Source organism: Microtus pennsylvanicus, chromosome 1, assembly GCF_037038515.1.
Source record: "Microtus pennsylvanicus isolate mMicPen1 chromosome 1, mMicPen1.hap1, whole genome shotgun sequence".
NCBI classification, from domain to species: Eukaryota; Metazoa; Chordata; class Mammalia; order Rodentia; family Cricetidae; genus Microtus; species Microtus pennsylvanicus.
Genome location: NC_134579.1, coordinates 125,189,073 through 125,310,968, shown reverse-complemented (window position 1 = coordinate 125,310,968; position 121,896 = coordinate 125,189,073). Strand labels below are relative to the sequence as shown.

Genomic DNA, 121,896 nt, shown 5'->3' with positions numbered 1-121,896 from the left:
GTTGCTGCCGTCTGCAGTTGGCCCTGAATTAAACTGCATGTCACCAGACGCCTTGTTAGGGCTGGTTCTACCATCTGTGGACTCTGGGGAATGTATGGATGATGACAGAAGACTTGTCCTAAGGACCACTAAGGCTCTTTCATTCTGCTGTGAGGATCCCTGGGGCTGTGGCTGAAGCATTTGTGTCTCCTACATGGTTCATGATCCATCTTAACCTCAAATATGACAGCATTAAGAAGTGGGACCTGCCATGGGTGTGTTTGTTACTTTAGCATCTCTGTGGCCACAGTTCCTGGTGGGACAGTTGAAGGTCAAAAGGATTGCTCAGGCTCACAGTCTGAGGGCTGGGTCCTACAAAGTGGGGAGGGAGGTGAGGTCATTGCCAAGGAGCCCATGTTCGTGGCAGGGGCCAGGAAGCAGGGAGTGTGTGCGAGACACCAATGGCAATGAGGCAATGACCCTCAAGAGTCCACCCTAGGCACCACCCTCCTCCCCGCCCCAAACAGCACTGACAGCTGAGAGCCAGATGCTCACGGGGAACATGCCACATTTGCCACATTCGAAGTGCAGCGATGCTCTCCTGCCTTGAAGGATTCCCCAACTTCTGCTATTATTCGCCTGTTTACGGTGCTGGGGTAAAACCCAGGGCCGTGTGGCTGCTAGACAGGTGCTCTACCACTGACCTGCAGCCCAGGCGTCTTTTATTATTTTTAACACACGGAGGATAAGCCTAGAAAAGCCCAGCCCCGGATTCTTCCGGATCAGGGACACCACCTTGGCTCTGTTTCTCCAGGCTCATCTGGGTGTATTAGAAGCCTGTTGCTTTTCCTTTTACTATGGCATAAAAACACCATAAGGAAGGGTTTGGTTTATTCTGCTTCACAGTTTTAGGGTACAGTCCATCGTGGTGAAGAAATTACAGTGCCAAGAGCCTGTCTCGCTGTATCTACAGTCAGAAACAGAAAGCAAGTGAGGAAGGTGGGAGCTCTGCTCAGTTTTTCGTTTTTTACTCAACCAGAACTTCAGCCTGTGGAGTGGTGCTGCCCACAGTTAGGGTGTGTCTTCCTCTCCAGTTCAACCTTTCTGGAAGCAATCTTTAGACTGGTACCCAGAAGTAAGTCTCCATGGTGCCTGACTCGAGATCCCATCAAGCTGTCAATGTCGACGGAGCATTACAAAGAGGAGAACTGAAAGGGGAAGGAGAGAAGGAGAGGGGGAGGAGAGCAGGAGAGAGCCCTCGAGCCTGGGCTGGGCTCCTCCAAGAGCAGGAAGGTTCTCTGGAATTCAGCCCACCTCTCACCAGGGATGCATGTCACCTGCAGGTGTGCTGGGAGCCAGCAAGACAGCCCTGGGGAAGGCTGGGAAAATCCCAGCAGACCTGTGAGCAGTAGTCTAACAAAAGATATATGGGGTGTGAGACTGAGGTGCTAAAACTCACATCTGGGGGACCCCAGTCTGCCATGTCAGAGCAGGCTCCTTCTACGAACTCTCGTGTGCCCACAGGTGATGTGCAACACACCCAGGAGAGAAAATGCTCAACTCGCACCCCTAGGAGTCACACTGTCCCCACCACACCCTCTTCGCCCACAGAAAACAGGGAGGAGACGTGACAACCCAGAGGGAAGGACTGAGTGTGATCATCCAGAGGAAGCTCTTGAGGCACATCAGCTGTCACTCAAACTGGAATTTTACAACTGGGCAGGATTCTTTGCTGGGTCTGATGACAGAGCTCAAGAAGATACCATGGGCCGTGGGCAATGCAGGCTGTGCTCATAGCGCAGGAGGCCAGAAGCTCACATCTGCAGGATTTTTTTTCCTTCTTTGGACTGTGAGGTGCCTCTTCTCTCCCTGCCTGCAGGTAAATGGCCTCTGGTTTCCTCTGCCTCATCTCCCCTTTGGACCTGCGTTAGTCCCTTCACATAGGGCTTTAGTCATACTGGATTCGGCCACCCCTAAGGACTTCCTTTAGCTTGCCGATTTCTATAAAAACCATCTGCAGAGAGATGCCAAGATGCTAGAACTAAGGATGTCAACATATATGTTTGGGGTAGTCCCCCACTGAACCTGTGATGGGCCTGAGGTTTCCCCAATACTCCGGGTCAACTACAAACAGAGACATTACATTTTCTTCTCTCACCACACTGACAAAGCTTAACACTCCTGGAAGCTTAACACAGATGTAAGCAGATGCACACAGCTTCCCAAATCGATGGCTTGGATTAGGAGTGGCCCCAGAGATAGCACAGCAGAAGCCATTACAACAAGAACAAGTGTTGGGAGCATAGCACGAAGATCCTTGCGGTCACAGATCTCCAGAGAAACCTGGAATGTGAAAAACACATTTTCCAGTGGGAAAGATGAAAAACTTGTTCTTCCATCTAGAAAGCTGAGATTTGGAAGTGATTAACAGCCTGGTGATCTGTGTTATCTTTAAATCAAGCCACACCGAGCTCTTACAACCAGGACCGAGACCGCTAGTAATCTAAATAACCAGAGGTAGCCAATAGCCCAAATGACCTCTGCACTATCTGTGTGACCTAAACCAGGCCAGACCCTTAGACCCTTAATCTGGTACAGGTATCTCTAGGACCCATCTTTTTGGGAGAAATGACTTGTACCCTGAGTTGAGTTTCAATGTAATTACGATTCCTTGTGCAATAGGGATTGTATTACACCAGGAAACTTTTTTCGAATTATACTGGGCTTAAATACATTGAGAATAAACTGCCTGTTATTAGACTCCCCAAAGATTGACCTAGGTTTTCATTCTCATCTCTTTCTGTGGTCTGCTTCCCTCTATGACACCGGTAGGGATTCCTCAAGCAGGCAAGCTCCCAAGCACACAATCCAGCAGATGCTGCCCGGGGTTTGTTTTTGCTGAATGTGCACAAAGTCCTACAAGGCATTTTGGATTCCCAGTCTTACAGGTAGAGCTGGGCTTGGACAGTTGCTTGGCTTATCCAGTAGACCAGATTCCGGACACTGTGTGCTCAGTTCCTCCTTGGCAGCCCTCCCCCATTTCCAAGTCGCTTACCTATGAAAGCTTCCAAAGAGCTCTTCAGCCTGCCCCCTCCTGAGAGTGGAGCTGGGCCCCAGAGACAAGGCTGGCGTCTCTGGCGTCAAGAAAGCTAGGTGACTCGGACCTGCCAGTGTCTTTGTTTCCCACTTGACTGGATTTGGAATCTCCAGGAGACTCTGGGTGTGTCTGTGAGGAAGTTTCAAGAGAGTCTTAACCTTGGGGAAACTCACACTGAATATGGGTAGCAGGGATCTCACGGGATGGGGCTCAGTGAGAAGCAGGGGAAGTGAACTGAGCATCAGCGTTTCCCCTCTGCTTCCTGGTCACAGGATGCAGCCAGATCAGCTGCCTCCATCAGGCCCCCGCGGCCGAACCTTCCCACCACAATGGACCATACCCTGCAACCGTGAACCGAAATGAACACCTCCTTCCCAAAGCTGCCTTGTCAGGTACTGACGAAGTAAGAGACACATAACTGCCGTGGACACGGGTGTGGGCTTCAGCAGCTCACAGCACCACAGTAGGGATACACTGGCTGGGTGCAATCATCACTACCGAATTGTCTAGAAAACAAAAGGCCTAAATATCCACCAATAGGATGCTGTTTAATTAAACTAGTAATTCCGTTACATCTGCTAGGACGTAATCAGTGGTGGGCAGGGGAACGTTTGGAGGTCAGATTAAAAGATGACTACAAATGTCCTGCACAATCTATATGCATTTTTTTTTTTTTTGGATTTTTCGAGACAGGGTTTCTCCGTAGCTTTTGGTTCCTGTCCTGGAACTAGCTCTTGTAGACCAGGCTGGCCTCGAACTCACAGAGATCTGCCTGCCTCTGCCTCCCGAGTGCTGCATTTTTTTTAAAACCAGTGAGATAATGAAATGCTACAGACAGGTAGACTGGACTGTAAAGCATCAGGGAAAATGGTAATAAGGATCACCCATGGGATGATGGGAGATCTTGCTTTGAGGTTTTTGCTTATAGATATATTTTAATTTTTAAAGATTTATTTATCTTTGTTATGTATGGGTGAGTGCTTTGTCTGTCTCTCTGTGTGTGTACCATATATGTGTGTACCGTGTGTGTGTGTACCATGTGTGTGCAGTGGAGGCCAGAAGAGAGCCCCAGATCCCTTGGAACTGGAGTTACAAATGGTTGTGGGTGCTGGGAACCTAACCTGTCTCTAGGAAAGCAGGAAGTGCTCTTAACTACTGAGCCATCTCTCCAGTCCTGCATAAATTCTCAATATTTTGACAAAGATTATATGTTATTTAATATAAAGAAGGAGAACCATTACTGTCAGGGATCAAAGCACTCTAAGTGAGAAGCAAATGATTTTTAGGAGCTGGGTCTCCCTCGCTGGCATCTGAGAGCTGTGTCCTCGAAAGGCTGGTCACAGTTTTCAGAGCCCTGCTCCCTTCTCTAAAGGACACCACTGGGTGATGGGGGCTGACTTACTTTCCTTCTTCCCTGTGAATGGAAGCCTGATCTTGTCTGAATGGTCAACCTTTCACATGTGACCCCTCATATGGGTCCTGATTGGTCAAAGTTTTCCCTGACAGTGATTGGTTTAGCATCAGCCACGTTGAACTGGCTCTAATTAGTGATATGCTAGGAGGGGTCTACCGAGAGCTTCCTGGAGGGCCCTTTTCTCTTCTCTGTGATGGGAGTCAGCTTGTGACCAGTACAATCACACTTTGGCGACAAAGCCTTGTCCTCTGAAAGCTAGCAACAGTGTGGCAGAAAGGAAGTACTCCTGGGCTCACTAGGCGTTCTGAGTGTGGAAGTGAATGCCTGTCCATGTGTCCTAGTGTGCTCTAGCGGATACAGTCTCAGTCCTCAGTTTACTGCAAACTGACTCCAAAGATAGATGCTAGGAAGAGGGAGGTTATCAGGGCATGTCCTCACTCCATCTATCCTCTTTTGAGATCAGCCAGGCAGTAGGAGTGAATGCCTTTAATCTCAGCACTCGGGAGGCAGAGTTAGGCCATCTCAGTTCAAGTTCCAGGACAGCCAAGGCTACACAGATAAACACTGTCTCAAAAAAAAAAAAAATCAGAAAGTCTTTATAGCAAAAAAACCTGATATTCTTTGTCTGCTTCTCAAGTTTACATGAGTGTGTGATGGTAAATCTTTGGTTGTCAACGTGTCAGGGTCTAGAATCAGCTTGGAGACAAAGCCACAGACGTCACAAAAGGGAGAAATGGACCTGGATTGAGCACCAGCGCTTCCTGACTAGAAGGCAACGTGACTCGATGCCCGGTAGACCACACTGGGCAACTGGGAGCCAAAGAAGTTCTTCCTTCCTTGTTGGGGATTTGCTCACAGCTGACGCAGACACGTCTATCACAGACAAAATATGAGGAGAAGGCTGAGCTACTGAAAGAATGAGCAGGCATGGCTCATCTCAGTACTGATGGGTTGTGGGGTCAATTGAGTATAGAGGACGTAGGCAGGGCTGGCTCAGACTGGCCATAAAAGCCTCCAAATAGCTGACATTTGTTGTAGAACAAACTGTTTGAAGAAATCTGTTTACACCTAGGAAGAGACTAAGGAAATAACATGAGATTTATAACAAGGCCACTGGTGGAGAAGAAACCAGATATTTTTTTTTAATTCTATGTGCATGAATATTTTTGCTCACACGTATGTCTGTGCACCCCATGTGCCTGGTGCTTGTGGAGGTCAAAAGAGAGCGGGGGGGGGGGGGGGAGCACTCTTTACGGACAGGGTGGGTCCTAAGTGGGAGGTGGCAGGAGATGAGAAGATAAAGTCTGGGATCGAGACCTTTCACACACACTGATGGCTCAAGCAATCAAGTTTATTAAGGAGAACAGCCCCTCATATGCTATTTCCAGGGGAGACGTGGGACGGAGGCCTCAGCAACTGCCATACAATGGGACAAAGTCAGCGGGACGCTAACCCAGCAATATTGCACACAGAGAACATGGCATCTCAAGAATATTATAGACCGAGCACACAGCAGCAGCCTCGGGGCTAATACAGTAGCCCAATATGCCAACAAGAGTTAAATTCCCAGGGTCAAGCTGAAGCCCCTGCCAGGCTCTAGCCCCAGATCCTTATCAACTCTGCCTCTACATGAGGGCCTTGAGGAAAACCTTGCATTTTCCTAACTCTCTGCAGGACTCCCTGGAACTGGAGTGATGAACAGTTGTGAGCCACCATGTGGATGCCTGGAATTGAACCTGGGTCCTCTGCAAGGACAAGTGCTCTTAACGACTGAGCCCTCTCTCCAGAGAATAGAAACCAGTGACATCTGATTCCAGCAGGTGGGGGAGCTGGTGGTCCCTGTGGTGAGAGTGGACTGGAACCAGGGGGCTCACACTTGTTTTCTTTCAGGCTGCCTCAGTTCCTGCCTCTAGATGTCATCCACTGGGCTTGAGGAGGGAAGAGCCATCGGTCAGACCCCTTCCTATTCTGAGACTCGGGGCCAGAGGGCAGTTGCCGGCCCGTGTGTGCTAGATTCCAGAATGAGTCTCCACTCCACTCCCCTGTAAGAACTCCGTCTTCTCTCCCAACTCATCACCAAGCCTGTCTCCCCACTCTGCCTTGATTCCTTGGAATCTGGCTTATTTAACAGCACGTGTGGTGACCAGGAAAGCCGTGGTTCTGCACAGACAGCAGCTTGGATCCCAGCTCCAGCGCAGCCAGCATGCATTGCGACTGACTTACAAAACCAGGAATGGTCTGAGTCCCCAGAGCCTACCAAGCGCTCAATGCAAACCAGTGGATGGGCGTCCAATGGATCTGTTGTCTCCCTCATCCCCAAAGCAGAGGCTTCTAAGGACAGTGACCTAGGACGACTGATGTACCGTTGTCTCCGGCCTCTCCTCACCATGCCTGAAAGCCCACCCCCAGTCAGCCCTTCCGAGTGAGGCATCCGTGACTGGCCAGAGCCTTCTATTGTAAACACCTGCTACGACCAAGAGCCAGCCATCCGTGCTATCAGCCAAACGCATAGGCCTAGAGTCCCCTTTCCTGTCTCCTTCAACATCTGGAATCAAATCAGAAATTCATTCGGCTATCCAGATGCTGTAGGATGCCAAACATCTGTGCAGCAGAAACCAGGTCACAGAGAAACCTATGCCTGTCTCTCCTAGCACATCTGGGCTGCAGAGCTTCAGGGCGCCAGGGGACCCCATCCAAGCCAACACAGACTCCATGCCCGATTTCCAAGCGGAAGGGTAAACACAGGAAGTCTGTGGTCACAGCCATGCTTGCCAAACCTTTAATAGAATCCTGGTCTGGAAAACAATGGGGAGGGTGCGGGGCTGGAGGTATCTGGTTCTTTTATTCCCAAGCTGCAATAAACCAGACAAGCAGGAAAGAAGGCCATTAATGAAAATCTATTCTGCCCCCCATGGTTCCCAGTGGCTTCAGGAAGAGCCGCAACTCCTCCAGTTCATACAATGATCTGGTCCACCCTCTCCACACAAAGTCTTTGGGGGGTGTTGTGAGGTTACAATAGGGGACCAAGGGGGAAGGAACCACGTCAAGGGGGAAAGACTTTCATCCCATTCAGTGATAGCAAAATGCAAGCAGCTTTTCCAAGCTGAGCTCTGTTGTGGGTGCTGGGAACGCAGGGCTAGTGGGGCACATGGGCTCCTGCCCCAGGGAAGATCCTCTTCCCATAGGCGACAGACAAGAGACAACTACATACATAATAAGTGAAGTGGTTTTGACGCCCATGCTACTGAGAAGTGAGATCTCGTCTGTGACCCTGAGCAGGGGTCAGACTACCTCAGAGGAGGTTGCTGAGGGAGTGACTTGATGTGTTTGGCTTGGGCTTTTCTTTTTGAGGTCAGATCTCTGTAGTCCAGCTAGCTTCAAATTCCTGCCTCAGCTTTTTGATTTCTGGATTACAAGTGAGCCATCATGCCCAAGAGGAGGTGACATTTGAGGGGAGTTGGGAAATACATAGGCAAAGCCAGTACCGGAGGCAGGATGGTCCCAAAAGAACAGCCTGGGGAGTGGTTACGGTGGTGGCTACCTGTTTGCCCTGCTTAGATTCCGAGGGCCAGTGAAAAGAGCGGGCTGACTAGCAATTGATGTCATGGAGAAGGAGTTGGTGGCTGGCTCTCCAAGGTTCTGTGAGTCATGGCAGCAAAGGCTGGGTGTGTTCTGAGATGGAAACTTGTGAGCCAGTGGTCCTGGCCAGTGAGGGGCTTGATGATGGCCCACGTGGAATGATGGCCAAGTACTTGTACTCCTGAAGCCTTGCAGCACCCCAGAGCTACAAACCATCCATACGGGAAACAAGGAGTTTCAGAGGTGTTTCAAGCCCCCCCCCACAGGCCCCTGATTGCTGTGCACAGTGCGGGTGGGATTCCAGCCCACCCAGGCAGAGAAAGGAGTCTCTCTTGCCAAGTCATTGCCATCACAGAGGCCTTTAAACCTGGCTATCTGCGAGAGCTCACTCTCTGGGTGGATTCCACCGGGACCATTCCCATCTGCCCACAAAGCTTCATGTCTGCTTTCCCCCTGCCATCTGCAGGGGTGTGGACGGAAGGTCACTCCTTCGGACACCATCTACAAGATCTTTCATTCTCTTCATAAGACATTTATCTCAGATACACAGACTGAGATTTTATTATATGGAGGTGTCCCTGCCGTTACCTCCCAGGTTCAGAGACACCCTTACCAGGGCAATAGTGAAGATGTCTTAGAAATATCTTGTTTCTGCTCCAATGTGGGTTTTGCCAAGACTCAGTTTCAGCCAGGATTCTGATGGACCCTGGGCAAATGGCTGCCAAAGCTGGTATTCAAAGTTTAGCCATGAAGAAGGCAGATTGGTGAGCTGAAATTTTATTTATTTTTTTATTTTAAATATTTATTTATTTATTATGGATACAATATTCTGTTTGCATATATGCCTGCTAGAAGAGGACACCAGACCTCACCACAGATGGTCGTGAGCCACCATGTGGTTGCTGGGAATCAAACTCGGGTCCTTTGGAAGAGCACGCAATGCTCTTAACCGCTGAGCCATCTCTCCAGCCCACCAAGCTGAAATTTTAAAAGTGACTCTCAGGAGCATGCTCACACCACTCTCATTGAAGTGTGTGTGGGGGGGTCCCCCGACTATTTGTATCCTGTTCAGTTTCACGGTCTGGGAAATAGGGTGCTGGCTGAGAAAGGGTGAGCAAAGTAGTGTCTCTTCCGAACTCCTAAGCCCAGAGACTGAGAGGAACTGATGAGCCTGGGAACATCATGTCCTCCCCTCCAGGGGCAAGGCAGTCCCTCAGGCTCATCACCACCCCACCTCGAAAGCTAATGGGGGTGGACAAAGACTGACCAAATAACTTCTGGAGAAAGCAAGAGCTTTCAGACAGACAGACAGACAGGGCTTGGGTCTCAGTTCTCACTAGCACAGTTCACCTCACCTGTCTGAATCTCTCAACTTCATCCATCTATGGACAAGGCACTAGGTCTTAGCACAAAGTCTTCCATGGTCTTTCCTATGAAGATTCAGTGAGATTGTGAGACGGAAATGCTTGCCCCAAGCTTGAGCATGCCCAAGTAATCACACGATTACTACAGCCACTATTGAGCCTCCCAGGCCAGTTGGGCATGCTCTGATCTGTGTGTCTTCCTCCCCTGCCAGCTCTGTGTCCCCACCTGGCCAGTGACCAGGCTGGCATGCCTAGAGTTGTGCCCATGCTCAGAGAGACAGAGCTGGTTGTTCAAGGCTGACCTCCAGCACAGATGCTCTGAGTAGCTCCCACAGCTCCCACAGCAGCAGCTTCAGCGCGCCTCTGTGCGCCCGGGCTAATGTATGTATTATTTACAGAGTTTCCTCACGTACTCAGAACTCCCCTGAGAAGTATAATTGTGCACTGGGAGGTACATTTGAATAATATTTACAATTAATTTCCATCAACAAACTGATGCAGCAGGACCTCTGTGCTGTACAGATGGGCCCAGGGTTGGCTTCCCGCTAACCACTCCCCTGAGAGAGCTCAGAGCTTTTAAATACCTCCCCAAACTCTCCACTCTCTCCAATGTTCCCAGTCCAGAGACCTCTGCTGTGCAGCCTGCCTCCCAGCTTCCTTTCCCCAGTGCTTTCTAGAGCAGAGAGGGGAGGGATTCAACATGCAGGTCTAAGCAGGTCAGTCCCCACCTGGGCCTCCCCAGCTCTGGTCCTCTGCCGCCTTCTGCTTACTATCCTGCAGTCCAACCCTCAGACCCCTGCATGGCTCTCCCTCGGCATTGGTACTCCTCCAGTTCTACCTGGAGCATCAGCCCCCCCCCACCATCTCAACACTGACCTACTCTCCCCAGGTCAACACAATCCCTTCCCAAGGACATGTACCTAATCCCCTGTGACAAGCATCACACCTCATAGTTGCTCTCTCCACAAGGATAGAGAGCTCCATCTGAACCGCAGAACCACAGACTCCAAAGAACCCCAGGGGATGAGCTAGAGGAGTTCCAGGAGAGCTGGGCTAGTGGGAAGGAGGTGGAGGTTCTGCTGTCTCTTTTCCCCTCCTCTTTTCTCCCTCCTTCCCCTTCCCTCCCTCCCATGTTGCTTTCTTGGGTTGACAAAGGTGGGGTCTCAGGCAGCAGAGCTGGTTCCAAGTGCTCCCCCCCCATATACCCCACACCACTTCCTAGCTGTGTGGCCCTGACTTCACCTTCCGCATGGCCCGAAGGGACACAATGTCCACCTCTGTCAGGTCCAGGCAGAGACTGGAAGGCTCATTGGCACCTGGATGCTCAGAAGCATGGGTCCTCTCTGCCTCAGCAAGCCCTGCTCCCCTCCCCCACGCTCCAGTGATCTTCCTTTCTTGTCCCCCCACATCTTGACTTGTTCCTCTGTTCTCTCAGCCCATCCTCCACCCACGAGGCATCAGTGAGGCACTTTGCTGGGTCCCAGCCCCAGAGAAGGCGCTGTCCTGGTTAGTCTTTGCAGGGACACAGGGGGCCAGCTGCAAGGATTACGCATGGGTCCGGGAGATAGGGGTTGCTGTGGGAAGCCACGAGGACAAGACTGGAGGTTTCACTTAGCACTTTGCAGGAATAGAGTGTTATGACAGTCAGGAGGAAGAGGGCTTGGCCAGCGTCACTCTCCTGTTTGTCAGCTTTTCCAATGGTCCCCTGCCTGGCCTGGCCAACCCTGAAGTCTGTGGCATGATGAATCCCATACCGTGGCATGCCTCAGTTCACATCTGGGGCCCTGGGAAGGACAATGGGAACTCAAGGCTATTTTTAAACCTCCCTCTTTGTTCTCAATCCCTGTAAGTTCAGGCCCTCTGAAGCGATCAGAAGTTCCAGCTTGGATCAGTTCAGAACTGCTCATCTCAAGACCCCACAAGGGAGGAGCAGCCTGTCCCCTGATGGAGTGAGAGTTCTAGCAGCCTAAAGTTCAGGAGCCGCCAGGCCAGAGGACACACATCTGCGTATTACATCCTGACGGAGGAGTGGCCTGGAAGAGAACCAAAGGTGGACACCATGGACCGGGAGGCCATGGACCCAGAAGGGCTACCCCTGCCAGGCTCCTCCTTCGGCTTGCCCAGATTTCGCACGCGTGCGTGCGTGCGTGCGTGCGTGTGTGTGTGGGGGGGGGGGATCAGGAGGAGTGGAGGTTGGAGATCAAGCACATTTTCTTTGCATGTTGGGTTACTCTGAAATCAACATGCAAAGCTTCATAAAGACTTAAAATGTTCATATGGATCCACTAAAGAACCAATATGTATGGCTAAAACCCCAAACCACTAGTTCCTTTCTGACTCCACCTCTCCTTTGAGACGGGAAACTAAGGTTCATATCCAGCCTGCCAGCATCTCACTTGGTCCCACTGCCCAGTTACTTAACCTCTTTGAGTCTCTGACTCCTAATATGTATAAGGACCTAAATCAGGGTTTCTGTGAAGAATGAATGAGAAGATACATGTGAAACACTTTAAATGCATGGTAAATGTTTTAAGTTTAATATGTTTAAATAATGCAGGGTATCAAATCCTCAGTGTAGGGGTGAAGGCAGCCAGGCAGAGCTGGGCTCAGGTCTGTCACTAAGAGTGTGGAGTGAGTCATTTCCCCTCCTCAAGTCTTGACTTCCCTGCCAGGAGAAAGTGTCTGATTTGGGGAAGAAAGTCCATCCATGGGCTGCTCCCAAGGCTGTGCCGCCTCACCTGGGAAGGGTGATTCAAGGAGGAGTCAGTCAGCTCATCAGCTTCACAGCAGAGCCCCCAGAGACAGCTTTGGGGGATGCTCTGAGCCTGGAGTCTCAAAACTCCACTCTAGTCTCCAGGAAGCTTAAAGAGGATGGATGGGGGAGATGACACCCTCACCTTCCTCCCTCTACCCTCCACCCTCCACCCAGGGAGGTGTATTCTAAGACCTTCCAGCCAGAGCTGAGAGGATTAGGGAGGGAGAGAAGAGACCCTGAGATGGAGAGGAAGCTTTGGCGAGGATGTCCTCCTCCCCACCAGCCTCGGGTTACAATAGGCACGGAAGCAAAGGGCTGCCACCACCTGAACCCACAAACTAGAGCACCATCTCCCTGTGGCATGCTGCTGATGTTCTGTGCCTCCATCCTTTGGGTTTCTGCTCTCCTCCATTTCTTTGTCACCATCACCACCCACAGCTGGCCTCTCCCTTGCAGGGTTCCGTGCAGCCCCTCGGGTCCTGGTCTTCCCAGCTCATCTGAAATCCAAAGTCAAGTTCTTGGAGGATGGTGGCAGTGGCAGGGGAGGCTTGCTGGCTTGACTGCCCTGTGGGCTCTAACAGGTCTGCAATGGGTTTATGCTGAGTTCTTTACCCACACTAGAGACTCTGCAGCATGCACAGGAAATTATGTGCCCGGATGGAGAACCCTGTTCTCTTCTGAGTCAGTCAAAGCTGGTCCCCTGCTCTTCCTGCTCCAGAGGCTCAGATTGATCTGACTTCCATTTTGCTGGAAGAGTGTCCGTGTCCACACTCTGGAATCCTACTCAAAACATGAGCACATGTACAAAATGTAGTGGGCATTGGAGCATACCAGACAGGTTCCTATCATGTCTCCTGCTTCAAGAGGCAAGTCCTGGGTATCCCTGGGTGTCCCTGGGCTGTGGCACCCATGGAGGCATTGCCAATAGGGCTCAAAGTGCGCTGGTCTCCTTCTCATTCACTGAAGGCTTCTCATTCAATGAGGACATCTTGGTGAAGCTCCTGTGACTGGGGTAGGAGGAGGCTCCCGTGTCTTCACTCAGGGCATTGACCAAGCGGGAGAAAAGAGCCACCTTGAATTTCTTGAAGTCGTGACCCATGAAGACGTAGAGAATGGGGTTCATGCAGCTGTTGGCAATGGCAATGGCAGTGGCCAGAGGCAGTCCCAGGCTGAAGACAGAGCTCGGTACAGCCGTGTGGTGGAGCTCGAGCAGGTAGAGTGTGTGGTAGGGGCACCAACAGACAAAGAAGGTGACGATGATGGTGATGATGATCTTGAAGGGCTTCTTGTTCTTGGCCAGGCGATTGCGCTGCAGCTTGAAAACGATGGTGAGATAACAGGCGGTGATGATAAAGACGGGGATCAGGAAGCCACAAAGGAAGCGGGTGACAGTGACCACTACGTGTCTGCTGAACCCTACATGATCCACCTGGGAGTTAGTGGAGTGTGGGAAAGATGCAGGGGCAGACAAGCTGAAGTTGTTGAAGCAGGTTATTTTCCCATGCATATTGTTAATGTCTCGGAAGACAAGAGATGGGGAACTCAAGAAGAAAGACAGAACCCAGACGGCCACACAGGTCATGTAGGCCAGTCGAACACTGCGGTGGTTCTGGGACCAGACAGGAAGCAGCACAGAGATGCAGCGGTCAAAGCTGATAACCGTGAGCAGGAAGACGCTGGTGTACATGTTGTGGCTGAGCAAAAAGCTGCTGATCTTGCACATGGCCTTCCCAAACACCCAGTGGTAATCCATAGCGGCATAGGTGATGTGGATGGGCAGGAAGATGTTGAACAGGAAATCAGCCACGGCCAGGTTGACGAACCACACGGTGTTCACTGTCTTCTTCATCTTAAATGTGGCAATGGCAATCACCAGGCCATTGCCTATGATCCCAAGGAAGCATACCACGCTGTAGATCACCACCAGGAAGACACGGGCCACCTTGCCCCCTAGTGGATTCACCTCCTCCAATACCACAATGGGGTCGAAGATGTCTGTGTAATCATAATTGTAACTGCCGGAATCATTGTAAGCATCGTACTCCATCTCTGCAAGAGATGACAGGGTCACAGGCTAAAGACCTCTACAGACAGGTGCTGAGGCATTGCCTGGCAACAGAGAGACCATCATCTGAGAGAGGCCAGGGCCGTAAGTCAGCCATCTCCCCTCTGTCGTCTCATTTCTTTGCTTTGTATTCATTGCCTGTCATATGTATACATACATGTGTTCGTGTAGTAGGTGTATGTGAAGGGCAGAGGGTAATGGCAGAGGAGACACGGAACATGAAGTTCCTCAGTTCATTTAGTACTCATAACCATCTTCCTGGCCTTCTATTCCCACTGCTTTCACCACCCCCTTCCTCCTCTTCTCCTCCTCCCCCTAGTCCTCCTTCTACTCACCCTCCTCGCCTTTCTCCTCCTTCCCCTAGTCCTCCCTCTCCTCACCCTCCTCGCCTTTCTCCTCCTTCCCCTAGTCCTCCCTCTCCTCACTCTCCTCGCCTTTCTCCTCCTCCCCCTAGTTCTCCTACTCACTCTCCTCGCCTTTCTCCTCCTCCCCCTAGTCCTCCCTCTACTCACCCTCCTCGCCTTTCTTCTCCTTCCCCTAGTTCTCCTCCTACTCAGCCTCCTCCTTTTTCTCCTCCTCCCCCTAGTCCTCCTCCTACTCACCCTTCTTCTCTTCTCCTTCTCTTCCTCCTCTTCTTCCTCCTCCTCCTCCTCCTCCCCCCTCCTCCTAGCCCTACTCCTCCTCTTTGTCCTCCTCCTACCCTCCACTTCTTACTGTGCAGACCTAGAACTCACTCCATAGACAAGGTTGGCCTTGAACTCACTCACAGAGGTCCACCTGCCTCTGCCCTTAGGTGCTGGAGTTAAAGGTGTGTGCCACGACACCTGGCCTACTTTATTTCTTTCACAAACATCTGGAAGCCGGGCACTACCATACTCATTAGCATATATAGACAGTAACAGCTGGACCCCACAAGTCCAAGTAGGAATGTGAGGCCAGACGGAGCTGAGCCCCAAACAAGCTGAAGATGCAGAGGTGGGGATGCAGTAGGAACCACATAGTGTTTTGAATAAGAATGGCCACCCTAGGTTTACATGCTTGAATACTCAGCCCCATTTGATGGAACTGTTTGGGAAAGATTAGGAGGGGTGTCTTTGTTAGAGAAGGTGCATCATGGCGGGAGGAGGGGTGCGGTGCTCTTTCTGTCTCCTGCTTGTGATATGGACATTCAGCTGCCTGCAGCCACGCCTTTGCTCCACCATTATAGACCCGATCCCTCTGAAACAGTGAGCACAATTAAGTGCGTTCTTTTATAGATCACCGTGGCTGTGGTGTTTTAATCACTATGAAATCACTAATACAAATCTCAACAAAGCCAATGATGAAATCCTCCACCCCCACCACAGAAAAAGGCTGGGTTCCTAAATTAAGTCTCACTGGCCTCCTAAGGACCCTCCCTCTGTAATGTGTGTGAGGTAATTACTATATATTAATTATATATACTAACATATATATATATATATATATATATTAGTGGGGTATAGACTATCACACCAGCTCTGATGCAGTGGAGAAGGGAGCCTGTTGCTATAACCATGGTTCCACTCACACGTTCAAAGCCTCGGGGACAGCCATCCCAGCATTCTCCCCTGACCCCACCCTGCTGATGACCCTTTGGAGAGGTGAGTCCCTACCTTTGGAGACCTTCACTCTTTGCTGTTGCAGAACAGAATTCCAGTGTGAGTTCCCAGCCAGGCAGATACTATGCACAGCTGCAAATACCTGCAGGGGGTGGGGAGGGTGGAGAAGAGGCAGTAGGTAAACCCAGAGCCCAGTAAGGAGGAAACAGCTACTTAGAGAGGTGGGAATCACTCAGCCAAGGTTCCCCGGCTGGAGAGAGCGGAGCCCTTGAACCTAGAACCAAGTGGCTCTACCCACAACAGCTGCCATACCATGTGGGCACCAGCATAAGGGGCGAAACACAGGTGAGTGCATGCAGATGCCACACAGGCTGTGGGGGTGGCTCTGGACACTTACCCACATGGGAGGGCCCAGAAAACACCAGCCCCCAAGGCAATGTGGGGAGAGAAGAAGGAAGGACGCGCCCCTTGAGATCATCTAGTCTTCCCAGGGCCTCTTCCCAGCAGGCATTGCTGCTCTTGCTTTACAGAATATGGAAACTAGGCTGGTGAGATGGCTCAGCGGGCAAAGACACTCACTGGCCATGTCTGACAACCAGAGTGCAGTCCTGGGGACCCACACGGTGGAAGAGAATCGAGTCCCCAAAACTGTCCTTTGACCACACATGAACATGGACACATTCAGGCCTTCACACACATGTCAAATAAATAAGTAAATGATTTTTAAAATTAGAAATGTGGAGAATGAAATGACTCATGCTTATAATCCAGGCACTTGGGGAGTCTGAAGCAAGAGGATCATGAGTTTTAGGCTAGCCTGGGCTACAAAGTAAGACTGCCTCCAAAATGTGTGGAAACAGAGCTCAGAAAGCCTTCTCTGGGCCTGGTGGTCAGCGTGAGTTAGATATAGACCTTCCTGTCCTGGTGGTCAGCACTAATTAGACACACACTTCCTGACCTGCGGACTTTGTATGAGGACAGTGACCCACGCAGCCTCTGAGCACTGTCAGGGCAGGCTTCCAAGTAGTCCCGTGTCAGCCTCTAGCAACCCCGTTAGGCTTCTAGGAGAGTTTGTGAACCTGGAGGTGCCAGAGGCAGAGATTGGGTGCAGGGCTCAAATCTGACTTTTTGTCACCTCCCAGCTGTGCACTTCTAGCATATGACTTCTGTCTAAACTTCAGGCCCCCCATCAACAAAACAGGGACATTCAGATCCCAGAACATGTCAGTGTGTTAGGAAGCAGTGGACATCAGGCTATGGGCAATTAGCTTGGCAAGGGGACACAGAAAGCCATCAGGGCTTAGGAGTGAAGCGTCACCCCCCAGGGTGCACAAGATTTGAACTGAAGGCTCTGACCTCCACTGTGGGAGTCCTCCGGTCTCGACAAATGGACTCTAACCCCTGTGAGACTGTCAATCAAGGTCTCCCTTTTTCCCAACCAGCCAACTCCCTTGCACTTGCATTCAGGGCTGCTCCTCTGGGGCTTGAGCACGCCTCTCATTACAGAAAAACACTTTCCGTGAGCTTGATTGTCACCATACTTGGTAGACTGGGAGCCTATCCAAGAAATGAACACTGGGAACAGGGATGCCACACGGTGGAGGAGCACTCAGCTAGCACCTGGGGTTCATCATTCCTAGTGCGGGAGGGGGAGGGGGAGGAAGAGAAAGAGGGAGGAGGGAGGGAAGTAGGAAGGGAGGAAGGGAAGGAGAGAGAGAGGCCCATTGTCAGGGAATACTTGCTGTCTGACAGTATGAGGTGCCACTTGAAACTCTTAGGTGTTGAGAGCCTGGACTGAGCACTCAGTCCCAGTGGTGGTCACACTGGTGTGTGCACGTGTGTCTTTATGTGTGCATGAGTGAGCATGCATGTATGTAAGCATGTTTGCGAGGACACAGGTAGGTATCAGGTGTCATCTTCCGTCTCTTTTTGTCAGTGTCTCTCACTGTATCTGGAGTTCAGATTCTACTGGTTTGGTTAGCCAGCAAGGCCCTTACATGGCTCTGCCCCTGCCTCCTCGGTACAGACATTTCAGATGGCTGCTGCTACAGTTTTTGTTTTGTTTTCTTAGGGTGCTGGGTTGAACTTTGCAGAGCAAGCTCTTCACCAAGTGAGCCACCTCCCCTAGCGATGATCCTGCCTTAACCCTGGAGACACTACTGTGTAACTTGGGGAGCAGAAGGCCCCTACCTAGCACACAGATGGGTGAGAAAGCCGTCTGAAGCCTGCAGAAGCCAGGCTTAACTGCCAGGCCACGGTGCCCTGAAAACTGCTGCCATGTGTCTGTCTACGCTCCTTGTGCTGGGCCTCACAGGCACCAGGGATGGGAAGCAACTCCCTTAGGGTCTCTTCCCACAGTGGACTCACAGATATGACAGAGGACAGGGCAGACCCCAAATATTCTAAGAAGTAAGAGGAGCAGCATTCAGCCGGGGACTTTACGCTTTCTGGGTCAAGGGACCTCTGAGTGGGGGTAAAAGGCAAGCAGGGATGCGGATGTGGGGCTGAGAGAGGAGGGAAAAGGCTCCACCCAGCACCCTCCATCATGGCACAGGGAACTCAGACACTGCTGGCCATAGAAAGATGACCTCAATGACGTCATGTCTGGTTCTTAGACTGGGCTGGGAGCAGCTGGTGTCAGAGGCTGTGTCATTTCATCTCTGAGCCAGGGCCACAGGGATGGCTCCGGAGATATATATGAATATATAGCTTTGCCAAGTCTGTCATGGTTCATCCTATTGGAAGCAGGTCGGCTGTTGGGTAGCCTTTACCTTCCTGCCCCTAGCCCTCCTAAGTGGAGGAAGGCCCTCAGCCTCTGTCTCCCCATAACTTGAGCTGCATGGATTTCCTGGGGACCTGGAGGGAGTCAGTGGTCTCAGCACCTGCCGTGTCTATAAAGGGGATGTGAAGGGAATAGATGATGGGTATTTCACTGTAGGGGGTCTCAAGGACTGACTCCTATGTGAAACAGTGTCTGGCTCTCAAATGCCTCTTAGATACCCAAATCCTCACATCCATTTCTAAAATAGCACATTGGCATATAGAACCACGTGCATTTTGCCAGATGCTTTAAGTTTCCTGGGGATTGAGTTCAGTGTCTAATGTCATAGATATTCTGTGCACATAGCCTTTGTATCTCAGCATTCTGTGGCAAGAAATGAGAAGAAAAGCCCACACATGCTTATAACACCAGCAATTTCAACCTAAATCATCTTCCTTCCTTTTCTTTTCTTTTTTTTTTTGTTCTTTTCCTTTTTCTATTTTGATTTTTTCTTGGTACTGTTTTTGGTGTTTTGTTTGGTTTTTGTTTTTTGAGAAAGAACGCATCTTGTTGTGTAGGCCAGGCTGTCTTCAAACTAGTAATCCTTCTGCCTCTGAGTACCAGGATTATGGGTATATGCCACTGAAAGGTTTTTATGCCACCATATCTGGCTTTCCAAAATACTTTTTTTCTATGGCTGGTCAAATCCAGGGACAGGAAGCCCATCAAGAAGGAGGGATGGCTGTGCTGAGAACTGGCCTGGCACACTATCTCATTGCCCTTTATGCCCCCTCTGGTGGCCTTTGTCAAGGCAGATGGGAAGGGGCCAGCCAGAGAGGCCTGAGGAATGGCTGTTCCATCTGTCTTTCCTGCTTGGGTTCAGAGCCAGGACACGGTCACAGGGCTGGGCATCCTGGTTCCTAAGCTCTGCCATAGTGTTCCTCCCATCCACTGCCCAGAACACTGTGTGCAGTGACAACGGGTGCTTGGTCTCTGCCAACTGTGCAAAGAGCTACTGTTACTCACACTCCTTACACACACACACACACACACACACACACACACACACACACTGCTGCCACCAGGAAGCTCGTGGAATAAAGAAGTGGGACCTCTATGTACACCCCATGTCCCATAAATAGCTAACACAGACCAGAGCCCTGGCCACATGCCAACACCCTGCAATGCTCAGATGGCCCCATGGGGAAGACTCCGCCTTGTGGATGAGGAAGCAGGTTCAGAGAGGTGAAGCCTCTTGTCTGTAAGCCACACAGCAGTGAGTGTGAGCAGAACCTGATCCCTAGGACACCCCCACTTTTCTGCTGCTCTAGAGAGAGGGCAGCCCCAGTTCCACCTGCTCCAAGCCTCCAAGCTTTAGCCTTAAGTCCTCAGAGTTCAGGCCCTCCCAGTGTCTTTCTCCCACAAAAACGCCTTCTCTAAGCCGCCTCCCCTCCTCGCTCTCGGTAAGCAGAAATCTCCTGGAAGTCACCCCACAGAGCAGTAGCATTCTTACCCCGTGCTACTGCTCTCCCCCAGGTGCCCACGGAGGAATACCCTGGAGGAAACTGTGGTAAAGAACAAGGCTGCCAGGGAGGCAGAGGCAGGCGGATCTCTGTGAGTTCGAGACCAGCCTGGTCTACAGAGCTAGTTCCAGGACAGGCTCCAAAGCCACAGAGAAACCCTGTCTCGAAAAACAAACAAACAAACAACAAAAAAAAAAGAACAAGGCTTCCCTTGAAGAAGTGCTGCTTCCTCTATCTTGATAACCCATGATCTGTAATATCACATCACCCTTTTTCATGTGGCCGCGAGGAAGCTCGAGGTCGTGTTTGCAGATCCTGGCAGTAAGTCCCTCAACTCGGTGGATCTGTAGCCGGCCTCTCTGGCCTCAGCCGGTCCTCGTGCAGTCACCTACTCTGTACTGATTCCGTTAACAGTATACAATTATCCAGACACTGGGCTAAGCACCTTTAAGTTCATTAGCTGGAAGGCCTCCACCCATCCCCAGGGCCCTACTACGGTTACCCCACTATAAAGGTGAGGGAGGGGGTGCAGCTAACATCTGCTCAGCCAGACTGCTCCGTGCCCATCACTCCAACCTCCACCCTCACTTTTAGTACACGGAACACTTTATTTAGTGTCTGCCCACACCCTTCCTGATGCCGCAGGGTGCCGTCCCTTCTAACCAGACAGCCTCCCTGTGGTGGTTTGAATAAGAACAGTCCCCATAGGCTCAGACATTTGAATGCTTGGCCACCAGGGAGTGGTACTACTTGAAAGAATTAAAAGGACTAGGAGGTGTGGCCTTGTTGGAGGAAGCCTGTTACTGGAGATGGGCTTTGGGGTTTCAGAAGACAATGCCAAGCCCAGAATCTCCCTGTGGATCAGGACAGCTCTGTTACGGCTGCTGCACCTGCCTACATGCTGCCATGCTCACTACCACAATATTAATGGACCAGACCTCCGAAACTGTAAGCAAATGTCCAATAAATGTTTTCTTTCCTAAGGGTTGCCGTGGTCATGGTGTCTCCTCGCAGCGATAGAACAGTGACTAACACTTCCTCTTGTCCTACTTTTCTAAGCCCTGTCTCTCCTAGCCAAGGAGTGCAACCTCCCTGATTTCCAGAACCATCTGGCTGAGGTCAGGAACACACAGTGTCACAGATGAAGCAAGCACGTCTGGCCTCCCTCTCCTGTCCTCAGCTCCCCCAGAGACCAGGGACAGACTCTGAGCTCCTATCCATCTGACACAGGAGCCTAAAGTGGCCTGCCTGATTCACAAAACCTTAGGCCTGTCTTGTGCTTTCCCTGGGACAGTCCTGCAACCCTAGGAAGAGAAGCAGACACAAGGAGGAGGTGGCAGCAGAGGGCCTCTGAAATCAGTTCCCCTTCTTGGGCCTCAGTGGTACAGTCTGGGATTTGGAAAGATGACAACACCAACGCCTGCTGGAACTTACCAGGACCTGAACCTTGTAAGGCTAAAGAGCTGCTGTGGTAGGAATGGAGCAGCAGATGGAGAAATCTCGGAGGCCCCAGATGCCCTGCATGCATCTGATCAAGGTCCCAGCTCATCCCAGTCCCGGTGGATTTAATACAGGAACTGCAGAAAAGCCAAGTCAAGGAATCATCAGGGCAGCCCTGGACCAGTGCCAGTGCAGGCAGTAGCACCAGGGCAGGCAGCAGCACCAGGGCAGGCAGCAACGCCCCCGCGATGCAAAACGACATTTTCCTCTCCAAAGTCATCCTTGAAAAACCAGGTTCAAGCATCCTTACAGCGGGATCTTCCCTTGAAGGTCTCTACCCCAGAAGTGACTGGAATGATGTCCACTCTTTCAGAGAAGTGTGTTCACTTGAGTCTGTGAATCTGTAGCTACTTGGAGGAAGGATCTTTGCAAAAGTAACTATGGTAAACATTGTCCTGAATAGAATTGGTCCTAAATGAGCAAACAGGAATAAAACAGGAATAAACACCCAGAAAGGCAGCAGGAACATTATGAATTCCAAACCAGCCAGAGTTACTTTGAGAAAGCTTGTCAGAGAGAGAGAAAGAGTTAGAGGAGAGGGAGGGGGGAGAGGGAGGGGGGAGAGGGAGAAGGAAGAAGGAGGAGGAAAAAGAAAAAGAAGAAGAAGAGGGATCAAGGGAGAGAAGGAGGAAGAGAGAGGGAGAAGAAGAGAGAGGAAGAGAGAGAGAGGAAAATAGAGGGAAGGAAGAAGGAAGGGCAGGAGAGAGAGGAAGAGAGAGAAAAGAAATGACAGAAATTTGACATTAGAAAATGAGACCACAGGAAGATGAAACCAAGATCCAGAGCCACCAGAGACAGAGAATCTGCAGGAGGCCCCTGGGTGATCCCACCTGATCCCTTGGATCCAGCTTCTGCCCTCCCATAGTTGTGAAGAAACAATTTTCTAATTTTTCTCTGTCTTAGGGGATAAACACCAGGATTCCAAGCCAGCTCCCACCATAGCCTGCTCACACGGGCAGGGCTTGTCCAGTAGAAACAGAAGACTACGGTTCCTTATAGAAATGGGCAGATGGCTGGTTCCCTCAGGACAGTGGCTGGCTCCCCCAGGACAATGACTGGCTCCCCCAGGACAGTGGGGTCTGGTTCTACTTCGCCCCCTCATGTCAGTGAGAGCAAACTGGGACACCAACTGTTGCTCCTTCTGCTCTGGCCTATTCTGTCTTCCCAATGCAGCCAAGCAAAACATTGTGTGGATACACAGGAGTGTCCTCTAGTCCTCTCGGCATGGTGACCTTGGAGCGGTGGGTTCTGCTCACAGCCCCGGGTTCTAGGAGTGAACTGATCCTAGAATCCTGGTAATCCTAGAATCACTTCTGCCTTCCCGCCTTTCATCTGTCTGTTTAAGCTATGACAGACTCACAGTCAAAAGGCACTCCATGCAGCTCTCTCCCATCTGCCCCGGGGTGCATCACACACAGCTCTGGTGCAGGAATTGCAGGATCATCTAGTGAATGGACGGCCACATGATGGATGAACATGCGTGCCTCTGAGGCTTTAGGTAGGTCTGGAAGGTGGAAATGTAGCGTGACACATGGATATCACGACTACCAGCCATGAACTCTTGTGTCCGGCTCGATCCTTTAGTGTCTGCTGGAGATCTAGGGTTCAGCCTCGGGGCGAGGGGGCTGGTGTGAAAGCTGGTGTCCTACTACAGCTTTAACTGCGAACTTGATGCAACCTAGTCACCTGAGAAGGGAGCCTCACGAGGGCTTGCTCAGATCAGATTGACAGAAAACGCAACTGTATGTGTGTGTGGGGGGGGGGTCTTAATTGATGCAGGAGGGTCCAGCCCACTGGGGGAAGCACCATTCCCTTGGCAGGCAATCCTCGGCTCTATAATAAAGCCAGCCAGCTAAGCATAAGCCTGTGAGTGAGCCCACAAGCAGGGTCCTCTGTGGTTTCTTCTTTTAAGATCCTACTTGAATCCCTGCCCTGACTGCTGTCAATGATGGAACATGACCTGTTAAGTTAAATAAGCCCTTGTAAATGAAACTACAACTAACTAACTAACTAACTAACTAACTAACTAACTAACTAACTAACTAACCGTGTCTGTTGGCCCAGGACCCACCCAGCTCAGTGATGCCACACACAGCACTTAGCAGCCCTCACAGTCCTAAGGTTCCCAGTGTGATTGCACCCACTCCCAGTTTCAGACATAGGTTCAAGACATTCTGCCCACTCTCCAGGGTAAAGCTCTTTGCTGTTGCTGCTGGGGTAGCTCTTGCCACAGAGAGAGTTCCCAGGTCCCCACCCCCTTGCCTTTTTCACGTCACTGTCTCCAATCCCCAGGCCTTTCCTATTGCCAACCACATCCACCACTGTTCACCCAAGGCCACCACTCGACATAGGTCGACTGCCTAACGTAGGCCCCTTCCCAACAGCCCTCCTCTGGTCCAGCACACAGCGGGTACTCAGTCAATGTGCCCCGTCCTTTTATGACATCAGAATCTATTGCACACTCTCTACATGTGTGCCCAGCCCATTAGTTGTACCACACCATCACCGTGATACAGCTCTGCAGTGGGCGTGGTATGTACCACCCATGTTTTAAAAAGATGAGGAGCCGGGCGGTGGTGGTGCACACCTTTAATCCCAGTACTCAGGAGGCAGAGGCAGGCGGATCTCTGTGAGTTTGAGGCCAGCCTGGTCTACAAGAGCTAGTTCCAGGACAGGCTCCAAAACCACAGAGAAACCCTGTCTCGAAAAACCAATAAATAAATAAATAAATAAATAAATAAATAAATAAATAAATAAAAAGATGAGGAAACAAGCTTGGTGACTCGTCTTTAATCCCAGCACTTGGGAGGCAAAGACAGATGGATCTCTGTGAGTTCAAGGCCAGCCTGGACTATAGAGAGAGTTCCGTGACAGCTAGGGCTGTTACACAGAGAAACCCTGTCTCGACAAGCCAAGATAGATAGATAGATAGATAGATAGATAGATAGATAGATAGATAGATAGACAGATGATTGATAAATAGATAGATAGATAGATAGATAGATAGATAGACAGATGATAGATAGATAGATAGATAGATAGATAGATAGATAGATAGATAGATAGATAGATCAATCTAAGGAAACTGAGGCTTTAAGATGCCAACACCTGCCACCCACGTGGCCGCCTTCCTGTGCCTAACATGCGATGCTTTTGCAACTCTATGTGCAAGATTGCAGAAGCAGCATTGTTCAGTGGTGTCCAGGCTTTCAATTTTGAGTTCGGATCCTTTCCCAGGTCACATGCCAAGAACTGAGATGCTCCATGGGCCCAGGTTCTGCCTCAAGCCTCTGCTGCCTCCGATGGAGCCCTGGACACCACGCCTTCCCTGCCAACAAAGACTATATCCCCTCAAACCATAAACTGAAGTAGATCCTCCATTGCTTAAGTTGCTTCTAGGGGTGGGAAGTTACCAGTAATGAGAAGTGGCTACAGCAGGGCACACCACACACACACACAAAATCAGAAGAGCTCTACCTCCAAAGAGGAATGACTGTCCAGAATAGCCAAGGAACCTCGGGATGGATAACCCTGACAGGAAAACAACCAAGAAATGGGAACAGGCGACATTCAGACAAGGAGGTCCCTAGATCAAACACACCAAGCTGAAGAGCAACAGAGAACATGGCAGGCATGCTGTGGTAAGCCCTGGAGAGCTGCGGGTGCCTCAGGCATCTAAGAGATGAGGTGACCAGTCACAGCTCCTGAGGAAACTCCCAGGGCAGCCTCCATGGCCTGACAGAGAGTCCACAAACAAACACCTCAGCGAGGATTCCTACATACAGGGGTGGCTGCCACGCAGTCCAGGAAAACTGGGTTGGGGAGTGGGGCAGAAGGACTGGGAGACAGAGGAGGCCGGGCATGTCAGCATCCAAAGGATTCCTGGGCTCACCCACCATACATTGTGGGAACAAGGCAGGCCATGCTCCATGCTCCAGAAAATTACATATGTCCACCACCTGCCCTCCCCCTCACCAGCATCCCAGGTGCTTCCCGCCTGTCAGTCCTCCAACAGAGCCCCAGGTCCCAGGTGCTGGGAGCAGGAGTCCACCTGGAGAAACAGTCAAGGTTCCGGGGACATGGGTGGATACAGCTGGGTGCTGGAGGTCCTGAATGATCATGGGAAAGGGGGCAGGAGAAAGGGGGGAAGTGAGCTATGATGCTCTTAGCCCCACAGAGCGGGAGGAGCTCCATGAAAAATTCATGCAAAGAAGCAGCACACAGCAGGGACCCTGTGACCTGTAGACCCACACTGGATCAGCTGCATGGGAGCAGCATTCAGGGAAAGAACTCAGGAAGAAGCACTTGGAAGGGGAGGACTCTGGGAGGAGCACTCAGGGGGAGCACTCCTGGGGAGCCAGGCCTAGAGACCAACAAAGCACACAACGGCCAGAACAGAGGCTTCAGGCAGCAGGCATGGGTGTGAAGGCAAAGAATTTTACCTTCTTCGCTTTTCTTGAGGGCCAGGAAAACATCCTAAGAACAAACACCCCAAACCCTTGTCTGGGGTTCACACCTGGGCGATGCCCGGGTCACTGATCCCACAACCAAGCTATGCTAGCAGACAAAAAGCCAAAAAACTTTCCTCAGGGCCCTGCCCGACAGTCTTCTCTGCTGGGCTGGGGTGACCCTAGGGGAATAACAGCGACAGTTCAGTGGGAGGGAACTGATGGGTGTCTCCACATCAGAATGTCCTCAGCAAGTCAAGACTTGCAGGACCAGAGGGCCCCAGGCAGATGGCTGCTCCTGCCCACATCCACATCTGGTTTTACCAGCCACAAAGAACAAAGCCCTCAGGCAGATGTCATCACCTTCCTCCTCACTGAACTGACTTGTGGTACATTCTGGCCACCATCCTACACATGAAGGCACAGAGAAGCTAAGTCATGTGCCCAAGCTCACACAGCAAACTCAAACAGGAAAGACACATTAAATTAACCACCCGCCTTAGGAGGAAATACAGAGGTGGACGGGAGCTCTAACCCACAGCCTGCAAGATATCCGTGGCTCTTCTCCAAGACACACCAGGACCCTTTGTCCTTGGCCTAAGCAGAACTTCCTAAAACCCCCACAGGATGGATACCACAGGATCCATGGTGCACCGTGTCCTGGGTTCCCTCCAGTCGCTCTGCCTCTAGTGAGCGGCCATGTGAGGGATGCCTCTGGTCACAATGCCCTTTACAAGGAGCCCATTGTCCGCCATCCTTCAAGGATGCATGCGGGGTTCATCCTGAAATTGGTATAGACCCTGGGATATGCCTAGCCACAGCAGATGGCCACATGCCTCTTCCGTCCTCGACCCATTTAGTGGTCCCCAGCTCACAAGAGAGGCACCTGAGGCCGGGGAAGAGCAACTTGCTCGAAGTCACCCTCCCCCACCTTACCTGGTGAGCGCAGTACAAGCCTGTGCTGCCTAAGAAGCCAGGGCGCCACTTCTGCTGTCCTTTGCTGGCCCGTGCTCCCCCACCCCCATGAAAGGAGGATGGTAGGACCAAGAGACATCTGGGCAGCAGATGTTTGTCTGTCTTCCGCTTGCTTGGCTTCTATCCCTTCTTGTACCCCTGAGCCACATGGGGTCTTACTCTCTGTCTGTCCCTCCTGCTGGTTTCTGTGCCTCACTCCCTCTCTCTGCCTCTTTTGTTTCTTTCTCAGCAATCCCCCCCCCTCCCGCCCTGTCCCAGCCACCCTTCCTTCTCCCTCCCTGGCCCTAGTCCCAGCCAACCAAAAGCCCTTCACCTACAGCCCTCTCTCACCTCTGCATGCACCTGGTCCTCACCCTCCAGGCAGCTGGTTCTTTCTTTCTCTGTATTTCTCTCTTCCTTTCTCTGTTTCTATCCCTCTCTCTTTCTCTCCCCCTCCCTCTCTCTTTCTCCTCCCCCTTCTGCTTCCCTCCCCTCCTCTACCTCTGAATAGCAGCCCCAGGACAAACACAGGGCCTTATCAGGGCAGTGGGCGTGGGCGTGAGAGCCCAGAAGGAAACTGGAAACCCTTCCCCAGCTCCAAATGGCCAGTATGTTTGGTCTGGCTTCTGTTCCCATCTCCCACCGCCGCAGCTGACAGTCCAGCTGGGTGATGGCTTGGCCACATCTCTAGTTCTCTCTGCCTCCAAAGGGCTTTTAGGAATGGAGAAGTCCCTCAGAGGTTGTCCTGGGGTGGAAACTGAAGTCCAGGGAGGGTACCTGACCCTCTCTAAGCCACAGAACGGGAGAGTTGGGCTGTCATGTGCACGATGTACCCAGAGCCTAGGACCTAGAACCTCATGCATCGTATGCTTTAGTGGGAAGGCTTACCCTTGCAGCACCGATTCACACACACAGGTTCAGAGAGGTCACATGACCAGCACAGGCTCACACAGCATTTCCTTCCCCGGCTCCCCAGCCTGAACACCTCCAGACTGCCATGTCTTTGATGGCTAGTCCTATTTACTCAGAGCAGAGAAGGGGGCCTCCCAGCTCTTGTGGATAGTTCTAGAATCACTTAGGGGCTACAGTGCATGGGGCCCAGGTGTCTGGAAATTACAGAGATGTTCCAGTCACAGGCCTGGCTCCCAGCGCTGGACAGAATTAGTTCTGTCAAGGAGAGTTTCCTCCCTGATCCCACGCCCCCGCACTAGGTCTCTGAGTCAGCACACCAGACCCTGCAGACAAGACTCTCTGAGAATTGGCAGAAATAAGAAGCCCACACACTCAGAGGGCCAGCAAAGCCCAAAACACCTCTTGTGTCTGGTGGGCACACGGATGAAGGCAGATCCCCCCCAAACACCACACCACCGCCTGGTTTCTTCCACTAGAGCAGCTGTGACTGGCTCTATGAACCCCAAAGCCTTTCTTAGAGTGCACTTCCTGCCAGGGTGCCCTGGATGGATCCCAAGAGGTCTCTCTGCTAGGCATGAGATGACATGGATGGCAGAGGCAAGAGGGTCACCGTATGTTCAAGGCCAACCAGGGTTATGAGTGGTAGACTAGCCACGGACTCCCTAGTGAGAGCTCTATCTAAATAAAAGCCTCCCTGAGTGGGGCACACAGTGTAGCTGCAGGGCAGCAGGCATGGGGCACGCATGGGGAGGGGGAGGTTGCTCAGTCTGGGCTGGAGACAGAACTCCCCGACACTAGCAAGAGGCTTCCACAACCTGCCAGCTGGGGACAAGAGAGTGAACCTGGAGACTGGCTTCCTCTGGGGCCCCAAGGTCAGGATTCAATATGAGCACCAGTCGCCCTACTAGCTCTGTTTTATTGCATGCCTACTATGTGCCGGAATGCCGAGAGACACTATATAAGCATCTAGCCCAGACTGGGATGGTGACCGTGCTTGTAGCCGCTTTACAGTTGAAGCTGGGTACTTTCTCTTCTCTCTTGGCCTTACTTAGTAAACGTCTTTAGAAATAACTTAGCTGGGTGTGGTAGAGTGTGGGCTGCTTAACAAGACCCTGGCTCAAAAAAAAAAGCCACAAATATGCCCGACTCCTTGGAGTCTCAATGATTTCATAGGCTCTTGTCCAGCTTGACACTATATTTGGGCCAAGTGTCTATCCCCAGTTTAGTGCTATGGCTCATAAAAAGACAGCATGCTTTGCTTCCCTGCCTGCTATGTGGTCCTAGGCAAGATACTTTGCCTCTCAGAAATGGAAGTCAATCATTCATGAGATAAATAATAAAACATTTGCAAGCAATGAAGGGGAAAGAGGAAAGAATTTGTGGGGATCCTCTGAAGCTACAGTGGCTTTAGGACAACGAAGTTCAAAATTAATTTGCCAAATGCAAGACTGGGTTCTGGCTGACTAGAACACGCAGTCCTAGCTGCAGGGTCAGAGGCTATCTGTAGACCTCAGTGTAGACGAGACCTCTGTTCCCTGAGCTGGCTGTGTAAACCCTCTGAGGGTGCCGTGAGACTGGCAGGAGAGCAGAGAGCGCCTGCGGGAGGTGTTCAGCACTCAGAGCTCAGACTGGACCATCATGCTGGCAGCCAACTGCAAGTCTGTCTGTCCTCTGGAGAGTGACAAGGGGAGGCTGACCAGGCTACCCATCCTGAACCCGTGACTCAGTTTTCCCTTTTAGACATAGCTCAATTGGGGAAAATAGCCGGGTAGTGGCTCAGCAAAGCACGCAACTTCTCTGGGTTTCCGGCAACATCACTAGCCCTTCATCCCCACTTCACAGCTTAAAAACTAACATTTACACAAACTGAGCTTCCTTGTGAGCTGCCAGCAATGGACAGAATGGATGCTCCCACACTGTGTTTCCCAGGAATCTGAAGTATTCCAGCCTTACTGAGCAGGGCGGGCGCTTCACCTCTCTGGGTCTCGGTTTCCTCATCTCTATTGCTGCTCTTGACAGGCTGAGGACAGTGAGACCAGGCAGCCATGTCCCAGCACTGCGCAGCTTTGACAGCAAATGGTTGTCACCCATGGGGCAGCTGTCACACACTTCCTATCAGCTCCTAGGGAGCTCACTGCTTTAGGGTCCAGGGTTCCCACCCAATCCTCTACAGCTGCCTGAGCACGTGTTAGGGGCCCTTGCTGGCTGCACAACGGTGGCCACCGTGTTCCAGAGACACCTGGCTCCTACATGGCAGGAAGTGGGCTTGGCAGAACCCCAGGTGGTAAAGGACAAAGCTCTGCTTGGCACCTCTACCAGAGAGGGGTCAAGAGACAGAGGTCCTCCTGGGGGCCAGAGTGAGCCTCCCCGGGGCAAGCTTCAACCTCCAAAAGAGACACTTCCAAATGGTGACACTGACCTTGGACTGGGCTCTGAGGATCCTCTGTACCTCTTGCCGCCCCCACCCTTCCAGAAAACACTCATTCACCAAGCACCTGTTGTGTGCCAGGCTGGACTGGGGTGGTGGGGTACAGCAGAGATCAGCATAGAACACGGCTATGCTCGGGAAGGGGTAAAAGCGACAGGCACCAGAGGCGCTATATGACAGACAAGGCACACACTTCAGAGGCACACTGCCTGGGGCTGTGTCACCTGGGCAAGCCCCACATCTCCCAGCGTCACAGAAACGCTGCCTGTTTAAATAAGAACAACAGCAGCCGTTAATAAGTGCTGTAAACAAACCGAGAGAGGCGCACAGGGCTTGACAATGGCTTCAGGGAAGCCTCCCTGAGGAACCGATAGTTGAATGGAGACGTGAACTCAGGGATGGGGAGTCAGTGGGTAGAAGAACATTCTGGGAAGTGGGGACAGGAAGTGCAAAGGTCCGAGGCAGGAGCCGGTCCAGCACCCATGGAAAAGCTGCGAGTAAGCACCTGGCTGCCACTCTGTGGGGTAAGACGACCCGGTCCCTACCCTCAGAGACAAGTGGCATGGCCAGGGTCACAAGATGTTGTCCCAAGTTCAGACCCCCCAACCAACTAGCATCCTTGGCCTCTACTGTCAGGGTGGAGCTGGCTGCAGCCCCCACTCCTTCATTTTGTTCCTCAATTCTGGGACACTAAGTAAACCGCAATATACCATGCCATCTGCCTTTCCACCACAGTGGAAGGAGGAGCAAGGGAGGGTAAGAGAGGAGCAGAGTCCTGCCCTCATGCCTCTGTCCCAAGAAGGTGCGGGGCTCTGCAGGAGTGATAAGTGCATGCTGGTTCTCCGTGACTCCAGTCTGAACCCTCTAGTCACCGTGTCTGGGAGTCCTGGCCCTGACAAAGCAAGGGGCAAGAAGCTGGGGACAGGTGAAGCCTCTAGGGAAAGTGACATTGGAACTGATCTCTCAAGGTGCCAGTCATTTGCCAGATGGATGGAGAAGATGCCCCAGTGAAGGGTGCTGAGTACAGGTCAAGAGGCCTGATAAGGTGGTTAGGGTGATGGGGGACGACAGAGAGACTCACGTTACAATGCCGTACTAGACCTGACTGGATCATGCTGGCAGTAGGAAGCCATGGATACTCACAAGTAGAGGGTGTCTGTCTTTCTAAAAAGGTATACTTGGGTGGATAGTAAGGTCTGCACTGGAAGAAAGGAGGCTGGAAGGGAAACTGAGGCACCAAGCAGAAATGGCTCTGGCCAGGAAGGGCCAGGAATGGGGTTTGAATGAGGACAGCCTGACTCCTAAGACCTACACAACCAGAGACAGCTGTCCACTGCCGTGTTCTGGGGCTCTTCTGTTGGGTGCTGCCCTGTTCCCTGGCTGCCCTTGGTCTATCTGCCACTGCAGCATGCCTCCAACATCTCAAGAACCTCCAGTGACCCCAACTTGCCCATCTCTTCACTGGGCTGTCCTCAGACTCCAGGGCAAGTGGAGGACTTCAGAAACCTAGACAGCCCAATGGGACATGCGACAGCCCAGGGCTCTGACCTGCCCCAGGACTCCAGCTACAGCCCAGCTCAGAATTCCCTGGCCTGGGCCCAGTCAGTAACAAATGGGCTGTCACTATTGCCAGGATGGTGGAGTGTGAGGTCCCACCCTGTTCCCAGGCTCTGGGGAAGAGGGACATGGGCAGCCTGACCCCGCCCCCCATCACCGTTCCGTTACCTCTTCTAAGGCAAGCCCACCCTTTGACCTGGGAGGGAAATGGTCAGGGAAATGGCCCTCTCACCTGCCCTGACACCATCAGAGAACAAAATGCTGGCTGCCAACCAAAGGGAATTCAAAACTTCTAAGGTGAAAGCCTGTCTCCTTCTGTTGGAGAAGTGGTCACCAGGTCACTGTCATGAACTCTAGTCTCATTTGATAGCAGTAGATCTGACACAGGGCTAGGGATGCAGTTCAGCTGGCAGGGTGCTTGCCAACTGCGCATGACTCCCCAGACCCTATCCTGAGCACCTCATAAACCAAGCATTGTCATCCAAGCCTGAAATCCTTGCATTCTGGGGAGGGATCATGTCTCAAAAAAAGAGTAATAAAAGCAAAGCAAAGCACACACACACACACACACACACTCACACACACACACACACACACTCACACACACACACATTTATCTAGTTGCAACCTGGCCTTCAGTTGCCATAATTCTGTACCGTAGAATCCACCCCCACATCTGCAGAGTGGGTCTACTTGGGACCTCACGAAGCCTCACATACAGAGAGTATGGAATGACCTGTCCCTTGCAAGAACTGAAGGCTACCTCAGGACACAGGATTCAGTGTCCCTGCAGGTCACCCCACCTCTGGAGCACACATGCCCTTTGCCTGGTAGTTTCCAGAGAGGTGATTTGGGGGTCAGTTAACAGTTTGAGTCCCCAACCAGCAGAACTTCTAGTAAGACTGAGTCATTGAGAACGCTGCTCTGTTTACTAACTGAACTTGAGTGGCCTGGTTCAAGTCCCGGGAGCCACCCAAACCACACCCGACACCTCCCCATCCTGGCACTGAGCATTTCCTCTCTGACCTTAGCTAGCACTTCCTTAGCACCCTTCTTAGGCCTCCCCAGCCCCCTCTCCCTCATCCCAGGACAGCTGGCACACCCTGAGTCCTCCGGAGGAAGGGGTTCACAGCGGTGTTAGGATGGTAGGCTGGCGTTTGCTTAGGTACCGGCTCAGACCAGAAGAGGGTGAGAGTTCAAAGGAGAAGTTTGTGTGTGGGGACACAAATTAAGAGTAAGAGTGAAAGGAGGAAGGGACCTGGAAAGAACAGACTGGGAGCCAGGCCTGAGAAGGAAGCAGACCAGACGGCAATGCCGGAACTGCTCCCAGGGGCCTCCACCTCTGAGGCTCCTGGCCAGGGAAGAGATGCCAGCTTCCAGGTCATGTGGTCCTGGCCCTGAACAGTCCAAACCACAGTGAGGCGGATTTCTGGTGCTAAGATCAGAATACGTTTGCCCAGGCTATGGGACAGGGCTCCTGGAGACCTAACCACACTTAGCCTGGGGTATTGCAGGAGAGACTGACCATACAGCCGTTCAACAAAGTCATTTCCCCTGAATGTACCAGGGAAGGCTAACTGTTCAGTCCAGCAGGAATATATGCGGCTGGCTTAAAACTGAAAAAACAGCTTCTAAGAATATTCCCAGGAATGTCAGAACAGAACCCCTCTGCTTCTCCATGCTGATGTCCTGATAATGTCAGCATCCACAAGATGGATACTATTGACAGCCTGTACTGGTAGGAGACAGCCTGGGCCAATTCTGTGGTCCCTACTCTTCTTGTTTATTAATATAATTTATCATACAAACTAAACTTGCTTGTGAGTACCTGCTTACACCACGGACAGTCCCCTTACACCTGTTACTCCTGCACCCACACTGCAAACCCACCTTATTCTCCTTCACAAGGCTCAGCCTTGGTCTCTCCAGCTTCATTTTCCAGCCAAGCTCTCATCCTGAGTCACTGCTTTCCAGTAATAACCCAGGAGGCCGGCACTGTGATCCACCCCTGACAGGTCAAGAAACTAAGGCTTGGAGATCTACTCACCAAGGCAGCCACGCGCTGGGCACCTGGTGAGGAGACACCCAGGACCCCAGCTGACTCTGCACAGACAGAGCCCCTCCTCACCTCTGTGCTCACAGGCAAGCAGGTGACCTCACTGGCTCCTATGACCACTGAAGTAGCAGGTGCTGCTCAATCTCCTCCCTTCAGAATCAGTTTTATCCCGCCAGGCCCACAAGCTCTGTGCCCTTGGGCAAGTGGCTTGGCTTCTCTGGATCTACAGTTATTTCATCTGTTTAATTGGGAGGAGTTCAGTGACCCCCTGCTGTTAGATGAACCTCTCAGTGTGGCACCTCCTCTGTCTCAAGTCAAAGAAGGGCATGACCTCCACACAGCCGTCTGAGTCGTGAACAGGCCCAGTGCAATAAGAAAACACAGCCCCTCATCCCTAAGAAGTCACCGTCCCTCAGAACAAACAGTGGCAGAATCTCAAGTGTACCCCTACCAGGGCCTAGTGGCTGCACTGGTCACTGCCCTCAAGGCTGACCTGCCCTTGGCTTCAGGAAAGCAGAGGACCAGTCCTCTCTCTTCAGACTCCTGCAGGTCAGGGGCCTGGTGGAGCTGGAGACCATAGTCAGGAGCAAGCACCAAGGAGCTAAAAGAAATGTGGACCAAGGTGGTGACTGGAGACACAGAGGTAGGGACAGAAAACTTAGGGGGAAGAGACAAGACACCAAGACAAGAAAGATGAAGGCAGAGAAAGAGAGAGACACCAGAAGGAGAGGGGCTAGGGGCAGGCTGCAAGATCAGAGAAGAGAACCAAGACCCACACCCAGGGAGAAGGGGCCTGGGCTTTGACCTGGAAGGTTTGAGCCAGCAGCAAAAGGGCAGCCCCTGTGCTGGGCCCAGGAGAAGGTCATCTGGGACTTTGGGTGATGTCACAGGAAAGCTGTGGCTTGTTTGCTATTCATGGCTTACGCAACGCTGGAGATGGACCCCAGGGCCTTTTGCACACAAGGCCAGAGCTCTGCCCTGACCTGCAGTCTCTTTCAGAAGATTTCAGAAGAGGCGTTACTTAATGCAAGTCGTTTGGTGACAGAGTGGCGGGAGGGGGAGGGGGAGTGGGGAAGTTCTGGCAGAGACAAGATTAAGACATATCAGGCCTTTCTGGACTGAGCTTGGGGTCACTGACTTCTCTAGAAGCCTCCATGCGTTGGAAGTGAGCATTGAGGAGGGCCAGGAGGACACATCGCTCTCCTGAAAGCACTTACCAAGGGTTTGAGTCTCAAGATTGCTGTAGGAAGAGGCAGCAGATCTGTGCCGAGATGTCAGCTTGGCCCACAGGAGACAACCAGACACCCATGGCAGCTACCAGGAGGATGGGAAGCTAGGCAAAGGAGTGATTCTGATGTAAACTCCACAAGGACCCTTCCCCTGTGACACCACTCAGAACTAGAACCAAGTGGAGGTAATTCGAAATCCCAGGCTTGTCCCGGAAGGTCACAGAGACCACGGGCCTAGGAGTTTGCTGCGCACACTCAAAACAAAACATTGACTATTGAGAGGGTCTTCACTCAGAACTAAAGTCTCACCTCTTTTTATTACTAAATTTCTGACTTGGTGACATAGCTTTACCCAATTAGAGATGTTCAAACCATGTAGAACTCTAAAGAGTTAGAACAAAAAGCCCCACCCCTTCCACACTACGATCCATCTGTTCCCAGGGCACTCAGCTCCTGTACCAGGTTACCAGGTGCCATTCTGAAGCCTCTGAGTAATTACAAAGGGATCTCTCTCTCTCTCTCTCTCTCCCTCTCTCTCTCTCTCTCTCTCTCTCTCTCGCACGCACACACACACACACACACACACACACCCTTTGTATAAAAGAAAAGATATATACACCTTCCTTCTTTATCCAATTTTGGAGACGGTCAATCATTATACCCCTCCTTCTAGACAGCTGCATAATAGCTCACTGTTAGCTTCACCAGCTTTTCAGTAATGGGCCTGGGGACAGCTTCCTTCCAATTGCTTACTGTTGGGCAGGATGGGCACTTGATCTCTGTCGAGTCTCTTAGTGTTACAGTGTTTAGACAGTTTTGTCATGTGTGTTACAATGTTACAATTGAATCCTTGGCCCTCCACTCCCTCTTTCCAGAGTTTGTTGTTTTAAGTTTTCCTTTGAGTTATCTTCCTTTTCTTTCATCTTTGTTGATGTGTGGTGGCTGAGATGGAACTCTGGGCTTTGTGCCTGCTAGGTAAGTCCTTGAGGAGTTTTTATAACGAGGAAACAGGGCTGACTCTCCTTGGTAGAGCCACGCTGTTCCATAGCCAGTGAACTGCATCCTCCAGGGTCAAGAGGTCCTCACACAGCCAGGCCGCACCTGCAGCACCAGTCACAGAAATACCCGCTCTCACTCTGGTCGGGAGAGCTAGTCCACTTCTGGCCCTCAGTTTCCACATTATCCACCATATCATGGGCTATTGCAGGGAGCAGGAGAGCTGCAGTGCACAGGGCGGACGCATCTCTGGGCCCTAGGTAACCTCATGGGTACAGCTGGATGGCTGTGGTTCAGAGAGTAGTGCGGAGGCTAGAGAGGCAGCCTCTGTGGAGGGCAGGTGACCAGTGTCATCGTAAGCCTGAGGGACGGTGATCTGGAGATGACCTGGCATAATGAGGACTCCTAGCAGCTGCTAAGGTGAAGATGTTTTCCATCTTTATTTGGTTCTAAAATAAAATAACAATAACCCTGGGTGGAGGGAGGAAAAGCCACTTCCTAAGCCCTTCAAGAAGAGTCCAGAAGAATCTTCCAGCCTGGCCCAGGAGCAGTGCCTGGCAGGCCACGCCAGCCCGCCTCTGGGCAGGAGTCTTGTTCTTTGGAACACTCATGGTTCTTCCATCAGGCCCCTGCAGGCCCCAAGTGGCTGACAGAGGAACCTTTGTCCCCCTCTTTGCTCGCTAGCAGTCCTGCCAAGAGTCCTGGCAGTGACTTCTCTGTTGGTTCAGGTTTCCAAGGCCTCTTGGGTCTGGCGCCAGGAATGAAACCCCTTGAAACACTGAGACCCTCACTGCCTGTCCCTCACACTCCCCCCACCTCTCACTCATCCTCAGCCTCCCCAAAGCCCTGTTGACCCCCTCAGGAGAGAAAACTGAAGCTCAGGAGGGTCAAGCAAGCTGCCCAACAACTAAAAGAGGAAGAAGCCAAGAATGGATCCCCAAAGCTGGACTCAGCACGTAGCGATAGCAGCCACGACTCAGAAGCCCAGCCTTCGGGCCAAAGGCCAGTTCTGCTGTGTAGCCCCTGGGAGAGCTTGGGTTCTGTGTCAGTGTCCCCAAGTGAAGCATTGACAGCACGTGCTTCACAGGGTGGGTATTGAGATGTCAGAGGAGGAAAACAGACTTCAGAACAAGAGTGCAGAGCCCATGGTGGAGCCCCAGAAAAGCCATTAGTATCTGTGCTATTGCATGTGTGGTGTGCACCCCTGCATATATGCAGGAGGAGGCCTGGTCACGACCCCCGGGTTCTTCTTCTATCACCTCTCACCTTTTTCCTTGTGAGGAGGGTCTCTCACCAAATCAGAGGGTCACTGGTTTGTATAGTCAGGGCCGGCCAGTGCACACTCAGGACCCACCCATCTCTGTCGCCCAGTCTTGGGCTCACAGGCACAGTAACCACGCCCGGCTTCGTACATGGATGCTGGGTATGTGAACTCAGACTCTCATGTTTGCAGAAGGAGCATTCTCACCCACCGAGCCATCTCCCAGGCCCGTCACTGCTACCGTGGAACAGGGCTCTGGGTCTCACTGCTCTGTGCCTTGGCTAAGGGTGAGCACCCAAAATCTCTCCTGCCATTCACCAAGCTCAACATGGAGTATTCAGCCACAGAAATACCCTATGATACCCTCTCACACACTGAGCTAGGTGGGGAGAGGAGAGCCTGGAGCATGAATTTAGGAGAGAGGGGTACCCCCAAACTTGCCAATCAAGCCTATTGATTTCCTGGGGCAGCTTTACATTTTACAGAAAAAAATTCACAATGGAAAAGGGACCCACTTTTAAATAAAAATGAGCTCCTCCCGACCAGGACCCTGAGACATACCCTCAACACATCGAGGCCCTCCAAACCTCACCTCATCTAAGATGGTGTCTGAGCCACGGTCCTCGGTAGAACTTCTAAGAACTTTCTTTTACTTATTTCTGTCCCTTATCAGGCTCCTAGCTCTTCAAGGAAGGATTCTTCGTTGTCCAGGAAACTGATCTCATCTGCCCTGCCACAGACCTGAGGTGACAGATACAAGCAGATCCTGCCAAAGTAACACCTTTGTGAGCATTGCGGTTAAGCACTGCAGCTTCGAACTCTGACTCAGGCCAATCACTCGCTGTGTGTCTCGGGCAAGTCACTTAACCTCTCTATTGTGTCCCTATTTCCTTGGGGAGGGCGGCAAGAGGAAGAAGGTTTGTTACCTGCTGGGGACTCCCTCAGACCACAGAACACAATTCTTCAAGTTTCTCATCAGCTGCATGACAGGAGCCCAACCTCAGCCTCCACCTCCCTCTAGAGCTGACCCAAAGGCTTACGGAGGCCTCAAGTTATTTTCCATTTATTTTGCAAATGGGAGTTACATGTTTGTTTTTGGAGGTGGGCTCTTACCATCAAGCTCAGGTGACTTAAAACTCCCCATCCTCCTCCCTCAGCTCCTGAGTGCTGGGATGACATGATTGGATCATCATGTGCAGTCTAAAAGCCGCATTTATGTTGAAAACACACAGACTTGTGTTGAAGAATGCAAACTCCTCAAGCTGTCCAATGCATGCCTGCACACACACATACACTCTTAAAATAATGTCACATATTTTCAAAATAAAACACCACAAGCCCTCACAAGAATTGTGGTTAAGGTTTATTCTTCCCTCAGGGAGAGAGAAGGCCTCAGGGATGTCCCAGATCTTATTCCCTGAGGGTCCTTCTGCTGTCAGGCTCGCTTGCTTGCTCACCCTTTTGGTATCTACAGAGCACCAGGATGTGGTGGACACAGGGTGAGGTTACTGGGCGTGTGGATTAGGCAGCAGGCACACGCCCTCCCACAGTGTGGTAGCTGGGTCTCACCACAGTCAGCTCCTGAGGGGAGGGACCACCCAGACCCCTTCCTCTGAGACCAGACATGAGCCTGGGGGAAGGAAGGGAGGCAGAGGGAGAGCATAAGGCGATAGGTGGCCGTGGGGGTCACCAAGACAGATGACACACACATTCCACACTTCTGCATATTGCTCTGGGAAAACAACACAGAACCCTAGCCTTAAGGCGCTGGGATCTAGAGGAGTCCCTAGTTTCTGCACACAACAGCCCAAGGAAACAAGCAGTTGCTACCCTCCCCAGGGGTAGACCAGATGGCCATATTGGTGGTTGCAGAAGCATCTAGAGAGTCAGCCACCTGATGTTTTACTAGGGTTTTTCAGGGGTACTACCACAGCTTCTAGAAAACTCTCCTTTTGAAAGGGGGTTCAGTTTGCCTACCACATCCTGTCTAACCAAATCCATGTGGCTAAGGATCAGCCAGTAACAAAGATGCAAACAATGTCAAGCTAGCACCAAGACTAAGCACTTCTGAGTAATCAAAGCAAGCACTCAGAGGCAGCAGCCTGCATCCCTACTGATGTAATTAACCTAATTCCCACTGCCCAGTTCCAACCTCTTTGAATGAGCTATATAAACTAAAAATTAACTCATTCATTAATATTTCTAAAGGATTTTTTTCCCAATAAGTCATCCCAAACTATTGTCACAACTCATTTCTCAGATCGGGACATGGAGGCTGTGTCACTAGGACACTGCCTCAGTGCATCCCATCCATCTTGTCACACACGGTGGAACGGGCTCCCTCCCATTTCCCGAGAGTGTGTGGTAAAGACATTGCAGGAACAGTCTGAGGTGGTAAGTCCCAAAGTGGACTAGGTAGGCCTCAAGGCAGCTGTCCCTCAAGACAGTACTGGAAAGATTGACACCCTGTTGTCCATGACCCAGATCCTGGGAGTCTGCGCATGTCATGAAGGAGACTGAAAGTGCCCACATACCCTCAAGAGCGATTCCTCCTGTGGTTTGGTCTCCTTCCCTTCCACAGAACCCTGTGATGCCAGCCAGGCCTACTGGCCACAGCGTGTGTGGCAGAGTATTGCCCCTGCTGGGAAGGAATCACCAAACACGACAGGCAGGTCAGGGCTCACACCCGGAAAACCCTAACACAATCTCAGCACCTCCCACCTCTGTGCCTGTGTCCCCCCAACACACACATCCTACAGTTCCCCTGTCCCAGCCAGAGCAGATGGTCTGGTTTATGGCCCAACAACCCAGCACATAAAGCCCCAGACTTCAAATTTTAAACTCAGTTAGTTCTAGTTGTCTGGAATCTTCCATTTCCACAACTTCAAATGTAAGCACCGAGTTTGAAGGGGGTGGGTATACCATGCTGGTAAAATGGAGCATGTCAGGCCACCCAGAAAACTGGGTGGGGCCTTCAAGGCCCTGCAAAGGCTGCAGCCTCCCCCTGCTCCCTGCTCTCTTTACCACACACCCCAGAGCCATTGGTCTTCCACTCCCCATCCACGCTCCCCCTCACTCCTGTTCCTGCCAGCTTCCCTTCGGGCAACTTGAGGCCAGATTGTGCTTTGAACCCAGCTCAGAGACGGGCTTCCTGTCTGGGGACTGGTTTCCTGCCATTCCTGTGAAAGCCATCTCCCCTTTGCTCCTACAACCTTTGACCACCAAGTGTCTCTGGCCAACACCAGTGTGGATGCAGCTAACAATTTGTTCTTGGTCAAAAAAGCCTTGACGAATGGGCAGATGGTGTTCCCACCCCAGGAGTGGTGTGCTCCAAGCTTCCCGCTCTCTCTCTTTTCAGTTGTCTTCCTGAGAGGCTAGGAGCTCCTTAGGAAGAATGGGCTCCTCCCAAATTCCCTGCCATGAGCGTATAGCAAAGCAGGCGCCTCATAGATGCCCAAGAATGAAGGCTGCCTCTTGGCTCACCCACAACCTCCCTGCCTCATTTTTCCTACCTGAAAAATGGGGTTGTTGATGAATTTGCGTAGTATAGTGGCCAACTGAGGTGGTGTCTGTAATTCCAGCTACTCAGGAGGCTAAGGCAGGGGCATCTCAAGTTCCAGACTTATCTGGCCTAGAAAGTGAGTTCAAGGGCCAGCCTGGGCAACTTAGTGAGACCCTCTAGGCCTCTCACCCACCCTCTCTCATCCCCTAGGGGAGGGGAAAGAGAAAAGAGAAACCAGGGCTGAGGCTGAGGTCTGGCTCAGAGTTAGGGCAACCGCATTACATGTGAGACTCCCTGGGGTCCATTCCTTTGGTGGGGGATGGGCAGGGACAAAGAGAGAGCCTCACTGCCTGGCAGCCAATGCTCTTATACTGAGGGGACCGAGATTGAGAACCTGAGATCGGGCAGAGGACAAGCCTGATTGGGCAACTGGTTACCTCCTCAGTTGGCACGTGACCTCACTGACAAACCTACCAGCAAACCTGACTGCATCTTACCACCACCTCTTCCACAAGAGCACAGTCACTTGCAGTCAGTAGCTCCTACCCGCTAAAGCAGGGACCCAAACCCACCTCAGTGCCAGAGTCCAGAGCTGAGATCAGACCTGCCCTCTCCTTATGCCTGCCTCAGCCCCACCCACATTGGTGCTCTTTGCTCCCTGCTGTGCTCCTCAGAGAAATGGCCCAGAACTCTTACCATTTGGGTTGCCCTCAGGCTAGCCTGTAATGATAGGCAGTCCCTCAAAGGTGCCCACATCCTGGTCCCCAGAATCGGAGCACCTGTTCTTAGATAGCAGAAAGTCACTTGACAGCTATGACTTCGGGGTGGTGTTATGAAGTCATCTTTTTGTACACTGTGAAGATGTGTCTTTGCCAAGGCGACAACTGATTGGTTTAACCAAAGAGCTGACTGACTGGTAGTGAGGCAAGAGATATAGGCAGGACAGCCAGACTGAGGACACTGGGAGGGAGAAGCATGGAGTCTCAGGAGTTTCGAGAGATGCAGAGAGTAGCAAGATGAATGTGTCACATTGAAAGACAGTATTACCGGGGCTGGAGAGATGGCTCAGTGGTTAAGAGCACTGCCTGCTCTTCCAAAGGTCCTGAGTTCAATTCCCAGCAACCACATGGTGGCTCACAACCATCTGAGATCTGGTGCCCTCTTCTGGACTGTAGGAATACATGCAGATAGAATACTGAGAATACTGTATACATAATAAATAAAATTTAAAAAAAAAAGAAAGACAGTATTACCATGTGGCTGATGGTAGATAAAGAAATATGGGTTAATTAAAAATGTAAGAGTTAGAGCTAGTAATAAGCCTGAGCTATCGGCTGAGCATTTACAGTTAATATTAAGCCTCTGAGTGGTTATTTGGGAGCAGTTGCTGAGACACAGAGAAGCTCCACATACAGGGTAGCCAGGTGTGATCTCGAAGCTGATTAAACTAATTGTTAACTTGATATAACTTAGAGTCGCCTGGGAAAAGACTTTGGGTTTTTTTTTTCATTCACTTTAGATTTTTAATTACAAGTGTATGTACAGCACCTCCCAAGGCCAGAAATGCTGGATCACACAAGGGCTGGATTTACATTACACGTGGCTCAAGGCCAGAGGTGCTGGATCACACAGGGGCTGGATTTACACTACACGTGCCTCAAGCCATCCACTGTGAGTTCTGGGAATCATATGAGGTCCTCAGAAAGAGCAGGAAGCATACTTAACTGGTGAGCCTGAGAAGAAAATCTTCATGAGGAATTATCTTTGCCAGGCTGACCTGTGAGCCTGTCTATGGACCACTGTCCTGGGCCTGTGGTTGTGTCTGTGGGCCACTGTTCTGGGCCTGTGGTTGTGTCTGTGGGCCACTGTCCTGGGCCTGTGGTTGTGTCTATGGATCATTGTCCTGGGCCTGTGGTTGTGTCTATGGACCACTGTCCTGGGCCTGTGGTTGTGTCTGTGGGTCACTGTCCTGATTGTTAATTGACCCAGCCCATTGTGAGAATATGTAAGTAGCAAGGACAGCTTTACTCTTCACTCCTGGCAATGGCTGGGATGTGACCAGCTTGCGTGAGTTCCTGCCTTGACTTCCCCTCAGTGATGGACTATAACTTGGAACTGTGAGTTGAATAAATCCTTTCTTCTCCTAAGTTGCTTTTGGCCAGGGTGTTTGTCACAGTAAGAAAAAAACTAGGATGGCACCCACACCCATCCCTCTCTCACGGAGGGACTCGGACTCTGGGGACTGTTCTGATAAGTTCATGCAACAGGGGTGAGCATCTGTCCTTAACCACGACCCTGGGCTGCTCACTGAGCGTGGACTACAGACCAAAGAGCAGGGCAACCTAAGCAGCTCTGAGAGGAAGAGACTGAGGCCAAGGAGCTGAACCGGAACACAGGCTTGCAATGCAGGGTCCGCTAACACCATCCCTCAGCAGCCTCTCCTCATGCGCTCACTGCCCCTGCCATCCTTGAGCCCCAGGGAAATGCTGGGTGTGCCCAGCCATTCTATGCATTGATTTCCTGACCACCCACCTCCTTGCACAAGAACTGCCCCATCACCAGCCTGGGCTGAGAACTCAGAACCTGTACCCCCAAGAAAGCAGAAGTGATTCTGAGCCCTGCTGACTCAGCTGTGGGTACTTCCAGCATTTCCAAAGCATGTGGAGAGGACACCCAGGCACCCCCACCAGAGCCCAGGCAGAGGTCCCAGGCTGGAGCCAAAGGCTGCTCAGATCTGCCCAAGCGCATTTCCAAGTCCGGGCTTCCTCAGAGAGGCACACAATGTACTCAGCCCTCTGTGCCTATCGGAGTATCTGGTCCCACAATTGGGATCGGTTAGGGTTAGGGTTAGGTCAAGGGGCAAGGCTGAGAGCTGAATCCTGCAGCAGCCTGCTCAAGCCACTGCCAGCTGTTGACTTCAGTTGCAAGCATTTCTTTCTAAGACAGCTGCATCATACAAACTGCACCTCCATTCCATCCAGCAGCGTAGCTCTTTTCCAATCTCACTTGTGACCCTTGCTGCGAAAATGCTGAGACTCTGAGATAAATAAATTGCCCGGTGTCCCACTATTGACCGAACCCAGAAACAGCACAGGGCCCTGAATCCGGAAGCAGCACAAAGAGGATGCCACAAACAGCCCTTTCCCTGCACCCCAGGGCTGGCTCAGCGCCTCCCTCTGGAGGTAGCATAGAAAGGGCCACCTGTGGGACACCAGAACCTGTGGGTCCTGTGGGACACAGGTTAACCCCATCAAGAGCTTCTGGAATGTCACCTAGCCGATCAGCACCTCACTTCAATGGGAGGCAGGAGACTACCTCGCAGAGGTTCCCAGGAGGAAGAATCGAGCCAGGCCATCAGACACCTTCACACTTTCCCATCTACCACTGGGCCAACCAGAATGTCACCAATGGGAGCGTGGAGCTGCCAGGTGGGTCACTGACTCCCTAGGGCAGGGGATCTTCCACTCTGAAGCATGTCCCTTATGCCAGGCATTGCGCTGTGCACCTGCCATCCCAGGCACTTGGGTAACTGAGGCAGGGGAATTATTTGAGCCCAGAAGTATAGAAATGGCCTGGGAAACATGATAAGACTCACGGGGAAAATAGTAAAGAAAAAAAAAGGTCTTAGTGAGAGAACCAGAAGATAAAAAGAGCTGGCTGCCTTGTGCTGTCTCTTCCGTGTTTGGGGCAGTAAGTGTGCTTGGGTCTATTTGTCCCTGAAGCTCACACAAACTTATACAGCACAGTCTCCTCCTGCCGGGAATTCAGTAACGGCCAGACAATGGGAATGCCTCTCCTGTGATCACACAGGTCCAGCAAACTTCTGGGACATGCATCTCTTGATACCCATGGAGTTTGCAGCCTACCCTGCAGAGCCGTGGGGCCTCTCTAGTGGGCCGCCCTTCTGTTTGTGGAGAAACCGTGTTTTTATTGGTTTGCAGTTTGTTTCTTCCCATCTGCTTTACTTCAATAAGCGAATTCTGCCGCTTAAAGTAACTGCAAACTGGGGGGAACAGGTCCGATCATACACGCTGTGTCCCATAAGGCAGTTTCACTTCTCCACACAGCCTCCTGGCCTCAGCTGCTGACACAGAGCGTGTGGCTCCACGGAGGTCTGTGGAGATTTGCTTAGAAAGGGAAAAGAAACTCAAATGCACAGCAAAGCATCAAAAACCTGGGCAGAGGGCGAAACAGGAAAACATTCGAGTGTTCCTGTGAGCCGTGCTCAAGTACGAAGGGCATCGAAGTCTCCGAGGCGCCCGTTTGACGCAGATGCCCTAGGCTCACCCTCAGAGAGCCTGACTCATAGATGCTGGAGCTCTAAGAAACATCCATGAGGGCTGAGGAGGTGACTCAGAGGGTGAGAAAGCTTGCTCTGCAAGCTTAAAAATCCGAGTTCAAATCTCTGGAACCCACGTTAATCCAGACATGACTGTGTGTCTATAACTCCAGTACTGGGGGGCAAAGACATGTATATTCTGGGAGTTTGATGTCCAGCCCATCTAGCAAAACAGTGAGCTGCCAGTTAAGTTACAGGCTCCGTCTCACTGCAGGACAGTGGACAGTGATAGAGGAGGACATCCAGCATTTGCACTGACCCCCTCCCCACACGAGCATGTGTGTGTGTGTGTGTGTGTGTGTGTGTGTGTGTGTGTGTGTACACGTACACCATACCGACCTCTGTATATGGCTCAGATGGATGACACAGGCAGAAGCCAAGAGCTATATGAAGTAATAATATTCAGAGCCTTAGGGGATCATCATCTGCATCATCTGCTGAGCACTGTCGGGTCCTGTCATTTAACCTTTGTGACAATCCTACAGGGTAGCTCCTGTTCGGAACACCGTTTTACAGAAGTGGAATCTGAGGCATTAACCCACCTCTGTAGCGTGTAGCCCTGTGAAATCTGTGGCAGTCTATGCTTGGACCTTCTGAGGTCTCGGATTTCTAATCGGCAAACTGGGGGTGTTACTCATCATGTGGCCATGGTGGAGCACCGAAAAGCCAACTCAAGCTGTCCTTCATAGTCAAACATCTAAGAGACGGGACTACAGTCCATCGTCCCAGCCCACTCTGCAGACGGTGAAACTTCTCTCTGGACCCAGGGAACTCTGTCTTGTGCATAAACTCCTATGCAGAGGATGGAGGACCCAGAAGACATAACACTGAACTGTGGTCTAGGGACTCCCAGGTTGCTAAGAGACAGACAAGATGATTGACAATGGGGGAGGAGTTGTGATGGGGGAGGGGGACCAGTGGGGGAGAGGTGTAGAGACTTCTCCACCAGCAAAAGGGTTGAGTTTTATAGAAAGAGGCCCCGTGTGGGGTTCATCTACTCCTCAAAGAGTCGGGGAGTCCAGAGTCACCACCCCTGGCTCTCGGAGACTGGCACCTCACAGGTTTAAGCCAAACCTTTTGAAGGAGATTGCTGAGTCAACCCCTTCCACAGTCTGACCCGGCCAGGCACACCGCAGCAGCAAGGTACAAAGCCGATCTTGCCTTTTTTTGACAGAAGCAAGAACCACAGATCCTCTTGGAAAGGGGAAGGAGAGGGAAGCAAAGGGGAATTGGGGCTTTCTTAAGACACTGAGCAAACAAAAGAACTCCTCCACCACTTCCTCACTGTGTGACCTCAGACCTGAAACCTGCCCTCTCTGAGCCACAGACATACACGGGACATCAAACTCTCCAGGCCGCTCCTGGGTGGCTGTAGGCGGTGATTTCTGTACCAGAGCTCCCTCGCTGTAAATGCCTCAGGATGGAAGCAAAGGCAGTGCAATGCTTTCAGGCAGAACTTGGCCGAACGGCTCCTGTCTTCCATATGCAAAGAACTTTTAGATATCAATAAGAAAATATGAACATGGTGGGGAGAAGGGAGGCTCACACAAGTGAGTCTGTCTATTTTCTATGACCCACTATAGAAAGTCAGGGAGACGGCTCAGTGCTTGAGAGGTGGCCTGTTCTGCCAGCACAGAACTCACATAAATAGCAGATGTGGTGGTACATACATGTAAGGCCAGTACTAGGGAGGCGGAAGCAGGAGGATCCACAGGGCTCCCAGGCCAGCCAGCCTAGCCTAACCAACAAGCCCAGGATCCCAGTGAGAGACCCCCTAAGCAGGCAGAAACTGTCACGGTCAAACAGTCACATATCTCAAAATGGGTAGTGAGGGGCCGGAGAGATGGCTCAGCAGTTGAGAGTACTAGCTGTTCTTCCAGAGGACCCAGGTTCAATTCCCAGCCACCCACATGGTAGCTTACAACTGTCTGTAACTCCAGTTCCAGGGGAAGCTGATGCCCCCTGGTCTCCTTAGGCACCTGCACCTATACACACAAACCCACATAGAGACTGCCACATGTAGACATCAATAAAAATAAAATATTTTTTTTGAGACAGGTGTCACTAAGTTTCTCTAGCTATCCTGGAAGCTCTGCAGACCAGGCTGGCCCTGAACTCACAGAGATCCGCCTGCCTCTGCCTCCCAAGTGCTGGGATTAAAGGTGTGTGCCACCATGCCCAGTGCAAACCTATTATTTTTAAAGTAGCATAGGGAGATGGCTCTTTGGGTAAGAACATTTGCTGTGCAAGCATTAGGGCCTTAGTTCAAATCCCCATCACCTGTACAAAAAGCTGGGAATGACCACACGTGCCTGTAACCCCAGCATTAGAGGACAGAGACAAGTTGATGGCTGGAGTTCCCTGGTGGCCAGGCTACCTAAACCGGCCAGCCTCTGAGTCTGTGAGAGACATTGCCTCAAGGACCCCACGTTCTCCTCTCTCTGCATGCACATCTGGACGGGGGAGGGGGGTAGAGACAGAGAGAGAGACAGAGTGGCATCTCCACCTATGGAGTTGTATCCACAGGACAAGTACACAAAGCACAACTATTCCATAAAGCATCCATTGCGAAGCTGCTCACTCGTCTTGCTCGTAATAATAAAAAACAAAATGAGAAGTAGACCCAACAGCAGTTACATGCGTCCCAGGAAGACCTTTTCTTCCCCTGGAGAACACGGAGAACCTGTAGGTGACTGCCTCTGGTTAGGAACAAGTTGGCTTCCAGCGGGTTTCGGAACAGGATGGACCCGCTATGGCTATGCTGCTTTTCACAAGCACCAGCATCGCTCTTCAGATCTGACTCAACCCTGGGAACCTTGACACGCACCTCTTTAGAAGCGCTATGGTCCCCGCCGGTGCGACCCTTCCCGCCCTCTGCAGGTCTGAACGCCAAGCGCCACGGTACCTTCTCCCCAGTGTCCCCTGTGGTTCCTGTGGCTTCAGGCTTCCTTCTCCTGGTCACACAGTTGTGCTGGTAAGGGCTGTTTGCTTGGAACCGTTTCTCCTATTCACGCAAAATTTCCTCTGAGCCCCGCGGAGCACAGTCCCCAGGCACATCCTAAGAGTCGCACTCTGTCCAGAGTTCTGTGCGGGACAAGGACAGAACTCAGCTGGACAAACAGCTGGAGCCGGGAGAGGAGGGAGGAGCAGGAAACGGCGAGCGGAGGGCGGGGGCGCCAGCTGTGTGGCGTGGGGGCGCTAGAGGAGACCAAGCCTGCCAGCCAAGCTGCGCTCCTGGGTGGTAGCAGTCCACTAGGGATGACCCGCCCCTTCGCTGGGGGCTGCAAATGGAGCCTTGAAACCAGGCTGCTGGGGTTGGGGGTAAGTCCTGAAGACCTGCTCCCCTCTAAGATCTGTCTCAAACTCCAGGCTCTCGCATCTGCTGTACCTAGTTCGAGTGCTATTCCTGTCCCTGTTGTGGACAGATGACTTCCAGGTCCTTCTTTGAGGCTGCTCTGGGTTTCCACATCACAGCAGGCACTGACCATGCTGGGCCACCCGCTAGGTGTCTCATGTTCAGACTGGGAACTCCCTGAGCAACTTTCGTCCCGAGTCTGTCCCAAGCACCTAATATTGCCTAGTTTGTTGGTTACATCATCACCACCAGCAGCGGCATTATTGAAGCAGCCAAGAACCAGGCAGGGTACTGGGCACTCAGTGCTGACCTTCACAGTCTAGACACTCAGTACTTGATCCTCCTCACGGCAGCGCTGGCAGACAGGTATTTTTATTATTCTTGTTTATTATACTTGTTTCTTGGTGAGTCTTTTACTTGACACCACCCAGCCAGCGGAGGGCAGAGCTGCAGTCCAACCAGGTTGATCCCAGTCCTTGGTCTGCAGATGACATAGCAGTCCTTGGTGTGTGTGTGACCCACAGTGGGAGCTTCCATTAAGAATGTGGCTAGAACAGCTCACCCATTGCCGACAAGGAAGTTGTGCCCAGGCAGCCACGTTGGGGCTGACAACTGGGACAGAGCTGAAGTTCCTCGGGGTCTGAACTCACGCTGCCTAAAACTGCTTAGAGATGAGGGGAGAGGGGACAGAAAGGAAAGGGGAGGAAAACAAGGAAAGGGAATAGAGAAAGAGAAGGAGGGGAGGAGAAAGATGAAGAGAAGGGAATAAGATAGGAAGGAAGGGGAGAAGAATGGAGGGAGGGGACTGAGGGGAGACTGAGGGAGAGAGAGATGCGGGGAAAGAGAATGGAGGGAGGGAGGAGAGAAGAGAGGGGATGGGAGGACAAAGGCCGGGGTAGGGAGCCCAGCCTCACAGTTTTGGACAATAGGACATGTCTGCCATCGCCTGTGACCATGGACACGTCTGTCATCGCCTGTGACCATGGACACGTCTGTCATTGCCTGTGACCATGGACACATCTGTCACCGCCTGTGACCGTGGACACGTCTGTCATCACCTGTGACCATGGATGGTGGACATGTCTGTCACCACCTGTGACCGTGGACACATCTGTCATCACCTGTGACCATGGATGGTGGACACGTCTGTCATTGCCTGTGACAGTGGATGCGTCTGTCATCGCCTGTGACCATGGACATTCATCGCCTGTGACAATGAACATTCATCGCCTGTGACCATGGACATGTCTGTCATTTCCTGTGACAGTGGACGGTTGACATGTCTGTCATCACCTGTGACAGTGGACGGTGGACATGTCTGTCATCACCTGTGACAGTGGACGGTGGACACGTCTGTCATCACCTGTGACAGTGGACGGTGGACACGTCTGTCATCACCTGTGACAGTGGACGTCTGTCATCGCCTGTGACAGTGGACGGTGGACATGTCTGTCATCACCTGTGACAGTGGACGGTGGACACATCTGTTATCACCTGTGACAGTGGACGTCTGTCATCGCCTGTGACAGTGGACGGTGGACATGTCTGTCATCACCTGTGACAGTGGACGGTGGACACATCTGTTATCACCTGTGACAGTGGACGGTGGACATGTCTGTCATCACCTGTGACAGTGGACGGTGGACACATCTGTCATCACCTGTGACAGTGGACGGTGGACATGTCTGTCATCACCTGTGACAGTGGACGGTGGACATGTCTGTCATTTCCTGTGACAGTGGACGGTGGACACATCTGTCATTGCCTGTGACAGTGGACGGTGGACACGTCTGTCATCACCTGTGACACTGGACGGTGGACACGTCTGTCATTGCCTGTGACAGTGGACAGTGGACACATCTGTTATCACCTGTGACAGTGGACGGTGGACATGTCTGTCATCACCTGTGACAGTGGACGGTGGACATGTCTGTCATTGCCTGTGACAGTGGACGGTGGACATGTCTGTCATTGCCTGTGACAGTGGACGGTGGACACGTCTGTCATTGCCTGTGACAGTGGACGTCTGTCATCGCCTGTGACAGTGGACGGTGGACACATCTGTTATCACCTGTGACAGTGGACGGTGGACACATCTGTTATCACCTGTGACAGTGGACGGTGGACATGTCTGTCATCACCTGTGACAGTGGACGGTGGACATGTCTGTCATCGCCTGTGACAGTGGACGGTGGACACGTCTGTCATTTCCTGTGACAGTGGACGGTGGACACATCTGTTATCACCTGTGACAGTGGACGGTGGACACGTCTGTCATCACCTGTGACAGTGGACGGTGGACACATCTGTCATCACCTGTGACAGTGGACGGTGGACATGTCTGTCATCACCTGTGACAGTGGACGGTGGACACGTCTGTCATTGCCTGTGACAGTGGACGGTGGACACATCTGTCATTGCCTGTGGCAGTGGACGGTGGACATGTCTGTCATCGCCTGTGACAGTGGACGGTGGACATGTCTGTCATTGCCTGTGACAGTGGACGTCTGTCATCGCCTGTGACAGTGGACGGTGGACACATCTGTTATCACCTGTGACAGTGGACGGTGGACACATCTGTCATCACCTGTGACAGTGGACGGTGGACATGTCTGTCATTGCCTGTGACAGTGGACGGTGGACATGTCTGTCATTGCCTGTGACAGTGGACGGTGGACACGTCTGTCATTGCCTGTGACAGTGGACGTCTGTCATCGCCTGTGACAGTGGACGGTGGACACATCTGTCATCGCCTGTGACAGTGGATGGTGGACACATCTGTCATCACCTGTGACAGTGGACGGTGGACACGTCTGTCATTGCCTGTGACAGTGGATGGTGGACATGTCTGTCATCACCTGTGACAGTGGACGGTGGACACGTCTGTCATTGCCTGTGACAGTGGACGGTGGACATGTCTGTCATTGCCTGTGACAGTGGACGGTGGACACGTCTGTCATTGCCTGTGACAGTGGACGGTGGACACGTCTGTCATTGCCTGTGACAGTGGACGGTGGACACGTCTGTCATTGCCTGTGACAGTGGACGGTGGACACGTCTGTTATCACCTGTGACAGTGGACGGTGGACATGTCTGTCACCACCTGTGACAGTGGACGGTGGACACATCTGTTATCACCTGTGACAGTGGACGGTGGACATGTCTGTCATCACCTGTGACAGTGGACGGTGGACACGTCTGTCATTGCCTGTGACAGTGGACGGTGGACACATCTGTCATCGCCTGTGACAATGGACGGTGGACATGTCTGTCATTGCCTGTGACAGTGGACGGTGGACATGTCTGTCATTGCTTGTGACAGTGGACCGTGGACACGTCTGTCATTGCCTGTGACAGTGGACGTCTGTCATCACCTGTGACAGTTACGTCTGTCACCGCCTGTCTTTGTCTATACTCATAATCAGAAGTGTATGCGGCCCTGGGTTCCAAAGGCAGGAAGTGGTCCGGAACCGTGGTGTCTGGTGGGCTTCCTGCTGCTCGTGGTGGGAACCGGAGGTGAAGCCACAGAAGGGCTAGGAGGAGGGGGCTGAGCTCTGCCTGTCAGCAATGATGGCATTAGTCGCCCCGAACATGGAACACTTCAGACAGAATTATCCCTTGAAAGCCCCACCCTTCCTCCCTCTAACCCTGGGAAGAGCTTCCCAGTGCTTCTCCACAACAGGGACACTACAAACCACAGCACAGCCTGACCACTCAGAATGCACCCGCCATTCACAATAGCCAGCTGCTCTAACCTTTCTATTTCACAGCACCAGAGTGGTCAAGTTATTTCCCCAAGGTCACACAGTATCCTAGAGGGCCAACCTGTCTGACAGCATCTCTCTTCTCCCCTCTGCTTGGCCTCAGTTCAAACCCTTCCCTTACAGAAAGTGACTGGACCCAGGGAGGCAACGGACTGGTCCTTCTCATTCAAACAGCACACCCCACTCCCCGGTCCAACCTCAAAAGTCCCCATAGTTGTTCAGTCTTAATACTGTTTAAAAACCCAGCACTTGGAGGTAGAGGCAGGTGGATCTCTATGAGTTTGAGGCCAGCTTGATCCACAGAGCTAGTTCCAGGACAACAGCACAGCTACACAGAGAAACCCTGTCTCACAAAAAAAAAAAAAAAAAAAAAAAAAACACACACACACACTAAAGTCTCTTCTGAGACGCAAGACAATCTCTTAACTGTAATCTCCTGTAAATTCAAAAAGCAGATCACATACTTCCAATGTATAAATTGTATAAATGGCACAGAATATGCCCGGTCCAAAATGCAGGGAACAGAGCAGTCTGAGGAAATACTGGACCAAAGCAAGACTGAAACCCAGACTCCAAGTCCTGTAGCTCAGTGTCCAGCGTCAAAGAGCTTAGATGATGGCTCCTCCCTTCAACTTTTGCTGACTGCACACACTTCTTTCTCCTATGCTTGTTCCACTCCTGGTTAGCAGTTTTCCTCAGCAGGTATCCCATGGATCTGAAATCTCCAACATCTTGGGGTCTCCAAGGTAATCCAGCTTCACCTTCCTAGCTTCGTGGAATGGCCTCTCTGAGCCTCCATGCAGGGACAGCCCTGATACGTACCTTTTACACAAATGCCTTCGCTCCTGTATCCTTCATGCCTCTAAAATCAGAACCACGTGTCCAGTGCTGCCAAGTTCTGCTGCCTGCTTCGGATGGAGCCTGGGCCCCTTCTTGAATTACATTTCATAAGCTTTGATTTGTTGATACTTTCCTTTGTTGAATAAGTTTTTCTTTGCTTTTTTGTTTTCCTTAGGAGCCTAAAATCCCTTAGGAATTGCCGGTTTACTTGTTGGAAGCTTAGCTGGGTGGGGTGACCTCCTGCCCTGAGGTCACCTCTCCCTTTAGTCAATTTAGCATCAGGCCGATCTTTAAACTTCTTAAGGACTTGGCTCTAATATTACAATCTCTGCTGTTGTTTTTCCCATCAAACTGTACAGTTCATATTTTTTTTTTAACTTTTCAAGACAGGGTTTCTCTGTAGCTTTGGAGCCTGCCCTGGAACTAGCTCTTGTAGTCCAGGCTGGCCTCGAACTCACAGAGATCCATCTAAGTCTGCCTCCCAAGTGCTGGGATTAAAGGCGTGCACCACCACCGCCCAGCCCCATATTTCTTTTTACCCTGCTTGCTTGTTTTAATTGTAGCTCTTTGTAAGAGTGCTCACTAATAACCAAATAACACAGTCGAAACTAGGATGTCTTGGAAGCTCCGCTGCCAACAACATTATGCCAGAACTCTTCAATTTAGCCTCAGAGTCTCAGAATGAGAGAGAGAGAGAGAGAGAGAGAGAGAGAGAGAGAGAGAGAGAGAGAGAGAGAGAGAGAGAGAGAACATACTCTTTGTCAAAATATCACAAGAATGTTCTCTCCCCCAGTTGTTAATATTGCTTCCCTCTGACGTGGATGGATAGACGTGGTGGGTCCACATTGCCCTCAGCACTATCCATCATCCATGTTTCTTCTGAGGTCCATTGAGCTCAGTTTACAGCTTTCAACCACTTTCCTAGTCCAAAGTCCCAAATGTGTCCACACTCCTCCAGAAACCCACATTGTCGGGTAATACTTCATTCCCTGGTATCACCTTATGTCTTAACGACTTTTCTATTGCTACAAAGACACCATGACCAAGGCAAGTTATCAAAGAAAGCATTTCATTTGGGTTCACAGTTCCAAAGGGTTGGAGTACAGATTCATTGTGGTGGGGAACATGGCAATAGGCTCTGGTGTGGCACTGAGCAGCGGCTGAGAGCTTACACATTGAGACAGTAACTATGAGGCAGAGGGAGGGAGGGAGGGAGGGAGAGAGGGAGGGGGGAGGGAGGGGGGAGGGAGGGAGGGAGGGAGAGCATGCTCACTAATCAGGAATGGTGTAGACTTTTGAAACCTCGAAAGTCATCCCCAATGATCTTCTCCAAGGCCACACCTCTTAATCCTTCCCAAGTGGTTCCACCAACTGGGGACCAAATATACAAACATGTGAGCCCAGAACATTCTCATTCAAACTAACATGGATGCTTTTGGGGTTTGATTTTGCTCTTGTTTTAAGGAGGAATTTGAAGTCTAAGGCCTAGCAGATGGCAAAAGCCAGCAACCACTGGGGCCAGCTGGGCAGACAGGGCCTGGACCTGGGGGTGGAGTCTGGAACCTAGGGCAGAGTCTGGAATGATCCAGGTAATGAGTCTGGAATCTAGGGCAGAGTCTGGAATGATCCGGGTAATGAATGAGTCTGGAATCTAGGGCAGAGTCTGGAATGATCCAGGTAATGAGTCTGGAATCTAGGGCAGAGTCTGGAATGATCCGGGTAATGAATGAGTCTGGAATCTAGGGCAGAGTCTGGAATGATCCAGGTAATGAGTCTGGAATCTAGGGCAGAGTCTGGAATGATCCGGGTAATGAATGAGTCTGGAATCTAGGGCAGAGTCTGGAATGATCCAGGTAATGAGTCTGGAACCTAGGACAGAGTCTGGAATGATCCGGGTGTGGCCTCAGGTAAGCTTCTGGGTGTTCAGTTTTCCCATATGCAAAATGGGAGTTGGTGTGGAAAACATCTGCAGAGGTGGATAGAGAAGGTGGTCAGAGTGGGGATAGCCAAGTGAGGACCAATGGGGAGGTGGAAGTCTCCTGAAACCTAGAATAAAGTTTTAGGGAGGCCATGTCCCACCAGGCCCAAGGGAACAGTGGCACTTGCAGGTGACAGCAAGGCACTTTGGGCCATATTTCATGGAGCCCGAAGGGGTACCTGAAGAACAACCCCGTTCTGTGTCCTTTTCCACACCAGTCTTGTCCTCATGGCCCCATGCCCAGGTGTTCTTCAAATAAAGACGGGTGCTCCATGGAGAGACTGAGGCCTTTGTGGGGCCCTCACTCTGGGAGCCTGGGAGGGTGAGGAGGTCCAGCGGTAGCTGATAGAAGCTGGGAGGAGTTGGAGCCCCTGAGACAGTGTTGCCGTCCAGTATCACAGACTCTGCCTGGCAGATCCCATGTCTATCCCATGTTAGAAGCTCAGAGAGGTGAAGTCAGTTCCCCAGTGGCACACAGCCACATGGGCAAGAGCGACCAGAGCGGCCTCTGCTTCCTCTGCCTAGATGTTTCTGCAAAGGCCCAGACCATCCCAGGCCCCGCGCCCAGGATCCCGGAACACAGAGTCCACAGACTGGACCCGGACCCTACAAAGCTACATAAACACAGAAATCATGCCCCAGCTGAGGGCAGAACCCAAGAGGAAATGGCAAAGCCAAGTTAATCCAAGTCCGTTTGGGTACCTACTCGTGCGTCAACAGCCACTCATGTCCTTAGAAACAGAATAGCACAAAATTGCGTGGCCACGGTAGACAATGTAGCCCTCAGAGCACCGGAGCACAGCTGCTTTTAAGTCCTCTCCCTTACTGTGCACCAATACACCTTTGCTGCAGACATGGAGACCTTTGGAGAATTGCCTGTGACGCAGGGTGGGTTCCCGAATGCCAGCCACTCCAGCCAGCCTTCAAAGGCTACAGACAGGTTGTCCTGGCCCCTGGCCCTCTGGTACAGGCTTCCGTGTGTGAGTCACTAAAAGAAAACATTTAAACTCTGAAAACACGAAGTTTGTTCATAGCAACAGGGAGGCTGCTTCTGTTTTGAAAACCCAAGCAGCCTCCTCCTTCCCTTGATTCAGGGCTTATTTTCTTACCTTGGGCAAACCCAGAGCTCATGAGAGATGGGGCTGTTAGCACACTGGCCCCGGCCAGGGAGAGCATGCCCAGGACCCTCACCAGCTGAGCCCTTAGCATCTCTGGTCACCCCACCCCACCCAGGTGGCCCTGCCTGTGGGCTGCTGGGAGAACTAATGAAAAGACGGTCCAGTCACTGAGAAAACCCACTCCCTGTACCCCCTTCCCTCTGGTGGAAACCTGGGAGCCGAAGGGGCAAAGCTGACGATAGGAACCCAGAATCCTAACGCAGAGCTATATTTTAATTCGTCAAGAGCCAGGATGTCACTACAGTCTCAAGACAGTGAGTGGGGAATGTACTGGGTAGAGCACGGGTTCAAATCCTGCCCCACCGCTTTGTTAGCTGTGTGACTTAGGTAAATGCCTTCACCTCTTTGGGCCTGAGTTCCTTTGTAGAGATAATAGTAGAAGCAGGAGAGTTGTGGGCTGTACTAACCGATATGATGGCGAGCCATGAACTGAGGGGCTTACGCGCTGTACACATCTCTTGAGACAGTCCTGGAAGCCAAGAGGCCCCAGACGCTGTGTCCTCTGAGGACCGCCTACCCATGGATGTCTAGTTTCTCTCTGTGGCTTCATGTGACAGTGTTAAAAGATTCTGGTGGGGGATCCTTTATAACATCACTAATCCCAGTTTGCAGGACTCCAACTCTATGACCTACTCACCCACAAAAGTTCCCCTTATGGGCAATACTAATTTAGATATGCTTCATAAGAATCCCAGCCAGCCATGACTGGGCTGTGTGACCTTCCACAAACTGAAGGCCACAAGGAGCATCCACTGGCTTCCCTGGACCTGTGGGAGAGCCAGAACACTGAGAATTTGGATAGGTGAGAAGCCAGCTTCTGTCAAAATCAACGCATCCACTGGGGGATGGTGGCACATACCTGTAACCCCACTCTGGAGGCCACTTCAGAAGGATCAGGAGATTGTTGGTTAGCCTGGGCTGCCTGCCTAGTGAGGCTCTGTCTTAACACAATCAATCATGCACTCAGATATCCCAGGTACGCTTGTTTCCAGACAGAACCACTCAAAGAATCTAGGTTCCTCTGCCTCTACCTCTCAGTGCTGGGTTCTCACGGCCAGCTGCCATGTCCAGCCTTCTATATAGGTGCTGGCGATTTGAACTCAGGTCGCCAAGCTTGCACGGCAAACACTTCACCTGCTGAACCATCTCCCAGCCCTCCATCTGTTTCATTTACTGGAATAGCAATGTTTCCGGACACACTAATCTAGTAATGACCCCCTGGAGAGCTATGGCTGGTCTGAAGGGGAGTCATACACACAAAATTGTGTTTGTGCCTGTGGGCCACAAGGCTTTCTGGGAAGGAAATCCAACAGTTTCATTAGATTTTCTAAAGGGCACTAGAATTTCAAACAACTTTAAGTATGAAACCATGAATCAGATTCATATCTGAGCAGCCAACCCTTAGTAATACAGCTGGCACGTGATATATATTTGTGGGATCTTTGCTGTATGTAGGAATAATTGTTTGATTGGTTGGATGTTTTTGGTTGGTTGGTTTGATGGTTGGATGTTTGGATAGATGGGTGAATGGATGATTAGGTGGATGAATGATAGATGGACGGACAGACGGACGGACGGACGGACGGACGGACGGACGGATGGATGGATGGGTGGGTGGGTAGATGGGTGGATGAATGGATGATTGGGTGGTTAAGTGGATGGATAGATAGGTGGGAGGGTGGACAAATTGGTAGGTTGCTGGCTAGTTTTTTGTCAGCATGTTATAAGCTGGAGTCATCTGAGAGGAGTGAACCTCAATTGAGAAAATACCTCCATAAGACTGGGCTATAGGCAAACCAATAGGACATTTTTTTTAATTAATTAATTGCTATGGGAGGGCCAAGGTCACTATGGGCAGTGCCATCCCTGCGCTGGTGGTCCTGGGTTCTATAGGAAAGCAGACTAAACAAGCCATGAAGAGCAAGTCAATAAGCAGCACCCCTCCATGGCCTCTGCATCAGCTCCTGCAGGATCCTACCCTGCTTGAGTTCCTGAACTGCCTTTGATGAACTATGATAAGTGAAATAAACTTTTTCCTCCATAAGTTGAATTTGGCCATGGTCTTTATTGCAGCAATAGAAACCCAAGACAGTGTAAGTATACAGATAGATGGGCAGATGGATGGGTGGGTGGGTGGATGGGTGGGTGGGTGGATGGATGGGTGGGTGGGTGGGTGGGTGGATGGATGGATGGATGGATGGATGGATGGATGGGTGGGTGGGTGGGTGGATGGATGGATGGATGGATGGATGGATGGGTGGATCGATGGGTGGATCGATGGGTGGATGGATGGATGGGTGGATAGATGACGAATAGATGGATGGATGGGTTAATGGATGGATGGATTGTGGGTGGATAGACGGGTGAGCGTGTATATGTATGGGTAGATAGGTGGATGTATAGAGCCTGTAGTATGAGCACCCATGATACTGTCGGCAGGAGAGAGCCTGTAGTATGAGCACCCATGATACTGTCGGCAGGAGAGAGCCTGTAGCACCAGCACCCATGACACTGTCAGCGGGAGCGAGTCTGTAGTATGAGCACCCATGACACTGTCGGCAGGAGTGAGCCTGTAGTGTCAGCACCTCTGGGATGAGCAGGCTCCCTGAGCTACGTGACACTGCTCACTCCTGAGGATTGCTATCTGAACAGAAAAGAATAAAACTGTTATCTATCTAAAGGAATTCCAAGATTTAACTTGGCAAGCTCCTCTACCCAGAGGTGCCTTGATTAGCCTGCTTTATCTCCTCCACACCATACTGTGTCACAGCTGAGCCTAGCCCAAGCAGGAATTAAAACAAAAAACAAAAAAAACCAAAGCTGTGATGGAAGAATCATCTTTTTCTTTGGTAAACAGGAGCACCAAAGGAGGCAGCCACAGGTCTCTAGTGAAGCCATGGTGGGTGATGGAGGAGGCTCCAAGGCTGGGAGTCTTCCAACACTGGCTTAGGCTGTGCGCATTCACTTCCTGTACTCTGAGAAACCCACCAGACCGATGCATCAAGATTTATTTGTGGAAGGCTGGAGTGTCGCTTAGTAACAGAATGCTCGCCCAGTGTATACAGACCCTGGGCTTAATCCCCACTGCGTCCTCCATCTGACCAACAAGACTGACTCATGGGGATGTATTCATAATAGAACTCTGTTATCATAGTAGAAAAGATTACTAATCTATGATCCGATATACTGACAATAGCAAAGATGCCGGAAACCATGTGGTAAATGGCAGATGTTAGTAAAACCATGATTACGTTGTTATCTGTGTCCCAACTGCATTCCTATGGTAAATGTAAACTCAGATCTCAAAACCATGCCCTGAAAGACTCTGGAGAATTCACAAAAAAAAAAAAAAAAAAAAAAAAAAGATTAAAAGCTCCCAAGGATGCATCCAAAAAACGGAAAGGACCACCTCTAGAGTTGAAGGATGTATTTACAGTTTGTCCATTAAGGGGCTCACATGGAGACTGTGAAGGCCTTCTATAACTCAGTGTAGGGGCGGGGGAGCAAGCAAGCCAATCGCTTAGTTTTCAAGGGGGCAGAGAATCTAAACAGAGGCTGCAGGAAAGGCTTAACAAGGACTCACAGCTCATAACATAGGGGCATTGACATCACAGATCACCAGGGAAACCACCTCAATCTCACCAAGATGCTACACACAGTGCCTCCCACACACTGCCAACAGGACTGGGAAATGGTGTGGCCCCTCTGGCGGGTAAAAATAAAACCAAAACAACAATAACCCTACAACTGTACTCTTTAATAAAACTGTATGTTCAAGCAAAAACTTGTACACAAATGTTCCCAGTTGAATTATTTATGATAACCCAAAGGGAGAAATAATGCAAATGTCTGTCAATAGATGAACAGAAAGAATATCTACACAGTGGAGTATTATTTTGGCATAAAAAGGAGCAGAGTACAGATGCATCTTGCAGACATGAGTAAGCCAAGGGCCAGGCGGTGCGAAGTTCTATTTATGTGAAGAATTAAGGGCAGATGATAGAGGAAATTACAGAGTTTATAGAGGAAGGGCTAATAGAGAAAGAAAGTAGGTTAATGACTGCCTGGAACTGGGAAGAACTAGGGAACGACTGCTTTTATATACAAGATTTCTTTCTGAGCCAATGAAAATGTTATAAAATTGATTGTGGTGTTGACTGTTAATTTTGAGAACTTGATAAAAACAATTGAATTGTTTACTTTCCTTGGACAAACTGTGGGATACATCAATCACAGCACACTATAGTGACTGTACAATGTATGAAGTATCTACCTATAGGAAAGCATATAGGCTGGGCTGGAGAGATGGCTCGGCAATGAAAAACACTGACTGCTCTTCCAAAGGACCCAAGTTCAGGTCCCAGCACATACATGGCAGCTCACATCCAACTGTAACTCTGACTCCAGGGAATCTGACACCCTCTTCTGGCCTTCACAGGCACTGCACCCAGGTGCTTGCACACATAATTCAAAATGAAATAGATTTTTAATAAACATGCAGATGGACTTTTCTCCTGTGCCCATCGCCTGGTGAACATTATAAAAGAAGACACCTGAAGTAGAAGAAGGCTTTCTTCCAGATCTGGAGTCTGAGGTCCATCCCACACCACCAGGACATTTTTCTTTGAAACCTCGTTGCTCATTTACATAATCCAGGTATATTTATCTTCTGTTCATCTTAATATAAAAATAAAAGTAGGGGCTGGAAAGATGGCAAGAGATTAAGTGCACTGGCTGCTCTTCCAGCGGTCCTGAGTTCAATTTGTAGCAACCACATGGAAGTTTGCAACCATCCGTAATGACACCTGGTGCTCTCTTCTGACCTGGAGGGATAGATGCCAGAACACTGTGTACATAATAAATAAGTCTTTAAAAATAAATAAATAAATGTAGCAGGTCAAGGTGTGACTTGGTAGTTAGAGATCTGGAATGACACACAGGAACTATGGGCTCGGTCCCTAGTATCTAAAAATTGATTAGATTATTTTTTCCCTCCAAACCTATGTCTAGGTAAGAGAGAGGAAACATATAGTGAAACGAGTAGGAAATCCCCACCACGGATGACACACAGGGAAGGCGAGCGTGAAGCCTCGAAGGGAATGTGACTCGACCAGAGGACAAGACCTTAATGTAGCCGTCAGGAGCACGCACACGCAGAGGAAAGGACCAGTGAGAAAGATGCAGTTGCCGTCTCAGGCCCCAGGTCTTCTTCAGCCGAGGTTTCCCTCTGCCAAAACCCTCACTGACATTGCTCAACAGTCAAAAGTAAACATGACTTTCTACAGCTGCAAACCCTAGAGGGAGAATCAGGCCCTCCCTGTCTTTGGGGAGATGACTTGGCCCAGTCCTCTGGCCAACACACCCTGATCTCATGCCACCCCCTCTCCACCCGTGGGAAGCCTTCCAGCACCCCTGCTTCCTGCAGGTGCTCAGGGAGACGAAGCCAGAGCCTTCGCAAATTTCGGGAAGAAAACCGTACAGATGCTCTGTGAGTGAACACAGCCAGAGCAGGCATATAGCCCGGTGAGGGAGGCTGGAGAGCAAGGTCCAGAAGTGCCGGTCCGCAAGCCTCTGCTCTGCTTCAAGCCTGCGCGATAAACTCAGTTAGGGCAGCTGTCTCTCCCGGCCTCAGTTTCTCCTGTACAGAAGCCCCGCTGCTTTCTAGCTGTAATGTCTATGATCCTCTGGACACAGAGGAATCTGACATATTTTGTACTGACTGCTGGAGCACCCCTCCTACTTTCAGTGGCCTACTGTCCCCGACCCTGAGGCAATCTCCACATCAATAAGACCCTAATGCCTTCCAATGACAGTAGAAGAGTTCTCAAGAAGGCTGCTTGAGCCAGGCACGGCATGCACACCTGCAACCCCTGCCCTAAAGAGGCAGAAACAGGAGGATGAAAAGTTCAAAGTCAGCCTGGACTGTCCAGTGAGATGGTCTACAAACAGAGCAGCAAGACAGTATGGGTAGCAGCTCTCCATCCACTCCCACCCCTGAGCACCAGATATGACCAGTCATGAGGGAGGCCCTACCTCTCCCCTGAGAAGCAGAACCGAGTCACATAGTCCCGCACTAAGCCTCACGCCCAGCCTGAGGTGGACAGTAGCTCGCTCCCAGTCTGTGTCTGAGACGCTGGTTGAATGGGGTGAGAAGTATTATATTTAAGGTCCAAAAACAAACAAAAGCATCAAACCAGACTTGCCCAGCTGTAGCCAGGCCCCCACAAAGACGCCGGAATGGTCTCTGGCTTTCTTTGTGGTTTTGTTTCTGGGTTTTGTCTTTGTTTGTTTTACAGAACACGGCGTTGAATCGAAAGCCTCACACAGGCTAGCTCGGCCACTGAGCCACACTCCTGGCCTGTCTGCATCTAACATTCCGTCTTCCACTCAGGTTCTTATTCCCAGGCTGTGACTGAGACAAGCCTGAAGGCTTTCCAGGGTTTGCCTAAACCTCTTACCCTCGCAGTTTAGGACGCAGTAAAACAACTGAAGGCAACTGTCTCTGTCCTGTGGGTTTGTCAATTAGAAACAAACAAACACTGGAGAGAAACTGCAGAAAGCCCAGTGCCCAAGCCTCAAGTGTAATGGTCTGACGTGAGTGAGAAGAAAACACGCTTAGGAGTTTATTGGGGGGGGGGGGTGCGCACAGGCCTGGGAAACAGTGTGCAGAGAGAGAGAGAGAGAGAGAGAGAGAGAGAGAGAGAGAGCGCAAAATGGCGCGTCCAGCTTTTAAAAGCTGCCTGGCACAGGCGCAAGGGGGTTGGTGTGACTACGTCACATGCTGATGATGACGGGAGACCCACACATGTGTGCAAGGGTTTTAGTTGAGTCACACATGGAGGTAACCACTCATGCACGCATGTGGGTCACGTGGGGGCCCTTTGTTTCCCAAGAGTCCGCCCACATGTGCCTGCCTTTAGAACCCAGAAGTGCAGCCTTATCTGTGGCTGAATATTTACATTAAGCTCACGCATGGGTTTGTGTGACCAAACAGCCCTCTGCCACAAGGACAAGATGGAAAATAACTATGATATCACCACAGGCAGAAACCATTCTTTCCAACTCTTAGTCTGTCTTCTGACTCCTGACTTGCTAGCAGACTTTTAATACTTTCTCAGGCCTTTGAACCTTGCTGTGTCCGGGCAGAATGCAGCACGCTTTGTACGTACAGTGTGTGTGCACCTGGGTAGGAGAGCATGCCTGTGGAGGCCAGAGGCGGACATCCGTGTCCTGCTGTGCCACACCTGAGATTCCCTTGAGACAAAGTCTGTTGCTGAATCTGAAGCTAGACTGGTAGCCTGCAAGCGCCAGTGAACCCTGTCTCCAGCCCACACAGCGCTGGGGTTTCTGGGACATTGGCAGCCGTGCCTGGCTTTTACGTGAGTACTGGGGTTCAAACTCAAGTTTGGAGCACCCTAGCCACTGAACATGCCTCTGACAGTTGGCAGATTGTTCTAAGCCCATTGTTTATGCAGTGGTGGCTGTTCCATATCTACCTGAATTTTTAAAGACTTAGCCAGGAACTGAACACGGGGCTCTGGAAGGGCACAGTCGCTCTCCAGGACTAGCTCACTTGCATGCTGTTCTGCATTTATTTTGAGTGACAGCTGACTGTCTGTTTTGTGTGCCAACATACGTTGACTGGAGGGCTACCCTGGCTGATTTTTTTTAACTGTATTTTTACTATCATTTTAGGTGAGTGCTTTTTAAGGGAAACGTTAACTTTGTGACATCACAGAAGAGATACCTTTGCAGGATGAGAATCACAAGGTGACGCTGGAAGGGCAGAGGCCTGAAACACACTGTCTCGTGAAATTAAAATAGCCCAGCCATGGAATCACACTGTCCTCAATGCAGCCTGTGAGTCGGGCACAGAGGGAACGCTCCTGCAGTCCCGCACTACTGCGGATGATCTCTGTGGGCTCATGTAGGCAGCAGGGGTAACACTGAACCACATGGCAGTCACAGACCTGAGAAACACAGCTCTGCCTCATTGAAGGCCACCCAGAGCCCTCATGATGATTCAACAAAGCACGTCTGTGCAGAGGACTCAGGAAAGGGGTGCCCACCCCAAGATGGAGTACCCTCAAGGACCTCCAGGATTCGGTCGTCAGCCATCTCTTCACTCACTGACATTTTCAAAATCTTTTAAATGTTACTTACTTCTGTGTGTGTGTGTCTCTATGAATGTGTGTTTGCACTTGTGTGTGTATCTATGCACACGCCCTTCTCTGTGTGAGAAAGAATTGTGTGCACTTATGGGGAGGTATGAGTGTGTGGGCATGCACTTTGTGGGGGATGTGAGTGGGTGTGTGTACTTGAGTGTGAAAGTACACGCACGGATGCCCAAAGAAGGTACTGAATGTCCTTGTCTCCCACCCTCGCCCTATTCCTTTGAGTCGGGGTCTCTCCCTGAACCTTAGGCTCACATTTTCTTGGCTAAGTGGAAACCAGATAACCCCAGCAACCCTCCTGTCTCCACCCTCTCCACCGGCACCTGGCAGAGAGACCTGGCTTGTTATGCACTGAGATCCGAAATCAGTGCTCCAATCCTCATGATTGCTACGCAAACACTCAGCTATCTCCCTAGCCCCATGGTGCAATTCTTTAAAGATTTTTAAACTACTTTTATCTGTGTGTGTACATGTATGTGACATGTATGTGTTGGCTACTCTGGAGCTGGAGTTACATGCAGTCACAAGCAGCCTGACATGGATGCTAAGAACCATAAAGATCCTCTGGAAGAACAGCAAGTGCTCGTGACCACTGAACCATTCCTCCATCCCTCACTGCACATTTTACTGAGTCCCTGTTATAGATACTGGAACACAATTTAGGGCCACACAGGCCTGAAAGCTGTGACTTCCCCTACCACGAGCACCATGAAAGCTTCCAGTCTAGGAGTTCCTGACTTCAAGCACAGCCTCCCATGTGTTTATGGAGACCTACTCTCTAAATATATGTAACCAAAGAATCTGGCCGCCCTGAGGACAGTCAGAGGTTTTCCAAAGGAAGTGACCACCAAGCTGAGACCTAAAGAAAGAAAAAAAGGGACTGGCATGTTGTGTTGTATTATAGTTCACAGGGTAGGTACTGGGTTGAGGTGAGAGGTCCTTCCGCTCCTCCAGCCAATAGCCGTTGAGATACCAGCCCATTGGGGCGTGGTCTCTCTCTTTAAAAAAGCGGTGTCTTCCCTCCTCACTCTCTCTTCCTTCCTGCTCCGCTTCCAGCAACTAAACTCCTTCCTGATTGCACAAAGGGCTGTTGTCTAGGACAGTGATCTGTAAGTTTTTTCCCCTTTAAATAAATACCACCCTATTAATCATAATTCCAAACTGCTGTGGGATTGTTTGTGACTTACGCCTTCACCTGGCGCCCAACATTTAGTTTTAGGACCCCCCCCACTCGGCTGCCAGCCGCGAGTTCGGCTTGGCGTGAGCCCTCCCTTCCTCAGCCGCGGCCTGTGCCTTGCAGCCTGTGCCTTGTGCGTGGAGCCAGCAATTTAATATAAATTACCACGCACTGGCTTTTCTTGCTGCAGTTCTTTATATTTTTCTTTTAGACACCTCAGATTGACTTCAAGTCCCCACGTATCGTTTGCCTCCCCACGTGGATTTAAACTCCACAGGCCTGCGTAGTCTCTGCTCACATGGTTTGCTCTTTCCTGAGTCGTTTTCAAATCTCCCTTGCAAGCGCAGCTCTTAAGCGGCGCAAACCAGAGCACGTGGTTGCCGGTTGCCTAAAGCTGCAACCCCTCGGGGCGACTCTGTCACATGGAGGCATACACGGCTTCCGGGTTACTCTTCTCTACCCCTGGATTCTGGGTTTATGGTTCCTTTTACGGAATTGATTTAATTACATTTACTTTTTTGAGCAACTTGCATTTCCCAGTTTTTAACAAATACTAGGCGGACACTGAAACAGGACCCCGTTTTCGTCGTAATTGGCAACAGCGCCACCTTCTGGATAATAGGTAATATGGCAGTTTTCATTTCCAATACGAATTTTACTGTTTTGGTTACCAATACAATGGGTTATATCATGCAAGGTTTATATGACTATGGGGATAACTTAATTTACTGGTTACTAGGTTTCAGTATTCTTTTGCATATTCTATCATTTAGGAAGAATATGGCACTCCTAAGAACCATACAATCTTTACTAGAAACTCATGCAGGTCAGGAGATTCAGGATTCAAAGAGATAATAATAAAAAAATTTGAAATGCTTGAAGAAATTATTGGAGCTGGTGAACAGAGTAAGAAGGCACAAGGACAGGATACAATGCCACCACCAGCTATTAGAACTGGCTTACCCAGGGTTTTAGCGACATACCCTATACTTAATTCTGACAGAGCGTCAACTTCTAAAGGCTCAAAGGGAGTCAGAGAAGCTAGATGGACGCCAATAGCAATGAATGATCTAAAAGAAATTAAGCAAGCTATTGTTAATTTTGGCTTGCACTCTGCATATGTAAAGGAAATGATAAGGACTTGGGCTTCTAATGCTAGAGCAAACCCCCATGATTTCCATCAGTTAGTGTCTGCAGTTTTAGATAATGGACCTTCCTTGATGTTTGGAATTTATTTCAGAGAAGAATCCAAACATATGGAACAGCAAGGAAGAGCAAAAGGTATTGAGGTTTCCCAAGATCAAATTCTTAGTGCAGGAGAATATGCTGATCCACAGGTCCAAGCTCTTTATGACGATGAAGTACTGTGTCTATGTCACCAAGTAGCTTTAAATGCTTGGAATAGGATACAAGATCCAGAAAAAAGGGTTGAATCATATACCAGAATTAGGCAGGGACAGAGAGAACCCTTTATTGACTTTTTGCAAAGATTAATTAAGGCTCTGGACATAGGGGTAACAGACCCAGAAGCTAGACGAATACTTCTTGAATCTCTAGCTTTTGAGAATGCAAACATAGAATGCAAAAAGATAATTGGGCCTTTAAAGGCTAGATCAGTGCCTATGGATGAATGGATTCAGTATACAATGAATGTTGAGACGTTTAGCTATAATGATGAATCTTGGGTAGGAGAGGCGATTTCCAAAGCAATGAGGAGACATCAAACTGCCAGGTGTTTTAATTGTGGTAAATTAGGACATCTGAAAACAGGCACAGAATTTCTAGGAATAATATCTCCTCTGGGAATGACAAAAATAGGAGACCTCGGCCTTCAGGTATATGTAGAAGATGCAGTAAAGGCCGACATTGGTCCAACGAATGCAGGTCAACAACAGACAGACAAGACAACCCGATACCATCAGGAAACTCCTTGAGGGGCCTCTGCAGGACCCCAAGCCAACAGTGGCCCAGTCATTCCCAGTCACAGTGGAGAACGTGCCTCACCAAGAAAATTAAAAGCTCCAATTTCTGCTGAAAAAAGTAATACTGGTCTAAATGATGAATTACGCATGGAGGATGAGTTAAAAACCCCAGCAGGACAGAGTAAATGTATATTTTGGCAGACTTCTATTAATGATCAAAGACCAAAGCTAAGAGTCTGTATAAATGGCACTTTTATTGAAGGCTTATTAGACACAGGTGCAGATGTAAGTATCATTACTCCAAAATCTTGGCATCCAAATTGGCCTCTTCAAGAGGTAGATGCTCAGTTTCTGGGAATTGGAACCCCTATCTCGTGTAAAACAAAGCACAAGATGGGTTGAATGCATAGGACCCGAAGGGCAAATAGGAAGACTAAGACCACATATAGCCAATATTGCAATAAATGTATGGGGCTGTGACCTGCTACAGCAATGGAATACCCAGATTAACATTCCTGTACTTCCAGGAACTCATAATTCTGGGAAAGATACGATGAGGTATTATGGGAAAAGGTCACCAGCCATTCAGGCTGTACAAGAACATACAGCAAATACCAAACCTTTAGAGGTACCAACAGCCCTACCTTTAAAATGGCTAACTGAGAAGCCAATATGGATCAAACAGTGGCCTCCAGCTAAAGATAAATTACAGGCATTGGAACAGCTGGTGCAAGAGCAACTAGATGCTCACCATATTGAAGAATCAACCAGCCCTTGGAATTCTCCTGTGTTTGTTGTAAAAAAGAAATCTGGTAAATGGAGAATGGTGACAGATCTAAGAGCTGTCAACAAGGTAATTCAACCTATGTGCCCACTACAATCTGGAATTCCTTTGCCTTCTCTATTAGCAAAAGGATGGCCTCTTATAGTTATTGATTTGAAAGATTGTTTTTTCACTATACTGTTACAAGAAAAGAATAGAGAAAAATTTGCCTTCACAGTGCCTACTTATAATAATTCTCAGCCTAATAGGAGATATCAATGGACTACCCTCCCACGGGGTATGCTCAATAGTCCCACTTTGTGCCAATATTTTGTGAGTAAACCATTGGAAATAATTCGTAAACAATTCCCCAAGTCCATAATTTATCATTACATGGATGACATCTTGTTATCTGATTCAAATAAAGATACTTTAGAAAGGATGTTTGAAGAAGTAAAGAAAGTCTTGCCTAGGTGGGGATTACAAATTGCCCCTGAAAAGATTCAAAGAGGAAACTCTATTAATTACCTAGGTTACAGAATAGGGTTAGAGAAAATTAAAATGCAAAAGGCACAAATTAGGAGAGACTGGTTAACAACTCTTATAACTTCCAAAGATTGTTAGGAGACATTTCCAGTCTACGACCAGCTGTTGGGATAACACCTGATCTAATAGTTCATTTAAGCAAAACCTTAGATGGTGATAAAGATTTGAATAGTCCAAGAAAACTGATAGCTGAAGCAGAAAAGGAACTGACAATGATTGAGGAAAAATTACAGGAGGCACATGTGGATAGGGTGAACCCAAATCTTAGCTGCATCCTAGTTATATTGCCTTCCAGAATTTCTCCTACAGGGATTCTAATGCAGAGGGAAGATATTATTTTAGAGTGGATATTTATACCTAATAAACCAAGTAAAAAATTAAAAACTTATGTGGAAAAGTCTCTGAATTAATTATAAAAGGTAAGATGAGACTTCATCAACTAGCAGGTATAGACCCAGCAGAAATTATAATGCCTTTTACTACTGAAGAAATAAAAAAGTAATGGGAAAACAATGAACCATGGCAAAGAACTTGTGCTAATTTTTTTGGGAGAAATTAATAGCAACTATCCCAAAAGTGGTAGACTTAACCTCATAAAGAGAACTTCTTGGATTCTTCCTAGAATTGTACGTGATGCTCCAATAACTGGAGCCTGTACGTTCTATACTGATGCGAATAAATCAGGGAAAGCAGGTTACAAGTCGGATGAATTGAGTAAGGTGGAACAAAGCCCTTATAATTCTGTCCAGAAGGCAGAATTATATGCCATTCTTATGGTGCTAAGGGATTTTAAAGAACCTCTTCATATAGTTACAGATTCACAATATGCAGAAAGAGTTATCTTGCATATTGAAACCGCTGAATTTATACCAGATGACACAGAGTTGACTTCATTGTTTATCCAGGTACAAGACATAATCAGGAATAGGCTTTGTCCGATGTACATAACACACATTCGGTCCCATACAGGTCTGCCTGGTCCTCTAGCACAAGGTAACACTGAGATTGATCAATTATTAATTGGAAGCGTGTTGCAGGCCTCAGAATTTCATAAAAAAAATCATGTCAATAGTAAAGGCCTAAAGAAAGAATTTTCCATTACTTGGCAACAGGCTAAGGACATTATAAAGAGATGTCCTACTTGTTCTTTCTATAATCAAACACCATTGCCTGCAGGGAATAACCCAAAGGGTACTAAGAGAAATAAAATCTGGCAGATGGATGTGTTCCACTTTATGGAATTTGGTAAATTAAAATATGTACACCATACCATAGACATGTATTCAGGTTTTCAATGGGCTACTGCACTGAGCTCAGAAAAGGCTTATTCAGTAATCACACATTTATTGGAAGTTATGGCCATCATGGGTATACCTGCACAAATAAAGACAGATAATGGTCGAGCATATGTATCTAAGAAAATGAAACGCTTTTTTGATTATTATAATATAAAACATATTACAGGTATACCAAATAATCCTACAGGTCAGGCAGTTATAGAAAGATCAAATCGTACTATAAAGGATATGCTGAACAAACAGAAAGGGACCGAAAATACCCCCAGAAATAGATTACATAATGCTTTATTAACCTTGAATTTTCTTAACACTAAGAAAGAAATGACAGCAGCAGAAAGACATTGGATAATGGAAAAGTCTGCTGAACTAAATCAACCGATTTATTTTAAAGATGTGCTGACCTCTCAATGGAAGCCAGGAGATGTGCTACATTGGGGAAGGGGTTTTGCTCTTGTTTCCACAGGAGAAGAAAAATTGTGGATACCATCAAAATTAATAAAGTTTCGATTTGAAGAGGAGAAACCTCTTGGAAAGGAGAAATAACAGCTCATCCACGATGATGATATTTATACAGGTGGTAAGAAAAACATATAGAATGGGGGCAGGGTTCTCTTCTTATCTCTGCAGGAAAACACTCATCTTCAGAAAATTCAAGGAACCCTGGATGTTTGAATACTGACAGATGGAAACTATTTACAACCCAATAAGAATCAGCAAGAAAATCAAATAGGTCTCGTAAGTAAAATTATTCTACTCTTATCTTTAAATATGTATTGTGCATTTATTTATAAATATATAGAGCTGTTTTAAAGTTGGACTATGGCTCAGTCCCTCTCCAATTCCAAGCCTGTTGGTAAGAGAAAAACCCAGAGTTTCTGGAGTTTCTATCTCATGTCAAGAGCCATGATATGGGACAGAAAGAAATATGAGTTTAGAAAGCATCTTTGCTTTTCTTCATATCTATCATACTTTTCATTGAATATATCTATCATGCCTTTCATTGAATATATATATATGTCTATATGATTAATGTTTAAGTTTTTCACAATGAACAATGAGTTTTTTCTGAAGTGACATTTGAAGTTTCCAGGAAGAAGATGGGGCCCCACAACAACAACTCTACCTGGTTGATATGACATCATGATACTGATAGCGCTACTACAAAACCTGTTTTGGGTACCAGCTGCACAAGACAGTTCCAACTTGGTTAGCTGAAATGGTGCACATCTTATACAACATTTTGGCCAGACCTGCACAAAATACTCAGAGACTGTTTGCAATTTTAAAAGACATTGATCTTGAAATTTAACCATCATTTTACTTTCATAGGATCCCCCAGAAAGAACGTTGCTCCCATGACAGCTGGAAGTAATTCTAGAAGACGACATCCCCTCTCCCAGTAAAGTTTGCCCTTGGGTTTAGGGACATTATTTAGGGGTTGATTATAATTAGTATACCGTTGAGGGTTGGGGGAGGAATTTTATAAGCTCAGGGATCATTTGAAAAAAAAGAGGTATAATGGGATGATGGGATAATAGATTGGTACTTGTTGGTACACATGAGTTATTGTTTTGAGACAAATATATTGGTATCGATTCTTATATATTGATACAAAGTGAAATTATATTGACTATTGTATGCATGCATGTTTCTACCTCTCTTTAAAACATTTTTTATGAATTGACATATATTGTATTGATATATATATTGTATATATTTACCATATTGCAGTGTACATTTCTACCTCTGATTAAGATACTTATATATTGTTTGTGTATTGATATATATTTACCATACTGCAATGTATATTTGTACATTGTTTATATTTGGAGGTCATTGTCCTCATTTGTTTCACAGTTGTTTATTGTCTTAGTCTTTAAGTTAAATAGGTATTGAGAATTATATAGATCAACAGTATTCTAAGTTTGTCATTTATAATTAGACTAATCAGGTTCTTTAGATACATAGAGATTATACTCAGTATAGATAGATAATCTTCAACCTCTTCAAAGAGCTGTAGAAAATGACCTTTAATCTAACTCAGAGTTTTGTGGTAGTGAGACACAATTGCTCCTGGCAACACCGCTCTATTCCCGAGAGAATGTTGAGCACCAAAGACACTCCACCTGGAGCCTTTCTTTTTGGCTGAACTGGTCTTTGGGCAAAGAAATGCCCATACCTCAACCACTGACAGAGATACAGAATATCCATAAATGGAAAAAACAGGACTGTCATATCCTGCCAAGACAGGGTAAGATAGTTTTGACAAGTTTCTTGCCTTTGAAAATGGTATGTCAGTTATGTTAGGCCTTAGCCAAAGTTGGTTGGTTCAACGCTGCAAACGTGACCTTGGGTGATTGCCCAGGTAGCTAGTTGTCTCTGTGATTTGTTGCATGTTTTGGAAGTTATTTTACTGAGCTTTCTAATTACCCAGGTAACATTATTTCCCTTCTCAGATCTTCGATGGGGTTGAAGACTATATAAATGTAGTTACTTTCCTCTCATGACTTGGCCAAGCTATTTATTATATAAGACCTAAGCTAGTTAGAATAGGATATTTGTACTTATTGTATATAATTTCGTAGTAGGTTTAGAACTCTCTTACTTAAACAAAAGGGGGAGGTGTTGCAGGAGGTTCTTCCACTCCTCCAGCCAATAGCCTCTGAGCTATTGGCTGGTCTCTCTCTCTTTAAAAAAGTGCGTCTTCCCTCCTCTCTCTCTCTTACTTCCTGCTCTGCTTTGGGCTACTAGACTCCTTCTTGATTGCGCAGAGGGCTGTTGTCTGGGACGGTGATCTGTAAGTTTTTTCCCCTTTAAATAAATACCACCTTATTAGTCATAATTCCAAACTGCTGTGGGATTGTTTGTGACTTACGCCTTCACTGGGCTGGGAGAGTGACGTGTTGTGTTGTATCATAGTTCACAGGGTATGCACTGGGCTGGGAGGATGGCGTGTTGTGTTTTATGATAGTTCACAGGGTACAGCCTGGGCTGGGAAGATGGTGTGTTGTGTTGTATCATAGTTCACAGGGTATGCACTGGGTAAAATTGTTGAGGATTTTTCTCCCCCATAACCTGCATGGCACCTTCCAGAGCTGTGAAAATCAGCCAGTAGGGCAACAAAGAGAAGTTCCAGTTGGCTTCTTTATATCATGTAATCAAGATGTGTGGTGTCTTCAAAGTAAAGTCTTACCATGTAGTTCTCATAGGCAACCTAGGTGAATGACAGGAGCCTGCATAATTTGGGGGCCTCTGGAGCCCCCTTGGCCATTGAGTCATATTCCTCACTGACACTGCTTAATGGTAGGTAGGTAGATGATAAATAGACAGAAGATAATGAATGATAGGTAAACAGACAGATGATGATAGATAGATAGATAGATAGATAGATAGATAGATAGATAGATAGATAGATAGATAGATACTACATAGATGATATATAGGTAGATAGATAGACAGATTGTTATGGTTTTGGTCCCTTTAAGAGACAAGCCACACCCATTCCCCTCCCCATCCGCTGAGGCAGGCTGATCTTCAGCTTCCGGCCTGAGCTCTCTCTCTTTTCCATCTTCCTCTCGGAGAGGCAGCTTCGCTTCTGCCTCTCTCCCCACTTCTCTGCTTCCCCCCTTTTCTGTCTCTTTCTCCTCTTCTCTCTCTCTCTCTCTCTCTCTCTCTCTCCCCCCCCTCTGTCCCCCCTTCACCCTTTCTCCTCCATAACCCCCTGAATAAACATTCAACCTCACCCTGCCTGTCGTGTCTATCCATGTTTCTGTCTTCTGCCCGCCCGCCATGTGTCTCCCTGCCTGGGACCAGCCATTGCTTGGGGACCAGCAGCCGTCTCTGCCTGGGGCCCACTGCCTGCTGCCACATGGCCCGCCACCACTGCTCTGAGACCAGCCGCTGTCTGCCGCCACATGGCCCACTGCCGCCGCTCTGGGACCGGCAGCCATTTCTGCTGCCTACTGCCGCGGGGATCTTGGAGCATTTTTAAAATTAAGAACAACACAGATAGACAGATAGACCGATAGACAGATAGACAGACAGACAGACAGACCGATAGACAGACAGATAGATAGATAGATAGATAGATAGATAGATAGATAGATAGATAGATAGATAGATAGATAGATAGATAGATAGATAGATAAATGATATATAGGTAGACAAAGATAGATAGATAGATAGATAGATAGATAGATAGATAGATAGATAGATAGATAGATAGATAGATAGATAGATAGATAGATGATAGATAGATGATAGATAGATAGATGATTGATAGATAGATAGATAGATAGATAGATAGATAGATAGATAGATGATAGACAGAGATAAAGAGATATATTTTTTAACTGGGTTATAAGTTACACAATAGTAGGTTTCCAGCTGGGCACACACCTTTAATCCCAGAATTTAGGAGGCAGAGGTGTCGGGGACCAGCCACAACAAAAATACCTCTCATCAGGGTAAAGGCATGGGGATTAGAAATATAATGTCAGGAGCCATTTCAGGCTTCTCCTTTCTCACAGGGCCTTGAAAAACCTTGAGACAGGAAACTTAAAGTTAACCAAAACATTACGTGCTAACCTTGGAGACTCAAGCTCTGGAAAGCACCGCAGAGTGTCTTCCTCGCTTGCTGCTCATCACTAACAGCAGGTGTTCTAGCCACTGACCTTGCAACTGCCCGCTTAGCTGCCCAGCTGCCTAATCCCTTCCCCCTTCCCCCTCCCCCCCTTCTCCCTTCCCCCTTCCCCAGTTCCCCCTGCCCAAGTTCCTCACTGAGGAGTATTTAAAACTAAAGCTTGCTTCAATAAACAGAGACCTTGACAAACTGAGAACAGAATCCTGTTTGGTTTGCTTGGTCTTCTTTCCCTCTCCCGCCCGTGTCTTTTTCAGATAGCGCCTCTTCGGGACCCTGGAATAACTGGACCTGCTGGGTGGGTACAATATAAAAAAGAATATGAAGATGTGAATGAAAATAATAAAACAGAGAAACATATAGGATAGTTATCGGGAGGGAATTCCAGTGAGTACTGAAAATTTGCCTGCGTTTAGACTTCCAATATCTTAAAATACCCCTGACCCCAAAAGGTAGGAGAAAGACAAAAGCCTGCATTAACATGATACAGGGAAATGAACAGACCAATTGAAGGCCAGGCCGCAGGCTACACTCATAGTTCAACATTCTGTTGCTAGAACTAAACAAGCCATCAAGTCTTGCTCACACCCTAGACCAAAACATTCTGTAGGCACACAACTCCATGGGTGGAATCTCCATAAAGGGAACTGGAACTTATTTGGATGTTTGAGGTAGGAACAGACAGATCTATTTCTCAATTCCTGGAGCACACGGTCTGGCTTTTAGCCATAGCTGTTGACAATAAACTAGAGAGAGCAGAACTCTGACCAACAACTAGGTGGGACCTTGTTTGTAGAAGCACAATAATAACCTTGAAGGACCTCCACACAGGGACAGGCAGATCTCTGAGTTTGAGGCCAGCCTGGTGTACAGAGCTAGTTTCAGGACAGCCAGGGCTGTTACACAGAGAAATCCTGTCTTAAAAAACAAAACAAAACAAAAAAAGTAGGTTTCCATATATCCTTTTCACATTTCTTTCTATTCGGCTAAACCTTTCTACTTCTCATCCTCACTCCCCCTTCTCCCCCTCTGAAACATGTCCACCCCAATGTTCACCCTCACCATCATATTCCCTGCGTTCTTTTGTCCTCCCTCCCAGCCACAACCCCAACTGTTATGACCTCTACTGACTTGTCCTGTCCCTTTAAGAGACAAGCCTGCCCACTCCCTCTTCACTGCTGAGGCAAGTGGGTCTTCCTTCCCACTTCCAACGTGTGCTCTCTCTCTGCCCCATCCCTCTTCTGAAGAGGTAGCTGAGGCCTCTTCTCTCCCTCCTCCTCCTCTCTCTCTCTCTCTCTCTCTCTCTCTCTCTCTGTCTCTCTCTCTGTCTCTTTCTCTCTGTCTCTCTCTCTCCCTCTCTCTCCCCTTCCCCCTTCCCTTCCATAACCCACTAAATAAACTATATCCAAACCCTCTCTCTCCATGGCATGCCTATCCATCTCTGTCTCTCACCTGCCACAGCTCCTCGTGGGGACCGACTACCCTGCTGACATGCCCAGGTCTCTCACTCACCACCTCCTACCCACATGGGACCCACAGAGGCCTCTGGTGGTGGGACCCAGCTGCCCCTCAGGGAATGGTGCCATTTTATCTAAACCATTGCACCAACCCTTTTCCTAGTTTTTTGGCCTCTATGGTTCTCTAGATTGAACTCACACAAAGAGACACAATGCTGGAGCCCACTTGAGAGGGAGAGCTTTTGTCTCTCGGCCTCATTTTCATTATCCACTCGTCAGTTGGGGGGCATCTGGGCAGCTTCCATTGCCTTGCTACTGTGAGTGGAGCAGTAGTTAGCATGGATGAGCAATCTCTGTTGACGTAATGTCCTCTGGGTGTGCCCAGGAGAGGAATAGCGAGGTCAAATTCTCCCCGTTGGTTTCCATAGTGGCTGCACCAGCTTGCCATCTCACCAGTAGGGAGTGTGGTTTCATTTCCCTACAGCCTCTCCGTCAGTTGCTATCATTGGATTTCTCAATTGTAGACATTCTGACTGGGGTGGTACCGTATCTCAGTGTAAGTTAGATTCGAGTTTCCCTGATGACTAATGTCGGACACTTTTTAAAACGTTTATTAGCCATTTGCATTTATTCTTTTGAGAACTTCTTGTTGAGATCTGCAGCCCATTTTTTTAAGTGAGACTGTTTTCTTGCTTTTTCTGTTTGTACTTTGTTCGTCTAGATATCATCCTTACTCAGATCTGAAGCTAGCGAAGATTCCCTCCGGCTCTGTGAGCTCCCTCTTCACTCCGTTGACAGTTCCCTAGGCTGCACATGAGTCTCTTCATTTTACAAGGTCCCCTTTGTTATGTGTTGGCCTTATTTCTTGGACAGCTGCAGTCCTGGAGTGGAAGATCTTAGCAATGCCTGTGCGAACACTCCCCACATCCCTCCAGTGGCTTCAGAGTTTCCAGTTCTATGTTGAGGTCTTTGATGCTTTTTGGGTTGATTTTCTGTGAGGTGAAAGATAGAGATCTGGATTTGTTCCTGTGTGTAGACATCTAGTTTCTCAATGGCATTTGTAGATGGAGCTGTTTCTTCTCCAGTGTGTATTTTTGGTGTCTGTAAAAAGTTCAGGTGCCTGGAATTGCACGGAGTTAAATTTGGCTCTTCTATTCTATTCCATTGAGCTACCTGTCTCCTCGGGTGTCAGCACCACGCTGTTTTTATTACTATGACTGAAATATGACTTGGGACTGGATATAGTGATGTCACCACTGTTACCCTGCAAGGAGAGCTGCACGACTAGCCACTGAGACTCTTACCATTAGGTTTTGTTTTCACCCAGTCTGACCTTCAGTTTCTCAATGGGTAAATCAGGGTTGCCTGGTTGCAAAGAATCCACCTTCCAGCAATCTCCAATCCAAGTCTCCAACCCAACAATCATTCCCTAAATGTTTATCATGTGTGTGCGTGCGCATACACATAAGCATGCCATTTCATGCCTGTCAAGGTCAGAAGACAACTGAGAGACAGCCTTCTCTTTCTACCATGTGGGACAGAACATGTCTCAGGGGATCAGACCCGGAAGCAAGCACCATTACCCCTAAACCATCTCAACAACCCCAACCCATTGGCCTTTCTAGTATGGGGACACCCCAAGAATTCTCCCTTCTGGGAGTAGGGCTCTCCAGGTTACTGTAGGAACCCACACAGTAACCATCACAAGAACCCAACGTGGGGACTCGCTTCCTGACAGGTGAGTGTGAACATGCTCCGAGACCCCTCCCTGGAAATCCTCTCCCAGGATCTGCTAAAACGCTGGATTTATCTCCCCATCACATTCTTAATCTCTGAGAATGTAATAGCACAACCATCAGTGCCTAAAGAACATGGCTGACCCATCGCCAATAAATCAAATCTCCCAGAGACGCTTGGAATAAATGATGACTGCTCACATCAGTGGGCAGGCTGGCTGTAAGGTGTTTAATGTACCCTGGGTGAGACTGAAACCCACTCCTGCTGGAGGTGGGGACCGAGTTGAGAGGCAGAGCGGGGCCCAGAGATTAGACGGAATCAGACCTGTGCTTCTTTGGGGAAGGGGTGGGAAAATGTCCACAAATCCACAGCTAAAATTAAATACATGTTGATTCAAAGGTCTTAACTATAATCCTGACATCTTTAACAATTCCCTTTTTGGCCCCTTTCTCGTTTTAAAGTGGAGATTCAAAGACGTCAAAGAGGCTTCCTGCTTGACGTCCCCAATGTACCAATACAACTCACCGGCATCTCTACCTCCACAGGAGACAGGCACACAGAGGAGAAGTTAAGGCCAGCAACGCAAGACTCTAACACTACTTTCCTTCCCACAGAGTGACCCCTATGTCCTGTTAGCTATGCAACCACCACGCTTAGGAACTGCAGAGGAAGTCCCAGCCATGTGCCCCACCCAGGCCTTCTATGGGCAGAGCGGCAGCAAATGTGTGACTCACACTCTTCCTGTGTGTGCCCAGGTTCTGCTTCTGTCCTGGGATTCCAGGAAACAGGCAGTTAGGCAGGCCCAGCTGGACGACGCCTCAAGGGCAGTGCCTGGTGGGTGCTCTATCCAAGCACATTCAGTGACCTGCCAAGGGCTGCTGGAGGCTCCAGCTGGGCCTGCCTCCAAGGAACAAGCTGTAAGCTCTGCTGGAGACCAGCAGTGAAGTACAACTGGGCTTGCCTTTCTTGAGACGTCCCAGACACAGCAGTCCCCGGGGCCTCTGAGATAAAGTGTTCCCACACCCCACCTTAGGACACCGTGGCCCTGTGCCCCAGCAAGACATAAACATCAGTGCTGGGCCCTCATACTTTTTTTTTTTTTTTGGTTTTTCGAGACAGTGTTTCTCTGTGGTTTTGGAGCCTGTCCTGGAACTAGCTCTTGTAGACCAGGCTGGTCTCGAACTCACAGAGATCCGCCTGCCTCTGCCTCCCAAGTGCTGGGATTAAAGGCGTGCGCCACCATCCCCCAGCTGGGCCCTCATACTTTACGCTCGCCAGAAACTCTAGGTCCTACACGCCCACCCTTCCCACAGGATAGTCAAGACCACCACGCTAAGAGGAAAGCTACATCCGTCGTTATCTTTCAGGTCACTGTGACCAAATGTCTGACAGAAACAACTGATGAGGAGTATTCCATTCAGCTCCCGGTCTCAGGGGACTTCAGCCAGCCTGGTGGCATGGCAGCAGGAGGGACTCACTCCAAGGTGGCCCGAGCACCAGGGAGTTGGTCGATCAGACAAAGAAAGAAGTCGACTCAAATGGAAATCCCCTTCAATGCTCGTCCCGTGACCAACCTCTACCAACCAGGCAGTAGTTCCCAAAAGTCCCTACATCCTCCCAGACAGTGTCATCAGCTGGGGACCAAGTGTCCAAAGGCAGGGACCTGTAGATATTTTACCTCCAAACTATAATGGAGGCCTTCGTTATGAGCTTTGCTGAGTCTTTGCTTTTGTGTTTTCATGGCCCATGAACTTGAACTCCACATATGGCTGAGGATGACCTTGAACTCCAAATGCTGAGGTTCCAGATGTGCACCATAACACCTGGCTATGCCAAACCAGAGCTCCACCCATGCTGGGCAAGCACTCCACACTCTGAGCTACACATCCAACTTAACCTCAATGGTTATAAAGGAAAGCATCAAAATCATTCCCCAACCAATTCTCTCTCAAAATCCCAGTATACAATACAGATGAAAGAGAAACACTGAAAACCCCAGCCCATGCTCAACGTCTGCTCTCACCTCCCAAAGCACCCCCAAAACCCAAAGAGCCCATGTTATAAACCACTGCTCCTGTCACCTGAGAAACAGGCACAGAAAGGAACTCTCCTGGCCCAGAATTCTGTAGAGAGATAACAGAGAGATGATGTCAAACAGAGGCCCCTGCCAGCAGATGGCCTGGCCCTGGGCCAGGGCCCAGTCTGTTTGTGAGTCTCTCTTTAACAACAGAAGAAGATGGGTCCGCTGCTTAGGAAGCTAGTCAGCTGCTTGAATACTTATATAAGATGGATCAGCTGGTTTATCAATCCATTGGCTATTCAGGCAGTTGGCTAGGCAGTTGCTGGTTGGATAGTCAGTCCATTGATTGATTGGCTATCTGAATGATTAAATACTCAGCTGCTTCCCTGACTGCTTACTTAGTTGTCTAGGTACATGACGGGGCATACAGATGATCGGCCAGGGAAGTGAGCAGGTGTGGGAGTGGGTGCTTGGGTGGGTCATAGAACAATGTGTGAGCCAGTGGGCTGGTGACTATGTGAGTGGATGGTCATGTATGCAGCCAGGCAAGTGGTTGTGTGGTCCATGGGCAGAGGAGAGGGTAGGGAAGCGAGTGAGTGGTGAGTGGGTGTGTGGTCAGGAGAGCCCGTGAAGGAAGGGGTGGGTGGGAGGGGTGGTGGGTGTGTGTTCAGGAGAGCAAGTGAAGGGAGGGGTGGGTGGGAGAGGTGGTGGGTGTGTGGTTGGGAGAGCAGGTGAAGGAAGAAGTGGGTGGGAGGGGTGGTGGGGTGTGTGGTTGGGAGACCAGGTGATGGAAGGGGTGAGTGGGTGTGTGGTCGGGAGAGCAAGTGAAGGAAGGAGTAGGTGGGTAGAGTGGCGAGTGGATGGACAGGTGAGCAGTGGGTGAATTAGTGTGGGGGCAGGTGAGTGGGTCATGAATGGGTGCGTAAGGTCATGGGCAGGTGGGTGATTGGGAAAGTGATCAGTGCATGGGCGAGTGATGTGGGGCTGCTGGGTGTGTGATGGAGGAAGGTCATTGGCTAATAAAGGAACTGCCTTAGCCCATTTTATTGGTTAGAACATAGGTAGGTGGAGTAAACAGAACGGAGTGCTGGGAGGAAGAGGAAGTGAGCGCAGACTCCACAGCTCTCCTCTTGGGAGCAGACGCCTCAGAGAGATGCCATGCCCCGCTCCCGGGCAAACACACGCGATGAAGCTCCGACCTAGAATCTTCCCGGTAAGACCGGTGCTCACAGATTATTAGAGATGGGTTGATCGGTATATCGGAATTAGCCAGTAAGGGCTAAAGCTAAAGGGCCAAGCAGTGTTTAAATGAATACAGTGTCCGTGTAATTATTTCGGGTTAAGCTAGCCGAGCAGGCGGCTGGAGTGTTGGGGACACAGCCCCGCTGCTCATATTACTACAGGTGTGCTCTGGGGAGGACTCTGAGACTAGGATTGAACCTGTGATGGAAAAGGCACTGAGAAGATGGCCTGAATGGAGGGTCCACAGCTGTCACCAAGTCATCAGCGTCTTCCACAGCCCCCAGATGAGGGCTGACAGGCAGCCAATGACTGGGAGCCTTCTACATGGGGCTGACAGGTGAGCCAATGACTAGGAGCCTTCTACATGGGGCTGACAGGTGAGCCAATGACTAGGAGCCTTCTACATGGGACTGACAGGCAGCCAATGACTGGGAGCCTTCTACATGGGACTGACAGGCAACCAATGACTGGGAGCCTTCTACATGGGGCTGGCAGGCAACCAATGACTGGGAGCCTTCTACATGGGACTGACAGGCAGCCAATGACTGGGAGCCTTCTACATGGGACTGACAGGCAACCAATGACTGGGAGCCTTCTACATGGGGCTGGCAGGCAACCAATGACTGGGAGCCTTCTACATGGGGCTGGCAGGCAACCAATGACTGGGAGCCTTCTACATGGGGCTGGCAGGCAACCAATGACTGGGAGCCTTCTACATGGGGCTGACAGGTGAGCCAATGACTAGGAGCATTCTACATGGGGCTGACAGGTGAGCCAATGACTGGGAGCCTTCTACATGGAACTGATAGGCAGCCAATGACTGGGAGCCTTCTACATGGGACTGACTGGTGAGCCAATGACTGGGAGCCTTCTACATGGGACTGACAGGTGAGCCAATGACCGGGAGCCTTCTACATGGAACTGACAGGTGAACCAATGACCAGGAGCCTTCTACATGGGGCTGGCAGGCAACCAATGACCGGGAGCCTTCTACACACTGTACCATCCAGGACCCCACAGGGGTCCTCTCCTCCCTGACCCAGACAACTCATTGTTCCCTTTTCCACCCAAACAATCCTGCTCTCTCACACTTTGTCACGGACTACGCCAGGCAGCAACTAGGTGTGTGTGTGGGGGGGGGGGTCACATGTGTGCCTTGGTGAGGAGACATGCATACCTTAGCATGTACACAACATCCTATAGCAGACAGAACCCAGTTTATAGCAGAGAGGCCCTGTAGAGCCCAGCCTTCGCACACCCTGAGTAGTAGCTCCTTAGCACCCCAGTGACCTCAGCTCATGGCAAAGGCGGGGACTTCCAAGAGGACAGACCTCCCTTCTGTGACTTCTGGAAGGTGGCTCGAGCCTCTAACCCAAAGCCTGAGCATCGCATCCTTCTCAACCCAGACCACTAGGTGTTCAGATGACTCTAGACCTCCCCAACCTGCCTTCCCCAGCCCTGCAGCATCAGTTCCCTCCCGCTTGGTGTCCTAGATGCCAGCGCGGCTGCCAACGGGGAGTCAGCTGCAGGAGTCTCATAAGCCCAGACAGAACCTCGGTCCCTGGAGTCTTGGTCAGTTCTGAGCATTTGTTCACAAGATTAACGGCGGATACAAAATTGCTTCTTCTCCTTGGGACCAGAAAATCTGGAGGGTACCATGCGACAACCCCATAAATATTCCTTATGGCCACTCTGGCCATCTGCCACACTCTGTCAGAAGATCATAGGAGTCTCATGTTTTTCCACATAGCCTTGCAAAGGCCAGAAATACACAGTGGGAGATGGGCCTGGTTTTGAGGTGCAGAGAAACTTGCACCCCCTTCTCCCTGCCGGCTTCACTCTTCACCCTTCTCTGGGAAAGATGGCACCTCAGAGCCCTTCAACAGGTAGAGCTACAGAAATGGCTCCCTAGGTAAAGGACTTGCTGTGGAAGCATGTGGGTTCCCAAACCACACATAAAAAGACAGGTGGCGACAGCATCTATAATCCTGTACTGACTAGAGACAAAAACAAAACAAAGCAAGAAACTAAGGTGGGGCCCTGAAGAGAAGGCTCGGTGGCTAAGAGCCCTGCTCCTCTAGCAGGGGACCTGCGTTCCATTCCCAGCACCTATTGGTGGCTCGCCATTGTCCGTGGCTTCAGTTACAAAGGATACAGTGCCCTTTTCTGGCCCCTATGGGCACCAGACAGACGCATGCTTCACACCATACATGCAGGCAGGCAAGCGCTCACACATATAAAAATAAATAGATCCTTTCAAGCCAGGTTTACTCAGATGATGGGGCTTGAGAGAGACTCTGCGGTTAAAAGCACCAGCTGATCTTCAGAGGACCCAACACCCACAGGGCAGCTTGCAACCACCTAGAACTCCAGTTCTGGGGGAAGATTGGATGCCCTCTTCAGGCCTCTGTAGATATTCATGCACATATAAAATAAAATCTTTCAAAATGTTAAAGAAAGCAGGCCAGCTGTGGTAGTGCACACCTTTAATCCTACCAATCAGGAGGCAGAGACAGCCTGTGAGTTCAAGGCCAGCCTGGGCAATTTAGCAAGACTCGATCTCAAAGTAAAAAGTCAAGAAAAAAAAAAAAACCACTGGCCTATGGTTTTTCTATGTCCTCTAGAGTGACACCTTCCATCTTGGAGGAGAGCACCTCCAGACACAGCATGTCCTACACGCGGAGGTGAGACCGTCAGGAGGTGAAGCTAAATTCAGGAGGCTAAGCTTCAGGTCCCCAGAACTAACAGGGTTTGCTGGGCCTCTCTCTTCCGGAGCATGTATAAGCTGTAAGGGCTGACAAGAGACTCTTTCAGACCAGCCGAGTGGCTAGGAACAGATGTCTCCAACAGGTCGCACAGCCTGCAGGCTGTGCAGTATGCTCCAGGTTCCCAGCTTATGTGCTCTTGTCTGCACTGGGGTAGTCATCTCTGCTCCTGGGAGTGACCCCTGTTGTAATAATGGGCGGCAGGGCTGCGTCCCTGGCACCCGGCCGCCCCCACGGCTAGCTTTACTCGAAATAATTACACGGAAACTGTATTCTTTTAAACACCGCTTGGCCCATTTCTATCTAGCCTCTTCTAGGCTAGCTCTCACACCTGGACTAGCTCATTTCTAATAATCTCTGTAGCCCACCAGCTGGCTTACCAGGAATGATCTTAACCTATGTCTGCCTGGAGTGGAAGAATCATGGCGACTCTCTGACTCAGCTTCTTTCTCCCAGCCTTCTGTTCTGTTTACTCCTCCCACCTAAGTTTTAACCTATCAAATGGGCCTAGCAGTTTCTTTATTGCTTAACCAATGAAATCAACAGATTGATATATGACGCTCCCACATCAGACCCCTCACCCACATTCCCATCTATCATGAGCTCCCTATCCAGGGTCCATATCTCCCCAGGAATAGCTGGTGAACAGCTCAGGGGTAGATGACTCCCCTAGCAAGGCCCTGGGTTCAATCCTCACCACCATCTTTTACAAAGGCAAATGTCTCTGAGTTAGTCAGTCTTCTCTTACTGTAGCAAACCGCCTAACGCAAGCAATGTTAGAAGGAAGCAAAGCTGATTTGCACTTGCCTCAGACTCAGTCCATCATTGGCTGATTCTGTTTCTTTGGGCCTGGGCTGGAACAGTGTGCTGCGGCAGGAACAGAGGAGCTCTGTTCTCCTCTGGGCAGCTGAAGAGCCGAAGAGGAGAAAGGAACGAACCACTGTCTCATGTCCCCTTCAAGGGCAGAGCCCCCTGGGCCTCCTTCATCATACTTGGCTCTTCTCTCCTAAACCTGCAAATAGAAAATATCAGTCCCCCCCCCCCAAACGGCACCCAAGCTTCAGGGCCAGGGAGGCTCTCAAGTAAGAATATTTGCTGTGTAAGCAGAGAACCAGAGTTCAAATCCCAACACCCAGGTAGAAAGCCAAGCCTGACTGTGCGTGCCCACAACCTCAGTCCTGCATGGGGTGAAGACAAGAGGATTGCTGGAGCTGTCTACCAGCCAGACAGTGAGTGTCAAGGTGGCTCAGTGAGACCCCCGTCCCAAGGGACTAAGGCAGAGATGGACAGAGGGAAGACCCTTCCTCTCTGGCTTCTGTGCACATGCACTAGGGGACAGAGAGGGAGTGGAGAGAGGTCCACACAGTATCTCCTTTCCCTCCTTGTACTCCGCTCTGATGGGAACATGATCACAGCTTTTTCTTGCACTTCTGCCTGGCTGCCTACCACAGAACCCTGTGTGATGATGCAGAGACAAACAGACCACGTTCCCCAAAACAGTGCCTGGGGGTACTTGATACAGGAATAGTGTGATGAGCTCAGCTATCAGCTGCACTCATCTTTTTTAAATGCCTTAGTGTGTGCGTGCGCGTGCTTGTGTGTGTGTGTGCATGTATGTGCGTGTGTGTATGTGTGTGTGTGTACATTCATACAAGCTCGTGTGGAGGTCAGAAGACAACCTGTGGGAGTCAGTTCTCTCCTCCTTCCACCATGGGAGTTCCAGAGATCAAAGTCAGGCTTGGTGGCAATGCCTTTACCCACTGAGCCATCTTAATTGGCTCATTTAATCAGTAATTTAAAAGCTTTAATAGTGATCGAGGCTGGAAGCACAAGTTAGAAACACACAGACAATATCTATATATCTAGAGGGCAATGCCTGTGTGGTGGCCTGACTCTAGACCTTTCCCGGGTACCCATTCCAAGTTCCCACCAGAAGTGCAGGGGGTGGGGCCCAACTGCACTGCCCTTCCTCTGAGGACAATGGAGGGTACTGAGGTTCAAGTCAGCCAAGGTCTCTCCGTCAGGGGGAGTTCTGGTCCAAGTTCTGGTCATCTATGTCCAGAGCCTGTCCCTTAGCCACAGCAGCGCTAAGGTCATTGTGGTTCTGGGAGCAGTCCCTGAGAATGTGTTGACTTTTCCATTGTGCCAGCGTGGGAGCGGCACCCCTAGCTCACTCACCCCACCCTTTTAATCAGCTCTGTGCCCTTCCTGCTCCCTGCTTGAGCCCTCTGGTCCCACCAGCAAGTCTGCTCTCCATGCGTCACGCCCAGTCTCTCCACTCAGCCAAACCCCTCCCAGCTCTCAGGCACAGCTGTATTTTGGGTATGGGGAATGTCCACCAGACGCCCACAGGTACAAGCTCACGCTCACAGGGTGAGCTGTGATGGACCCTGACTGGTGGAGCCTTATGCCTGGACTCTCAGTCACTGAGACCGAGCTCCAAAGGAGACTCTGGGGCTCTGATGGTTTCTTCTTTCGGCTTCCTGTCTCATGACATGACCACTCATGAGAGACATGCTCCCTGCCTCCGTCCCCAGAACGGAGCCCCAGACAAACTCCACACCCTTGAGCCTCCAAAACCATGAGCCAAAAGAACCTTTCTCTACATAAGTCAGCTGCCTCGGGGGTTTTACTGTAGACATATTACACTTACTAATGTCACCAAGGAGAGGAAAATGGCTCTGGGGGCTGGGAGGGCTGACTTGGTCTGCCAAGGCCTGAAGGAGAAGAGGGTTGGAATGCCCACCAGGACTCAGAGTGGAGCTTCTCACAACAATGTGGCCTTCAGGAGAAGGATGTGTGTCAGGAGCCAATTTCCTCCTAAAATCATTACAGGAACCATCACCCTGGGGAGTCTGCAGAGAACCCCACACCCCTAATGGTGTTAAGAATGGTTCTATTGACAGAGCCTACCCCACACCCAAATTGGCTGTTAATGAGAGCTATCTGTTAGCGGAACCCACCCCACATTCCAAACTATCTAGAGAACTAGGTGTGTCATCTCCTAGTTGTGACTTCTTGGCCTACAGTGACCTGACCGAGGGGAACCTCCTGGCTACGTGACCAACTCGGACCATGTGACCAAGGTGAACCACGCGGCAAGAGCCCAGGCCCCTGTGCCCATCCCCCAACTCTTTACCATATATAAGCTGTACCCCATCTCTAATAAACGGAGGCTTTGACAGGAACCCCAGCTTAGCATCCTTCTAGTCTCCTAGCTCATATCTTCCAGATAGTGCCTCTCCGGGACCCTGGAATAACTGACTGCCGGGTGGGTTACACAACCCCTAGACTGAGTAGCCCACCCAAAGGCAATCGACAGATGTGACTAAACCCCACTCCAGAGGCACTGTGAAAGATACCAGGAGGAGAAGGGCTGGTAGGAAGGATGGAACAGGTTCCCAGCCTTCAACCGTCAAACATGAGCGCAAATCTGACTGGGGGTGCATGCTTACACTTTCAGGAAACATTTATTAAACGCCTACTGGGTTCCTGGCTGTGTGCCGGGGACTCAGGGCACAATCCATAGTGAACAAAAATGAGGTGTTTTGCAGCAGAAGAGGTGTCCTGAGAGTGTTGGCGACAGGCAAGGGGCCATCTTCCTTAGAGAATGAGCACAGCCAGATGGGCAACAGCCCCATCCTTGGGCTAATTGTCCTAATTGGCTTTCTATCGCTTTGATGATCACCACAACCAAAAGCAACAGGGAGAAGAGGGTTTATTTGGCTCCATCATGCGGACTTGGTGCATAAGGGATGCAAACAGGGAGTATGGGAGTAGGCTGGCTGCGGCATCTGTCGTCCCGCTCACCTGCAGGGTTGATCTGCTAATCTGGCTAGCTAGGCAAATGTCCCCTTCCTCCCTCACCATGCCCCACTGTGAGTCCCTCCGGACTTCACTACTAATCAAAGAGAGGAGGGTGCGTGAGTAATTGTGTTCTGCTGATAGCCTCAGAACAAAACCCTAAGCGCTGTGTGGGGGTGAGGTGGAGGGGAGGGAAGGGGAGGATAGGGCAGAGGAGGGGAAGAACCAGCTGGGGAACAGGACAGGAAAAGCCTGAGAGGCAGTGAGGAAAGATGCGCAGACAGAGGACACAGCAGACCTCGTGCGCAGAGAGCGTGAGGCTGAAGGTAGACGCCAAGGCCTGGCCTCGGAGGACCTGCAAGGTGTGAGGACGCAGGAAGCTGCTGGGGGCTCTAAATGTGAACGAGGGCTCTGGAAAGACGGCACCTGTCCTTCAGCGAGGGTGAGAGTTGGCCTGGTGCAGGCCCAGCACCTAGTTACCATTAAACTTGGGCAATAGGCCCAAGAATTCCTGTCCTTGTGACTAACAGGTGAAACCTTTGGAATATATTCACAGACCGCTACCTTCCACCAACTGATGGGCCTGAGGCTTGTAACCATCTTGCTTGCTTCACGCTAACGGCCTAATATTTCTATATTCCTACCAATGTATTTGCCAAGGGCCTTAAATCCTTCATTTTTTGTTCTGTTACAATGAAAACCTCACCAACTGTTACTACACTAGAACATAGAATTCGGAGTGACCCGAATCTGCGTCCCCATTGGTCAGCCATGTTTACCTCAGCCCCCCCATCTTACGCAGCAGCATAGGGTAAGCAACAGCACTGCACCTGGCTTGGAAGCCCAGGTGGGAGAGGTCACACAAACGCGAATGCCACAGCTGCTGAGGTCGCCAGGGCCAGCACAGTTTCCTTACATGGGGCAGCTGGATTTTCTGATATCTCCTTTGGAGTCTGCCTTTTGAGTAAGAGCAGGGCACAGGTGGGGTTCCTGCCCTGGTAACAAGACCCACAGATGCTTTCTCAGTGCAGAAATCCACTCAGTACCCCAGAAGAACCCCATCACCTCATTCCATGCTAAATGAAGAGGGTTTGCCGGAGGCCACCTGCCCCCGTAGGATGGGCCTGGACGAGCACATGGGCCCCCGTAGGACTTCTTTCTCCTAATCTAACTGTTCCCTCCTGAGTACTGAAGTCTGTAAACGCCATCTGCCGAAGCCAGCCTTGCCAACCCAGGCAGGCTGGTGTCCTGGCACTAGCTCTGCCAAGGAAAGAGAACATCCCTTGGCATTCTACCTGCCATTTACCACCTGAGTGACTTCAATCTAGCAGAAATCAATACCTCAGGGCCCAGCAGCCTAGGAAAGCAGGAAGAAAATAAGGTATGTGGAGTCGTGCCCTGCATCTGCTCACGGACAACTGTCACCGTCAGGAGTCCAGGTGACTGGAACAGGGAGGGGCTCCTTCAGAGCCATAGGGAAGAAAAAAAGATAAGTGTGGGCCCTGGACCTGGGTCCTGGGCACACAGTGGAGTAGCCCTCGGGGAAGGGTTCCTGCCCACTTGCTACTCTCCCGGTCTGGGCCATTAGCCATCAAGTCCACGCCTCTCCCTGCCTGGCTCAGCTTAACACATCTGTGTGCCCCTAGGTCAGCAGGGGCCCGATCTGCTTTCTGGAAAGAAGGCTCAGGCAAGGACCGTAGGGTCCAGAGAAGGCAGAAGCCAGGCAGCTGTCCCCTTACCTCTCTGACCTGGCCAAGGCTCTAGGGCACCGTGCACTGAGATGGCACAGGCTGGAGGCCTGAGGCAAGCAGACTTTCTCACAGTTCTGGGGGCTGAGAAGCTCAGAGCCCAAGTGCCAACATCTGGCGAGGGCTTTGCTGACACACCTTAAGGCGTAGATGGGCAGGAGAGGGAGGGAGACAGGTCACCCCCTAACAGGGAGATTTCGTGAAAAATGGAGGCTTAGTCACTATTCTATGCCCCCCATAGGCTCCTAAATTTGAATGCTTGGTCACCAGGGAGTGGCACTGTTTGAAAGGATTAGAAGGATTCAGAGGTGTGGCTTTGTTGGAGGAAACGAGTCATTGGGGGCAGACTTTGAGATTTTTAAAGCCCATGCCAGACCTAGTTCTTCTCTCTCTCTCTCTCTCTCTCTCTCTCTCTCTCTCTCTCTCTCTCTGCCTATAGATCATAATATATCTCTCAGCTACTGCTTCAGCATCTGCCTGCATGCTGCCACGTTCCCCTCCACAATGACAGAGAATTACAGTGGATTCCGCCCCTTTCTGAACTCTGACTTTTTATGTTGCTATTTGATCATTCTACAACAAACAGCCAGGCTAATGAGATCCCAAAGACCAGCCGCTTCCTCAGAATGCGAGCAACAGAGAAGCAGAGGAGGGGGTTTATTCAATGGACACATTGGAAAAATGAGCAGGTAAAGAGAAGGGACAGATGTGACCGTTTAGGGTTTCTTTCTTTTTTGTTTTTTGTTTTGTTTTTTCAGGACAGGATTTCTCTGTAACAGTCCTAGCTGTCCTGGGACTTGCTCTGTAGCCCAGGCTGGCCTCAAACTCACAGTGATCCACCTACTTCAGCCTCCTGAGTGCTGGGATTAAAGGGGAGGTACAAGGGGTCTGTATTGCAAAGCTCTCCTGGCCAAAGCACAGTCTGGTAAATCACTGAGTCTGTTTCGGTCCCATATGGTGGTCCAAGAAGCCCTTGGTGCTCCAAAGGGTGCACTGGCCCTCAGGAAATGAGTAGCCTCTGACCCTCTTCTGTGGGCTGATTTGTCCTGTGAAGCCCAGCTCCTCCTGGAGCTCAAAGTCACCACGTGGTCAGGACACTGAGTGGAGACCTTAAAGTACCTTCTGAGTGCAGGAGGGCATGGTGAAGCCTGAAAGTCATGTCGGTTTCCCTCGCCTTAAAGGAGAATGAGAGACATTAGGCATTGCGGTCTGGGGAGGACACACTTTGAGTGACTGTCATGTGGTAGCAAGCATGTCACCCACAGTGGAGGTGACAAAAAGAAAGTGAAGATGTAGATGTCAAGCGCTCATCCTGTGGTTACCGAGAACCAGACTACAGGTGAGTACCGGGCCAGCTTGGCCTACAGAGTGGAAATGTGTCTCAAAAGAAAGAGAACGAGAAAGAGAGAGAAAATATGAAAAAATAAATTTAAATGTAAGAGACCATTTTGAAAAACCAAAGTCTGCTTGCAAACTTTAACAAGAGCATTGCAGGTACCCAGAGATAGGAGGGCAAAGGTTGAGGAAGTATTAGTCACCATAGAAAGAAAGAAGGAAGGGCATTGAAAGAACACAAGCGGAGGAAGCTATTCAATCGCAATTATAGGAATCCCAGAGTGGACAACACCAGCCAGCAGTCAGGACCGGCTCTGGGAGGAGTGGAGATGTCACATGTGGGGAAGGGGCCTGAGGTGGCCTGTGGTGGGTAGAAAAGCTTTGTACCAACATCCCAGAGATTGTCTTGTTTTCATCTGAAGACCATCTCTGGGATGAGCTGTTTCCTCCTAACCCCAGTCTTGAGGAGGAGGCTGGAGTTCTAGAAGCTACTTCAGCAACTCTCCCTGTAGATGGACCACAGAGGCAGCAGATAACTGTCAATGTGTCACCATGTCTCCATTTGCAAGGGACCTTGGGAGATGAGAAGCTAGCCTGAGACACGGGGAATCTCCCCCAACCAGGAAAGGTTTCTGAGTCCAAGAAAGGCTGGGCTGCCGCCAAGCCAAGCCTCGGGTCACTATAGAAAGGCTTTAAAAACATGAGTAGGAGCCCTGGCTAAATCGCAGGTTAAGAGGAGGTAAGCACAGAGCATGCTGGGAGCTTCTAAACGGCACACCATTCTGTATCTGTCCTCCCCCATCCCAACAAGAGGACAAGTAGTCCCATCCCCCAACAATGGAAAAGGACAAGTAACCCCAGCTTTAGCCCCCTGAGTTCTCAAGGACCCCTCCCACCTGCACATGGGCAGGAACAAGTCAGCTAAAGAAATCATCATCCAACAAGGAGTTCAATCAGGGAATTCTTTTCTCCTCAGAAGCTTGGGGAAACTGAGGCAGCCCAGTTGCTAAATGGTTTCCCCTTTGGGTTAAGGAGTAGCAGATCCCTGATTAAAACCTAGAGCTTCTGGTCAGTCTCTGATGCTATGATTTAATACCAGAAGTGGGATCTTCTTACACATATGGAGTGTATGTGGTTCTCAGGCCTAGAAGTCTGGCAGCATTGCCCTGCCATCTGCTTGGCTCTCATGAGGGCCTCGGTGGTGGACGGCTTCATGTGCCGAGAAAGGAAGCAAGAAACAGAAGGACCGAACTCATTGGCGTGACCATCTGTCCTTGTGGGAACATAACCAGTCCGACCAGACTTGACCTGTTCCCCTGAGAGCGCACGAATTCCTTGAGCCTGGAGCCTCATCACCCAGTCACATCTCTCCAGGGTGACTGGCATGATGCTTGCTTGTGTAGGGAGAGCAAGATGACGGACAGAAAAACATTAAAGGAAGGAAGAGCTTGAGTTCCCAGGGATGCCGTCCACCACAGCCAGGGCGGCATGGCGGCAGGAACGTGGGTCACATAGTGTCCACAGTCAGGAAGCAGTGTGGGCGCCTGGCCCAGGGAATGGTGCTGCCCCTTTTAAGGTGGATCTTCCCACTTCTATTTACGTAATCTTGACAATCCTCTCCACAGCCGTGCCCATGGGTGTCTCTTAGATGATTCCACATTCTGTCAAGTCAACTATCAAATTCATCATCACAGTTAGGGACCAAGAATCTAGCCCGGGAGCCATTCGCAGTTCCCCTGAGACCTGGGGAGCAAATCACAAAACTGATATGGCCTTGGGAGGGAATCACAGTGCCCCAAGGCCTGCTGGGAAGATTTGCAGTGAATAAAAAATACCAGGCAATTCCTCACTCTGCCTCTTCTGGCTCCCTAGCAGGAAGTTGTAGAGACCCCACCCCCCTCCAGGCAGGGACTCTCCAGCTGAGCAAACACAGCCACAAGTTAGGAGAAAAGTCCAGTGTCTACCCAAGGTCAGGGCCAAGGGCACACCGTCTTTTCCAGCGTCCTCAGTTAATCTTGCCCTACGTCCACATTTGTTCTGCCTTCCTCCCAGAGACTTCACACGCTGGCAAGGTGGGGAGGAGAGAAAACGGCAATTTCCAAAGGATCTGTGACCACAAGATTTCCTTTCGCTGCTGGCACCGGCATCTCATCTCTCATCCCAACTGTCCTTCAGCAGTCAGTGACTTCAACATTGAAGACGCCTGCCCTGGCTCTCCAAGGGGACTCTGGGAGTGCCTCCATCATTCCTGTTTAGCTGGTGTGGCACTGGAGAGGGTAAGGGCTCCTCTGCAGAGTCCTCATGTGAAAAGCAATTCAGTCACCCAGAAAGCCTGCCTTTCTTTATGCCTGCCTATATATTGTACCTCGGGGCTAAAGAGATGGCTCAGTGTTTAAGAGTCAAATTCAGTTCTCAGCACCCACATGGCAGCTCACAACCATCTATAACTCCAACAACTAAATGATCTCATGCCTTCTTCTGGCCTCAGTGGGCACCAGATAAACACACGTTACATATACATACATGCAAGCAAAACACACAGATAACACACAGAGTAAGCCAATAACTTATTTACCAATGAACTTCAAGAAATAAAAAATGGAGAGAGCTCCATCTTTTGTCGAGTGAAATGGGATTTACATTCTATATATGGAACTTGTCATCAAAGTACAGAGCCCTGGAACTGAACATAGCCAGGCCCAAATCCAGGCCCTTCACTCAGGAGCTTACCTCTCTGATCTTCATTAGTAAAATGGAAATAAGACAGTAATTCCTGGGGTCGCAGGGGCAGTGATGGGGTAGTGGGCAGAACTGCATGTGTCTGATTCTAACAACACACATGGTGGAAGTAGACCTATGATCTTGTTCTCACAAGAATCCAATGAGTTCATACCTATCGGATATGATATAATCATTAGCTCATAGCTGTGCATGTGTGTGCATGTGCCTGTACGTGTGTGTGGGTGTGCATGTGTGTGTATGTGTACATATGTTGCAGGAAAGAGGAGGCAGATGGCGACACTGCCCCCTGGAAAATGGGGAAAGTGTCTAATGGGCTGACTTAGTCAGGTTTCTGTTGCTGTGATGAACACCATGACCAAGAGCAAGTTGGAGAGGAAAAGGTTTATTAGCTTACACTTCCACATCACTGTTCATCACTGAAGGAAGTCAGGATAGGAACTCAAGCAGGGCAGGAGCCTGGAGGCAAGAGCTGATGCAGAGGCCATGGAGGGTGATGCTCACTGGCTTATTCCCCACAGCTTGCTTCCTCAGTCTGATTTCCTTTAGAATCCAGGACCCAAGGATGGCCCCATTTAAAATGTCCTGGGCCCTCCCGCATCAATCACTGATTGAGAAAATATGCTACAGATTTGCCTGATGTTATGGAGGCATGTTCTTAATTGAAACTCTCTCCTCTCCAAGGACTCTAGCTTGGGTCAAGTTGACATAAAACAAGGCACCCACCGTGCAGGTGGTTTATAGGGCATCCTGGCTGAAGGTGGCTTAGGGTTGATGTGGGAGTTTCCTCTGTGTGCTGTGATTACAATTAATGAATAAAGAAACTGCTTTGAACCCATAGCATGGCAGAACTTAGGTAGGCAGGAGAGACAGAACTAAATGCTGGGAGAAAGAAGGGCAGAGTCAGAGAGATGCCATAGAGCTGCCAGAGACAGGCGCTGGCTGGAGCTTTAGCCATGTGGCGATACACAGGTTAATAGAAATGGGTTAAATTAAGATGTAAAGTTAGCCAATAAGAAGCTAAAGCTAATGGGCCAAGCAGTGATTTAATTATACAGTTTCTGTGTGGTTATTTTGGTTTTGGGCAGCCGGGAAGAACAAGCGGCCTCCTCCTGCATATGGTATCATTGTAAGAGGCAAGAGATGTGTGGAGAGAATGGAACAAAAAGGAACAAGGACTTGCTGGCTTTGAAAGGTGTGTGCCACTGTGACACGTAGCTACAAAAGTCAGACATTGCCTTTTAAAATGTTTGGGATGTGTGTAAAATCTTTACTGATGACTCATAAAGACCCAACCAACAACTGGTCAAACCACACAGCTTTTATTAACTGTAACAGCTATTGCCTTCTGCTATTTTGGGCTTCCCTATGAAGACCCCAAGCCAGGAAGAGCTCATGTCGCTACGTCTGTGTGACTTCACCCAGTACATTGTGCCCCAAGAGTCACAAAAGACCCACACACTTACGTATACCGGCAGAAACTCAGTGAGCTTGGCTGAGAGAGACGAGAGGTTAAAAGGTGCCGGAAAGAGGATGTTTACTTAGTGGCACCTGTTTTGTCTGAAACTCCAGTAATTGAAGAGCTGAGGCAGGAGGATTGAAAATTTGAAGACGACCTGGGTTCTGCAGTGAGATCTTGACTGAAAGGAAAAGGAGGGAGAAAAGTTGAAAGGGAAGAAAAAGAAGAGGAATGGGGGGGGGGAGGAATGGGAGGAGGAGGAATGGAGAAGGAGGAGGAAGAATGGGGGAAGAGGGGGAATGGGGAAGGAGGAGGAATAATGGGAGAGGAGGGATAATGGGGAAGGAGGAATGGGAGGAGGAATAGGGGAGAAGGAAGAATGGGAAGTAAGAGGCATGGGAGGAAGAAAATATAGGAGAAGATTTAAATTCCTCAATGTTCAGTGGTAAGAAAGTAGCAGAGAAAACATCTGGTTAGCAGACACAGGCCACCTTCACAAAGAGGGAAGAAGGACAGCAGAAAGCCAAAACCCAGATGCAGAGGTCAAGAGCCAGATATGTTTATTTTCAGACCTTGAGAACCAATTTTCTTAAAAAAAGAAAAACTGTCAACTTGTGCCCAATGTGTTTTGAGGTTGGCATGGACTGGGGACCTGCAGGACTCCTGTCTCCCACCACTCAGGGCTTCTGTCTCCTGCCCCTCCCTTTTAGAGGGGGTCCACACAGATGCCCTCTTGCTGTGCTGCTGTTGCTGCTGCTGGATGTCCCTTCAATCCAGTAACCAGCTTCAATTCCGAGACTCTGCCCAGGCTATCAGCACACGCCTATAATGAGCACTTAGACGCAGAGGCAGGAGGATCACAGCAAGTTTGAAACCAACGTGGTCTACACAGATAATGTCAGGGCCCTCAGGGATATATTAATGAGATTCTGTCTTTTGAAACTAAAATAAATAAATAAATTGACTTTGGCTTTGAGTTGATGTGCTAGGACTGATGGAGAGGAGTGCCTGTGGGAGAAACATGAGTCATCGGAGGCCAGGGAACAATCTGCTGTCCCCTCTCCTGTACCTACAGGGCTGGACCTGGATGACTACCAGCAGAAGCTCAGTCTGTGACTTCTAAAATGCAATCATCTTTTTTAAATGGCAGCCTCTGTCTCGTTCCTCTTGACTTCCCTCAGGGTCAGCCACCTACTGTGTAAGCACTGGAGCAATTCTCTAGAGACCAGGATCTGAGGTCTGCTAACAGCCAGCAGCCAGCACCACCCTGCAAGTGCCAGAAATGAGCCTCGTGGAAGGTGGTCCTCTAGCCCATCCAGTCTTCTTCAGATGCAACTGCAGCTCAGGCCTGCAGCTTCACTGTGCTCCAATCCCAATCCAACTGCTTAAGCCATTCCTGAATGCCAACCATGGAAGTAATGAGATTCCACACACCTACTGTGACTTTAAGCAACCAAATTTGAGATTGACTTATTGAACAACTAATACAGGTTTCCCAAAACATGCAACTCAGAACAGACCATGGACCTGAGAAAACAGCTGATACTGTTACTAATTGGAAAGAAACTGTGTCCTTGAACAAGACATGACTAACTAGGAGCCAAAGGAAGGGAAGGGAAGATGATGGTGGGAGAGGACTACCATCAGGCTGGAGCTGAGCTCGGGCATCCAACTCTCTGGTCCTCACCTGGATAATTTCAGGAACTTCCTCTTCCATCAGGTGCCGGATGGTGGCAGAGTGGTCTTTGGAGGGAAGCGAGCTGTGAAGAATTGGGGGCGGAGGTCAGCATCCCTCAGATGGCAGGTTGAGAAAAGAATGCCATCCTTGTGTAGATTACTGTCCAAACATCCATAAAGTTCCCCCATTGCTGTCATCCTGCCTGTCTTAGATAGTGTTCTGTCACTGTGCAGAGACACCATGACCAAAGCAACTCTTATAAAAGAAAAAACTTTAATCGTGGGCTTGCTTACATTTCAGGGTAATTATCATGTCATAGTCGATTATCATAATCATGTCAGGAGAGTGACTGCCCCCGTGGTGCTGGAGCAGTAGCTGAGGCTACCTCCTGGTCCACAGGCAGAGGGAGGGGGCAGGCAGTCAGACTGGGGGCCTGGGATGGGCTTTTAAAACCTCTGAGCCCACTCAAAGTGACAAGGACATACCTCCTAATCCTTCTAATCCTCTCAAATGGTCCCACTCCCTGGTGACAATTCATTCAAATGTATGGACCCATGGGGGCCATTCTTATTCAAATCACCACACTGCTACAACGGCCACAGCCTGAGAGTCCTCTGAATCCCTAGAGAATCTTGTCACACGTGTTGGAGTTCCATCAGTTATGGTCCCCACAGATGACCAGATTGTCATTGTAGGCATGTGATGGAAGCCTGCCTAGATATAAACATCTGGCTCCAATGTCTTAATGATTTATTTTAAGACAGGGTTCCTTGTAGCCCAGGCTATCCTTGAACTCACTACGTAGCCAAGGATGACCTTGAATTTAAGATTGCCCTGCCTTCACCTCCCTAATGTTGAGATGGCAAGTTCAAACCACAACACCCAGTTTATACAATGTTGGGGATCAAACCAGGGCTTCATGCACACTAGGCAAGTAGTCTAAGGAGTGAGCTACAACCCCAGCCAGGGAGATATGGGTAAAGTGTTAGCTGCACAACCAAGAGCACCCAAGGTCCCTAGCACCCACGTAAAAGCCAGGTACAACCACTCATGCCTGTATCCCAAAAGCTAGGGAGCAGAGACAGGCAGTTCTTGGGGACCCATTGGCCATTCAGTAAAGCCAAGAGTGAGCTCTGGACTCAAAGATCCTGTCTCAAACAATAAGATGGAAAACAATAGGGGGAGACATCCCGTATTGATCGCCAGCTATCCCTGAGTCTATTGGCACCACCCCCCCCACACTCGTGTACACACATGTACACACACCACACACACATGCACACACGTGTACACACATGCACACACACCATAGACACACACACGTGCACACACACCATAGACACACACACACGTGCACACACACCATAGACACACACACACACACACACAAACACAAGCTAGGGTTTTATCTGAAGAGCAACAGGAGAGGATAAACAGAAGAAGAACCAATCTGTACCCTAAGATTGTCCTGGGAGAAGGTGGAGCGTGGTTTGCAGGGACACGGGTAAGCTGCCTGTGAGAGGGGCCTGTAGGGCAGATAACCACCACCCCCACACCAGAGTCAATCTGGTCAAAAATCAAATCAAATCAAATCCTTGGCCATCATTGTCTCTATAAACTCAAACAGAGGCTATGAGAAGGCCAGTGTTGGAGACTTTGGTCCTGTGTCCACTCCCATTGTGTGCCCCACACACACTTCCCTGGGACTCTGCATGGAGTGAGCAGAGGAACAAGCTGGCTCAGATCTCAAATCTCTCTGTCTGTGTGGCCAGAATATAATTACATTTCTTCCACGATGCTCCCAGGCAGGATCCCAGAGCAGGGGGAGCCAGAGGTGACTGGAGGTGCCCTTGAGTTAATTGGGAACACCTGGGAAGAGACGACTTTGCTTTTGTCTGATAAGTCTAATTAAGGAAGCTGTGATCTTGCTAAATGGACCGGCTCTAGCAGATAGAGGCCACTGATAGATGCTGGGGAGACCCATGCACAAAGCAAAAACTTACAGTCGTCTTTCTGAAATATTGCGGGAGACATACAGTGGAATTTACTAGACACACATAACCTGGAGACATTAGATTTCAAGACTCCGTGGTGGTGTTCTACCAGGAGCCAAGATCTGTCTGTTATTTCACACTGTGGGCAGTGTCCATGCAGGAGGCACAACTAGGAAGGAAACATCAGCCCCTGGTTCCTGGACCACAGTCTGATGAGGGATGGAGATTGATGAGCAGTTATTAAATGCTGAGGGTAAACATTTCCTCAGTCTAGCCACACCCACTTCAGAAGGCTGTCTGCGGAAATGTTTACTTGGGTACACAGCCACATAGTCTGGGCCACTGTCTCCCAAAGTATCAGTAGTCAAAGAGGGATTAGTGACCCCCCACAACATCACCTCAGATGCAAGACAAAGGCCTAAAGTCCTCGAAGCAGGCTTCCTGGCTTTTAAAACGTTCCACAGAAGAGGAAGCCCCGTGACCTTGCCTGCATCATAAAGGCCCAAGACTGAGGGAAAACAAGAGGTTGGGCTCCATCCACTTGAGTCTGGAGATTCTCCCATCTCTGCCTCCCAGCTGAAATGCAAACAAACTTCACCCTCCAGCTTGGAGACCCAGGGCCTTCAGGTCCACTTAGCAATTCCCTGGGCTCAGAAGAGCTTCGGGCAGTGGGAGTCCTGGGCAGATGGCAGCGACCCTGCTTCATCACGCTCTGAGGATTTTCTGATCTCCTGGCAGCTAGAGAGTGCCCACGGTTGGAGAATTACTAAACAAGATAGCGCAGCAGTCCTGATTCGTGAGCCCGGGGGGAACCATGCCGAGCAAGCCAATCAATGGGAAGAAATTTGCATATTAATGAAAACTCATAAATAATGCAGGAATGGCATGCAGCTTTGGTATTCTCTTCTGGAAGCAGTCCTCTAAGGGACGGGCACTTGGCATCCGCACCCACCCAGTGGAGCTTGCTACAATTTGATGCAGACAGATCCTGTCCCAGGGTGTCCCGTGAGGAGTCTGGAGTGTGTGACCACACATAGTCAGTTATTAAGAGCTGTTACTGCTACCCCATGGGATACGTGCACGTGTGTGTAAGCATGTCAGTGGACTCACACACACTCCCATGTGGAAGCCAGGGCTCACCCTCCAGTCGAGGCAGAATCTCATTGGGACCAGGGTCTTGTCTATTAGTTGAGGCTGACTGGCCAGCGAACCCTAGGGACCTGCTCCCAGTGCTGGATCAGAAGCTGCAATCTGGGGATCACACTTGGGTCCCCAGTGTTGCACAGTGAGCACTTTACCGACTGAGCCATCTCCCGACTCCATCCTCTCCAGGAAGGGCACTAGCTGCTGGGAAAGCTAGGAGGGCCTGGTTCTGCTATGCACTGGCCCTGTAGCTCCCAGTGAGGTCCTCAAGCTCTTCAGTCCTTGAAAGACTTACAGACAGAGCCATGAATCTTCCTCAGAGGGTCCTGGTGGGGTGGCCTTTTTTTAAGACTCATTTTTATTTTTAAGTCTCTGTGTATATGTCGTGTATGTGTGCCATGTGTATATATGTATGCCACATGTATATGTATATGTTATGTGTGTCATGTATTGTGTTGCGTGTGTATGTGTGCCGTGTATGTCATGTATTGTGGATGTGTGTGCGTGTGCTTGCTATGTGTATGTGTGTATGTCATGTATGTGTGTGTGAATGTGTGTGTGTTGTGTGGATGTGTGGATGTCATGTATGTGTGTGAATGTGTGTGTCGTGTGTATGTGTGTATGTGATGCATGTGTGTGTCGTGTGTATGTGTGTATGTCATGCATGTGTGTGAATGCGTGTCATGTGTATGTCACATATGTGTGTGTATGTGCGAATCTGTGTGTGTGCCATATGTGCAGTGCCTGTGGAAGTGTGGAGAGGCTGTCAGATCCCCTGGAGCAGGAGTTATAGGCAGTGTGCTCTTCAGCCCTGAACCATCACCACAGCTCCAGCCTCAAGGGTTTCTCATGAAGATCAGATGATGAAATACACAACGCTGGATGACAAGGGCATCTGCAGAAGGAGGATGTCGGTCCTGACCATTGTGGTATTGTTTCTTTTTACCCAATTACATTGTAAATGTAGCGTAAAGACTTTCTAGGGTGTCTGTGCAGATTCCGCAAACACAAGTGTTTTATCACCTCCATTCGGCCATTCTCTCCCTCAAATATATGTGCGCTGTGTGTGCATAAGCGTGTTCAGAGGCAGAGTGGTTACTTCCCAAGGCCGACGTGTGACCACCAATACTGCAGCTTTAAACCAACCACACATATTTTCTTCCAGCTGAGAGCAGAGAACAAGGAGTCCTTTGGGGCTGATCCTGTGCCCGGGACCTGCCTCTGAGGTCATCCATGAGCATCGCCCCATGCCTTCCTCTCCCGCCCAGGCTGAGATCTGAGCATTATCAACGCTCCCCCTCCGTCTGCATCCTCCCGTGACCCCGCACTATCTAGGACTGGCCCACCGGAACCTCTTTCTGCTGAGGAAGCATGGGATTCCTCAGGCCCAGGGACAACTCCACATGCTCCCCGGCCTCAGCATCATCAGCCACATCAGCCAAGTCATTCTGGCCTTCGAGGGAGACACATACTCAGGCTCAGGACTGAGATGTGTGGGTTTTGTGTACAAAACATAAATACAATTACTCCCAACCCCTTCACAGACATCTAGTCATGGGAGACATTAGACCAATGAGTGGGTAGACAGATGTCTATACCCACAGCTACAGAGAGGCACAGCAATGGTAGTCATTTCTCAGGCCTGATACTAACCCTCTTCCTATTAATATACCAACGTACATTTCCTAAGAACGCCTTTCCCTGTGCCGTAACACGTCAAAGTCGAGATTAACGTCAAAATTGAGAATTTAAGATCAGCACTCCCTAGTATGGAGTCTGCAGACCTTAGGCTGCTAAGTATCCCAACAGACAAAGGATCTGGTCCTGGGTTCAGCTGCGGGAGCCCACCACCTGCATTTGTCCTCTTTCAGCTGAAATTGGCCTTCCTTGTATGTCATTGTCACTCAGGACCTTGACATGCAGGAAGACGCAGACTGGCTTCCTGTGTGGATCTGCCATGTGACTGCCATTAGATTCATGGTTGACATTTAGGGACAGTTGGGTCCTCCCTGCACAGCGCATCTGGAGGCCTAAGGTGGCCGTGTCTCCCTGTGTTAACTTGTGTCACTTGGTGGGTTCTCCTGGCTTCATCCTCCATGAAGCTGTCCTTTAGTAACTGCAGTAGATAAAGGATGTGGTAGATGAAGGTAAGTAGCCAAGCCTCCTGGAAGGGGGCGAGTGATGGGAGGAGACCCCTAATGCTGACTTCAGACCTCACGCACAAGTCCATACATGTGTGACCCCACTCCCAAGTGCATACACTACATGAACACTTAAGCCCACACACACCACAGAGAGATGTGACGGGGGAAAGGTGTCCTAGCATCGGAAGGAGACGCAGGCGCACCTAAAGGAATGAGGGTGAGAACAAAGTTCAGTCAAAGTGGGAGAGAGAGCCAGGCTTGCTGCAGCGCACTGGGGCCTATGGCAGTGTGGCAATAACCCACCAAGGTTATTAAGGAAATTTTACATCAGCCTGTGCCTGTGGAAGCAGACAGCTGCAGGTGTTTGGGACCCCCGGGAGGCCTGGAGTATTGGCTGCAGGTGTTTGGGACCCCCTGGGAGGACTGGAGTATTGGCTGCAGGTGTTTGGGACCCCCTGGGAGGACTGGAGAATTTCCATGCCCTACCTTGCTCGAGCTGTCCTCATTTCTATAACTTGATTTTTTAAAGTGGGGCAGAGAATCTGTTGTAGGAGAGGAACGAACCGGCTAAGGTCCCAGTGAAATGGGCTAAACATGTGTGCCCCATTACCCTGTGCCCTTGTGTGCTGGAAGCTCAGAGGGCTAAGGAGGAATGAAAGCGAAAAGACAACCCCACTGGGGTTTGATTCCAATCACGGCTAGCCACAGAAATCATTATATAGTGTAGAAACACATCAGTGGGTGGAACCCGCCCCCAGCTTCGTGGCAATAAAAGCCAGTGAAGAATTGCACCCAGAGTCATCTGGCCAAGCCTCTTCTGTGGCAGTGTCGTGTGGGCTGTTCGAGGACCAGTGTCCTTCAAGCCACTGAGCCTCCCTGTTTAACTAGACCAGAGAAGACACTGAAAGGGACACTGTCTGTCCTGTAACTGCCCGCACAGCAAGAGGCTAGACAAGCGTGAGTGGCTGCCGCAGTACAGAGCGTGGACACCACGTGGTTGGAGACAAGAGGAAGGAGTCCCCTGTGGGCTGAGTTCAGAGCAGCGTGGATAGAGCTGACTCAGGAGACTTGGCCTGTGATAGTCTGTAGTAGAGCTAGGCTATGTATGGAAGCATTGTGGATGGCCTCACAGGAAAGGGGGACTGGCAGGTCCAGGGTCAGCCACAGTGAGGACAGCAGATGTCCTCCATAGGACAGGAATAGACAATGGAATCCAGTGTGAACCACAGTCCACTAAGTCCTCCAGGGAACCAAAAAACAGGTGCCGTTTCTAAAATACAGGCTGTCCACCCTCAAAGCTATTCCCTGGGTTCAAACAAAGTCTGGCCACAGGTGAAGCAGACTAAGCTTGAAAGCAGCTAAAACTTCGGGCTTTCCTATGAAATGCCCTATTTTCTGTATGCAGTCCAGACATGTGAGAGAGGTCTGCCCCTGAGTGCGGCCACCATAGACCAACGGCAGAAGCAAGGGTGCGAATCTGTGTGTACTTATGTCTGTGAAGATGTGCCCTGTGCGGGTACCGTGTAGCCCTCTAAGAAGCAGTGCCATGGCAGCAAGCAACAGGTAGGGTGTCCGACCCCGAGGACATGTACACTTGCAGCCCAGAGAGCTGGCAATGATGAGGAGGCTCGCTCCGTAAACACTGAGGACAACCAGGTCCCACGGCGTTTTCACCTACATTACAATCCTCCAGCACACTGGGCTAACGGAAAGGGAGAACAGGTTGTTAAAACAATAGTTAAAGAAATTGAGCAAATGTGGTCTGCAATGGTGGAAAGACTCCCAGGAGCCACAGGCTCATTAAATGAACCCCCCCCCCATACCAGGGGTAGGATACCTTCTCATGAGTCATTGGCCAGCAAGGCACCCAGGCCCACACAAAACACCACAGGCTGTTGCTACTGCCGTTTGCTGGCTTCCGGAACTCGATAAGACTCTGTTGGTGAGGATGGAGGAACCGCGCACTGGGGCACGGCACTACCTGACAAGAGTCCCCGCCGCTCCAGCAAGCGCTAATCATGTATATACCCTCAAGTGGCTGCAGGACTCGGAGATGTCAGCCTGGCCCTGAAATGGAAATTCCTTCCTGGACGATTGACTTTCCCACTATCAGAAGGCACCATGCAGGCGACGGGGGAAGAATGCCAACCGAAGGCCTGCTTAGTCGTGGCTCCTACACGCTACACGACGAACGTACATGAGTTGTACCCACTGACAGCACAGTGGCAAGACTGGCACTGGGAAAAGCCAACCACTTCCCCTTAAACTCCAGGTACATGCACTGGAAGGGGCCTACTCTGTACTGCAGGCCAGAGGGCTAGGGATGGGAACTGGTTGAGAAGTCATCGTCCCTAGTGGAGACACCACTACTTTTTGTTAAGTGACTATGATATACCTGGACATGGTTGCACATATTTGTAATCCCAGGAGTCTGATTTAGGAAGATCGATGTGATTCAAGACCAACCTGAGCTACGCAGAGAGTCCTAGGCCAGCCTGGGCTACACAGAGAGTCCTAGGCCAGCCTGGGCTACACAGAGTTCTAAGCCAGCTGGGGTACATAGACCCTGTCTTTCAAAAATAAAACTAGAAGGCTGTGATGTGATGCACCTGGCAGATTGCCTCCTGACTAACACCCACAGGTTACTGCTGCCCTCAGCCTGACGGGAGCTAAGCTTCCTTCACAGGGGAAGAGATCACTGCCTAGACTGACTCATCAAATGTTCAGCGTAAGGACCACTGCTGTGACATGGTAGTCCAGTGCTCACCCTTAAACAGAAGAAAACAACCAGGCCTCTTATCACCTCCTTCCAGCCCCAGGAAACGTGGCAGGAGATGACGTAGAAAGAGTTATGAGCGCCAGAGAGAAAAGCGAGCATGCCCACAGAGTGCCGACCCTTTGCAACCGCAATAAAGGAGCTCCTGAGGTTACTGTGCCCTCTTCCTGACAGATGGTTCCTGTCGCTCAACAGTCCCAGTCCTAAACACACACACACACACACACACACACACACACACACACGGCTCCACGATGGCTGGAATGCAGGGGACACACTGTAAGAGGGCAGTCAGACAGCTGTTTCCTCCAGTCCAAGATGAGTGACTTGGTGCCAGGCAGAGGGTGCTCCCCTGCACCTACCTGCATCACTGCTACCTCCTAACACCCAGCTTGGCTCCTAGAAAACAAAGGTAGCTTTACAAGGTGTGGAGACGGGTGGTACCGTTGGTCGCAGAGACGCACATTCTCCAAGTTCTGCTGGGCTGGAAGCTTCACACAAGGAACTGGCTTCCCGTGGGGCAGAGGTAGGATTCAAACCCATGTCGGCCCACATCCAAAGCTGTGGCTCAACCACAATGCACACTAACTCTGCACCTCCCTAAGCCAGGGGGACCCAGATATGCAGAGGACACAACCATGGTCAACCTGCAAGGACTCACTTAGGTCCCCAGAGGCAAATGGTTCCCACGGTGGCCCTGCTATCAGCAACAATACTAGCAGAAGAAAACCTGGTCCCCTCACAGCCCAGGACATCTTCCCTTGCCAGGCCCCATGGACAAGCCTTTGTTACTGACTATCCGTCCCCCGGGCCTACGGAAAGGGCACCAGGATCTCAGATGTGAGAGGCAGAGCGTTGAGAATGCTCCCTGGAAACCCAAGCCTTACCTGGGGGAGAAAAACAAACAGTTTCTAACAAAGAAGTGGGAATGTGAAAGAGAGACACCATTGTCCTTGACAGCAGGGTAGGAGATTGTATTGTTGCCAGGGCAACAGCAGAGGAGTGGGGTGTAGGGAAGCAGAAATCACTGGCTCTGATGCGAAGGCTGTGGGTTGCTGATCTGTAGTGTAATGGCTGAATAGCTCCCTCTATAATCTACCAAAACAGTAGGGAAACTCGGGGTGCTCTCATACAGGGCTGAAGAAGCAGTGTACTGACTACCCTCCGAGGACCAGCACCCTTCTCCCTTACCCCTTCAACTGTGAGAGCTGTGTTGAATGAACACGGCCATCTCTGGAGGATGGACTTAGACTTATCTAAAGCAGGCCAGGAGGACAATGAGAGGGCTCAGTGGGAAAAGGCAATTGTCACCAAGTCTGATGTCATGAGCTTGATCCCCAGAATCCATGTGATGGGAGGAGAGACAAACTCACAAAAGCTGCCCTCTAGCCTACACACACACACACACACACACATACACATACACACACACACATACATACACACACACACACACACATACACACACACACACACATACACACACACACACACACGACATGGAAGAAGGAAACAAAGGGAGGGAAGAAAAAAGGGAGGGAGGGAGGAAGGGAAGAAGGGCTGGAGGGGAGAGAGGGAGAGAGGGATGAAGGAAAGGAGGGGGAAATGAAATGGAAGGGAGCTAGGGAGTGGTCAGTGAAGTGAGTGCCGAGCAAACATGAGCACCTGAGTTAACTTCTAGAACCCATTTAACAATAAAACAAACAAAACCAAGAGTCTACAGGCTGGAGCGCTGCCTCAGTGGTTAAGAGTGTTGCTGCTCTTCCAGAGGACCGGTATTCAATTCCCAGCACCCATGCAGCAGCTGCAATTCCTCTTCTGGCCTCTGTAGAGCACAGATAAGCATGCAGGCAAAAAAGTAGACACATAAAATAAAATTTGCAAACTGAAAGACGGGAACAAGTGCACACACCTGGAAGACCAGCTCTGGGGAGCATCCCTGGAATTCACTGGCCAATCCAGTTAGGTCCAGTTAGTTCTGGTGAGGTCCAGCAGGACAGACTTCCTCCAGTAAGATGGAAAGTGAGTGAGGAAAATGCCTCTGTTAGTCTGGGTTCTCTAAAGCGACAGAGTCCATGAGATTAGCATGTAGGTCTATAGATATTCTGTATGTGAAATTATTAGGACATCTTACATTAAAATAGCAACAACAGCTTGATGACATCTTAAAGTTGAGACTTGAAAGTTGCTTGGTCCACGAGGCCTGTCTCTCACTGGAAAAACCAATAACCCAGTAGCTGCTTGGTCCACAAGGCAATGTGCCTCAGTTGACAACAAACATGGCAGCAAAACTCTGGAGGTCCACGGAGGTCCCTGGAGGGTTCTGGAGGTCCCTGGAAGCTGCTGGAGGGCCATGGAGGCCCATGGTGGCCCCTGGAGGTCCCTGGAGGGTGCTGGAGGTCCCTGGAAGCTGCTGGAGGGCCATGGAGGCCCATGGTGGCCCCTGGAGGTCCCTGGAGGCCCCTGGAGGTCCTGGGGGGCCCTGGAGACCCATGGAGGGCCCTGGAGGCCCCCTGAGGCCCCTGGAGGTCCCTTGAGGCCCCTGGAGGCCCCCTGGAGGTCCCTGGAGGCCCCTGGAGGCCCCCTGAGGCCCCTGGAGGTCCCTTGAGGCCCCTGGAGGCCCCCTGGAGGTCCCTGGAGGCTGCTGGTCTTGTTGACACAAAAACGCAGCTATAATCTGATTTACTTCTTTGTTTTATTTATTTATTTGTTTTTTTTCTTTGTTTTGTTTTTCAAGACAGTGTTTCTCTGTGTAATAGCCCTAGCTGTCCTGGAACTCTTTTTGTAGACCAAGATAGACTCAGTCTCACAGAGATCCATCTGCCTGTGCCTCCCCAGTGCTGAGATTAAAGGCGAGCACCACCACTGCCCAGCTAAAGTACCTGCCAGTTTTTTGTTTTGTTTTTCAAACAGTTTCCTCATGTAGCCCTGGCTGTCCTGAAACTCACTCTGTAGATAAGCCTGGCCTCAAACTCACAAAGATCTGCCTGCATTTGCCTCCTGAGTGCTGGGATTGAAGGTGTCCACTACTACCGCCTGACTGGCTCTAATCTTAAAAGGAAAAGAGATAGTTTATTCAGGAGCCATTTTGAGAGACCACGCCCTAGAAACATAGATTTAGGTTACCCCAAATTCTATGTTCCAATGGGGAAGCAGTTTCATGAATTTTTTGCAGTTTTATAGAGAAAAGAAAATCATAAACCAAGGCAAGTTTAAAATAACATTGGTGGGTCCATCAGAGAAGTGGGTACATTGAGATGGGGAAGCTTTTCTATAGGCACCAGAAGCTAGCCGAGAGCAGCTTCTGGTGTTGGTGGAAGCCAGCTATCTGCTAAATCAACAGATTCCAAACTATTAGTCAGAAGATGTTAGTTCTGACCCAGGTGGGCAAGGAATGGCGAGTCTAGAGGGTGAGAGCTAGCCTCTGGCCCTGCAACATTCCCACGTCTCTACAGCACCGCCGTTCTAACAAGTCCGCCTGTGTCTGCAGGCGCAGCTTCCAGCAGTTCTCGGTCAGTCTGTAGTCCATGACAGGAGCCTGGACACATGGTTCCGAGGTCAGCAAAGGAACCAGCAGCAACCTGGGGACGAGGGGAAGGACAAGAGAGCAAAAGGGAGTGACCCTCCATCGGCCACACCTATCTGCAGTGCTGCCGGGAAGTGTGTCGGCAATCTAAGCTGGCCCTCCCAGGTCAGCCAAAGAAATCTGGACAGCTCCTCTGGCGAGGCATCCTACCAGTGACACTAATTAGCAGAGAGTTGCCGGGACCTCCACGTGAGCAAACACACAGAGCTGTCTAAATCGACGAGGTTGCATTATGTGTTACTCAGATCTGAACCAAGTCCTAAGGGAATGTGGCCTTCCCAGCTCTTCCAGTGAGAGAGGGCTTCCTCATGCTCGGCTGCCCTTCCTGGTTCTGAGCATGGACTTATGAGAACCAGAGGCTTAGAGCAGCAGCAATCACCTTGTTGCCTTGGGGAGAGACAATGCCTACGCCCTAGAGTTAGCAAGACACAAAGACAGGACACCCTTTACTACCTCCTAGAACAATCTTCTACCACATTATCTTGGCAAACAAACAGATCTTGACAGCTGAAGCTACTCTTTGTTTGAGGGAGGATTATTAACTTTTTCGGCTACACGCTTAACTCTTGGTAACAAGTAACAGGAATCATTTCAGGTTTGTGGACAGGAATGATTCACTCTCGCTTCTGTGCCTTGGAGATGGTGGAAGTGACAAGATCCACACCTCCAGTAGAAACTGAACTTGCATTTTGAGTTTTGATCTTTCCTGGCTGGTAACACGTGATGTCATCCTCTCTGGCAGGTCTGGACCTCAACCATGAGCCACATCAACCATACAGTCACATTAGTAGTGAGGGGCTACACTGAGTTTATCAGGTGGAATCCGTCCTGGGAAGGATCCGCAGCTGACTCCAGACAAGGTCTGTGTCCTGGTTAGCACAAGCTGGAGTCATCTGGGACGAGGGACAGAGATTGAGAAAATGCCTCCATTAGGTCAGCCTGTAGGTAAGTCTGTGGGACATTTTCTTGGTTGATGATCATCGTGGGAGGAGCCGGTGCACTGTGGGTGGTGACACCCTTAGGCAGGCGACCCTAAACTGTATAGAAAGCAGGTTGAGCCAGCCATGAGAGCAAGCCAGACAGCAGTGTTCCTTCACGGCCTGTGATCCAGACATAGAAATAAACCATGTGATCCAGACATCCAAACAGACCCCTTCACCCCAAATTGCTTTGATTGTGGTGTTTATCACAGCAATAGAAACCAAACTAGCCTGGTATGGTGGTGCACATCTTTAATCCCAGCACTCGGAAGGCAGAGGCAGGAAGATCTCTGTGAGTTTGAGGACAACCTGGTCTACAGAGCGAATTCCAGGAGAGCCAGGGCTGAAGAAAGAAAGAAAGAAAGAAAGAAAGAAAGAAAGAAAGAAAGAAAGAAAGAAAGAAAGAAAGAAAGAAAGAAGAGCAAAGAAAGAGACAAAGAAAGAGACAAAGAAAGAGACAAAGAAAGAGACAAAGAAAGAGACAAAGAAGACCAAACTAAGACAGGAAGCTACCCAGAGGCTGTGCAGGTGGAGGGGAGGGGTGTGGCTGGGTTGTGGGAGCCACCTGTGAAGGCTGCACATTCCTGCTAACCTCACCCCTGACATTGACACTGCCCACTCCACACTGTGATGTGAGTGGCTGGCCCAGGCCTTGTCGCTCTGAATCAGGGTCCCATCAGCAGCACTAAGTCTGGAATCCCCTGGTCTTCAAGCTCCCAGGACAAGATCTAATGGGATTGGTGTGGGCCAGGGTCCCAGGCCTGACTTAACCCCCAACCTGGGCAGGTGTGGAGGGTCGTGCCCAAGCACAGTGTGCAGGAGCAGCCAATAAGGTATGGCGAAGGGAAGTGGGATGCCCAGACAAACACAACCACTTAGAACTCAGGAATTTTGCAGTGTTTCCAGGGCGTGGTGGGAGTCCAGCATTCTTCACTTACGAGCAGCTCTTTTCTAGCTTCTAGCTTCCTGGTGATAAGGGATTAGCAAGACCTGGCTGTGGCCCTTTCCCAGCTGTGGAGTCACCTGCCTGACCCTCTGTCTTCAAAAATGAGTGGCATCCTTCCTGTTCCGGTCCACTACAGGAAGGATTCTGGGGCAATGACACAGCACAAAGAGGTGTATGTTGGGGATGTCTCTTTCATCTCCTCATTCTTTAATACCCTTGGTTGCCCACAGGGAAGGGTGACGATGTATGCATTTGCCACAGCACTTGTACTGTGAACAGTGTCACCCCAAAATTCAGATCCACTCAGAAGCTATGAACCTGGCCTTGTTTGAAAACTGGGTCTTTGGCAGTGGTGGCGCAAGCCTTTAATTTCAGCACCGGAGAGACAGATGCAAGCAGATCTCTAGGTTCGAGGCCAGCCTGGTCTAGAATGAGTTCCAGGACAGCCAGGGCTACATAAGAAACCCTGTCTTGGAAAAAAAGAAAACAGGGTCTTGGAGACATGACCCTGTATGAAGTCACAGTGGTCTAGAGAGAGCACTCACTTGGGTGACAGGTGTCTGTATAAGGAACTGGTTAGAGACATCAGCACATGGCAAGGAGTGTGGACAAGCAGCAGGAAGGGGAGGTGTGTGCCCACAAGTTAAGGAGAGCTGGAGCCATGGAACAAGGACAGGTGAGATCCTGTGTGAGTCCTGGACTTCAGGCCTCCAGAGCTACGTGAGGATAAATCTGATCCCCTCAAGCCCCCACCCAGTGCTGATTTGTTAGGACAGTCCTAGGACACTAACACAGCTTAATCCAGTACATGGCACATGGGCCACTCCCAGGAAGTGCTTCAGAGAACATGCATGAAATGGACCTGGAAATGGTCCAAGCTGGAAATGGACCTGGCTAGGCGTAGAAGTAGCTCTGCTGGCTCTCACAACTGTAGCTGGTACCCAGTGGTCTCTCCCACTCACTCGCTCAGCGCTTCTCTTTATGTTGAGCCCTTGCTTTGGCCCAGAGGTTCAGTACTAGCTAATAGCCCCATCTTAAATTGAGGACAAATTGGAGAACTGACCTCTTTTTCTAGTCCCTGTCTCCCCGTGCACCTGGGTTTTGATGGATGGTTCCCTGGAAGCCACCCAAGCACACTGTACAATAAAAATGAGAACGGAACTTCATAAGATTCCTGAATGTGGATCGCTTCACATATTAAGTAAGGCACCAGCAAGTGCCACTGCTCGGGTGTTCTCCGCACCTCCTCGTCTTCTCTAGACAAGTCCCCACGTTAATGAGTTCTAGATTCTCATTTAATAAATGTTGCGTGGGAAGCCTCATTATTTGGAGCCTCATCAATCTCCAGCCGGCACACTGGCGCCCCTGTGGCAGTACCTGGGATCAATAGAGGAAGGCACTCGTGTCTATTGGGGCCCCCCACTCTGCCACCTGGAAGAATTCAGTAATTGAAAAGGTCTTATGAATCAATACAGTCAAATTAAAAACTCCCAGAGCACAGCATTTGCTAAGATTTCTCGTTGCCTTCCCAAGAGGGGGAGATGCAGAGGAACGGAGAGCAGGCAGGAGACAACCCTGTCCCGATGAGGGAAGAGATGCTTCAAACACGGAGCTGACCAACTTGATTCATTTTCTTTGGGTTTTGGCCTCTAGTCAAACACTAGATTTTACCACCCCGGACAAAGGATTGTGTTCTTCCAGGAAGGTGAAAGTCCAGAGCACCCTTGGTGCTAATTACACCCTGGAGAAGACCCCCGTCGGCATGAAAGGAATGCTAGTGCTCACCCACCATCTCCCTGAAGAAAGGAAACCTGCGGAGGGCGGGAGAAACAGGGTGTGTGTGCACCGCAGGAAAAGGAAGTTGTTTGAGAGTTGAAAAAAAATAAAGGAAAATTGAGTTAAACAATAAACGGAAGTCTTATTGTCGATCAGATTAGCCCAAACAAATTGCTCTCCTTTGGCCAGCAAAAGGAAACAGAGACCCTTCATCAAATGGGCAAGGGCTCCTCCCCCAGGTTGCAAGGCTTCAAGTTTATTCTCCCACATCACTCCTCCTTCAGAAATATGTGCAGACAAAAAGAAAAGCTGGGAGCATCTTCGTCCACAGGGAGATGGATAATATTCCGTCAGGTTATTAAAAAGCGCTTTCGGAAATAAGCCAGGCCTCCTTGTGCCCAAGACCTGTTTGTGTAGTAACAAAGAAAAATTGCATCAGTGCGTGTGAGCATGTGTGTGTACACAACTGTTCAAATGCAGAAGGAAAACCCTGCAAGAATGCACACCAAACTGCTCACAAGTAGACGGGGGGAGGGGGAGGAGACCAGGTCCCTTAAGGCCTCACCATGGGATGTGTAGCCACCGTGGGTCACCCTAAACTAACAGGTCTAGGTGGACTCCAGGACTCAGTCACAGACTGGAAGATGCCCATTCTTTGTGTTTTGTAAACCTTGATTTCAGGTTCGCTTCCGTTGGCACACTTGAGTCCCCTGGCAGTGGGTACTGTACCCCTTTGGTGGGAATTTTCACAAGCATCCAATAAACATCTGCTGCTCTGGCCGCCTCTGCTGATGGCAGAACTTGGCTGGGTTTCAGAGACAGCTAGATGCAAGCTTGTCTTGTCCTTAAGCCCACTCTGAGCGGGCCGCCTGTCAGACAGCTTTAGCTCAGAAAGGTGAGGAAGGGACTGGCTTCAGGGACACAAGGGGCCCCTTCCTATGGGTGCAGGGCCATGTGAATGACATGCTCACCCAAGAAGCTCTGGGGTGAAATGAGATTTCCAACCTGTGTGAACTCAACAGGGGGTGTCTCCCAAAAACAAAGAAATGCGGCAGAAACAGCAAACACCCAGGCAATTCCACAGCATTATCAACCCTTTTCTTCCTCCTTCTTCCTCCTTCTTCCTCCTCCCCTCCCTCCCTCCATCCACCCATCCTTCTTCCCATCTGTCTTTGAAAACTGACTTCCTGGGGCTAGTGACATGACTCAGCAGTTAAGCACTCAGTGCTCAATCATGAGGATCACAATTCAGACCCCAGAAACCAAATCAAGAGGCTCACAAACGCCTCTTACTCCAACTGGAAGGAATCCAGTGCCCTCCTCCAGCCTCCGCAGGCACCTGCACACACGTGGGCAAGTACACTCACCCCACACACACACATAAATAAAACAAAAAGGTCAGGTGGTGGTGACACTCACTTTTAATCCCAGCACTAGCGAGGCAGGAGCAGGTGAATGGATCTCTGTCAGTTCAAGGCCAGCCTGGTCTACAGAAAGAGTGAGACCCAGGACAGCCAAGGCTAGAAACAATGTCTCGAAAAACCAAACCAATAACTCTCCCTGCAATCCTACAGGTACTAATGAACAATGACGTTTCCAGAAAGAGAACCTGCACAGGGAGCAGGAGCAGAGGGGAAGAGCACCTCTAAATACAGAAATATCCTGGAAAAGGATTGTGATTGTGTGTGTTTGTAGGCCAGAAGGGGGCACCATATCCCTTGGAGCTGGAGTTTCAGGCATTTGTGAGCCACTGTGTGGATGCTGGGAACCAAACCCTCGTCCTCTCAAGAGCAGCAAATGTTCTTAACTGCCAAGCCTTCTCTCTTAACATCTCCTTTGGTTTTTTTTGGGGGGGGGGTTGTTTTGTTTGTCTGGTATTGGTTTTGGTTTTTTTGTTTGTTTGTTTGTTTTTTGAGACAGAATCTCTCACTGACTGCAACTCACAAGTTGAACCAGGCTGGCCAATGAGCTCCAAGGATTGATTCATCTGCCCTTGCTTCCCCAGTGGTGGGAACACAAGTACATGCCGCCGCCACTGTGCCATTTTCTTCATGGGTTCTGGAGCTTGACTTGGTGCTGCAAAGCATTTTACCAACTGAGCTGTCTCCCTGAGCCTGTCTTTGAAGTAACAGCCACATCCAGCGGTCTGTGCATATGGCCTACATAGCACTTTAAGGACTGCAGCGACTAAATAGTCTACAGAGGTCTACAGAGGTCATGTGGCTTACGCAGCTGAAGATATTTGTTATCCGGGTCTTTACAGAGGAAGTCTCTAGACTCTTCCATGCAGGCAAATGTGCAATTTCTGCTGCAATTGTACACAATTACATTTTCTTTCACTGTCCCAGTTCCTCCTCTGTGGAGCAACATCGTGACAAGCCAGCAGAGAGACATCTGGAGACAGAAGAACTCTCCCAGGCCCCATCACTCCTACCCTGCTGCCTGTGAAGCCCGTGATGAGTTCACATGAGAATCGAATCAGGGGCTTTCACAGGCCATTGGAACACAGGCTGACTCCACTACCCACGCAGAACCTCCCCATTCAAAGATCAATGCCACACAGCCTGCCTAAGGCTGCAGGCCAGCCACTGGTACCCCTGGTCTCCAACAGTTTCATTCTGGGTGATGGTCTTAGTTAAACGACTTTATCTCCCAGCTGAGAGATGGCTGGCTGCAAAGAGAAGCACTGGGTGCGCATGCTAAGTCAGCACAGCCTGGGAGTGTTCTTCTGTGTCAGCCCAGAGCAGAGTCCTGGAAGCTGAGCTCCTGCTGCTCCACGGTAGGAAGATTGCATCTGCATTCCGTACTGATCCCTGCAGCTTTTCTAACGTTTGCTTTTTCTCCTTCCTTTTTTCTTTTTCTTTTGTTTTGTTTTTTTTTTGAGGGGAGGGTGGCGGCTTTGTTTGTGTTTGCTTTGCTTTTGTTCTTTTGTCTTTTTGACACAGGGTCTCACATAGCCCAGGCTAGCCCCAAGTTCACTGTGTAGCCAAGGCTAACCTTGATCTTTGGGTCCTCCTTTCTCCTCCTCCTGACTGCTAGGATCACAGATGTGACACCACCCCTAGTAGATGCTGGGAACCATGCATGCTAGGCCCACGTTCTGCAAACTGAGCTGCAGCCCAGCGCTGAGCAAGCATCCTGCTCTACTTCTCTCCACATTCGTTTATTTTGTTTTCTTTTTTCATGTATGTGTGCGTATGTGTGGTGTGCATGTGTGTATGTTCATGTTTGCATGTGTGTGCATGTTATGTGCACAGGTGTGTGATGTGGGACAATGGTCTGTATTCTGTCAATTATATTTTAAATAAACACTGATTGGCCAGTAGCCAGGCAGGAAGTATAGGTGGGACAACCAGACAGGGAGTAGAGGCAGGTCAATGAGAACAGGAGAATTCTGGGAAAAAAACAAGTCCTGGTGGGCAGTTCTGATCCAGCCACAGTGCAAGCAAGATGCGTCTGCCTTGCCGAAAAAGGTACCAAGCCACGTGGCTAACACAGACAAGAACAATGGGCTAATATAAGTTATACGAGTTAATAAGAAGCCTGAGCTAATGGGCCAATCAGTTTATAGTTAATGAGACCTCTGTGTGATTTCTTTGGGACTTAACAACTGTGGGAACCAGGCAGGACAGAAACCACAGTCAACAGTTGTGTGCATGTGAACATAAAGGCCCAACCTCCATATCTGGAATTTTCCTCAAGCCTTCTTCCTTATGACAGGGTCCCCTGTTCCAACCCAGAGTTTGCTAATATGGCTAGTCTTGACCAGCTTGCTCCAGGGAGCCTGTTTTCACCTTCCATAGCTGGGATTCCAAACTCACCACCTTGCCTGCTTGGTATTTACCTGGGACCCACGATCTAGACTCAGACCCTTGCTTCCACTGGCACCTTGACTACTGAACCACCTCACTGTGGGTTGGATCATCTTTGTCTTCAAAAGATTTATTTGTTTTACTTGTATGTGAATGAGGGTTTGCCTGCACTTATGCATGTGTACCACATGTGTGCCTGGTGCCTGTGGAGGTCAGAAGAGGACATCAGGCCATTGGATCTGGAGTTGCCAATGGCTCTGACCCCATGTGGGTGCTGGGAACTGAGCTCAGGTCTCCCACAAGAGCAGCAAGTCCTCTTCATCACAGAGCCCTCTCTCTGGGGGGTTGCTTTTTTAAGTATTTATTTTATTTTATGTATGTGTGTACCTGAGTATTTATGTGCAGAGTTTGTAAGTCTGGTGCCCACAATGGTCAGAATAGGGAGTCAGATCCCCTGGAACTGTTTTGAGTAGTCGTGTGGGTGCTGGGAATTGAACCTGGGCCCTCTGCAAGGGCTGACAGTGCTCTTAACCTCTGAGCCATCTCTCCAGCCCCAGGGTGTGTGTGTGTGTGTGTGTGTGTGTGTGTGTGTGTGTGTGTGTGTGTGTGTGTGTCTTGTACATGCAGGGGTCAGAAGAAAGTGTCAGCTCCCCTGGAACAAGAGTTACCAATGGTTGTAACCCACCATGAGAGCGCTGGGAACTGAACTCGGGTCCTCTGCAAGAGCAGCAATTGCTTCTAATGACTAAGCCTTTTAGCCATCTTGGTTTTCAAGACAGGGTCTCTTACAGGACCTGGAGCTCATCAATTGGCTAGACAGGCTGACCAGCAAAACCCAGGAGGCCTCCTGTCTCCGCCTCCCCAGTGCTGGGACTACAGTGCTCCTCCTCTAGTGTTTCCAAGGGTGCTCAGACTCAAACCCGGGATTCAGGCTTCCACAACAAGCATTCCGTTGGCTGAGCCATGTCCCCAGCCCCCAGCAACAGTGAGGCTTTGATGACTGACAGAACCTCTCTTCTGTGAATGGCGTATCTTCAGGATGTTCTGACCTGACAGAGAAGGAAAGAAAGAAGCAAACAGACCATGACTGAGGGCCGCTGAAGCAGACAGTGCATGCCTGCCCCACCTCGCTTCTTTTTTCCCTTTTCCAAGCTCTGTTCAGCGCCAAGGGGAAGCTACAGATAGCCCCATCTGTTCTGATTCCTTTCTTGTGGCAAAACAGAGCACAAATTAATACCTCAATAAATTATCCTGCCACATAAAATTTCATGCTAAATCAAGTATCATCTCGTACCAAACTCTAATGCAAGCCAGAAGCAAGAGCCAATAATCTGGGGGAGAGGAGGAGACAAAAAAATAAGCCAAAACTATAAACTACATGCATTTGGGGCTGGGCTAGGGATGTTGCCCCTATAAATTGGAAACATATTAATTTTAGTAGGGGGAAGCATCTGGTAGGTAGTAGGTGTTATTATATGTTTCTTCCAACAGAACTTGAAGGCGTAGAAAGAGGCGGCCACATGGGGTACCGTACCCCAGATTCACCCTATACCTCATCCTTCTATATGTGTCACGCTCCCACAAACCCTGCAGGTGGTGACCCCTTGGCTCCAGTGGGGACCTGGGGCGAGACTGTGGGCATGTAATTTAGCCTGTCACTTAACAAGTGACCCAGCTTCCTGACATCACCTCCTTCTGAGTCAAGAGGGAGAGGAGTCTCCGTCACAGTCCGTGCCACCTACCCTCCCAGATGAGCAAAGATATCAGTCATCATCAAAGGCTAATATTAAAACAGAGGAGGATCTACATCGAGACTGACAAGGCCAAGCTACCACCCTTACCCCCAATCCTGTCCAATCTGTCAAAGCCCTGATGACTCTTCCCACCAGCTCCCAGTGCAGTGGCTTCTCCCTGGCACAAGGCACTCAGAGTTCTTCCTTCTTCTGAAATACAAATTGGATCTTGTGTCTCTTCCAACTCCGAGTCGCCAGCAAATGATATTTGGCGATACTTATTACAAAGTCTTCATTTTTCTCCCTGACACACCCGCGCTTCCAGCCTCATCCCCTGCGCTCCCAGCCTCCCTCACCTACCCCCTTCCCCTTTCTGCCCTCAGAAGAGCAGTAAACTCCCAGCTCTGGTCCCTACAGGGCACTGTCCCTGCTGTTCCCTCTCTCTGGAGCTCCCAGCCTCCAGGTGTCTGCACCTGGGCTCCCCCTCCTCTGTCAGGTATCAGCTCCTTGGAGACTTTCCCGACCCACCGAAGTCCCCCCCGCCTCGTCAGAGAGCTAGCCGGCCTCACAAATCCCTTTTAAATAGATCAACTATCTATTTAAGATGAACCTCCCTCCCTCGGCTGAACATGAAATGCCTCACCTTTGCTACCTGAGGCCCCTTCTCCCCTGCTGCTCCGAAAGCAAAGCTTGAAGCCAGCCTTGGCTTTCGTTCTGGGATAAGTGAGAGCTTTGACGTAGTGTGCTAGTGATAGTGTGTGGTATATGACGTAGTATGCTATTGACAGTGTGTGGTGTATGACGTAGTATGCTATTGACAGTGTGTGGTGTATGACGTAGTATGCTAATGACTGTATGGTGTATGACGTAGTATGCTAATGACAGTGTGTGGTGTGTGGTGTATGACGTAGTGTGCTATTGACAGTGTGTGGTGTATGATGTAGTATGCTAATGACAGTGTGTGGTGTATGACGTAGTATGCTATTGACAGTGTGTGGTGTATGACGTAGTATGCTGATGACAGTGTGTGGTGTATGACGTAGTATGCTAATGACAGTGTGTGGTGTATGACGTAGTATGCTATTGACAGTGTGTGGTGTATGACGTAGTATGTAATATGCTAATGACAGTGTGTGGTGTATGACGTAGTATGCTAATGACAGTGTGTGGTGTATGACGTAGTATGCTATTGACAGTGTGTGGTGTATGACGTAGTATGCTAATGTCAGTGTGTGGTGTATGACGTAGTATGCTAATGACAGTTTGTGGTGTATGACGTAGTATGCTAATGACAGTGTGTGGTGTATGACGTAGTGTGCTAATGACAGTGTGTGGTGTGTGATGTAGTATGCTAATGACAGTGTGTGGTGTATGATGTAGTATGCTAATGACAGTATGTGGTGTATGACGTATATGCTAAGGAGTAGTGTGTGGTGTATGACGTAGTATGCTATTGACAGTGTGTGGTGTATGACGTAGTGTGCTATTGACAGTGTGTGGTGTATGACGTAGTATGCTAATGACTGTGTGGTGTATGACGTAGTATGCTATTGACAGTGTGTGGTGTATGACGTAGTATGCTATTGACAGTGTGTGGTGTATGACGTAGTGTGCTATTGACAGTGTGTGGTGTATGACGTAGTATGCTAATGACTGTGTGGTGTATGACGTAGTGTGCTATTGACAGTGTGTGGTGTATGACGTAGTATGCTAATGACAGTGTGTGGTGTGTGGTGTATGACGTAGTGTGCTATTGACAGTGTGTGGTGTATGACGTAGTATGCTAATGACTGTGTGGTGTATGACGTAGTATGCTATTGACAGTGTGTGGTGTATGACGTAGTATGCTAATGACAGTGTGTGGTGTGTGGTGTATGACGTAGTGTGCTATTGACAGTGTGTGGTGTATGACGTAGTATGCTAATGACTGTGTGGTGTATGACGTAGTGTGCTAATGACAGTGTGTGGTGTATGACGTAGTATGCTATTGACAGTGTGTGGTGTATGACGTAGTGTGCTATTGACAGTGTGTGGTGTATGACGTAGTATGCTATTGACAGTGTGTGGTGTATGACGTAGTATGCTATTGACAGTGTGTGGTGTATGATGTAGTATGCTAATGACAGTGTGTGGTGTATGACGTAGTATGCTATTGACAGTGTGTGGTGTATGACGTAGTGTGCTATTGACAGTGTGTGGTGTATGACGTAGTGTGCTAATGACAGTGTGTGGTGTATGACGTAGTATGCTATTGACAGTGTGTGGTGTATGACGTAGTATGCTAATGACAGTGTGTGGTGTATGACGTAGTATGCTATTGACAGTGTGTGGTGTATGACGTAGTATGTAATATGCTAATGACAGTGTGTGGTGTATGACGTAGTATGCTAATGACAGTGTGTGGTGTATGACGTAGTATGCTATTGACAGTGTGTGGTGTATGACGTAGTATGCTAATGACAGTGTGTGGTGTATGACGTAGTATGCTAATGACAGTTTGTGGTGTATGACGTAGTATGCTAATGACAGTGTGTGGTGTATGACGTAGTATGCTAATGACAGTGTGTGGTGTATGACGTAGTATGCTAATGACAGTGTGTGGTGTATGACGTAGTGTGCTATTGACAGTGTGTGGTGTATGACGTAGTATGCTATTGACAGTGTGTGGTGTATGACGTAGTGTGCTATTGACAGTGTGTGGTGTATGACGTAGTATGCTATTGACAGTGTGTGGTGTATGACGTAGTGTGCTATTGACAGTGTGTGGTGTATGACGTAGTATGCTAATGACTGTGTGGTGTATGACGTAGTGTGCTATTGACAGTGTGTGGTGTATGACGTAGTATGCTAATGACAGTGTGTGGTGTATGACGTAGTATGCTATTGACAGTGTGTGGTGTATGACGTAGTATGCTATTGACAGTGTGTGGTGTATGATGTAGTATGCTAATGACAGTGTGTGGTGTATGACGTAGTATGCTATTGACAGTGTGTGGTGTATGACGTAGTATGCTGATGACAGTGTGTGGTGTATGACGTAGTGTGCTATTGACAGTGTGTGGTGTATGACGTAGTATGCTAATGACAGTGTGTGGTGTATGACATATATGCTAAGGAGTAGTGTGTGGTCCTGAGCCCTGACTGGTGACCACCTATGTTTTCTACTTCTACATTATTCTTTTTCAGTTTTTTTTTTTTTTTGTGTGTGTGTGTGTGGTGCTGAGGAAAATTCCTTACTAAACAAGTTACCTCCAGCCGTCTGAAGTCATTCCTTAAAAAAATAAAAATAAGATGGGTGGTGGTGGCAGCATACAACTTTAATCCCAGCACTCGGGAAGCAGAGGCAGGCAGATCTCTGTGAGTTCAAGGCCAGCCTGATCTACAAAGCAAGTTCCATGACAGCCAGAGATACACAGATAAACCCTTCTTGAACAACCAATAGATAGATAGATAGATAGATAGATAGATAGATAGATAGATAGATAGATAATAGATAGATATAGATGATGATAGATAAATGATAGATAGATAGATAGAAAGATAGATAGATAGATAGATAGATAGATAGATAGATAGATAGATAGATAGATAATAGACAAACCCCTACATTATTTGTATGTGCGCACACATGTGCACGGGCACACCATACCATACATTTGGACACAGAGTACAGCTTGCACTAGTCATTTCTCTCCTTCCACCTTTTTGAACCTGGGATTGAAATTGGGTCATTAGACTTGGCCCTATTGGCTTCACCATCTTGCCAACCCCATATGTAAGTCATTCTTCTTTTTTTTTCTTTTTATGGTGTTTGCCTGCATGCATTCTGTGTAAGGAGGTGTCAGATCCTCTAGAACTAGAGTTCCAGACAGATTTGACAGACAGTTGCTATATGGGTGCTGAATATTGAACCCAGGTCCTCTGGAAGAGCAGCCAGTTGTAGTAATAGGGGCGGCGGCAGGGCTGCGTCCCCAAATCCCCAGCCGCCTGGCTCGGCTAGCTTATGCCCCAAATAATTACACGGAAACTGTATTCTTTTAAACACTGCTCTGGCCCATTTCTAATAATCTATGTAGCGCCCCTAGGTGC

At 49.8% G+C, this 121,896-nt stretch overlaps 1 protein-coding gene across 3 annotated transcripts; it reads right to left on the bottom strand.

Annotated features, from left to right (window-relative positions):
* Positions 1-5,835: 5,835 nt before the first annotated feature.
* Positions 5,836-48,580, bottom strand: Cmklr1 (chemerin chemokine-like receptor 1). 3 transcript variants are annotated; one of them, XM_075983268.1, is made up of 3 exons: positions 48,127-48,580; positions 15,888-15,975; positions 5,836-14,237 (listed from the first exon to the last, which is right to left on the bottom strand). In XM_075983268.1, exon 3 carries the CDS (start codon positions 14,233-14,235, stop codon positions 13,120-13,122), a length of 1,116 nt encoding a protein of 371 aa, XP_075839383.1. In that variant the 5' UTR covers positions 14,236-14,237; positions 15,888-15,975; positions 48,127-48,580; the 3' UTR covers positions 5,836-13,119. The 3 variants fall into 3 exon arrangements, with proteins under 3 accessions (XP_075839383.1, XP_075839365.1, XP_075839375.1); XM_075983250.1 differs by having other exon boundaries at positions 48,205-48,580; XM_075983260.1 differs by lacking the exon at positions 48,127-48,580 and adding an exon at positions 38,051-38,189.
* Positions 48,581-121,896: the final 73,316 nt, after the last annotated feature.

Coding starts and splice junctions, on each gene's coding strand:
- Cmklr1 (XM_075983268.1), bottom strand. CDS start 14,235: ATGGAGTACGATGCTTACAATGATTCCGGCAGTTACAATTATGATTAC.